The 129,265-nt window shown below is 38.8% G+C and overlaps 11 protein-coding genes across 11 annotated transcripts; 7 read left to right on the top strand and 4 right to left on the bottom strand.

Annotated features, from left to right (window-relative positions):
* Nucleotides 1-558: 558 nt before the first annotated feature.
* Nucleotides 559-8,462, top strand: usp18 (ubiquitin specific peptidase 18). Its single transcript, XM_062443698.1, has 10 exons — nt 559-730; nt 2,430-2,526; nt 2,719-2,861; nt 2,954-3,033; nt 3,114-3,248; nt 4,081-4,176; nt 4,265-4,426; nt 4,944-5,069; nt 5,372-5,415; nt 7,076-8,462. The coding sequence occupies exons 1-10, from the start codon at nt 679-681 to the stop codon at nt 7,146-7,148; spliced, it is 1,008 nt and encodes a 335-aa protein (XP_062299682.1). The 5' UTR covers nt 559-678; the 3' UTR covers nt 7,149-8,462.
* A 21,260-nt stretch (nt 8,463-29,722) lies between these two features.
* On the top strand, nt 29,723-41,389 carry LOC134004506 (G1/S-specific cyclin-D2-like). Its single transcript, XM_062443807.1, has 5 exons — nt 29,723-30,079; nt 30,943-31,158; nt 34,495-34,654; nt 37,627-37,775; nt 41,124-41,389. The coding sequence occupies exons 1-5, from the start codon at nt 29,885-29,887 to the stop codon at nt 41,286-41,288; spliced, it is 885 nt and encodes a 294-aa protein (XP_062299791.1). The 5' UTR covers nt 29,723-29,884; the 3' UTR covers nt 41,289-41,389.
* A 4,331-nt stretch (nt 41,390-45,720) lies between these two features.
* tigarb (TP53 induced glycolysis regulatory phosphatase b) lies at nt 45,721-51,447 on the top strand. Its single transcript, XM_062443854.1, has 6 exons — nt 45,721-45,783; nt 46,084-46,121; nt 46,535-46,656; nt 49,208-49,285; nt 49,389-49,499; nt 50,487-51,447. Exons 1-6 carry the CDS (start codon nt 45,752-45,754, stop codon nt 50,910-50,912), a joined length of 807 nt encoding a protein of 268 aa, XP_062299838.1. The 5' UTR covers nt 45,721-45,751; the 3' UTR covers nt 50,913-51,447.
* Nucleotides 51,448-54,439: 2,992 nt separating this feature from the next.
* Nucleotides 54,440-56,067, bottom strand: fgf23 (fibroblast growth factor 23). The gene is made up of 3 exons (XM_062444077.1): nt 55,833-56,067; nt 55,635-55,738; nt 54,440-54,892 (listed from the first exon to the last, which is right to left on the bottom strand). Exons 1-3 carry the CDS (start codon nt 56,065-56,067, stop codon nt 54,440-54,442), a joined length of 792 nt encoding a protein of 263 aa, XP_062300061.1.
* Nucleotides 56,068-60,866: 4,799 nt separating this feature from the next.
* On the bottom strand, nt 60,867-63,672 carry LOC134004617 (fibroblast growth factor 6-like). The gene is made up of 3 exons (XM_062443955.1): nt 63,330-63,672; nt 62,540-62,643; nt 60,867-61,043 (listed from the first exon to the last, which is right to left on the bottom strand). Exons 1-3 carry the CDS (start codon nt 63,670-63,672, stop codon nt 60,867-60,869), a joined length of 624 nt encoding a protein of 207 aa, XP_062299939.1.
* Nucleotides 63,673-82,799: 19,127 nt separating this feature from the next.
* On the top strand, nt 82,800-85,652 carry rad51ap1 (RAD51 associated protein 1). The gene is made up of 9 exons (XM_062443770.1): nt 82,800-82,923; nt 83,008-83,054; nt 83,870-84,011; nt 84,131-84,237; nt 84,321-84,407; nt 84,558-84,692; nt 84,789-84,974; nt 85,066-85,203; nt 85,297-85,652. Exons 1-9 carry the CDS (start codon nt 82,907-82,909, stop codon nt 85,419-85,421), a joined length of 984 nt encoding a protein of 327 aa, XP_062299754.1. The 5' UTR covers nt 82,800-82,906; the 3' UTR covers nt 85,422-85,652.
* Nucleotides 85,653-88,841: 3,189 nt separating this feature from the next.
* Nucleotides 88,842-96,330, top strand: LOC134004783 (probable polypeptide N-acetylgalactosaminyltransferase 8). The gene is made up of 11 exons (XM_062444178.1): nt 88,842-89,046; nt 89,557-89,800; nt 90,673-90,839; nt 92,144-92,327; nt 92,411-92,608; nt 93,567-93,681; nt 94,710-94,895; nt 94,996-95,133; nt 95,749-95,844; nt 95,919-96,086; nt 96,163-96,330. Exons 1-11 carry the CDS (start codon nt 88,842-88,844, stop codon nt 96,328-96,330), a joined length of 1,869 nt encoding a protein of 622 aa, XP_062300162.1.
* A 651-nt stretch (nt 96,331-96,981) lies between these two features.
* Nucleotides 96,982-101,573, bottom strand: ada2b (adenosine deaminase 2b). Its single transcript, XM_062443956.1, has 9 exons — nt 101,273-101,573; nt 100,437-100,656; nt 100,129-100,339; nt 99,889-100,016; nt 98,713-98,803; nt 98,485-98,593; nt 98,207-98,364; nt 97,904-98,106; nt 96,982-97,190 (listed from the first exon to the last, which is right to left on the bottom strand). Exons 1-9 carry the CDS (start codon nt 101,571-101,573, stop codon nt 97,103-97,105), a joined length of 1,509 nt encoding a protein of 502 aa, XP_062299940.1. The 3' UTR covers nt 96,982-97,102.
* Nucleotides 101,574-102,235: 662 nt separating this feature from the next.
* On the bottom strand, nt 102,236-108,334 carry atp6v1e1b (ATPase H+ transporting V1 subunit E1b). Its single transcript, XM_062443638.1, has 10 exons — nt 108,266-108,334; nt 108,078-108,141; nt 106,919-106,984; nt 105,846-105,955; nt 105,543-105,609; nt 105,351-105,440; nt 105,184-105,252; nt 105,004-105,098; nt 104,344-104,431; nt 102,236-103,061 (listed from the first exon to the last, which is right to left on the bottom strand). The coding sequence occupies exons 2-10, from the start codon at nt 108,108-108,110 to the stop codon at nt 102,999-103,001; spliced, it is 681 nt and encodes a 226-aa protein (XP_062299622.1). The 5' UTR covers nt 108,111-108,141; nt 108,266-108,334; the 3' UTR covers nt 102,236-102,998.
* Nucleotides 108,335-109,756: 1,422 nt separating this feature from the next.
* si:ch211-214j24.14 (uncharacterized protein LOC559160 homolog) lies at nt 109,757-115,441 on the top strand. Its single transcript, XM_062444076.1, has 2 exons — nt 109,757-110,008; nt 114,192-115,441. The coding sequence occupies exon 2, from the start codon at nt 114,363-114,365 to the stop codon at nt 115,134-115,136; it is 774 nt and encodes a 257-aa protein (XP_062300060.1). The 5' UTR covers nt 109,757-110,008; nt 114,192-114,362; the 3' UTR covers nt 115,137-115,441.
* A 7,651-nt stretch (nt 115,442-123,092) lies between these two features.
* LOC134004705 (transcription factor Spi-C-like) lies at nt 123,093-124,516 on the top strand. The gene is made up of 5 exons (XM_062444071.1): nt 123,093-123,150; nt 123,379-123,466; nt 123,627-123,748; nt 123,845-123,947; nt 124,032-124,516. Exons 1-5 carry the CDS (start codon nt 123,112-123,114, stop codon nt 124,514-124,516), a joined length of 837 nt encoding a protein of 278 aa, XP_062300055.1. The 5' UTR covers nt 123,093-123,111.
* Nucleotides 124,517-129,265: the final 4,749 nt, after the last annotated feature.

Here is a 129,265-nt window from a genome sequence, read left to right as displayed (position 1 = left end):
TTAATTAGTCTGTCAATTATTTTCTCGATTAATTTATTAGTTGTTTGGTCTATAAAATGTCAGAAAAAGTTGGGAAAAAAAGATTTATTATTTTTTCCCAAAGCCTAAGCTGACATCTTTAAATGCATATTTTGGTCCTGCCCAACAGTCGACAACCCAAAGATAATCAGACTCAAGACGCCAGAAGATATTCACTTGAGAAGCTGTAATCAGATCATTTGGGGCTTGATTGAAATGATTCAAAACAATTAATCACTTGTAAAAAAAATAGTTGGCAACTAATCGATTAATTGGCATTGCAGCCCTAAAATATAACTGTAAATGGGGGAAAGTTTTGCATAATAAAGCTGCCATGAATGAATGCAGCAATGTATTTTTTCATTGTAGTATTGTCACTTCTACTAGGCTTATAGTAAAATATCTCATTACTTATTCCACCACCTATTTTACTGTCTGTTTATTGGAGCTTCGTTTAAGTTTCGATTCCGGCGAACAGAGAGCGATAAAGCGAAACTGAATGTTAACCGGTGATGTTTACACACACAGGAGCTTGAACAACCCATTTCACGGTCAAGTATCATTTGATTCGTGTCCTGTCAATAAACCGGTTTATATCATGCAGGAAGGACGAGTGTATCTCCAGTTTGTCTGTCTCCTCCAGCCTTTTAGTCTGCAGTGATGGAAGCATGCATCCGTTTTTTATCACATCTCGGTTTTAAGGACAGCCACGGTAAGTAGACGCAATTTAGTCTATCTGATGACGATTTATATTGTTAAATATGACATAAATATCATTAAACACCTCTCTACATTGTAATTAAAAAAAAGGTATTTACCCAGTTTAGTTTTACTGGACTGCATTGTAGATAATTAGTGATTGAGCCTATTTGCTATGATATAGACAACATATTGGAAATACCTTTAAAAGCTCAAAACTTTTAAGTGAGATTGCAAAACAAACACTCAAGATTTAATCATTTATTACATAACATATGAAAAATGCTCCAGCATGATAAATAAAACATCAACATAACAAAAGTGTCTGGTGCATTAAAGGGACCACTAGGGGACACAATGAGTTAATGGGCTGAGCAGATGATGAGGAAATATACGGATGTGCTGGTGCGGAAATGCTCTTTATCCTACATAATCTTTTTTCCTGAGGGGAGGGGTGTAAAAAGTAGTCCTCTCAACATAAATGTAGGTATTAATCATTGCATTGCATCATATGGGTATTTCTAGGTTTCTGGTCAAACATCTGTACATAATAGAGGTCTATACTAGTGTGATTCCTGAAATAAATATTCACCTTTAGATGTTTTGGTACCACTTTCTATTAAGTCGCCATTTATAAAGAGCTTATAAGCATTAATTAATGGTTAATAAATCATTTTCTAATGTGTTTTAAAGCATTTATAAGTTTTTTATAACTTGAATAACTTTTGGGTTGCCAGTTTGTGGAAAATCCCCCTCCAACATATCAGTGTCATTAATAAATTACATCATGTTTCCCTTTTTTTTTAAGCCATCAAAACTGTAGATATACATATTGAATTCCTGTATATCCTATATATCATATATTCCTATTAATATTGGATTTCTATTAAGCCACCAACAAAACTTTTAACTTTTAACTGAAGTGCTAAAAAAGACTAAACAAGTTTGTTATTAGAGAAGGATTTTCTGCAACCTGGCAACCCTAAAGGTTTTCTTAATAATGTTGTGCAATGAATGATTCATTAACCATTAACAAAGTCATTGATTAATGCTTATAAATCTTATGAATTACAAAGGGTGGCTTATTTTAAATTGGTCACAAATACTTGGGGAATAAAAGATCAGCAAAATCCCTTATATTACTTCCTGAAGTTTCTTTGACAGTCCTTGACAATCCCCTCCATAGAGGCTCAAGGACCCAAAAAACTTGGCTTGTTCCAACTGGTGTAACTTTATGGGTAAAATAAGACCTCCATGGCCCTGACATTGATCTGCAACAAGTTTGTTCACAGCCCCATTCTGCAGGACATTTTTCACTGTCTATTTTTTTTTCTCCTCACAACCAATAAATCTTTCATGTGAGCAACACAGCGGCATAGAAAGCAAAATACTACGCCTCAGATCCGTGTAAAATAAACCCGCTGTGCATAGAGCCATGAACCAATAAACCAAACACGTCTTTTTCTGTTTCTCCTCTACAAAATGGCTGTTTATTTTAATAAAACATACACATGATGTGGGTGTTCTGCGCAGCAAGACTTCACTGTTACATTTTTATTTTCTCTTTGCACATGTAACGACCTGCTGACACTCTGCGCCTCTAGGTGGGCACCTGGTGGTAGACCCGGCCATAGATTTGAACAATTTTTTTGGTTCACACTACAGACAGAAGATAAATAGTGTTATTTAACCGTTCTGTTGTTCCATCACAGGAATGAGAGGCCTCAACAATTACAATTTGTCCTGCTGTGTGAACACTTTGCTGCAGACTTTCTCTGCCACCTTGGAACTAGCAAATCTACTAGACAAGTAAGCAGCACACCACTGATAGTCCAGGATTCACTATAATTGTGAGTTCTAACGCTTATCTTCATCACAAGGTGGAAGACATAACGCTTTTGATGTTTAAAAGCCCCAGATGTCCAGTGAAAGTGGTTGTTTTTGTAGTTTTATGAAAACCCTCTTTTCTCATGTTAATTGATGGTTTGTGAATTGCACAAGGTGGGACACTGCCAGCATGAGATCAGACAGTGGCAATGTCCCGCTGCAGCTTAAGAAAGTACTTGTGGCCATGCGGAGCGACCACCCTCTGCCTGCTCCCCATCGTGACTTCCTGCACTGTCTGGACAGAAACCGCATCCAACGTATGAGTTGCAAAAATTGCACCATAATACTACATATTTTTTTGATTTAGTATGATAATTTCACATCCTTTTTCTGTGGAAATGTTTTGTAGTTAGTATACAGCATGATGCCGATGAGGTGTTCCACTCCATCCTGGACTTAATGCAGAAGCAGATGGATAACAAAACACTGGTTTGTCTTTAATCATGAATACTTTGTTGTTGTTTTTTAATTGTAAAAACATCAACTATATAGTTTGTTTTTCCTGCCAGGCTCTTCAAATCAAGGATCTGTACAAGATTTCAGTGCAGACGCAACTCAAGTGTATAAATTGCGACTCCGTCCAGACTCTGGACAGCTACCTGATCAGCCTGCCGCTACATATCAAGGAAGATCAAAACACTCTGGTGCAGTCTCTCTTTTGATTACATGTAGATCGTTGTAAAGAAATATTTTTGACATGTTTGCAAGTGGACTCATTTGATTAGACTGATGCTTATATGCTTAATATGATTCTACTGCCAGCAATTGGTTAGTTTAGCTTGGCATAAAGCGTGGAAACAACTAGCCTATCTCTGTCCAAAGATAGTAAAACCTGTCTACCAGCGCCTCTAATTCTCACTCATTAATTTTTTTTTGTTTGTTTAATCTGTTTATTGTATTTACACTTTGTCATCTGGCAGTGTGGAAAAAACAATGGTTAGATGACAGTGACTCAAAAAGAACCATGGTACAAATTCTGACCAGATACAAGTACAATGACAATGCTGTTTTTTTTAATTAATAAAGTAAAAAATGACTGTAAGTAGACAAGGGCATAAGAAATTTCATAAACAGCAAGAAAGTAGTGCAACAGTCAACAAGGTGCTGCAACGTTAGAGGGGCTCAAGTGCTGAGGTGTTCACAAAAGAGCTTTTACAACCGAGGATAACCAAGCTCCAAGAAGTAGTCAGGTCCCACACCACAAATTGTCATTTCTGCACTTGTTTTTGTATAAATTAAACAAACAAGATTGTAAAGTGTTAATTAGTGAGCATTTGAGGTGCTGGTGCTAAACTAAGCTAAGCTAAGCAAAGCTAAGCTAAGACAACCGATTGTTGGCTGAAACCTTATAATGTATGCAGACATCAATCTTCTCATTTTATCCAAATATTAATCCTATGTTTCTCACCATGTCAAACTGTTGTGTTAAACTTTGCTCAAATTGAACATTCAAGTATTTCTAATGAACTATTTCAGGGCGACTGCATGAGATCCTTCTTTGAGCACCAGGAGCTAAGGGGCAGAGATTGCTGCACCTGTGAACAGTGTGGAACCAAGACTCCTTCTAAACAGGTAATGTTTCGTTTAAATGCTTCCCCTTAAAAATATTTATATATAAGCCAACATTGTCATCAACTTTGGCATCTCTTTTCTCTTTCAGGGAGTCAAACTGCTTGCCCTGCCTCCTATCTTGTGCGTGCACCTGAAACGATTTCGGAATATTCGTGGTTACACCCGAAAACTTAATTGCGAAGTAATTTTTCCACAAACCCTCAACCTCTCCGAAATGCTTCGTGAAGCATTCTCAGCAGACTTTGCCCAGGTATTTGCATGTCCTGTAGAGTATCTGGATGTTGTAGGGCTGGGCAATTAATCGAAAAATAATCGAAACCGACATTTAGAAACTCTAATGGACTTAATCTTGCTCATGTCAGATAATCGTGGTGTTAACTGTTGCCATGACAGTAAAGGTTGCATATCTTTAAGGAATTTGAAAACTTGTCTCCAGTGATCATTTTAACCCAAACTATGATCTTTTCATAATTCTAATCAAGTAAACTAGACATTAACCACAGCGTCACACCTTAAAACATCATTATTTTTACTCCCTAAAGATACTCACATGAGAAAATATCACAAAATATCGTGTGAGGGCAGCAGTGTAAAATACAAAACAAAAGAAACTGTGAAAATACATAATTGTTCATCAAGGGTGTAGATAATCGTTCATTAATCGTAATCAAGGTTAAAAGTTAAATTAATCAATTGATTTTTGCCATAATCGCCCAGCCATAGGATGTTGTATTTTTTGTAATCTAAAAGGTTATTTATTCTTCCAGAATAACTGCAAGTACACTTTGTATGCAGTGGTAGTGCACTCTGGCGATGCAATGTGTGGGCACTATACTGCCTATGTTCGTCACAGCAGGAGCTGGTACTATGCAGATGACAGCTGTGTGGAAAAGGTAGGTCCAATTTAACAAAATCTTATACTAATTTAAGACTCTTTGTTTTAAAATATTGGTGAAATGAACCTTTCTTAATCAGTGAAAGATAGTTAGATATTAATACTCTAAATGTAGATCCCTGTTTGAAAACCATTCAAATATTCAAATACCTCATATCTAATAGTGTATGCTGAAAAATGTGTGTATTAAATGTCTTATCTTATGTCCTAAAGTTTGCTCCCAAAAGATGAATTTTTTATTTTACAACCATTCTACAATACCTCGTGCAAATTTGCTGTGATTTGTAATCTAACACACAGACCTCCTGGCAAGACGTGGAGAGAACCTATGGAGGACATGGCAGGTAAATTATTAAACATCCAACCGTTTGAAATGTTATGTCTGTTCTGTCTTGAATGGGCTCTTTTGATAACGCTTAACAGTGCTGCGTTTGACCCTGATAACACTGTGTTTTATTGGTTAGTAATATATATCCACTGTATGTATATATGTAGACACCCAGTGTGTCCCAGTTTCCCCAGTTAAGGGAAATCTTAAAGGATAGGTTCACAATTTTTCAAGACTGTCTTAGAACAATAGTCAGCTCCCCAAAGAACATCCTCCTTTTCATACTGGACATTACTTTCTATGTAAGTGATGGGAAACAAAATCTTCGGTCTCAAGTTTATTTAAAGACAATGTGAGGCTTCAGCCGTCCAAATTAGTCAAACAAATTTAATATATTTTCATTGCCGAATTTCCTTTTTATGATTCTTCCACTGAAGCTGAACAAGAAAACACTGTTGAGATGTTTTTTTTCCCCTTAAAAGACAGTATACCTGTGGAAGATATCCACTTTATTTGACTAATTTGGATGAATGAAGCTTTATATTCTCTTTAGATAAACTTTTTTGCTCAAAACACAGACTGTTGCGGGCCTGTAACTTAAACTATAAGTGCATTTGAAGAGGATCTTTTAGTAGCCAGTATTAACAGGAGGAATGATTACAGCGGGCAAAACCTGTTTCAATTTGAAGCCTGTTATAGCGACACGTTTATGCCCATAGTTTTGACACTATATGTTCAATCATATATGGGTGTTAAGGTTGGATGTCCACATACTTTCGATGATATGACATTAGAGAAGAAAGCACTTGTCATCTTTGTTAAGGAGTCTGACGTGACAACAAATGATACATGCCAAACAATTTGTCTTGCTATCTTCTACATACCAGCGACGTGAAGTGTGAAGCTGTCACTCAGGCTGAATAAAAGCATAGGTTAAGGTGGTGGTTTACATCCACCTACAAATTTGATCCTGTTCTTAGCTTGACATTTTTTGGAAATACACTCATTTGCTTTCTTCCCAAGGCTTATATTAGAAGATTGATATCACTCACACTTTTATCTATTCAGTTGGAAGCTGGAGATGTTTATAGCTTAGTTTAAAAGATCGTAACTTGTGATTTTTACTCTGCGGTTTTAGTACGGATTAAACAATTATTTCCCAAAATGTCATATTCATTTTCGACAATCATAGTGTGTGAGAAATGATCTCTTCTCACATTAACAACTCCTCCACCTATAACATTTTGAAAGTAACAAAAAACAGGACAAAACCTCCCCATTTCAGTCTGCTTAAAATGACCTCCAGGTGCTTTTAGAGCTAAATTTAAGATTTTTATTAATAACAATTAAGGGCTTAAATGCTTGGCCCCTGCTGACATCACAGAGCTTTTATCTGCCTACTTGAGGAAACAGTCTTAGATCTCGAGAGACAAAGCCTTATTGTCTGTTCCTCGGTCAAGATTAAAGAGAAAAAGTGACCGTGTTATTGTCACGAGGGCTTTCTAACTTAAGACCCATTTTAGGGAGGAAATCTGCCTTGTCTGTCTTGCTGTCATGTCTGTTAGAAAACAAACTACTTTTGCCTTTTTATTCCTGTTTATTGAATTTTCTCAATGCTCTGGTAAGTATAACTTTTTTTTTTTGTTTAAGTACATCTATTGTGGTTGTCTTTACAGACGAACAGCGTACATGCTGATGTACAGAAGAGACTCCAAAGAGGAGGGACCACAACCTGAATGTTCGGGCTAAAAGGATGAATGCAGATGAATTAAAGTAGAGCCCAGGTGAAATATAGGATAAACATAGGAATTTTAAGCAATGTAAACACACACTTGATTTAAATTATTTATTGTAACCTTTTAATTAAAATATATATGGTGAATTGTTTTATATTTAATATTTCTGACCTCTTAAAGCTGCATTATAGGACACAAGCAGAGTAATATTTTCCAAACACCAGTAGGTGGTGTTGAAGACTCAAAACACTTGCTGCGGATTCACGATCAGACCACACACTGTGAACACGCTGAATGATACTGGGGGTTGGTTTGAAGACAATGCTTAGCTTAGTTTTTTACTGTTTGAGGGGAAATACCTGCATTAGGACTAGGGGCTTATTTTCCTGACACTGCTTTGTAATATATGAGTCACTCGTGCAGAACAATGAAGTCATTTTTTCTTTCATTTGGGCTGCCAAAAGCAATAACAATAACAAAAAAAATATCTTACTGACTGAATGATTTTATGTTTTGCACTTTCTCACTACCGGCATTAGCTTTATCTGGCATTACAGCTAATCTGTGGTCTTTTGGTTTTTTTGCTTTTGTTGATAAGTTTCTCCTCTTTATCTCTCTATCAATGCACAAACACCAGCACGTCTCATCATCACCTGAGCTCAAAATGTATTTAAGTGTCTGTACTGTGTGCATTTTATATTTTTGAATGCATTTAGGAAACTATTTACCAAGAAAAAAAAAATAAAAATTGCAGTTGCAGCCACAGTGCGTGGTATAGGCTGTCAGCAGAGCCTCTAAAGTTCCCACTCACTTCGCCAAGAGTCTGGGGACCGTGTGAAATGGTGCCTATGTGCTGCAGAGCTCTGACAGAATGGAACATGTCTGCACAGTGCCACAGGCTGCAGGCCTCATGCTTAGTCATCTCACTGCCATGTAGCACAGGCACAGCTTTATGTATAGGGGGTATCTCAGTGTGTCTGGATTTGAGTCACAGTCACAGATATGGTTAAGCGTTTCACATTGAATTTGTGACTTTAAGGTCACATCTTTGCCTCTGAGAAGTGCCAATAAGGAGCTGACATTGAAAACAGTCATAATACGACAGGCTATTAACATGCTGAGAGAGAAAATGTGCATTTTTACATGACAGGAAATGTTGATGATTAATAACAATAAATATTATGCATTGCTATCATTTATTACATTAATACCAGTGGTGGAAATCCTGCATTCAAAATCTTACTCAGCAAATGTACAAATGTAAAATAACAAGCAAAAAAGTACTCATAATGCAGAATAGCCCCTTTCATAATATTGGTGGAAGCAGTAGGGCGGTAACTAACGATTATTTTCACTATCAAGTAATCTGTCAATTATTTTCTCAATTAATCAATTAGTTGTTTGGTCAATAAACTGTCAGAAAATGGTCAAAATAAATGTTCAGGTTTCCCAAAGCCAAAGGTGACAGAACTAAATGTCTTATTTTGTCCCGACCAAAAATCCAAAATGTAATGATATTCAGTTCTTTCTACTGTCGTAGAAGACAAAAGAAAGCTGAAAATATTCACATTTTAGAAGCTGGAGTCAGAGAATTTGGAGATTTTTTCTTAAAAATGAATCTAAATGTTTTATAAATGATCTAAATAGTTGTTGATTAATTCAATCAAATCAAGCTCTAGTAAGAAGTGTCGTACTGTTTAGCTGGATAAGGTGGGGCTAATTTCACTCCTATAGATATTGTTGGGTAGTTTAATCTAGAAAATACATTATATCCGTTGATTAAATGTGCAGATAAATTTCAGATAAATATAGTGTAGTAAAAAGTAAAAGATTTCCCTTGAAAGTATATTAGATAAGAAGTATAAAGTAGCTGAAAATGAAGAACCTTATGTATTTGAGTAAATGTATTTAGTTACTTTTGACGGCTGCACAATAGAAGACACATTTGGCATATGCGTCTTCAATAACCAGACCAGATTGTCCTGATTGTGAACGACAAGACAAACTGTAATTTTAGATGATTTTTACAACAAGAGCCGAAAAACACTATTATTGTCGAATATAATAGCTCCTCAACTTCCTAAGAAGTGATTCTTCCCTTGGTAGGGTTTTAATTAATTATTCATATCCCACCACCACGTGTCAAGTAGATTTTAGGTGAGCACCTGTTCAGCACCACCCTGACATTGACCACATCACAGGCACTAACGATACGACATTTCAAAAGCAGTACAGCCTTAGGCCAATGCGTAAAGTCTGACTGAACGTCTGGAAGTCTCTCTTTTCAGGCACGAGTCACACATGCATGAGCCTTAACCCCTAGATAGGTGGTTACGCAGACACTTTATGATAGATCATAATCTCTGCAATTTAGTTATAGCACTTTATCTTGGTCAGGTGTTAGCCAGTCTGCCAAGGGGCATCTTATGTTGTATTATGTTGCATTTATCCAGCAGCGATAGTGATTGACAGCATGAACCAGTAAACACCACAATTGACGCAGCTATTACAGTGTCTTTGTCAGACCGCAGTCCTAGTACACACTGGAGCAGCAGGGGTGATATTCCTGAGGCTTTGCAGTGTGGCAACACTTAACTGTTTTCTTTGGAGAGTATGTAGAGCTTCATTAATGCTTTTTAGACAATGTTGATGTGTGTTTACCAGTTACTAGGTGAGCACACCACTGTGATGCATCGAGGAGAAAATGGAATTTGGCTATTTGAGAACCACTCTTAAATTTTCCACCTTTTTTCTTGTGGAGAGGATTTCACAGGCTTAGATCAATGCATTCGCCTGAGTTGAATTGTTTTAAAGGCCACAGACAGCATGCAAGTACTCCACTGATTTGACTATTTGATAATGATCACCAATAATGTCACTTTGCGTTTTGCCCTGAGAGCAGTAACAGACTGACGTTCGGTCAAAAGGTTTCAGGCTGGCTGGCAAACTCTGTAAGATTTAAAAAGGTTGTAATGCCCTCATTTTACAACTGTTTAGGCTTGATTATTTTACCCTCTAAAAATCATTGCCATTACCTAAAAATAAAGAAACATGCACCTTTTTTTTTGGATGCATTCATGTAAGGGTAAAATGCAGCATCTACCAACAAAATGTGTTTTTAACCATCTGGTTTAAGAAAATAAAGCAGTTTTGCTCGTTGTGTCTGTCCATTTACAAATAATATTTATATCGAAAACAATTCAATACAATTTAATACTTTCAAATATGTGATTCAAAGGCAGCTCAAGTACACCAAATAACCTGAATTTTTCCAGAGCCAAAAGCTAAGATGGCAACTAAGGTTATGCTGCATTTCATTTACCTCGGAAGTCGGAAGTCAAAGCTGGGTATGGCGTAGCACACGAGTTTGATTCGCTCCCAGTTTAGAAGTCAGAAAACCAGTTCTAGCCAGGTTAGTCACTGATAGCAATACCAGTTGATAAAAACACATTTTGCTGTATTTTGGGCGTACAAACAGTGTAGCGACATGTCCACACATAGAAGTCGGACAGTGTTTTGTGTACGACTGATTTAATGAGACACAAATAAGACACTAATAAACAGGATATTACTACAACTTTCCCACTGCTGATGCACAGGGCTGGTAGGGTTCGTCCTACTTTCCACGTTGAAAATCCAACTTCAGGGGGCATTACAGTTGAAATGTCCGACTCGGAACTCAGAAAATTCTGACTTCCGAGTACAACTGGAATACACCATTAGAGTCAAAAGCTAAAATAGCAGCTTTGATTAATGGATTTAGCTACTTCCTCATCTAGTTATGTGGAAGTAGTCATTTAATCATAATTGATATTTTTCAAATACAGATATCAGCTTCAACAGTACATTTTGGGTTTAGCCTTAGCAGCTATCTCCATCTCTAGCTTTCAGTCATGACTCAACGACACAGCCAGAGTGCATTTAGCGGTTTAACTCAGTTCTTAACTTATTTTTGTAACTCAGTTTCAACCAAATAGTTACTTTATAGGGTAATGTGGAGCTGTCTCTTTCATTCAGAGTTTATAGGTTCCGTATTCTGGTTTTATTTTCACAGTCCTAAAAAGGATGCATGTCATGCATATCTACACAGTTCCCCCTTTTTCTGCTCATAATGGTGGTTGTCTGTTAAACTGGCTTATTAGAGGAATGCTCCATTATGAGATAAGTGTGTAAAGGAGGATGTCCCCCCCTAAATGTCAAAACTGAGACCCTTTAACAAGCCCCGTCCTGACTGTCCCTCATAATCCTATATAACCTATCTAACAGCAAATCTCTGGATGCTTCAGGGGTGGCAAGCCAGCTCGCTCAGCTATCCTTTAGTTACATAATGAGGTTTCATAGGAAATGATTCTCCTTTGCTCTCTGCAGGCCTGGTGACCATGGAGAAGTCTGCTGTTGTAAATAGCAAACAAGAACTGAATGCAAATGTCTGCTGCATGACTTAGATTTTTCCTCTCATATCTAAAAAAAAAATTGGTAAATCAGATAAAGGAGCACAGAACTGACAAAAAATATCAGCATATTTCTTCATAAAAAGAAAATCCTGCATAATTTAAATGGCCTAGATCCCGAAGTAAACCATATAACTTTAGCCATCTAGGAAGACATTTGTTTTGATTGATTGGTAACCTACTTATCTTCAATTTAAAGCTCTTGGCTCATATTTATGGTGCTGAAACCGGGCGGGCGTCCCAGATGCAATAATCTGTGCATATTTATTATCTTAAGGTGTGGGACAGGATGGTTTTACTAATACATCCTTAAATTAATGCAATATGCATTTAAGCACATTAAATGCAATACCAATAGTTACTCAGGAGACTTGTAATGCTTATTTTTAAGCAGATTTCAAATTATGTTATTGCTAACATTAATAGATTGTTTGTGACAGCAAAATCACTGTAATTACTGAAATGACCAATTATGGGCATTTACACTGGCTTTGAGTATTATTAACCAGAAGAGTTTTTACTGTATGAGACCTTTCAGTCTCCCAGTGAGTGTCCCAGATTTAAGCCTGAGCTGTCCCACATTCGGAAAGGCACATAATCTGAGACATTTTGTCACAGGAAACACTTTTATATATGTTATTTCTACCCTAACCCTCTTTTCTAATATGATTAGAAAACACCTTGGGGATTTCAGAATGGTATTGGGTGCAGGTGTAATGCATTGGCCTCATGTTGAAATACACTGCTGAAGTGCCAGTTGCAAAACTTGTCCCACATTACTCTTACTCCCCCTATGCTGGCCTGTGAATATATACTGCAATGATTTCAGTGGAATTCGTAGCATTTAGCGGTCGTGTCGAGAAAAAAAGCTTTATCATTCCCCAGTGAGTTCATAAAATTTCCTTGCATGAGGAGAGAAAGGGAGTCTGGTCTGACACCAAGTTTGTCTCTCTTCACGTGTTCAGTTGTCCTCCCCGAGATTCTTGGCAGTCTGAGTGCAATAAATAGAACATCTGCAGAGTTTTCTAGGAAAAAGGATGTCGAACAGTCAAACTGAGCAGCAAAGAGTAAGTGCTTTAAATTTGGTCTGGTTTGGTTTGGACCTGAGCTGCAGTTGGGGCTGATTCGGTTTTATTTGGGTTAACTCAAAATGGCAAGTGACACCGCTACTTAGTGGCAAATGATATTCGGTCTGAGTTATTTTTCAGGTTATTTATATTTATTATGACTTGGCTGAACAGAAAGTTAGTTGACTCCCAAAGCAGAGGCAGCAGGTTCTCACAGGAGGTGAGCTGAGGCCCCTTGGTAATTGCAGTCATGACATGTAAGGATATATGACCTGATGCCCTACCCTTGTCTTCATAGTTCTGTCGTTACCCTTCAGTTAGCGCCTTATCTCAGCTCCTTATCATCAGAGTCAGGATCCAGGGTAGATCAGCCGTCGTCTCAGAAGTCGGGCTGCTCAGGTTACGGGTGAAATGGCTTTACTGACGGGCTCAGGTAAGTGTCTGTCATTCGCTGAGCTTCCTGCCTCAAAGCCAGCTCCTGCTCTAACATGTACACCACCATGTTTGTGCACCTCTACACTGGTGGCCCCTCCACTAGTACCACCAGTCCCCAGATGTGGAAGAAATACCACGATCCTTTAAAAAAAAGTAAATAATAATAATTGCAAGTTCAGGTACAGCATTAACCAGATACATTTATTCACCCACTGTATTGAAGTAATTGAGTGTTTCCATTTTATACTGTTTTATACCTCCACTACATTACATTTGAGAGTGAAATATTGTATTGTATTGTATTGTACATGTATTTGACAGCTTTAGTTACTTTTCAGATGGAGATTTGACATAATGGGTAATATAACAAGGTTTTAAAACACAACACTTGGTAAAAGATTAAGCCAGTGGTTTCAAACCTTTTGACATCTTACAAAAATCAGTGTGTAGCCGGAGTCACATTTCAGTTGTCTGTGACCCTGTTTACACTTGGTTTTAAAATGCATATCAGCGGATTAGCTCACAAGTGGACAGTGCTAAATACAATCGTAAACGACCATTGAAATGCTTTGTGATCTGATCACTCAAACCCCTCACCAAGGTGGTCTGGGATGCATTTGTCCTGCCAATCTCCACAGTTGAAATAGTCCGTACATGTATATTAGTTGTTGAAGTATATTTATTTTCTTAGCTAGTCCATGCAAAACATATCTGGCGCTTGTACGTAATAAAACCTAGGTTTGGAGCCACTGATCCATTAATCTAAACTAGCTAACTGTATTTAAAGTAGTTCAAACTAGCAGAAATAAGTGTAGTGGAGTAAAAAAAAAGCACCATATTTCCTTCTGAAATGTAGTGGAGTAGAAGCATCAAGTGGCATAAAATGAAAATACTCAATTCAAGTACCTTAAACATTGTCCTTAAGAACAGTACTTGAGTAAATGTACTTAGTTACTTTCCACCACCAGTATGGATGCCTTTTGTTTTGTAATATGTTTTTATTTTGGTGCAGTTTTCAGAAGCTTTGCATCAGTTTTAGAAAATGATTTCCACTCAAAACACAAAACGATAATCAACTCTTGTTGTGACTTGTTCAGGGGAAAAACTAATTTAAGTATTACCAGATAGTTATATAATAAATCCTCATCTTCACATGGCGTTCCTCTAATTGAAATCCCTCTATGCCGGTCTCTCAGTTTACAGGAATGAATGGAATTGCACCTTGAGGCTAACTGCTGCCTCATCGGTCCAGCTCTCAGCTAGTGATAAGCTCACAACAACCTGTTAACTGCCATAGACACACATTTCAGCTGTGCTTGTGAATGCATGCCAATCAGTTGCTACATCAGCGCACAAGTTAATGATTTGTACAGTAGGAGAACAACCTGTGACGGGAGGGGTGTCGTACTGTAGCGAAACTGGCCTAGATGCAAACAATGTAGGGGTTTTTTTTTCACTTCTCCACATCTTCTTGGTGCACCTTGCCATGTTAAAGAGACTCGACCCAGGTTCTGCTGTTCTCTCACTCTGCAGTGTGGGCTGGGCACCTTGAGAAGTGAGATATCCATTGTCAAACCTCTTTGACCTGCTCTCTCCTTCAGCCTCTCCTATTTCCGCACAAAGACTCTCTAATGCCAGGTAGCTGGCGCTGGCATTCCTGTTGCATTCCACCATGGGGAAGTTGCTGGGATCAGGATGAAAAATGCCTGAAACAAAGGCCTACTCTCATTCACAGGGTTTAGGGTTCTGTGGGAAAGTCCAGCCTGGACAGAGGTTGGATGGCAGAGGAATGCGAAGCGAGGCATAGCTCACACAGTCTCTATGACACAGACCCAAAGACACATTGACAAGGTAGAGGTCCTCTTACAGAGAGGTGGCAGCCCTCATGAAAAAAGATGATCAAACTCTGGATACATCTCCTATTTATCTTGTGTATAGTTAAGTCATACATTCAGAGCTTCGATTGGATGTCTGAATGGAAGATCTGGTCTTTATCGCCTCAAACCTGACCCTCTGGCTTCTGGCTTTTATTCGCCTTTATTCGATATTGGACAGTAAAGACAGATGAATTGCAGTAAAGCAGAGTTAACCAACTTTTTTGGTTTGTGGACCCTTAAAATGAAGCTACTTGTGACACTGAGCCAGAAATAGATAATTTTCTTCTTAGTTTGTTCATTTAAGGATTTCAAAGGATTTGGTAAAGAATGTGGTACATCACAAAAGCAAAAACCTAAAACTGAAAGAACAGAACTTCCCATCATTACAGGGACCTCTTTCTGGGATCCTGACCCCTGAAACAAAGGTCCATGGCTAGCCTTTATCTGGGGACTACAGTGTCATAATCAGGGCTGCAACTAATGATTAGTATCTTTGCGATTAATTGGTTAATCGTTTTGTCTATAAAATGTCTGAAATATAATAATTGAATGATAGTTGAATGAATTAAAATATTATTTCCTAGAGCCCAAATCTTCGAATGTCTTGTTCTATACAACAAAAAAACCTTTATCTGAAATATATCAGAAAATCAGTATCAGAAAAGCATCACATCCTCACATTTGAGAGGCTGGAACCAGCAAATGTTAACTTAACAATTTGATTATGAAAATACTTATTTACTTTGTGTGACTAATGGATTTATTTACTAATCGTTAATCACTATACTGTCTCAGTGGAAAACATCTTTCTTCACTGTTCATTAATCATAAATTATTATGCCAATAATGTTTTTTAATTTATTAAGGTATGAAGTCCATTCCTTTACCACCACATGCTGAGGTTAAGTGCCTGACCTCACATCACCCACCCTCCCCTGAGCCGTATCTGAACTGCGGCTTGGTGAAGATTTAGAAAGGAATTTACTGTCCAAGCCTTTTCACTCTCCCACAACAAATACCAACAGATATTATTGATAATGCATCTTCAGCTGTGGGGAAAAGAAAGACCGTGAGATCAGTGCAAGGTACTTTTTTTTTTTTAGGTGAGAGTTGAGACATTTGCAGGCTGGATCTTTCACAGAAGCAGCTATAATCAACATTTTTATATAACAATGCAACGAATGACTTTGTGTAATATGAGAGAAGTCGATAAACGTGCAGTTCTCCTCAGATCTACGGGGTTTCACAGAGTATTTCTAGTGATTGTTTTGGTTTTCTGGCCTATTGGTTCATTCTCACTGCTCTCATAGTGTTGCTTTTGGCCACTGCAGGCAGCTTTTCTTTTTTTTTTTCCACAAAAGAGCTCTAATGCCACTATCTGCTCAACACAGTTAGCGACAAGCTGGTGAATACAGTGGAACGTTTAGCAGCAAATCTTGCACGTAGGATATTGGTGGAGAGCAAACATTGCACATTTAGTGAATATTGGACTCAAATTCATCATCTGGCTTCTAACACGTCTCCAAATAACATGTACATTCCTCTGCATGTGCTGGATATGTTAATAGGCATATCCAGCACATGCAGAGGAACTTAAAAGATGATAGTTAATATGTCCGTTTTGTGTTGAAAGCTTGTTCACACTGCTCTGTAGTGGGCAAAGAAATTAGTTTAAAGACTACAGATAATTATTTTTGACCCCAAATTGATTTGCGAACAAACTCTTCATCCTCTATCAGCATCATATCAATCACAGAGTAAAGCTACAGTGTATTTCTGAATGTATACACACAGCATAAACAATACTAACCCAACACAGATCACATCTTGCAGATTAGATTGATCAAACCAACCGTACAAGAGGACTTCCTGAGTATTGTAAGTATGAGAAGTACCAGTCATTTTCCACATTTCAGACATAACTTGCAGCTTGATTTACCTGTAAACAATGTCTCTCGCTACAGATGAATGAATGCTGGCAGCTGACGATGCTCTTTTTCCTCAAAGGTTCTGTTTGACTCAATCTTTTTCGCATGAAGATAAAAATCACATCTCAGCACACCTAAACAGTTAAAGCTGCCGTTTGTTTATACTCTTGCACTGCAGCCTGCTATCAGTTCTGACTGTATATCATCTCCAGAGTCTATATGCAGTGTGTGGTTGTGGGGCGTTGGAGATGGAGTGCATGGGGAAATGAGAGGAGATCTGTTGCAGCCCACAGGCCCCTTCGGATTCTCTGATGTGGCTTCAAGACTGCCTAGGAAATGCAAGGCCTTCTGGGATAGCACTTAAGGGGTCTCCAGAGTTTTGTGAGCATGTGTTTTGAGTGTGAATGAGTGCATGTGCCTGTTACTCGGTGTATCTCGGTGTAGGTTCCACCACTCTCAGCGTCATTGTTAAACTCACTCCTTTGATATGGGAGGACTCAGTTGGCTTTTCAAGGAATGAAGGAGTGTCGCTGCAAATAAAAGGGCACAGGAAGCTATATCGTGCAGGTGAATTTTTTTGGTTGTGTCACATTGATAACATATGGAAAGTTCTGCCTCTAAATCCTCACTTCTGTCTCGCGCCTGTGAAACACACAGGCCTGAAAACACAGTGACATTCCCACTGTTTTCTCATGGGCTGTTATCACTCTTATTCAAACAAGGTGCTCTCACTCATGAGATAAACAGTGGGCTATTATCCTCGCTATCTCCAGTCTGTTGCACTCCTAACAGGCTGTAATGCATTAGGGACCACTTTAATGGATAATAAGTGAGTTTAGATGAAGAAAAATGTTAATGTTCCCAGCTATTCAATACCATTTTTGATTTTTTTGATTTTTTTATGCTTTCCTGCTTTTTGTTAAGTGAATAAGGCTGCTGAGAGGCCCAGCCCCTCTCATCTGCAGCCTGTTATGGTGGAGCGGGAGGATGACATCATATTGGTCTCGGAGCGGCGGCTGGTAATTGGCCCGTTCTCCTCCTCCAGCGGCACGGGCCAAACAGAACACACAAGTGGAGCCAGGCAATGCAAGTCAGATGCACTGGGTTTTTCCAGAGTGGCTGGTGGGGCCTCAGTGCAGACGGAGAGCCAAGAGGCCTCAAAGAGGGGTGCACCGATCCAACTGTAAATGTCAGAAATGAATGAAGGGCCTCAACTCAAATGAAATCTGATATAATGCGCCCCAGGCCAGCCTGTTTGATCTGCTGCACAACGCACTGCTGTAGACGGCTAGATAACTGCGCCTATTCTCTATGATATGACATTGCAAAAGCATTTTCATGTGGAAGGTTTGCGAGAGCCAACGTCAATGAGCTCTCAGCCCACACAAAGTTCCATTACAGTGAGACTGAATTGCTGCACCTCTGGGCTGCCGAGGAGCCACAGCCAGTGATTGTTTGCAATATTAAAAATCAGTGTGCAATTTCTCAGCTCGGAAGAAATTCTCATGCCTTTTAACGCAGATGCATTACTTAGCATAGATGATGTAAAGCTCCACTAGGCATTATTCTGAAGGTCCTAGCACATGTGAATAATGGCCAGAGGACGAAACATCTGGAAATAAGATTGAACCTCTGCAGGTTCGGATATGCGTCTTGTAGACAAAAATCCCATCAGCAGGACGATAACATACAAAAACAGCTAATCTCATTAGGTTTTTAAGCATCTATTTGATGTGGCAACATGAGTAAAACCTAATTGGTTGCAGTGGATCTGTGAATTAGACCTGGTTCTACCCCGTGGCCACTCTCACACTGAGCACATGGGCCGGGCAGAGATGCTGGATACCTCTGTTCTAATAAAGCACAGTCTTTATCTTTTATAGAGGCTGCTCAGTCATGCCACCATGTTTCTTGCTATGTGGTGTTTGTACCAAAGAAACCCCAAAAAAACAAGGTGTGCTGATCTTCTGATTACATAGGCGGAGGATTACATAAACCTCTCTGTTATCATCTAAAAGAACAGTTGTGAGAACACGTTTGGTGTTTAAAGCCTTGTGTGGGAAAACACGCGTACCTGCTATGTCAAAAGAGGGTGCAGTGCTCAGCGTGTTGGCACGTGCCCCTCTACCTGTCTGTTGCCCATTGTTGTTTTCCTCATATAACTGAGAGATAAATGGGCGTCAGTTGTGAACGGAAGGTCACAAGAGAGCCTGTAGGTGGTGAGAACCTCCGGGTTCCTGTCAGGGCCCGAGATGCAACTCAGCGTCTGTGGCCAAAAACGGCTGACTGAGCAAAACTGTCAGAGGAGCTGCGCTGCTCTCAGTGGAATGATTCTTTGAATGCTTTCACTCTCGGTGCTCTGTCAGGTACTGCACTGAGCTGTGAAGCCCTGCAGTGCAATAACTCAGCGTAGGTGTTGTTACCACGACAAAATAAATACAAATTTGCCGTATGTTGAACAGTGTTTTAATATCATCTGGAAATATGAGATACAGATTGGTGATGTGTGTGCTAGAAGTCACAAGTTGCTCTGGCTAAACTGTAACAGTTTGCCTCCTTTTCTATTTTTCTTCCGGTGGCAAGAAAATCTTGCAGGTTGTGTTTAAACTTGCAGTGAAACAGCAGCCTTTGCCTCTATAACTTGACGTACTAGTACTACAAGAGGGATTTAATAAAATCCTCCAGATTTGATTGGATTGCTCAGAAGTGGGTGTGTGATGCTGAGCTTTAAAGGACTATTTGCCTCAACCCACGTCTCTCTCACCCTCGCTCTTAGATCAGAGGGAGGATGATTGAGAAATAGATGAATTAGTAAATACCACTGATGAGATATGACCCAAAAGAGGAGATAAGACAGGAATTTCGATATTAAAACACTCAGAAATTATTTTTTCGCCACATATTTGACATTTAATAAGAGATAACTGAAAAGTAATGCAGGATTTATTGAATATGTATTTTTATTTCACTGTCTCTTAGTGGTCCCTAAGTGTATTGTTGATTAGTCTCTCAGCTATGGGGTGGTTTTTTATGGTGAAAAAACATTTCTATGTTAATAATGACTTCGCTTTTCAATTTCAGTTCCTATCAGAAGTCACCTGAGGACAGAAAGTTCCTTTTGAATGGGCAGGTGGGAGTGTAACCTCCACTCAGAGAGCTGGTCTTGACTTGGAAAGTTCCTATGTAGCCTATTTTTCTTCTATTTCTTCTTTTTTCTTTTTCTTTTTTTGCTGCTGTTGATGCACATTTCCCAGTACATCCTCTCTGTCTCTCAGCTGGTGAGCTAGCTGTCGAGGCAGAAACTGCGCCGGAGGGAGGAAATGATTATAGCATAAGGGAATGTGTTATCACTTTCTCCCTCTTGTGCATACTCTCTCAACTAGCTGAATGCCATGTATTTGTATTTCTTATCTGTAAGATGAGAAAGAAGCACATTTCACAACTTGGACGAGAATGACACGTCCTCCGCACAATTTAGATTTGAACGTTTCCGTGTGTCATATCAAGACGATTAGTCCAGACTGGACATGTGCACTGAAATATCAAATGTCATGTAGGCTGTTGTGTGGTTGCACAGTGGAAAAGTCTATATCATGTTCCCCATCCATCAAAAGCCCCTCTCTGGAGGAAGCAGGCCCAGCTGTTGTCGGCCATTGATACCTTTGTTGTTCCTCTCTGTTGAACCGCATAGTCTGCAGTCCTCAGCTGCTTGCTCTTCACCAGCCTGTTAGTTCACTTCATCTTCTGTTTATCTGCCTTCTTGTCTCATTCTTTCTCTCACAGCAAGGTTGCCCTTGAGCCTCGTTGATTGACCGTTGCTCATCAATTTGCATCCTTGCCCTGTAGATGTTTAATAGCAACCTGCTACCTGGTACAGATATAGGAGATGCTGCAGAAGGGTCAGATCTTGAATGCAGTGTGAGAGTTACATCCGGCATCACTGAATTTGTATTCACCACAGACTCATCTCAGGGCACCCTACAGACTGCAAACATATACAGTCCCCTTCGCATCTGAGAGCACATATCAAGTTGACAGCCATGACTGCATGAGGGTGGAGAGAGGAGCCGCACCTTTACAGCCCTGGTAACTTTTCATGTCTAGCAAACACATGTGTCAAACTTCTCCTCCCACGCTTCACATTTCACACATTCCTCAAGAATGTTTGCTTTTTTACCAGGTCAAGTCAAGAGAATGAACCCAAAGCTGCATTGTGTGTCTCACCAGCTTAGTGCAGCTTTTGGAGCTCTCTTCTGTAAGACTATTTCATCTTGTGCAATTCGCTCTTTGCCCAGTCATCAGTTTTTCTGCAGTCTGACTGAAAGTCTTGCTTCTACCAGTGAGTATTTATGTCTTCATGGGCTAACCATAAAGAGAGCCTCCCTGTGCTTTCATTTCCTCAGTGACAGTGGGAATCCTGACCAAGGGCTTGAGCTCTGGCGGTGGCTCCAACCATAACATATGCCTCACTACTTCCTGTTATCAATGATTACATAAGGTTCGGAAACAAAGACATCCTAGGTTGTCAGGGAAGCAGCAACGCCCCCCCCCCCCCTCACGAACTTAATTTCCATGAGAATAAGTTTTATGATGACATTAAAAAGCAAAGTTTTTGCAAAAATATCAGATCCTATTGAATGTTATTGTAGGATATATTGTAGCTATCCAAAACTATTTGCATCCTTGTTTGAAAGTGTACAGGTATCTAATAAAGATTTCTTGCATGCATGTGATTTACATGTCCATCTTCCATCTACATGCAGTTTGTAGGTCACTATGATGGGATGTATTCTCATTATGGACAGTGCTGAGGTTGCAAAGCGAGCCGGAACTACAGCAGAGCTCCCCAGGGACGAGGCCTCGGTCCTGGGAAGCAGTGGCCTATGATCAACCGGACCATTGCAGCTTCAGGCCGCACTGTGAACCTCCTTCTTTCCCAGCGTGGGCTGGCCCATCGCTGACATCTGAACAACTATCAGAATATGCCCTGCTCCTCCCAGACTTTCGGTGGGAATAATTGATGATTTTCTATTAGTTGACTCGAGGCAAAGAGGAAAAGCTTGTCTCCTGGGCGGTAACTATTATTAACAGGCCTGATATAGTGCTGCACAAGACAGTCCTTGTGGGAATGTTTAGTTGTATCAAATGTCGTGTTTCCAGGAGTGTGAAATGATTTTGTATGCATGTAGCATGTCGTGTCATGATCAGTCTCATCCACCTCTCATAGCTCGGGGGGCTCTTAGCTCAGTAACAAAGCCCTGATATCTGGTTCTACAAGCCTGTTATTTGATTAAGACTAATCTCCAGGTTTTGATTTCAACTGGTTTTGTCTGGCGTGAAAGTAATTTTTGCTCTCTTTTCTGTGTCTAAACTAAAGCTCAGCCTGTTCAACTGGATTTTGAGTTCTCTGGTATAAATAGGCTAAGGCTGCACCCAAAGTTATGAGGAAAGCAAAAAAGACAAAAGGAAGCAGTGGAGACACTATTTTAGGATGACAAAGTATGAGATGAAAATTACATTTATTAAAGAAACAGACACTTTTGGAAATATGCTTATTTGATTGATTGATTTCTAGCCAGCAGCTGGTTAGCTTAGATTAGCATAGAGACTGGAAACAGCTAGCCTGACTCTGTCCAAGGGTAACAAAATCCACCTACCAGCTCCTCTAAAGCTCACTAATTAACCAATTATCTGTATCATGTTGTTTAATTAACGGTTTTACAGAGCCAGATTAGCTGTTTCCTCCTGCCTCCAGTCTTTATGAAAAGCTAACTGTCTCCTGACTCCAGCTTCATATGAGTGGTATCAATCTGCTCATCTAGCTCATGGTAAGAAAGCGAATAAGCATATTTCACAAATGTCAAATGATTCCTTTAGCTGTGTAATTTGTAAGAGAAGGCTTAGAAGGAATGCAGATTCAATCTTTATATCAGGAGATATGGTAATTGCTGCGTTGTGTATCATATTCCTGTACATGAGTTAGAGATGAGATGATTTCAGCAATTTCGCTCAGTATGTGAAATCCCTTGGCATGGTCAGAGACAGAAACGCCCTGGTGGATGAGGACCCGAGCTTACGGTATGGGCGCCGCTGATCTGGTTGGCCTCTCTGCTCTGCTGAATCCCCCCAACCATGATGAGATCAAAGCCAGGCGGCATGTCAGGGGACCCAGATGAAAATGATGTTGTCATCCAGCCCTTTCCATCACCACGCTAATTCATTCTTTGCCATGGTATTTCCTGTAGATAGGCCCTGGAATGCCGCTGTTTGTCTTTGTTTTTTTTTTGTTGCTAAATTACACAATGTGCGAGAGGAAACATTGGATTTCACCATCACCCCAAAGTGTTTGTTTGTTTGTGTCGCTGGCTGTGGTGGTAAGCACAATGCAAGCCAGAGACAGACCATAAACAATTGCTTTGTGGTTGGAGTGAAGTGGTGGTTTCAGAACCGTGTCATGCTATATAGGCTTTGTTTCCTGCGTTTCACATGCTCTGCCTTTGTCTTCTATGCTTAATTGGATAAATGTAGTCGGTTTTGCAATGAAAATAGTCAGCCAAGAGTGCTAGAATGGTTTCAATTTTAAAACAATGTCATTACAGCAAGAGTTACCTCACAGAAACAATATTTCTCAGTCCCACTTGGATCTACTAAAATGACAACACTTAGCCTATCAGTGTGTATCAATATGTTTGGTCTGGCTACAGTTCATGATGTGTTTTTCTCTTTGCAATACACGCGGACAATTGTTGTGGCAGGCTGCAATACTGATAACAGGTTGATTTCCGTCCTTCTGTTTGAATTCATGAGACGTTTGAGGGGGCCTTCTGAGTCTCCCTGCTGAATTTAATCAAGCAATAAGACCAATGAGGTGAATTAAGGCTGGAGCTGACTCAGCCTTACAGAGGCCTCTTTATGCCACTGCCGAAGTCAAGGGGGCCCAGGGTTAGCATGCATCACACACAGGAAAACACCAGGCAGCTCCCAGACAGTCCAGGCCCCAGCCATCCGCCCCTGAATCCCTCCCTGCTCGCCATTTATAAGGAGCATATCGCCTCACTGGAGCTACTTTCAAAGAGCTTTCCTTCACATTGCGAGGCCCCCCATTTCCTCCTCTCTGTCAGGAGGGAAATGTAAGTGTGCAGGAGTGGAAATGTTGCCGAGTCGAAGGGAAGTGAATGGATGAAGAAAGCAATGTTATTTGTGGAACAGTGAGGCCCATTGCCTTAAAATAAACTCGCACAAAATGACTTACTGGAAACTGCTCAGCCCTGTGCTGCTGATTAATGCCTCATTTTTCTATAGGCAAAGAGAGTGTTTGAGAGAAGGACAGACAGAGAAAGACTAACTTTTGTTTGATCCAAGGTCATTGAGTGGCCAGCTGCAAGGCCCTCTGTCTACCCCTGGGATCTGTCTTCCTATTGGACATCCTGTCCCTGATGAATTGTCACTCTTCTCATTTAAGATCATACAGAGGAAGCTGGTCACTGCCAGGACACACCCACCGGTCCTTGGCGGCCAATCGGCTTGCTCCAGTTGTCCAGCATCCTTCGCACTCAGAAAACCACAGCTGCCACAGGAGCTCCTCCGCCGGAATTTTTGTTTGTATCCTTCCTTCCCTAATCTCTGACCACACACACTTGTTCACTTGTGACAGGCAGCCGCTGCCTCTTGGCCCCGGACCAGTCCCCCCACCCCCCGTCCTCTGCACCGCCCTGAGACATCTGTGTGCTGTGAAGCAAATGAGCAGAAAAGCTGGGGGAACTTCAGAGTCGACTGCTGGAACAGAACAAGGGGGCCCCCACAGCAGCGTTATATACCCCACAGCAGCGTTATATAACAGTCAGAAATCTAACCGTACGCTCACATGAAGAACATCACTCTATTTTGCAGATGCATGCCATGCTCATGCCGTGAACATTACTTTACATGCATGCAGGCTCTGTTTTGTCTGCTTGTCTGGGCATACGAGGAGGTAAATGACATGCACAAAGCTCATCACTTTTAGATATCTAAGTTTTTCCTTGCTAGACATGAAGTGTGTTGAACTGCTAAATGGAGAGGACATGATCTCATCCACTTAAAATCCAACCTATGTCGCTTGCTGCGTATGACTTAATCCAAGCTTCCCCTTTGTGCTAAGTGTCCCTGCCCACCACTTGAACATAAAAAAAAGAATGTTCTTCAAGGACTGTGGGTAGGGTATTGGATCTAGTAGAGTTAAAATTAAATGAAGGGGATCTAGTGTTTCCCAAGGGGTCTGTCTTTACAGCATCGTAGAGCATCCTGCAGTACAAGCATAAATGCCTTGTTCTGGCACCTCATAGAACCGCTTTTGTTTAAAGTGTACCCTCTTCCTCTCCCCTCCTCTGTCTGCTATTCCTCCTGTGTGCACGGTGGAGAATAGGGCAATGTTCTCGGAGGCTCTGGTAGGAGTGAGGGATGCAAGCTGCCGGACGTCAGACTTGTATACAGACTTAATGGAGGAGGGGGGAGATTCAGCAGTGACCGAGGCCCAAGCTGTGGAAAAGAAACCCTCTTGTGTTCCAAGACCCAGACTAAAGACCAGGCCCGGATGTTGCTATCTGTCCCATCATTGTCTCCTCAAATGTTGGCATTTTAGTTTGAATGATGGCTTTCAGTTTAGCCAAAACATTCCTAAGGCACAGTGTGGGAAACACCCTCTTTTTCCTGCGCTGATTTGACGACACTCCATTTGTTTTATGATCTTGCTGCGTAGTTGAGTGCAAATTAGCTGGTTGTGGCACAGGGCTTCCAATCACAATCGAAGGGCTGATGGTGGGACTTACTCAAGTATTAAGGAAGTGGGATTTACACATCCAAAAAAATATAATTATGAGGTGCAGGGTAGAGAAAACCACAGTAACTGTTGGGAGCAACGCAGCTACAAACAGTTATTTTTCCAATCCGGCATGTGAGTTTCTGAACTTTTCCTGGAAAGCACCTTCTTCCCCACTTTCCACCCTCAGCCCCTCTGCAATAAGTGGCAGTGATGGGACGGCTTTGATGTGTGACACTCGCGATAGAGGCGCGCTCGACGCCACTGATAGCATGACAGGAATAGCATGTGAAAGAGCAAGAACATGCGACTACCCATGAACATTTATGTCGCCTACTTTTCATGTTTGGGAATGGGTGTTTAGTCCACTTCCAGAAGGGGTGTAATCAGTTGATGTGAAAGCATATAGTATGCAACCATGTGACAGACAGAAGCCACTTCATCTGCTCCCTGGCTGAGCTACAGCTATCACTCAGCGCTGGGAGGAGTGTTCACCACCATTCACACCACAGCATTCCAGCCATAGCATCCTCTTCTCTACTGTCAGTAAAGCCAGACAGCCAGCTTGACTCAGAGCACATGGGCAACCTGTAATCAAGCTTGGCCCTGAAACTGGCATGTAAAAGTAAATCCTGTGTTTATATCCGAGAGAGAGGCCTCCCTCATGGAACGACTTACTTGATCTTGCACAGGAAATACATAAGATGATGTTAAGCTTCAAAACAATCTCCAGGATTAAAGATCTTGACTATCACCCTCCACCTCTTCTCTCTTTCTTTGTCTCTTTTCTCTTGATCTGTGGCAGTCTGCCCATCTCCGGGCCCCTGTGCTCTGGTGGGTTCAGTGGACTGGTATGCAGCAGGAATCTTTGGATCAAGGTGATTTCACGCTCCTCCACGTTTTCCCAGGGCTTTGGCCGCTCTCTGTTACCTCTGTGCAGCCCGGAGTGTGTGATAGCGGCTGACATGTGTTATCACAGGACACATGCACAAACAGCAGCAACAGGGTAAGGCTGCTTTATCTGTCTAACACCTCTGTTTCCCTCAAGTGTCAGGCTTTGAATGTCTGGTATGGTAGGCTTCTTTGGCCTCTTGGGAGAGACCCCCTTTGGACGAAAAATACAGTCCGAGGGATTTGTCAACCTGTCCACGCACAGACAAAAGGATAAACCTCCGACATGAAATCTCAATTCTAAAATGAATCCTCTCAAACATACACCCCCTCCTCCTTTGAAGTAGAACTAATCTTACTAACCTTGACATTCCCTCTGAGACAGTTCCTACTCTCACTTCACAGTCTGCTCTCATAATAGCTCCACAGTGCTCTTTTTTTCTCAATGAAACTCCATATCTCATTCAGCTCTTTGGTGGTGACTGTGAAGGGGGAAGTTTGTGAAGTCCTGCGTGTGAGAAGTGGTTCAGTTCAACTTCTGTCATTCAACTTGACTGAACATTTCTTCCTCTCACTGTGAATATACAACAGCTAATTTAGATTCAGAAGATTTGCTTGTATGAAGTCTTTTGATAAGGACTTTAGCACTATCAGTTGCAAAGAGAGACACAGAACAGAAATGACCATAAGAGATCGGAAGTGATAGGGAGTCAACAACCGCACGACTTCCTCTTCTCTTATAATTCCACTTTTTTGAGATCCTGTCTAAGAAGGACAAAATAACAAATACTTTTAGACATCCTGGAGACACCACAAGCACTCTCTGCAGATTTGCATGTCCATCCTTATACTTTCATCCTTTGGCATGCCACCATGCCAAAGGACTTCCTTTATGGAAAAGTTTTCTCTGGAAAGAGATCAACATGCTGTCCACACCCTTTGCTATAAGGATGTTTGTCTGCAGCATCACACTGTGTCTCATGGACTGCAGCTCATGTGGCAGGGCTATGACCTGATTCAAAACACCAATGGTTTTACAGAGATAGTGTCCTGACTCTGAATAATAATAATCACACAGTAACATATATTTATGTGGCCATTTTGAACCTGCATTTACACTTAAAAGAAGGAAATCATAGCCATGTTTCAGTTGTGGACCAGGATATGTGACATGAAATGTATCAAGAAACATTTACAATTTAACACTGAAATATGTTATACAAATAAATAAAAGCTGATACTCCCAAAATTGCACAATTACATCACACTTGCTGGTTAGTAGTCTACATTTTGACTGCCACAGCTAGTTAGGAGATAACCGGCTAACAGTCCAGCTAGTTGCGAGCTAACTCCTCAGCTAAATTCAGACATTGTTGCTGTTCCTGACATTTATTGATCTGCTGTAAGTCTAATTTATGTCAGTCTTGTAAGTAATTGTATCATCTTAAAGTGTAAAAATCACAAAAGTTTGAATGTACAACAGCACATTTTTTAGCTGTGAAGAAATGAACCGAGTGAAATGTTAGCTGAGTGAGAAATGTCTCCACATTTTCAACTTGCTAGCAACTTGAAAAGTTCAACATGGACTCTACAAAACTTTGTGATACATGCTTATAATTATATTTTCTGTCCAGCACACAGATTCACATTTCTGCACCGTTACTCACAGTTACTGTAGCTTGCTAGCCTTTTGACAATTGGAGTAATTTTTCTTAATTTTATTGCATTTTCTTAGCATGTGTCACATCATCTGGGCTAGAGATACACAGGCCTAGTAGGAGATAGTGTAACATGCTATTGATATTCAGTCTAACGCTGCTTGCAGTCAATATTAAATGTCTTTTCAGCAGTATCAGTTCTGCTATTTCTTATTGCAGACTGATGATCTAATTTACACCCAGTTAATAAAAGCCTTGTGAGGTTGTGATGTGTTTTTTACTTTATGTTCAGCTGCAGATAGCCCATGTGAGCCCATACGAAACAGCGACAAATCCAACTGCTTGCAAGATTCCACGGTGATGTGGAAAGATGGTTCATCCAATCACCTACCAAGTATTTTTTGAAAGTGCTTACCAAAAGGTTTCCAAGGATGACTTCCAAGATGGTTCTGTGCAGTGGCGGATTTAGATATGGGCGACATGGCTTATTTGCAAGTCACGTCTTTATAAAGTCAATTTACCTTGTTGCAGAGGGCGCCCTCGTTCTAGTTTGTGAACTAGCAGCTTCAGCCTGCTGACAGGATCTCACAGTCAGAAGTAGGAGATGGGGAGAGGAGCAGGGTTAGGTTGACCTCAGTTCTCTTCACCAAAAGATGCAAGAATTACAATTAGTCACACTACCAAATAAACCACAATTTATAAGTGTGTTGTTTATATTTGTGTATTTGTTTCATATATTCATATATTCAGGGGGGTGCAGGAAAGGGGTTTCAGAATAAACAATCACAGATTTCTACAGAGATAGATCCCTGAGATAGTTAATGAACCCTGAGAGAAAGATTATATATTAATGACAGAACTATCCAAAGTACATTAAACCTGTTAAAATTAAACAATTTGAACCTGTAGCATAAGTGTTTTTCCATCTCTAACAGACAGGCTTGCAACAATAATTAAAGTTGTATAATACAATAGTAATTTATTTATTTTTTAGGGGTGCTGAGATCAAATTTAGAGGTGCTAAAGCACCCCTAAAAAGGGTCTAAAATCGCCACTGCCACCAAACTAGTTGTGATGTCATATATTAAAGCTCACTGGCCCGCACCTTAAAAAACTGGATTTTCAATGAGCTCAGAGAAAACTTTTCTCTTCTAGTTTCATCATCATTCTGCACAGTGAATCTCAAACATATCCAGCTGCAGGAACAAGCCGGAAAAATAACCCCATATATTTTGAGTGGATGCTGACTTTAAAAAGAAGCATGTAAATACTGATTAATAAATCCCGGAAGTCAGACTATAAGAGCAGCACCAGTATAAGAGGGGTAGAGAGGTTTTCGTTTTTTTTCCACAGCTGCTTTTAATTTGAAAGGTTCCAATCCGGATATTCAGTTTTTTTCTCTAAGCCTGACAGCGAAAAAGAGAGCAGGAGACGCAGAAACAGCAGCAGCAGCAGCAGCCCGAGAGGTGCAGCAAACCTCCTGCAGTAAGCACCCTCATGCTTCGTCCTGGGCGCTTCTCCTCCTGCATTGTGACCATATTTATTTCGTATTTTTATATTTTATTATAGTCTGAGGAGAGCAGGAGGAGGAGGAGGTGGGAGGAAGACAGAAAAGAAAGAAGAAGTAGTAGGGGGCCCGAGAGACATGGAGCTGTACTGCTTGGAGTCGGACACAGCCGTGAAAGCCCAGCCTGACCCAAACATCCTCTATGATGACAGAGTGCTGCAAAGTTTATTAACAATCGAGGATAAGTTTTTACCCCAGTGCTCGTATTTCCAGCGTGTCCAGAAGGATATTCAACCTTACATGAGACGCATGGTTGCAGGTTGGATGCATGAGGTTTGTTGGTATTTTATGCTATGATGAGCTACTTCAAGCTAACTTAATTGTATGCTTTTTTTCCCTGCACGTTGACAGGCATCCTCGGGCTAATTTTGGCTCATAAATAAGGGTATTTTCGTTCATAGAGAGTTGTCAGCGTTAACCTATTTGACAATTGAATGAGAATGACTCATCAAAGCGTGGGAGAGTCGGAAATTCCACCTCAGCTTCAAAGGAGTAGCCCAAGCAAGATGTTTACTTTCATTAACACTGAAAGCCATGGTGTTTTTGACTTATTAGGCATCGCAGTCGACAGAGGAGGTGTGGATCTAAATTTACATGATCGAAAAGGCGACATTTTTCCCTTCTCAGTAATTATTATTAATTTTTTAAAAGGGCCTCAAGTCTCCATGGCAAGGCGAGCATGCAGACCCACTTTCATTTTCTAAAAAAGATATAAAACAATTAAAGGAAGCAAACTCTTCTGGGTTAAAACTGTCGGAAACTTTTTTTACACGACTTGTGAACATTTTGCATACTTTTTAAAGCTTGTAGATGATGTATTTTTTATTTTGTTTCAATATATATATATTTTTAAAGACGGCAAGCCCAACAAGGATGACGAGTCTAATGGCAAAAATACTTCCTATTTAACTCATTTGGTTGCCTTGTCTGACTTTGCAGGCTTTGACAGAGTAAAGAGAAACTAAAATGATTTATTTAACCTTCATCTCATAGACAGTGGAAAAATCTGCCTTATATAGTCTTTAGCCTGTAGGAAAACCACCCCTAGTGTAAATAATCCCATTTTATTTTTTATTATATCCTTTAGTTTGCAGAATATATAACACAATATACATTTTTCCATCATCTTTCCTCAGGTGTGTGAAGAAGAGAAGAGTAATGAAGACGTCTTCCCTTTAGCCATTAATTATTTGGACAGATTCTTGGCAGTGATGCCCACAAGAAAGAGTTATTTGCAGCTTCTGGGAGCTGTGTGCATGTTCCTGGCATCAAAGTTAAAGGACAGCAGGCTACTATCAGCAGAAAAACTTTGCATGTACACAGACAACACCATCACGCCGCGGGAACTGCTGGTAAGTTGACCAAACTTGACTAAATGGTGGGTTTTGAGAGAGAGAGGCCCCCCCTCCCATTCATTTGTAGGGAGCATGGAAACGTATTGTCACAATTTGGGATGATATTTTAATGATAATGGCTGAATTGGTTTCACAGGAAGTGTCCCCATTTTCCCTATAACTGGAGCTGTGCACAATGCAGCCACATCCTCTCTGTGGATCCATGTGGACAGCAGAGGCGTGTGATGCCATCTAGTGCCAGTTATGCAGTATGGAATTTGGATTTGGGAATCGGCTAGATATAGACAGAAGAGTGTATGCTATGAGAACAGCCAAAATGCTTTAACAGAGGAGTTTATCTCTTTAGAGCACTTTCTTACCATCATGAATCTTATTAAATGTTAAGATCAGAGTGTGAGTATTCAACCAGGAAACTTTGAGGTATTTTTTTGAGAGAAAAGTTGATTATTTTCATTATTGATTAATAAATGTCAGAAAAATGTCCTTCTATAGTTTCCTTAAACTGGAAGTGTCTTTAAGTTTTTTGACTGTCCAACAGTCCAAAACCCAAATATATTAAGCTGAAAAGACAAAAGTCCACACAGTAGCTTGTTCTGGAGCTTTTGTGCAAATATATAGATATGTTGAAACTTTCCGTGATTCAGTTTATCACAGGTGACAGAGGAAAGTAGAGATGGAGTGATTGGTTGACTGACGCAACTCATGATGATTAATCGACTAGGCGTTTGATCTAAAAAGTGTAAAATGGTGAAAAAAGTTGATCATAGTTTCAAAAAAGCCCTAGCTGCAACCTAAAATGTCTTGTTTAGTCCACAACTCAAGGATATTCAGTTTTCTGTCATCGAATACCCAAGAAACAAAAAGATATTCACATTTAAGAAGCTGAAATCAGAGAATTTTGTCATGTTGTTTTGAAGAAATGGCTCAAAATGGCAAATAGATCACTATTGACTAATTGTAGCTCTACACAAGATTAATTTGCAACTATTTTGATGATAATTAAATAATTTTCATTCATTTTTCAGGCAAAAAATGCCACTTACAGCTTCTCCAATGTGAGGATTTTCTTTTTTTTATGTTGCAGTAAACTTAATATCTTTGAGGTTTTGGATTGTTGATCGAGACATTTAGAAGATGTCAGATTATGAATTATAAAACTTACGATGAGCATTTAACATTATTTTGTTACATTTTATAAACAAAGCAGTTAATCAAGAAAATTATCATCAGTTGCAGCTATAAAGAAAAGCAGAAAAACTGATTCATGCTAAAAAAAAAAAAGAATAAATGCTTGATTAATCGATTATTAAAACAGATGCTGATTATTTTCTGTCATGCCGCTAATCAAACTCTGGACCATATTACAGTTGAAGAGTTCAACCTGCTTCTCATCTGAACCAAATGGCTCCACATGCTCTCTATACGTCCTTTTGTATTGCCTGCAGCTGTTTAGGGAAATGACATTCGTCCCATTCGATGCTCATTATTGTCGTAAGACTCCAGATTCCTGGATATCCTCACAGGATGCACAGAGAAGGCAGTGAAGAGCCAGTGAAATATGCTTCGGCTCTTCCTTGTAATGAACACACCACTGCTGGTTCTTCAGCTGGAAGAGAGAAGTTGGGGAGGGGAGGGGAGGGGGGGGGGGGGGGGGGGGTTATGTTGGGGCAGCTGTCCAGGAAGTGAGCACACCGACAGAAAAACCTCTTCCCCGGCTCATGTCACAGTCAAACAATCTCCACAGGGGCTAAAATAGGTTAAATGGTAGCATGTGTGTTGCGGGTCAGGTACAGGAAATTGACGTGAATGTGAACGACGACTGACATTTCAGATGGCAGATGAGCGCTTGTTGACGGGAGGTGGGGGGGGACTGTCCCTGACGGTGTTGGGGTTTTGGTTTGTACTACGTTTGCGTTGTCTGTGACACATCTCCGTAGAAAAAGTGAGAAATTGAATACATCAGCATTTTAAGCTGGGGAGGAAAAAAAGTTGCATGTAGTTGCTTTTGCATGCAGTCAGTAGCCTCGTAACCCCACTTTTTTTAATTGACGTTAACATAACTAAAAAAAAAAGACAGCCACATCTCTCTTATTACTTCCTGCCTACTGTATATATGAATATAGCTAACTTACAGGAAATACATACTTCACTCAGTACTGTAAGGGCACAGTCAGATCATCTGTGCTCATATTCATAATAAAATAATCATGGTTTTTATACCATGAAGTGACAACAGATGACTTGATAAGGGACACCACTTCCTCCTTTATATCTAATCCTTTATATGGAACCAAGATGAGAAATGTCAGGAAATGTGTTCAATTTCAAAGCTTTTAAAAGACCTAAACTGGTGTTTTCGATGCAGCCAAATGCTTGATGAGAAATGGTAGAATTAGAAATCCAAACTTCAATTTTTAAAATGTGCAAATGGCAATTTATGAATGCAAAGTTAGCTGTGATTCATGGTTCCCTAATTTCAGGTTACAACTCATAATGAAACTAAGTGTGTGACTGGGTGGACATTTACATGAAAACTTTCTACAGCCCATCATGACATGTGGTGGAAATGAAAACCCTGGGACTACCATTTGATTGGCTGTGAATTTAAAAAGCTTGATCAACGTGTCCCTGGTGACCTGACACCTGTTTTTTCTCCATTCTCCAGACCTATGTGATTATAACAAGTGTCATTGTACCTTTTTTTCCAAAAACACCACTGCACCTTTTAAATCTTAAAATACAAACTTAAGCACACGTTGGCATGTCAGAAGTTGCACATTTTAAATATTAAAGCAGTGATAAAACATTGAAAGCACTAAGTGAATTTGCAGGCTGTAAAAAAAAAAAAAGGAATTTACAGACAGGAAATGAAATCATGACTTGTGTACACCGTTTTTGCTGGTGCTGCAAAGCCCCGACTGTATGAAGAGTCAGCTCCATGTTGCTGCCTGTGCATTGCAAACTCATTGTTAGCTGTTTGAGGCTTGTGACAGGAAGGAAGGGGCTAGCTGTCTCACTGGCAGGGCCTCTAAGCGGGGCAAAGCTTGTCACATGGCGGCGATATGAACTCAAAGGATGCAAGGAATGAGAAAGGCACGCAGATAATAAGATACAGCGAGGAGAGATAAAGACAAGAAATGTTGCTCTTCTTACAGAGCCATTTCCTCTGGGAATAGGGATGGACTGTGATCTTCTTCACGGTCAATGGAATCATGGCACCACGCCATTCAACCCTCTGACTGAGTAGATACTGCCAAGAAACTGAATTTGAAATGACTGACACTTTTTCTTTTAATAATTTATGTATTTTTTATGCTCTTCCATGTCTTTCAGGACTGGGAACTGGTGGTGCTGGGGAAATTGAAGTGGAACATGGCCTCGGTCATCCCCAATGATTTTATAGAGCACATCATACGCAGGCTGCCCCTTCCCAAAGACAAGCTGGCCATGGTCCGCAAACACACGCTGACATTCATCGCCCTCTGTGCCACAGGTAACACAGCTGCTTATCATTTCATGTGCTCTTTTTTTTCTTCTTTAAAGTACCTTTTTTCTTTTACTTGTTTGCTCACTCGCACGCTCTCTCCGCTGCCTCACTGCTGTTATTTCCACATCCAGCAGAATATTCCCACACACACAACATTCTCCCGTCGTGAGTCATCTGTGACTATGCCTGTGACCTCTTTCTTCTCTCAGCAAAGTCCTCTGGCTGCATTTCCCTTATCCACTTTCTAGTCTCTCCACAGCCTGTAGTAGAGTTTTCTTTTTTTTTTTCTTCTTCTCTCTCTTTCTTCTAAACAGCGGACCAGCTGCTAAAAGCTGTGCTGGAGTGCCTAAAGTGGTCATTTCCAGGTTTCTTCTTCTAAGCGCTTGAGAAAAATCCTATCACGGCTCTGTTTAGATTAGCCACGTACACGGGTGGTGATGAAGGTGTATCACGCTGCGTCTTGTACACAAGAAGACACACGCGTGCTCAGGTGCAGCTGAACTGCCCGTGCTACTTTCCCTGTATTGTTTGTTGACAGGGAAGCTTCCAGGTTTAAAAAGTCAGGGCACCGATCCAGTGATCTTCCTTCCTCCTCCCATCTCGGCCTCGTGTCCAAAATAAACTCTGGAGGCTCTGGAGAAGCACAAACTCAGATGTCCCCTCAGGCCTCTCCCTAGGTGAATTTCCACAGCATTCCTTTGCCTATACTAGGAATCCCACTAATATTTTCATATCCTGGACAGAAGTACTACTGCAGGATCGCCTAATACACATAATATATAGCACTCCTCTGTCACAAGGCTGCCTTTCATCTGCTACCTCCTTCAGCTAATTCGATGAGGGAAATAAAACAAAGGAGGTCACTTCAGTGCAGTGAAATTCCTCACAAACGCTAGTGCGGTCAGATCTCACCCATAAGCACGTGTTTATAGAGCCTAGTTATTGAAACCATAGGCTCCCTCAATGAGATTCATACCCTGTTTACCAAAGTTTTAGTGTCACACTTTTTAATATATTTATATATATGTGTGTGTGTGTGTGTAGTGTGTACATATATATATATATATATATATATATATATATATATATATATATATATATATATATATATATATATATATATATTTGGGTGTGTTTCAGTGGTTGCCTCTGCTATTCATAAGCAGCTGGTTATCCAAGCACAAAGCAGCCGCAGTGGAAAAAAAAGGAGGCCTGCTGTGGTTGTGCAGTAATGTAAATGTTTGGAGTTTTATATGGAGTTGAGATGTTATTCTTATGATGGAGGAGCTCCTCCTATGGACAGCTGGTCCCTAGAGGAGAAGATGGGCGTAGTGAGGCAGGCTTTAATCAGAGCTATCAGGCCACCAGTGCTGGTTTGGTTTGGACTTGTGCAGCATTTAACAATTGTGTGCGTGCTGAGTTACTGCCCTTTTGTGATTAGCGTTGGTCATGTACGTTCGCTGAGACCGGAAGAAGGCTGTGTGTTGTAATTGTGGAAAAATACACCAGGGGCTATTTTGACAAAACTTCCCAAAGCTAAAAAAAAACAGTTCCTAAGAGGCAGAGTTAGCAGGAATTCCTGAAAATAAGGGGTGTGGCAGGCTATTTACGAAGCATTTTAGCAATAAAAGTAGCTCAAATCTGTCCTAAAACATGAGTCTGTTGCTAAAATCAACATTGACACATGCTTTTCTTGCTGTAATCATTCCTCCTGTTCATAATGACCATTAGAAGATCCCTTCATAATGCACTTACAATAAAAGTGATAGGGGACAATCTACAGCCCTCCTTCTGTGCAAAAATATATTTAAAAGTTGCTTGAAGCTAATATGAAGCTTCAGTTGATGAAACTCTTTCAAAGTTGCAGTCTTTTTAGTGATAAATTCCTTCTTTGAAACGCTGTTCGTCAAGACATAGTGGGACATTTTGACTAAAAGGATTATAAACGTGGCAGATATCAACTTTATTTGACTTGCTCAGGCGGCTGAAGCCTCATTCCAGTAAACACACCCAGCTTGCTCAATCAGCTGTTACAAGCAATACTCTTCATCGTGTCCACGTTTTGTATAAACACCAACTTAGTGAACTTATACAAGCTAATTTCTTCTGAATTTGAATTTCTCTTGAATTATTCATCAAACCAAAAATGTGCTCATAAGACTTTATTCCACACAAAAACACTCGCCAAATGCACCAAGTAAATAAATAAATGCAGTCACAACATCCAGCTATCTAGTTATTAACATATTCCTCGTATTCTTGTGTATAATGGGATATTTTATTTAACCAGTCATGTCCAGGTGAGTCACTGAAATCATAGAGAGTAAGTTAATTCATTGAAGCACAAACTTCATCCATAGATTTTGAGGAGTCTGCAGTTCCTCATTCAAAGATGCTCTGAGGAGACTCTCTGAACTTAAAGCACCATGTAGGAGGACTCCTAGAGGTAACATAAGATACTTTGTAAACATGGCTCCAGGTTGTCCCATAAAATCAAAATACCTGACCAGGCGGAAACTGGTCGTGGCCATATCACAAGCTGTATCTTCAGTTCAGAACTTGCGGAGGTGTTCCTTGTTGTCCTCCTCTCCGTTGCTGCCTCCTCTTCCGTTTCCTCAGTGCAGGCCTGTTGTTGCTTAAAGCCTTTTTAGACCAGGATGTGGACCAGAGGGAGTCGTTCTTGGAACTTGTTGCTCACTGAGTAGGAGGATTCCTACTCTGCTTTTCTAATCAGAGCTGTATTTTCTATGAGGGGAAACCACACAGGTTCCACCGTGCAGCGACGTCTGTTGAAATTCAGACTGTGGGAAAGTCGGCTTCGATTGCAGAGCGTGCACATTGGAGATAATTCAGATGTTTGTACCTCTCATGCGTCTCTCATACTTCCTCTGGGCTGATTTAAGTGTTTCAGCTTTTTGTGTCACAGTTAATAATGTGATTTCTGCACATCAATTTTTTCTTTCATCCTTCCTCGCCAGATGACCGCCTTGCAATGAACCCTCCTTCCATGATTGCCACTGGCAGCATGGGAGCTGCTGTCTGCGGCCTGCAGCTGGACCACGCTGACCAGAGGCTGAGTCGAGACAACCTGACAGACCTGCTGGCCAAGATCACCAACACAGAGGTGGTGAGTATCACAGCGAAGGAACTTTATATCTGCTACAAGTAGTTAGTCATCAGTTGTAGTGCTACACAACAATGCATTGTTAATAATACTCGTGGCAACGTCTCACAAGCAGGATTAAGGGCTCTTTAGTAAACAATAGAGATGACTTCAGTAGTGGCAGATTGAAGCTATTTACTTTTCATGGAGAGAGAGGGAGAGAGCGAGCTTTTGGCTCTTGGCTGGGGAGCCAGACTGCTGCTATAAAGAGCAGCGGCAGAGGGAATGTCTTCTTAAAACTCAGAGCCCACATTCTTGTGGTAAGACGCATGCAATTTCTTAGCATGGCTCCCACTTTAGCTGTGTGCCCCTCCTGGTGGAGGAATATGTCCGTAATCAAGTCTAAGAGCATCTTTCCAGAGAGGCCAGTAAAGTAAAACAAGTCTATTTAAGATGGACACATCTGGACACATCTGGACATATTTGGATGAGTGTTTAAATATATGAAGACTCACTTGTGTATATAGTTGTGTATTGGCTGAGTTACAGATGCAGTGAGGGGGAATGAAGCTTTATTAGGCTTGAATGCATAACCGCATATAACTCATAAACTCTAAATGCCATCATCATGAACTTTTGTAAATTTGATTATTGTTCAATACTGAACATTTTGATATTTTAAGGTACCAAATTATAAACACAATGGGAGTTAATAGGCCTCCATTGACTTTAATGTAATATATAATATCACAATAATTCAAACTATAAATGTGATAATAATAAGATGATGTTCAGTTGATCAGTGTGACGTTATGTACATTTTGAACACAGGGGTGAATGGGCGTCCATAGACTTTAATGTAATACATAACCTCTTAACAATTCATAGACTATAAGCACCATCATAATGATGTCATTGACTATTGATTGGTGTGCAATACTGAGCATTTTCTAATATAAATAGTTTGCACTGTGCAGAATGGCTGGGTTATTAATATGATGGATATCTATTAGGGATGCACCGAAATGAAAATTCTTGGCCGAAAACCGAAAATGAGAAAACCAAGGCCCAAAACCAATTTTCCACCATTTAAGTTAAGTGCATTTTAAAATGTTCTCTGTAGGACTAAAAGTGCAACTGCTGAAAGATATAACAATATTTTCTCTGTAGGCCTACAACATAAGAGTGTATCAAAAGATCTCATCTGGTGCAGAGAGACGAGTCCTTTTTTCTGCTCTCCTTCTCCTGCGCTGTGCGCTTCTCCGTCTGCAAGCGGGTTCTTCGCATCCATCATGGCAATGGATCATTTCTCTTGCGCGCTGCTTTAATCCCACATCCAAGTAATGATCTTTATAACGCAGATCAAGTACAGTCGCGATGAAGTGCAGAGGATCCGAATAGATCTGAGTGAAACGTGTGCTGACAGACTCTAAGAGTGTACTTTCCATTGTTTTCACTCCGTGGTCCGTCTCAACCTCTTTGCTTAGAAGACGCTTTAGTGCTGCAATTAAAGGAATAACGTCTGCTACAGATGCATCAGAGGAGCTGATCTCTTTAGTTAGCTGCTCAAAGGGGGCAAGAGATTATATTGAAATATGTCCACACTGCAGACATGTTGGCGCTTATCCAGACAAGCGTGTGCTGGCCGCGGTTGTTGTTTGTGTCATCACAACATTCAGTTTCAGCCGTGTTGTTTCGGTGATAAAAGTATTTTGGCCGAAAACCGAAAATGCGCTTTTGGGCCATTTTCGGTGGCCGAATTTTCGGTGCATCCCTAATATCTATTGGGATCATACTAAAATATTCATAACTCATTAAGTAAAACAGTTACATCTACAAATAATTACGCACGATTTGATACACGGATCGTCATAGCAAATGTGTCTTTTTTAGAAACAGCAGTCACACTACATACACCATGTATATTTATCCCGGTATGTGTTTTCATTGTCACTGTATCTTGTGACACCAGAGGACCAGTTTAGCAACCTAGCAGACCTTTTAAAAATCCAGAAGGGCCACAGCCAACTGGCCAGAGGAACAACATGATTGCCTCTTGGATTTGTGGTTACGTTGCCTTGGCGACGTGGGCCCCGCAACCCAGCCGTCACAACAGGCGCTCCGACTGCAGCCCATCGGGTTCCAATTATCCGTACATTTCAAAGGAATGCTGGCCTCTTTGCGAGCCTCGGTGCATTCTTTAAAGGGTCCTGCAGCCAGCTCGCTGAGGCAGACCTCCCACATCTCCACGCAGACCTGCTGGAGGAGGCGGAGAGGGACGGAGACAGCAGGAGGATCCCCTTTCACAGGAGAAGCTGTCCAAAAACATCCGGTCCCACTGTCCCATATTCTGTTTTACACCCAAACTCAGGGTTAGGGTGCAGTAGGTCAAAGCCATTTCCTCTAGACCTCCTCATGGGACTGACCGAACTGTAAACCCAAAGGGGAGGGGGGGGGAAGAAAGGGAGTCCAGAGTTTCAGATGTGTTCATCTGTTCGCTGCTAGACCGCAGAGCTCTTTTAGGACCCCTGACTCCCTCCCACCCCCCCCCAACCTTGTGCTCATACCTCAGACGTGCTCCGGTCTCGTGTCAGAGCGTTTCGGTGCCCGTTGTTGGTTTAGAGCGTGCTGGCACCCATTGTTCTGGTCATGATGAAAACAGGACCACCAACCTGCAGACACATAATTCCCTGCTGGTATGCCACGCATGTGACCAAAGCCGTTAAACAACTTGCACTTCAGATGTGCCAGACATGCATGTTTCTGACTGTCTGCATGCAGGTGTACAGATTAGAGCTGTTATTAGTCCATTAAATGAAAAGTCTGATCAACGGAAATCAACTATTTTAATTATCAAATAATCGTTTTTTTGTGGTGTTTTTTTTTTTTTTTGCAAAAATGCAAAATATTTGCTGGTTGCAACTTCTCAAATGTGAGGATTTGAGAGGTCATACATAATAGTAAACCAATTTTTCTGGATTTTGAACATTTCATCCAACAAAAGAAGATATTTAAAGACTTCCTTGGGCTTTAAGAAACTAGAACAGACATTTTTCACTGGTTATTCGAGAAAAATATCAGCAGATTAATTGACTTAGAAAATATTCGTTAGTTGGAGCCCAAGTAGGGCTTTGTAACATATCAACATATGAGACTAGATATCATCTTAGATTTTAGATATAATAATACAGTGATATGGCACAGGTGTTGTCTCTAAATATCTTGATATTTGATTTTGTCCAATTACCCAGCCTTCAGCCCTCGTACAGATAGCTGTGAAAATGCTCGGCTTGTCTTAAATGCATCTTAACTCAAGCAGATATGTAATTGAGGCGTGTGTGAGTAACAACTTCTCACCCTTCTTTGTTCCAGGACTGTTTGAGGGCATGCCAGGAGCAGATAGAGCGTGTGTTGGCCACCAGCCTGCAGCAGGGCCAACAGTACCGGCAGGAGACCGGGGTCAGAGCGGGCAACAAGGCGAGGGAGCAGCAAGACCAATCCAGCACCCCGACAGATGTACGCGATGTCAACTTATGAACTCCCGTCGCCGCCTGAAACACCAGTCACGTCTGTCCACCAATGAACTAAGGAGCGAGGGCGGGCGTGTGCTCTGCCGGTATCTTCGCCAAGCCCCCCCCCCCCCCACGAGCGATGGTGTGACAATCTATGAACCTTTTAGAATTTAAGAAATTTCTAGTTGTTTTTTGTTTTGTTTTGATTTTTTGCCCCATTCATACCAAAAGCTTTTTGTGTGGGCCACATTTAATCAACAAGATATTTAAAAAAAAAAAAATAATTCTTGAAAACTTGATAGTGCCTTTTTTAGGTTTTTCCAGAGAGGAAACCTGAATATATTTTCATACTTGAAAAAAAAAAATAGTATAACTATATGAAATATTCTTTTGATACCACCTATTAAAAATAAATATGATAAATAATGTATATTTAGCTAGTATTTAGTTACGTTACTCTTTTATCATCTTTAGCAAACAGTTATCAATTCATAGTTTTTATTGGGTTTTCTTTCCTCACGCGTGATTCGTATTCATTTGTGCAGGAAAACCCTGTTTAGTAGTGTTGTGATTGATATGCTGATTTATACAGTACATGGCATTTAAACCAAGCTGATATCCAGTCAGAGGAACGCTACTGTAGCTAGCCGCCCTCTCTATCTAGCATAATGTGCACCTGCGACTATTTATGCTGAATAGTGCTGGCCGGGAGTGGGCTGGGCCTGCTCACAGAGGAGGGATGCGAAGAGGGGGTTTGAGAGAGGTCTGGAGCAGTGGCTACTGTCTGAAAGGTTAATAGGCTACAGAGGATATGTAAGTTCTTTAGGTCTTGATTTTACTGCTAAATCAAGAGGGCCGGTATGTTAACGAGACAGTATGTACATGTATATGAATTCAGTGGGGCTACATCATTATTATTATTATTATTATAATTGTTATTTTGTTCTAGCTCCAACATGTTAAGAGAGCATTTAAAGAGTGTTTTAGTAGTTGCATGAGATTTTAGCTGAAGACAGATAGTAAGGACGTAATGTTATTAGAGAAAGGAGATTCAGCATGTTCGTTTAAAAAAAAAAAAAAAAAAAAAGGTTTGAGGGGAAACGGGTCCAAGTCGAAGGGTTTTTGTGAAGTTTTTTCGTGGAAAAGGAAAGCATGTGCAAAATGGAGGAAATTGCTAGAAGTCTGGATTGATGAATGATAGAGAAATGATGGTGGGGATGTTAACTTTAGCTATATAATGATTCTGCAGTTGTACGTTACTTGAGTGACACAGGAGGAGAAAGAAGAAGAGGAGGAGGAGGAAGAATCCTCTGGGTTCAGATTGTCTTTGCTGCAGTTTCTCCTGTTATCAATTTTACCATTTGACCTTTTTAAGTTTATTTTTTGCAGAGAGGGAGGATAGGAACAATATTGATGCACTTTTGAAACACACTCCTTAAAAATGGTAAGGGGATAGTGGTCGAGGAGAGTTTGTGGGTTATTAGGGTCTTTATTTGAAATTTTTTGGGGGGTTTTTTGTTAGTTTTTTTCGTTTCAGTTCTAGTTTTTTTTCTTTTAAGTTATTTGATTCTTTTGGGGCTGGATTCCCATGGCGTGACGCACATTGTCTTGAAAGCTACGCCCCGACAGGTGTGTAGAATATTCCATGTTTATAATATAATAGTATATAAACTAAAGTGTAGACTTAGTTTTTTTTTAGTTTGTTCGTTTAACCTTATTTCTTTGTTCATTCATAGCCAAAACCCTACAATAGTTCTTTCAAAGAGGTTTAATATTCTGAATTTTTTAGTTTTTTAAAATTAAACTGCTCTCAAAACTGAAGTTATAAAACTGCCATTTTCTGTTTTTTTTTAATTTTTTTTTTAAGGTTTTTTACCCCATTATAGACATGGGTAGGGGGTTTAAATGGTGTGAAAGCTAGACTGTATATAATAAATTTCAGCCCTGTCGTGAGCAGAAATGCGAGAAATCCTCGTCACAATTTAGAACAGAAATCGTTTTTCTAAATTGTTGATCCCTTCATGTTCTGTTGTGCAAAAGCCAAAATGTTTGTTTCCCAAAAAAGAAAAAAAGTGCTTTAAACAGGAAAAAACATGTTAATGCTTTTAAAAGGATTTGTGTATAATTTGAATGAGATAACTCCAAAGTGAAAACAATTGATTATACACATCATTCTCTTGCTGCTATGAAGCTTTTCTCTCTTGTCTTACACAAAGATCTTATTGTAATTCACTCGTGTGCTGCTATATGAATTTTTGTATATGTTCTTTTGCTTTTCTTGTCATATGTGTGTACTGGAGGGAACGTAACAGTTTGGTGCGGGACTGGAAGTACTCGTGTTTGCCGATCTTTTTGATTAGCATGTTTTTAGTCTTTTTCATTTGTATCTTTTTATATACTATCATATTCTTGCTGCTTCTTTGTTAATGTTTGTGTACCTCAGGTTAATTGGACGGATAGAGCGAGAGCCCATCTCGCATTACCTCATCACACTTCACATCACACATGTCGTTTTCACTCTGAATTTTGTTGGACGGGTTTCACTTTTTTTTTAATCCTGGATGAGATGGAGGACGGTGTTTCCCTTCCTCTTTTAAATTGGGAAAAGTTTTCCACCAGAATCCACTGAGCTGTTTAAAGTGACTGTACTTTAAAAATAGGTTATTTCATTAATGTGGTGCTAAGTCATTAAACAGCCTTTAATGTATGTTATACATGTATTGGAAAGACAAAAAAAAAAGTTTGGTTTTTCTTTCATTCTTTGGAGTTTTTTTGGCATGTCGAGATCAGTTCATCGGAATAAAGTGGATTTTTTGTTTTGTTTAGTTTTTTGTTTTTTTGAGGTACACATTTAGGTGAAGTGTAAACCACCAGAATGTTTAACAGAGTGTGGTTGTTATTTCCAAAAACCTCTCTCCCACTATCCCCATGTGCAACCACACAGTGTACCTCAACAATATCTCCTCAATAAATTGGCTAAAAATCCTCACATGACTCATTCATATGTTCTTCCTGTGTGTCTGACTGGTGTCTGTCTCGGTTTGTTTGTCCCTCTCAATTGCCACCAGGGGGCGATTAATCCACAAAAAACATGAACAGTGAGACTAGAAGAAGAAGTGCTTTTTATGTATTTATGAACTTTCATTATTTGCAACTAATATACAGTACAGGTACACAACTGTCACATAAAAGAGAAAAACATTTTTTTCTTGTTTCTACATGTTCAATTAAGGGGGTCATATTGCTTCCGCTCATTATCAAATCATTTAAAACAAGATATTTATGTGAAATTTACCAAAAATTATCAGAAGCTGAATTTACATATGTTCATATTGCTTTCCATCCCACAAAACACAAAATACAACACAAGATCAAATATATTAATTTATACATTGGTATCTATTTTTCTATTTATTTAGAAAGTTTGAAGTTTGAAGTTTGAATGGGGCCAGTGAAAAAATAAATGAAATGCCATCTTGCTATCTAAATTATAAAAAAAACAACATGCATAGTATAGCATGCATATTCAGTTTAAATCTTTCTAAAGACTTATTTAACCGGATAAATTCAATGTAGAATTTTGAACAATACTTTTTTACATTTTGTTAGTAATACAAGAACAAGTGCTTTTGTCTGTGGCAAAATACTACAAAAGGATGAGTTCATAATAAACAGTCAGTTGTCCAGATGAATATTGAAATAGGTTTTTCATTTCCATAATTATTCCTCCTTGTTCTTTCAGTCGGATGTTTGAGCTTCACTGTGCAGAATGATGTATGTGCACAGTTTGACACTGAAATAATGATATAATAACATTGATATACAATAATACAACAATAATAATGATAGTATACCTGAGTTTGATGTGCAATAACAATATGAATCTCGGATATGTTATCACTCAACACCAATATTGCATAATGTTACGTCTATTTTATTATATATTTTAACTACCATTGTTCTATTTATTGCTTTTGTACTTATTAGTTATTGTTCTTCATTATTTTCTATTGACACTTCTATTTTTACTGTCCACTTTGCTGCTCTAATGATGTCAATTTCCCTATGGTGGGACAAGTAAAGGAATATCTTATCATATCGTAAAAGGCTGTTTTTACATTTATCTGCTGAAAAGTGGAAAGTTTCTTTGTGCTCATTTAAAATTCAGTTTTAAGGACATCAAAAATAGTTTGTTAAACTTCTCAAATGAAATATATTTGCATATTCATAGATTCTGGCTTATTTAATGAGGGCGAATGAGGAGATGTGATTTTAAGGATTTTAACAAAAATAATTTAACCTTTTTTTTAAATGCAAAAATCACATCAGACTCAAGTTATTATACTAATTGGAGTATTTTACATACATCTAATATTTTGGTCTGACGCAGCTCTGCAGTGCGATGTGAGTGACGTCATGACGCAAAGGGCTACGTCACAGGGTTGCAGATGAACCAACCAGGAAGTACGACGAGAGCAGCAGCTGAAAATGTTTACATTTAGTTTAACGCTCATACGACAGTAAGTGATTATTTACAGGCTGACATTGGTTTTATACGTACAGAAGACTTTAACATGAGTGAATTGGTAATGTTAATATTGTTGTCCAGACGCAGTACGACCTTTCAGGTGGCGCCAATGAAGCATGGCGGCTCAATGTGCAGCTTTTAGACATGACTGGAGTAACTTAGCAAACGTGCCATAGTCGTGTTTTAGTTTTAACTAGTAGGTGACTGTGTGTGTGTGTGTGTGTTTAAAAAAAAAAGGACCTTAATGTTATTCACACGTTCAATTCAAACATATTTCTATGTGTTCACACAGTGGAGAAACACAGTACAACAGAGATAAACTGCTGCAAGGTGAGTTAATTCATATCTGTTTATCCGCACTGTCATTTAATGCAGTGGCTCTCAAACTTTTCACCCTTAAACTGAGACAAACACAGACCCCCGTTGATAAGATTCTATCACAGGGTCCCCCATCTGATAAGATTATTGCTTTTAGATGCTTTATTACTGAAAATTTATGAAATATGACCAAAATAATCATACATTATGACATTGTGTCATTCATTTTTTGCCTGCATCCCCCTCAGAACCATTAATTTAAAGCATGAGTGGATATGACTAATACTACATTAGGCTATGTGTTTTAAGATGAAAACATGAAATCTAATGTGCTCTTGCTTGCTCTGAAGAGTTTGTACTTTAATCTGCAGACATCCCATAAATGTAGACAGTGAAATCATCACCGACTGTACTTTGTGTTATAGGTCAAGGTGTGGACACTCTCCTGTCAGAGACAGGTATACAGCAGGGCGAGGCCGCAGGACGATACCTCGCAGACATCACATTCCACAATGTGTTCGTCAGCAACCTACAGCGGGCTGTGCAGGTAATTCAGACTCAGTTATATTTAGTTTGGGCTGAGAAAAATGAGCATGATTACTTTCTTGAACCTTATTTTATTTAGGTTATTTGTTCATTTCCCTCCCTGACCACAGTATTTGTAGCCTAATCTAGCTTGCAGTGCCTGTTACTAGATGGGCTTTTAAAATACATAAAACTCAACAGTAAAATACATATGAAACTGCACAAGACTCAACAATACATGTGCATAGATTACAACACCTAACTCAACAACAATGTATGTATAAAGCAGCACAAAACACAAACTCACAAACATAGCATAGAAGTTTCTTAAAACAACAAGCACCAGGTCCTATTTGATGTGCTCTCTCAGTCTTGTTGTACACTAGTGTGTGAATGGTTTAGTCCTGTTTTGACAAGAAGAGTAGACTGTGGATAAACAGAACAAAAATGATTGAAGTAACTCTAAACCTTGGATCTACCGCTTATATACATATTGTTATATCTTTCTCTGTGTAACGATATATTTGCGTACATTTTTCCGTCTGTGCACTTTCTTCCTTGTTCTTCTTTCTTGTTCCTTTTCTTTTTCTCCATTATATTGTAAATTGAATGACTCAATAAAAATAAAGTTAAAAAAAAACAAAAAAAAACAACAAGCACCAGATCTGATCCCACGTTTAAAAGCTGTTTCAGTTTAAGTTTAAAATGTTCCCAGTCAGGATCTATTTTGAGTTCTGTGGGTAAAGAGTTCCACATGTCGATCCTGCAAACAGAGAAAGCCGTCTGTCCAAATGATGATTTACAAAAGGGCGGATTACAATTCCCAGTAGATGCACCTTGTGTTATAGAACCTGAAATCCTAAGAGGAACCACCAGGTCACTGAGCACCTGAGCAATCTGACTACTTCAGCATTTATAGATTAGTTTAAGGTTAGCAAATCTAATAGAATAACGGAAACACAAGATATTGAGGATATCAGTAGCTCTCAGATTGTTCAGACATATTGCCAACATATGACATAAAAATACAAAAATCAAGCCAATATATATGCGATAGATCTCCACTGTGGTTGAAAAAACTATTATAAACACCTAAATAAGCTGCACTGTCGCACTATGTTATATGTGATTTTTATGAACATGACCACTGCAGTTTATTTTGAGTCAATCCCATGTAGACTGTCCTGCTGCTGTGTAGACTCACCAGAGCACTAAATATGTATCACTCCACAGCCTGTAGTCCCCCCTACAAATGCACTATTTACTCCTTATTGAGTAACCTTCGCCAAAAACTAGAGCAACAGCACTTTTATGAAAATAAATGAGCCTTGAAACCACATATTTGTGACCCGTTGATATACAGCTTCCTTTGGAAAAAGTGGTCTTCAAGCTGAGTCCCATAGGTAGGGCGGGGAAGTCGTAAAGTATTTAAATGGACTAATGCATTGTTTGATTTGGTCTTTTCATGATTTGTGTCCCTAGTTTTTAGATTTCTTATGTTGATTTTTGTGTGTTTGTGTGTGTGTGTTCTCACTTCAGTTGAAGGATTTCATGTATGGCTTCAGAAAACTGTAAAACCACCTAAAATTTGCGCAGATGGAAGGTTGCTGTTTCGTCTCAGCTGTCACAGCGTCAGATTTACATATGGGAGATATGGGAAATTTTACAGATGGGTTGTAGGTGGATTTCATGGGTCATCAGTAGAGTTACACTCATGCAGTTTGTTGGAATTTCCCAGGACCATGACTGTTGTGCAACACGCTTGAATCAATGAATATTTTATTTAAGACCTGGCAAATGTCATGGAGACAAATGTCACACAATTCTTCCTGTAGTTACAGTGAGTAGTGTTGTAAGACTCTGCCTATGATTAGCCTCAGATTCCTCTTTGTAAACATGTACAAGTTAAACAGTACATCAACAGTTCCTGACAGCTTAATTTGTTGTATCATTTATAAATGATTAATTACAACAACTTGTGTTAATATGTAATAATCAGCAGCACAAAGACGCAAAAAAAGCTCTGTGATTGGATGAGGACTGCAAGCAACGATTATTTTCATTATCGATTTATCGTTTTGTCTATAAAATGTCAGAAAATAGCAAAAAATGCTTATTATAATTTCTTTGAATATCATATTTTGTCTGATAAGCAATCAAAATTACAAAGATTCAGTTTACTAGCATGTATGACACAAAAAACCTTCAAATTCTCACATTTAAGAAGCTTCAGACATCAAATATTTGTACATTTTTCTTAATAATGACTAAAACTATCAAAATAGTTGCCAATTAACTTTCTATCGATCAACTAATTGATCAATTGAGTAATAGTTATAGCTCTAGATTGGACCTTTAACTAAAAAAACTCATTTTGAAGGTTCTCATCAGCCCACAGGGTCACATTCGGGGCTTCAGACCCTCTTCGTCTTTCTATAATCATGTGTTCGCACATCCTGTCTCAGAGCTCTTTGACTCACTGATGCAGACGATGAAATAATGGCTTATATGTTGTTTTGGCACTTATTAATGTATTGAGTCAGTAATTTCCAGATGATGTTTCCTTTTGTCAGACAGCTGAAATCATTCTGAGGAAGAATACTCATTCTTCTGGCATGGAGATGGTTTTGGAGCCATTACTCAGAGAGAGGGTAAGATCTGCTGCCTTTCATCTACTTTAAATATCAAAAGTTTTACATGTGGTACAAGAGTTTCCTTACCGAGCTCTGAATTGTTATTTTGCGGTCTCTTCAGGGTTTCGGCATTGCTGAAGGCCGTCCCAAAGAGGATCTGAAGAACATGGCGAACGCTGCTGGTCAGTCATGCCGTGACTACACCCCTCCAGGAGGCGAGACTTTAGACCAGGTGAGTCAGACACATTCAGGATTCATCATCTGGACACTGATTTAGTTTCAATACTGTTGAACTGAAGGTCAAGAGAGTGTTGCCTGTACAACAGCGCCATGCAGTGTTCATTGTGGGTCATTTCATTTTAAAAAAAACCTAAAAGTCAATGAAGTAGACTTTGAATGTGTATATTTCTTACAACCTGAAGCTAATTCATGCATATTAATAGATCTGGGTAAAGTTGCACGATTAGCAGTATTTAACTACTACTGCTTAAACACATGGACTAGTTTTCCCTTTTTTTATACACACATTCATCTCAGTGTCTTTTGGAATAATAAGAAACAGTCAATACAGACTATACTCTTTCTTGGGTAATTCAACAACGTTTTATAGAGTTAAGACAAAGGAAAGTTTAATATTTTCAAAAAAATTTAAAATTGTTATTTTCGGCCACAACAGGCAGCTCTTAAAACCTGCAGTACGCTACCTGCTCAGCACCAAATGGCAAATAGACACAGTCAGCTGTAGACTAGCTGGTGAACATAGTGGAGCATTTAGCAGCTATGGAGGGAGCAAAAACAGAACTAAAGAGAACTCTGAATGATTATGTTGCTCTCTATAACTGCTGGATGTATAAATAAGCAACTGTTTGCTAACAAATTGACCATAATGATTTAAAATTTAAATTTATTTAAATAAATTCTTGCATTAAAGAAGCTTCAACTAGCAATTTTAGAGCATGTTGCTTGAATGATGACTTAAAACAGTTAATTAATTACCCAAATAGTTGCATATACATTTTTTGATAAATCAACTGATGATTTTAGCTTTTATTTTTCATATGTTCAAGAGCAGAAAACATGAAGAAAAACCTTCTGCAGATGATACATTGTTCAGTTTTGACTCTCTGGCTCTCACTTCACTCACACCTGCTGGTGTTAAGGAGTCTTTCCAGTTTGATCGTTCACCTCTAAGTTCTGATTCATGTCACCTTGCTTCCAGGTTAAGCTGCGTTTTAAAAAATTCCTCAAAGTCCTTTTCGAGCGACTGTTGGATGAGCACAGCTGGTCAGCACCGGATGCCTCTGGGGGTGCGACCGCAGCGAACGTGACAGCGGCTGCTGCCTCGGATGTCGCTCCCGACGGTTCGGCTGACGATGGCCTCCAGGGTGTGACAGTCCACGCTCTGGTGGTGAGCCACGGCGCCTACATCCGTGTGGCCATCAGGCACCTTGTAGAAGATTTAAAGTGCTCTCTGCCTCCAGGAGTGAAGATGTCCCACCTGTTCTCACCGTGTCCAAACACGGGCATCAGCCGCTTCATTCTCACCCTGAGCAAGTCCGAGCCCGGCCCGGTGCTCTCTGCTGCTCGCTGTGTTTTTACCAACAGAAAGGACCACCTGGAGGACTTCACAGCTGCTGCTGAATAATGTAACAGAAGAGTAAAAAAGTTTCTGTATGCAAACTGCGTGCGTGCACATATACACAGTATGAGTGAAAACAGAACTATTATGAACACTAAAGGGAGTCAAAGTTACCACAGAGCTTCACTGTGAGTAACTGCATCAACAATGCACATCAAACAACGTACAGGGTAAAATAATCTTTTCTCAGTAATCTGTATCTGTGTGTTTTGCTGTGAATTAGTAATCATAATAATAACCTCTGAGTGTGCAGTACTGTATTATCAAAGCATTTCAAATCGTCCTCTCTACTGTAGGCCAGTTTTTAATCATGTTATTCTTATCACTTCTTTTATCATGTTATACCAAAGTCAAACTATTTAATGTGTTATTGAACACGGTCAGTGAAAGTGGCATTTAAGTTGATGTGTCTCCCTTGTGTTGTGATTGTGTTGCTACTCGTTTTACTAGTGCAATATAATATAACACTTTTTTTTTGTTGAGTTTGTGTTGAACAAAAAAGGTTGATGTAACAAAGTAAATTGAGATCTATTTATATGAGTACTACAGAGATTAAATCTTAAAACTGAAGACTCACTGAGCACTGAAGTACTTTTTCTTGTACTGATACATAATGTGTAGGGAAAGAGTGGAAGAATCACTTTTATTCTAGATATTTGAGATTTTATTTCTGATATTGTACTGGGTCCACATACTGATATTTACTTAATGTGGAGTATTTTATATAATCAATTAAAATTAATTAAATTAAAATTAGGCTAGTATTGGTATCACTTGTCAGAAAAGGTCAGGGTTGTAACAGAAAGAAAAGAAAAGTTGCTGCTATCAGATTTCTTTAAAGGAAAGGTTGACTACTTTTACAAGTCTGTCTTAAAACAATAGCCAGGTGCCCAAATGAACAAAGTTTTCTTACTGCAATCATTCCTCCTGTTCATACTGGCCTTTAGAAGATCCCTTCAGATGTCCAAATGAGTCGAATAAAGTAGATATCTTTCAATATCAAAGTGTTTTTAGTCCCTCTATACTTCCAACTTTTTTTCCTTTTTTTTACTCATGAACAGGAGGAATGATTACAGGAAGGAAAACCTCTTTTAGTGTTCATATGAGTACCTGTCTGTTGTTTTAAGACAGACTTGAAAAAATTGTGAACCTGTCCTTTAAGAACAGATTAGGGATCACTTTTTTCCCCCTCATCCTGAGAGTGACTGGAAAAAGTTTGAGCACCCTAGGGCCCTCCTACACTGTCACCACTGAACTGTGCAGTGCTTTTAATAGCTGCTAGAGACGTGCAGTCACCCTCAAAGAACTGCTGCTTGTAAAACTAAAGTAGGTCATTTGAAATAAATAAATCTATGTTATCAGGAGGAGGTTAACAACTAACCTTAAAACAGAAATCTGCCATTTTGGGAAATACACTTAGGCCTATTTTTATTTCTGGTGGAGGGTAGAAAGGAAGATTTGACGCCACCTTTTCTACATAAATATAATAATAGTCCAAACAGAGGGAAATGGTGAGCCTGGTTTTGTGTAAAGTTAATTAAATCCACCTGCAAGCACTTCTAAATCTCACTAAGTTTATTGACATGTTAGCTTTATATCTCGTTTGTTTAATACACCAAATAACACAGATTAGCAGAGATTTCTGTCAGTTTCTGAATCTCCACTGTTTGCCTGGCAAGGACAACAAAAAATACAAATAATTAGCTTATTATTTTGACCACATTTCATATTCACAAATCGTAATTTTAAAGCAGAAAGCTACAACTTTCTTCTATATCTGAATGTATAAGAAAAAGCTGTTAAAACTTATAACTCCTGTAAGCTTAACAAGATATTTATTCAAGATATTTGTTTAAAAATAGAGGATTCCTTTAAGGGGTCAAAGGTTAATGGCACCTCAGTGTATTTTTAGAGTGACATGACTCAGCTGCAGCTCATGTACCTGCGAGCTAATTAGGTAGAGGAAGTGAGAGAGTGCAGGAAGTTTCAGCTAATGAGAGGAACTTCTACACAGTGACTGGGTCAATGTTACACCAGCTTTCACACAGTACGTCTTTACTGAATGACGCAGCAAAAAAACCTTTAAAAAAAATCCACTCAACACTTTGAACATGTTTCCTTTATGAGTTTATTTTGTCCCAAATTCAAGCAACACTCCGTCTTACATCTCCCAATGCATACATTCAAAGACAAACCACATTTTTCTTACATGTACATTTAACTGGAAATCATCCTTTAAATAAAACACCATAAATAACAATTAAGGAATGGATTTAAATAAATAAATACTCTTAGGGACTGGGTTTTAGTGTTTGCTGGTGGTGCCCAGCACCTGTAAAAATCACATAGCAGGAGTTCAGATCGGATTTTACCCTGTAGTTATATTGCTTCAAGTCATGAATTAGATTGTACTCATGTTTGCAAAGAAACGTACATATATGGACACATTACCACATTGAAGATACTGTAATTGATTGTGGTGATCTGTAGTTTTTTGGAATTGCTGTTTCAGGTTAAAAATAAAGTTAAACAAACTCATCCAACTAAGTAAACTTAGGACTTTAAAATAAAGGCAAAACGTAACCTTAACTCTACTAAATACAACTCTTTATGTATATTCCTATATATATATATTTTATTTTATATCATGCCTGTCTAGTTTCACATCAGTAGACAGGGCCTCAAGTCTTCCAGAGGTAGGCTTCTGTCTTGATATTACATCATTATGACATTGGAAATGCAGGTTTCTCAGGCCAGCTGTAAAACCCTTAATGATGAAAGCCCACAAAAAAACAACATGAAGAAAATGTACAAAATGGAATGAATAATTTCTTGGACTCTGTCTGCTTTGCTGATATTTCTACGTTCCCCTGAAGTTGTTGAGCAATCAATTCCTCAGTGAAGAAAAATCAATCATAACTCTTCAGGGAAACAATGTTGAAGATCATTTCTCATATAAACAATCACTCAGTGTTTGAGAGGATGCCAGCTATTATAATGGATATGAATGACGGAAGTTCATTTCTGAGAGCTAAAACTTAAATGTTCTTTGTCAGTCATTTGTTGCTGATGGTAAAAGCAATTCATTTGTGTCATTTAAAATACATTTTAGGTGCTATAAGATCCCTGCGTCCACATATGCTCCATTTATTTTATTTATGAGATGAATGTGGGTAAAATACATATCCCTTATTGATCTAACTTTAAATTTACAAAGCAAATAATGTTAAAAGAAAAAAAAGAAGGAATTGAGCTTTAAGACAATATATATAACGCCTTTAAATTGTGCAAAAGGGGCTTCAAGTCAAGTCTAATACTTTGTACATTCAGTGCACTGCTTTTCTGAATGACTGATGACTGAAAATACATTATTGAGTCAGTGTGAAATTTAAGGAACAACCTGAATGCTCTCCTTTTAGTTTGTGCGATATAAAATTCAGATGTTTATGCATTTCTTTTCCCTTTCATATGATCATCAACTACAAGGTTAAACTTTGGACTCACTTCTTAGATAAGACAAAAAAGGATCAAAATCACCCCATGGTCCCGGTGCTGCGGGGGCTAGCCGGGTTGGAGGAGTGCACATTCCAGGGGTCGTGGGTGGACGGGTCCAGCAGAGTCTCCCTGGACACGTTGCGCCCTTCGTCCCCAGCCTCCACCTCTACCTCCACCTCCAGATCGGCGTCGTCCTCCGGCACGGCGCGGGAGTCCGAGCCCTCCTCAGTCTGACCCAAGAAGAAGCTGTGCGGGTCGGCAGGGTCCACCACCTGGTTCCTCTTCTCCCTGTGCAGCAGAAGGCGCTCCAGTGGCACCGTGTTCTTCTTGGGCAGGAAGAGGGAGGTCTGAGGCAGGTTCTGGCCCGCTGAGTACACCTGCCGGGAGCCCTCCAGGTTGAACAGGATGCCGGTCCTGCAGGAGTAGTACACGTCCCGGTTGTTCTCCAGAAGTTTGTGGTTGAACAGACACTCGTCTCTGTGGCAGACGGACTGGGAGAGACAGAGAGAGAGAGAGAGAGAGAGAGAGAGAGAGAGAGAGAGAGAGAGAGAGAGAGAGAGAGAGAGAGGAGGAAAAGATGAAGCTCCAGTTTGAAGCAATGCGTTTAATATCACTTTTGTCACCTTTTATTGGATTTAGCAGACTTCTAAAACCAAAATATGCACTTATTAGACTTGGGTACATGATAAAGCCACTGTAAAAATAAAACTCAAATTCTACGAGAATAAAGTAAAAGACAAGAATAGTGCACAGTAAAGTTTAAAAAAATGTCTGATTCAAATCGATTTCCATTGTCTACAGGTCAGTAATTTTCCTTCTTCTGTCTGTACATTTCTTCTGGTTTTAAGCAGCAAACTGATACTGAAACAGTTTTAGCATTTCTTCAACTTAATCACAAAATAACCTAAAACAAGCAGCCAGAAGTTGCAGTGAAGTTTGTGCGTAAAAGGATAGAAAGCGATGTTAAAAACTGCTTTAAAAAGCCCAAATTGGTGCCAAGAAAATATCAGGGGATAGATTTAGTTAATAGTAACGATCAATCATACAGAGGAATTATATAAAAAAAAGAAATAAATTGATTCATGTTGCAGTACGCTTGTGTATAAAACTCATGCTGAAAACTATGCGTAAAACCTCAAAAAGCGTGCCAAGAGAAAAGTAGCTCAAAATGAAAAGTTCAGTATAATGAATCGATTGAATCAATAAAAGAATAGAAACTAAGTGTTAGCTTACAGAGCTGAACGGATTGCCCTCCAGATCCATACACAGGTATCGGCTACTTTTGACGCCGAGGATGGCGATGCGCTCCCTCGTTTCAGCTTTCAGTAAAATCACACCTGCAGAGAAATAGGAACAATGAGCATCGGACTGTTAAAGACAGAACTTCAGACTTTAAAAAGAGATTTCTGGAAGTTAAATGGAGAAACTTACTATATGAACTCCTGACAGTAGTTTTACGCACAGTGCCATCTAATCTAATCTCCAAGTAGAAGTTGTTGAGATCTGTGGAAGTCTGCAGGTGAACGTATCTCCTCGGGTTCCCCCAGTTGGATCCGACCAGCGGTGATGGGTTCGGGACCGTTTCCCCGAGAGGAAATCCCTGGAGGATAGCGAGTAAAAGCGCCAGCACAGTGTCCCTCATTCCCAGTCTCCTGTTGACGTCCATCCTGGAGCAAACCGGTGGTTTCCACTGCGAGCTGCTGGAAGTTTTCAGATGCTCTGTTGTCCCAAAGTTTGGAGACAGTTCCTATTTAAAGCCCCTTGAGTGCCACTCCTGCTCACATCCTTTACGTAAAAAAAGAAACTCGCCCCCAAAGCAGATGTGCGGGTTTGCTGCAGCGGAAGAGCCACTTCCACCTCTGTCTGTTTATCCCGATGCTCTTGGTCAGACAACAGGACACTTATTTTTGGTGACACGTCTAGACTCATGCACCTTAAACATTATTCTAAGAGCGTGTCCTAATGAGCCGAAGTTAAGACTGGAAAGTGTGTTGAGCAATATAGAATATAGAAAAAAATAAAGATTACAAATGCAGATAGTTTTTTCATTAAATCTGGGATAAAAATATGTTTTAATATAAGTTTCAAATGAGTTACTTTATGATTACATTTATCATAGTTGTAGTTTTGTTTAACCATACAATGAACTGGACACCCAGTCATAGTCTGACGTTAGTTCAGTCTGCTGCTGCTTTTACGCACCTGCCCAACTCAACACTTGCACCATTTCCCCAGCAGAGGGAGCCACATCCTAATTGAATTTTCACTACAAGTTTCTGCTCATTTGACTGGCAAAAACTGTATTTCTGGATGCTTGAGTTTCAACATAGGACACATTAAAGATATTAAAATACTCTGCTTGGAATATTCAGAGTCACCTTCTTAGAAATGTGTAAAGTTACATCTACTCTGACACAAGATGTCTCATAATTCACTGTAAAGTCTATTCTCAGTGGAAGTTTCAGGTTTCCACTTGTGTAAGTTGCATATTGAACACTGATTGGCTTCCAAACTAGTTGTGAAGTCACAAGGACATGCTTGTACATGCAACTCTTAAACTCAGAGTTGTTGTGAGCACTTTGAACTTTGCACATACATTATTTCACACAGTGAAGCTCAAACATCCAACTGAAGTAACTATAAGAAAAAGTATTTTTTGAATGGACAGAAGCTTTAAAAAAATACTCTCAACTCAAAACTCAAAATCAACTTCCAAATGTAGGAAATCAGGATAATTCAGTTAAATCTTTCAAATTTGCAAAACACAGAAAGAGCATGATACTTAACCAGCAACCAGTTAAAAAAACAAACTTTTATTGGTATCTCAGGAATACAGTAGACTGCTGTGCACAGCACATACGTACAAAAATAAAAGGAAAAAACTTTAATATCTTACTTAGCATTGTCTGTTTTCAGAAACAAATAGCTGAAGTTTGTTTCTTCTAAATTTACAGTCATCAGCAAACCAAAACTAAGGCAGAAGGTGAGGTATATGAGAACAGAGATGAGAGGAATTGAGTGGAGGCTCACTCCCTTTATGAGCAGGAGTTAAAAAAAAGGTTCTGCTTATAACACATGAAGCACACACCCCTAATCAAGCGTGGGGCTCATGCATGCTAATAGTACATTGAACATCATTAAAAAAAACATATTCCTCACCTTTAATTAATTTTAAATTGATCTATGATAAGCCGTGGAAAGAAAAAAAGAGACAACAGATAAAATCTGGATAAAATTTTTTGGTCAAAGCTGAAAGGTGAGCTTTTTGTTTTAGACATAAACCTTCACTCTTTTAGGGATCCAGCTCTATTTCTTGACAGAGACTCACTTATTACACTAGTTTATAATCAAGATGTTGTTAATAAGGTGCTACAAGAAACGTTATACATCTTGATTGTGAGGTGGCCAAGAGAATTTCTCATTGCTGTGCATGCGCAAAAGTCACTTCCACACTTTCCTCGGCTAAAAATGTGGATTACTTTTTGTTTGCTACTTCAGCCAGATGATGATGATTGACGCCGAGTTGATTCAAACACCCCAAACAAGAAATGTACAGCAGTCGTACTGCATGCAGCCTCATCTACAACAGCAACAAGTCTTTTTGTTTTATGAAACTTTTGAGCCACGCTCCCAAAAAATAATTTGCTCTGCTTGGCAGCCTTAGCGGGACATTATCATTCACTCAAAATGTCCTCTGAGAAAAGAAAAAAAAAAGAGAGAGAGAAAAAACTTTATGTGTGAGCACAATACTGTTGTGAATCGATGTGTGCGTCACAGACAGCGGTCGAGCAGTAGGTGATACTGTGTTGTGCCAGTATGTGGTGAAAAGTGTGCAGAGGTTGAGGGAGAGCAGCAGTTGAGGGCACGGCCTGAGGATGGCCCGAGTGCCGTCCTGCAGGATTTCGAGTGCAGCAGCAGCAGGAGAGGGGAGGCTCTGCATGACTCTGCTCCTCACACACTGCATTTACTCTGCAGATGTCCCCTCCCCAGAAATATCCTAACACAAGCACTTGGAAGGGGGAGGGAGGGGGGGCGTGTAGCATGTTGTAGAGCTGTATATCAAAGAGGTGGGACTCCAAATTTAGAGAGGGAAATAGGATTGTTTCAAAAAATATTGCAGATTGTGAAGCTTTTGGCTGCAGGCTCTAGTTTTATACTGGAGACGCAGCTGATGACTCATACTGGGGATCAGTAAGTTTGAGACTCCAGTGTCATCAATTCAACAAATTATATTGTGTTATGTATAAAATAAACTTGGTTAATGCATCCAAAAGATACTTCAAATTCCTATTTCGTGGAAACACTACAACCTATATAGCAGACCACACTGCCCACCAGGGTTGGGGCCAAGGCTGGTCTGTGACTCTGCCCTTGAACTAAAAAAGGCAGAAAGGAGAGGAGGAAGCTCCTGGGTTACAGCTGGAATCCAAGGTCCCTGCTGTGGGTGGTGGGGTGTAGGGGCAAGGGACAGGCAGAGGTGGGTGGTGGGGATGATACAACTCAAAGGGGGAGTAAGGGATCGGGGGTGGGGGGGTAGGTGATTGGTCAGGTATGTGAGAGGCTGCCTGTCATCCTGGCAGATCCACATTCCTGCAGGGGGTTTGACGAACAACAAAGACAGCGGGCCAGCTCCCGCACATACGTCTTTCCTGGATTGAAATAGTCCCGCTTCCTCTCTGAACACAAGAACGGATGGACACTGATGGTGCAACAAGCTTCACTTTTTCAAGTAAACAGCTGTAGAAACCGCACAGGCCGAAGAAGCTCTATGAGATTCTCAGAAAGTGAGCGAAGCAAGAAAAACAGATTTGCAATATGTAACAAGATATTAACCACCTATTGGCCTACATGGAAACAGTATGTCTGCAAAGCATTTTGTAAACAAACTGCCACTATGCATACCAAGACCGTATTATATATTACAAAAGGTGCTCTTTTTGTGTTCATTTACCAACTTTCAGACCTTTTCTGACAACTCAACTGTATAAATTCAAGCTAAAAATCAACAGAAATGAAGACACTGAGCTCTGGAATCACATGGCGTGCATCCAGTCCACAAACTGCACTGTCCTTTAGTCCTTCAGGGCACATGATCGACTCATCCATAATTGCATTTAAAACTATCTGCCTACAGCTCCCAACACCTCGCTGCCACTGCAGTGCTGCTGCAGAGCACACAGACAAGCAGGGCACACACACACACGCACACAACATACTCCGAACACACCGACACAAAGATAAATTAAAGGATCAAACATATGGGAACAATTCTTACCGAAACATTTAGGCACCATCATCGATGGTCACTGTGCAACCTGAACTCTTTTTGCCTCGTTCAGGCAACTGCTACAAAGCAGCATAAAAAGCTCCTGAAGTCTTCTTCTACATTTGCGACTATATACATGGTTTTTCATTGGTTTCATGGACAGTAGACATCATTTTCAACAGCAGCTGTTGGCAACTCTAAAGCTTTGCGATCTGGACACAGCAACCCACTTTAGGAGTTTTGTCCGCGACAATGTGCAGATTAATTTCTACTGTGCACATTAGTTGCTTGATTCTGTGATTTTTTTTGTGCAGACGCAAGCCAGGTCCAAACTAAAAAAACAGTTTTCACTCAATGCTCGGACAGATAAGCGTTCCACCCTGTTTATTCGACGATGGCACACAGTCAAACTTATGGCCTCGCACCAGTCTCTCCCTCCTCACATCTATGGCTGACCGCTCTCTGGTCTCGACCACAGATTGAATATTACTTAATCGATCTAATTACAGAAAAGAAAATAAACCAGAGATAGTCAACCTCCCCACCCCCGTCCCCCCTCCTCCTTCTGAGGCCCTCTCTGGAGTGTCAGCCCTATTTCTGACTCCAGCGGGTTTCTCTTACATGCAAGTTTAAGGGGGCCACAAGTGGGAACACGAAGGCACCTTTAAATCGTGCAGCAAAGGTAGTGCATTTAAGTAGTCTCTTTTTTCCCCCCACTGCCGGACATTGATAATCGAGCAGGGAACCATCAAAGCGCTCAAAGGTTTGAAAAAAATGATAAACTTAGCAGATATTTGAACTCCATGCATCCCTTAATCTAGTAAAGTGGTTCTTTGAGGTAATAAAAAGTATTCATTTCACTCTTTAAAAGCACGGGATATAGCTCATCCTCCATCTCAAAAAAGGAAGTGACACATAGTTCAGTTACAGCAAGCACCAAGGTAAAGTGAGACAGGCAAAGGCTTCGACTCTCCCCGTCCATAACCATAAAAACAATAAGCAGCACAGTATGGCATACATATACAAAGATAGCTATCCAAATATACATATATATAAACAGAATAAATATTTGTGTGTGTGTGTGTGTTTTGTTTTGTTCTTTCGCCATCCATTGGTGTGTGTATATTATGAATATGCATTTCTATATTACCTGGAAGAACATTCACATGTGCAAATTACTGAGTTATTGCCAGTTTCTCTCATAGTCGCGGGAGGAAATGTGTGACGGTCATGGCGGTGGTGGCCTTGTTGCCTCTCTTTACGCGGCCATGCTTGCTGAGGGCGATGTAGAAGCCCTTGTAAACAAAAGACTCATAGGCGTTGTAGTTGTTGGGCAGCAGAGTCTCCTTGAACTTGCACTCGTCCACGAAGACTCTCTAAAAAATGCCACAAAAAGAAGACAGATAGAGAAAGAGAGGGAGAGAAAGAGAGAGAGAGAGAGAGAGAGAGAGAGAGAGAGAGAGAGAGAGAGAGAGAGAGAGAGAGAGAAAGAGAGAGAGAGAGAGAGAGAGAGAGAGAGAGAGAGAGAGAGAGAGAGAGAGAGAGAGAGAAGTGGGGGGAATAAGGGGAGGAGGGGGTCAATAAATCAGGACAGACACAGGATGAACATCGCAGCATATGCACCGTTTTCCACGTGACCTTTACTTTGGCCAACAGCCTGCCTAGAAAGCATGCTTTGAGGGAAACTGGAGGAGGTGGCATGTTGTTGCAAAAGAAATGCCCTTTTCAAATGCAGATAGCAGCCGTCTGCTTTTACTGCTGAACTCATAAAAAATCCCACGTACCCTAACTAGAAAACTATCTAGCTGCTTAAATTAAAGTGTTGCCATAAATCAAAGGGGGAAATGCTGCTGAATGAATAATGATCATATGCAATAGATAGGGGCACATTATCGTTGAGTAATAGTTAAATGTGCTCCGTAGAAGTCATATTCTCAACCACTTTTGGATATAAATCTAGTGTTACAATCTTCATTAAAATCATGAAAATAGGAATTTTAAAATCCTAAAACAATATTTTACTCAAAATAAGTTTGGATGAACAAACCTTTTTGAATTAAGCAAAAATAACCTTAACTTATTTAAAAAACATACCAGAATTTTGCATTAGATGAAATAGCCTAAAAGGGGCAAAATTATGATTTAAATCAGAAACTGTGCAATCAAGGAGTAAGTAAAGCATGCATCTGAGTAAACTTTTATTGTTACATGTTGGTACTTTCATGCTACAGATCCTTTACAGTTGGTACCAAAAGAGTAGGTTCATAACAAATCCCTGGGATAACCATTTATGTTAAGACACTGCAAAGATACTTTTCTGATTATTTAAAGTTTCATTGAAAAAACACTTAAAATATATACTGTAATCACTTTTTCCCCCAAATAGCCACTGCATTATATGATATCAATGACCCCTAAATCATATATATTAATTTCAAATCTGCCTTTTTGGGGATTGTGGGACATTATAAAGTTATTCACAACTGTCCTACTTTTACACACAGGCCAGAATTTGAATGATGGTTTCTGGACTGCAGACTAGCAGCTACATGCTACATTAATATGGTAAAGTTTATTATCTAATTGATTGAACTTGGTTAGGAGTAAATAACATAACATTCAGACACAGAGCTGAATATTTGAGCGTTCTCTAAATGGGAATCCTTGCACCCCACTTTGAACCCCCCCCCCCCTAACATCAGAGCATATTAATAACACAACAGTGCTCATAAACCCACGGATGCAGCAGCTACATGAACTCATCTTACACTCAGCAGGATGTGTGTGTATGTGTGTGTAGGCTATGTGTGTAAGAGAGAGAGAGAGAAAGAGAGAGAGGGAGGGAGAGAGGGAGAGTTGCGCACAAACGTACCGTTCCGTATAACCTTCCTCTGCTGTTCATTGCGACAAACATCTCACTCCTCACTCCGAACATGCTGATCACTCCTCGGTCCACGGTGGAGATCTCTATTAGACCTAAACGAAACATAATGTTAGAGCGGCCCAGGTTGTGGAGGGGGGGGTAGGGGGGATTGTGGAGGGGGGGGGGGGGGGGTGGGGGGGGGGGGTGGGGGGATTGTGGAGGGGGGGGGGGGGGGCAAAGGCAGTGTCACGCTGCGATGGGGACAAAGTCGAGTAACTGGCCTATGCAGCAGTGATGGGTGTAACCTTGCAGGTGCATTGCGCATGGATGATGCTCCGTGTGCTCAATCAGCTCCCTGGAATATCCACCTATTTGCATTTAAGACGTTATGACGCCTAATGATAATGCTTTACAGCGTGCTGAGTGTGATCTATGTGTGTGTGTGTGTGTGTGTGTGTGTGTGTGTGTGTGTGTGTGTGTGTGTGTGTGTGTGTGCGTGTGCGTGTGCGTGTGTGTATGTGTGTGTGTGCTGCTGCAGCGGGACGCAGGGGTAAAAATAAGTTAGCGTCTAAACTGGGTCCAGGCATTCATGTCATGTTTTTGGCTTGGGAGGATATTTCGCACTGCACGGATGCGAGGTCGTACACTGTTTTTGCTTTCGGAAACTTTCAACCACGCCGACACCTCTTAGGCTATTAAATATCATGCAAGATAAGTGACACGCTCTAACTTTTTACACAGCCTACGCATACGGTTACGCTCTTTTTATGGTACGGTGCTTTGCCGGGATGCAACTCACTGTATTGGTTCTCATTGTGTACACCGCTTATCCTGCCGTCCGGGAGCACCTGCAGGTGAAACCCAATGCCCACGTTGCAGTACAGTCGCCGCACTCTTTTGATACCCTGCAAATAGTCACTCTCCCAGTTCAGCTCCGATTTTCCCCCAACTATGCCCAGATAGGAGCGGGAGAAGAGGGTCTCCCATTTCTTTTCCAATAAAGTTGCATTAGTCCTGCTCGGAATCGGATAAGATGAAACGATCCCCAACAGAGAGGTCCACAGTACAATAACTGCTGGCAGCGTCCAGTGCGTCCTGGCCCCGCCGAACATACTGTAGAGGCACCTTTGCGCAATGGCCATCCAGTTTACCTTTGGGGCACGTGGTCAAAGTTACCTGCCCTAAAAATGCAACTCTTCTTATTTTTTTTTGTCCTTTGGCATGGTGGTGGTAAAGGCTTTTTTTGGGATCAAGGCAGATCAAGGCCCCATAGCCCGAGATCTGAGCAGGAGGAGAGGGACAGAGCGCGTCGGAGCTTGAATTGGTGCTGGTGGCGATGATCATCTTTCGCCGCTCCGCGCCTCTTTACAGGCAACGCTGGCCGTGGAGGGACACCACTCACCGCAAAACCAGCTCACCTTGCCCCCGACTCTCACATCCTAAAATGACATCACTGTGACTTCACCGCTGCACCCCCCTCCCTATCAAAAGTAGGAGATGGGAGGAGGAGAGAGAGAGAGAGAAAGGGAGAGAGAGAGAGAGAGAGAAAGAGAGAAATAGAGAGTTACAGGACCCCAGCAGCAGCAGCAGCAGCAGCAGAACTGATAGGAATGATGGGGGGTGCTGCACCTTCACATCAGTGCCAAGCACGCAAGACAGAATAAGAAGGGTTTCCTGTGCTACGTTTCAAAACAAAACCTCTAGTGTGAGTATATCCCCTGCATCACCTTGTCATCCAACTTCCACTTACTCAACCACAGACAAGTGCCCAATTATAACCTGAATAAATGAGTGAGGAAACATAATTAAGGTTTGTTCATAAATGGTGTGAATCATATCAATATGGCCTTCATAGGAACCAGATATAAACCCCAAATAAACACCTGGGACAATTTTGACCAGCATATTAAATAGTGCTCCACCATCATCATAAAAACTACAAATAAGGGGATATTTTCAAAGGAATATTGTTCAGTGTGCATTGGCAGCATTGAAGCCATTCTGGTGGCTTACCAGCACCTGACATATTTGTCACCTATCTGTACCGTTGAACAAAAGTGAAGTCATACCAATGCATTTACCTAACATAAAAAAGACCATAAAAATGTGTGGTCTGTGGTAAAACTGGAGTTCAGGTAAGCTGATTAGTCAATTTATCAGTTAGTCGATCAACAGAAGATTTATCAGCACTCGTTTTTAAGTAATTTATTGGCAAATATTGGCAGGCTCCAGCCTCTCAGATAATTGACTGCTTTTCTCTGTTTGCATTATTTATTGGGATTGAAATAATTTAAAGACATTCAACCGATCTCCACAATATTTGCAGGGGGTTGCAAATTTTGCAAAGTTTCTGCGATTTCTCCACATTAAACAGTCCCTCCGACAAATTACAATCACAATATTTAACACAAGAGCTTGCAATTTTGCTAAATTACCACAACTTTTCTGTGTTAAATATAGTTCAAGATCAAGTTTATTGTTGTACCAACACTACACAGCAAAGGTATACAGCAGGATTAAATTTCATTCATTTTTAATGGCCAATCAAGAGACTGCTTGTGATTTGGACCAACTGTCACATTTGGTGTAATGCTAACTGACATCATCGGAGTGCAAAGGAAGTCATTACATATGAGTCTTCATTGGTAGTAGTTTAAAAAATTATAAATTATATTTTCATATCACAAAGTATATATGAGAGGGATCATAATGTTTTTATTAAAATAATATCTAATATAGAACCAAAAATATGTTTGCCAAGTATGATCTGTTATGCTTTTACTTTGAATACGTTTTCACTCTTCCTCTGGCTAATTGCAGCTGACTTGTTGCAGCTCTTCCTCACATGGGAGACCTGCAGGAGGGGAGGGTGCGAGTGTGTGTGTGTGTGTGTGTGAGTGTTTGACTTTCATTGGCGTTGAGCAATCATGGGATGGATGGATGGATCCTGTGTCCAGAAACCAAATCGGGACGGTGGTCATATGTCCTGGCAGCCTGCTGCCTTATTTAGAAGGAAGGTGTAAAAACAGTCACAGCCAGTCACAGGAGAGCAAATGGCAATCCTGTCTGACACTTCCTTAGCTGTTTGTTCAGGAAGTTTACACAACCAAATATTTTGCCTGGTCAGATTGCGCGTTATTATTGTAAGACCACACCCTACAGCTAACAGAATAATATAACCTGCAAGAATCAAATTCTGCTGCAGTATTTAAATGGTGAATGAAATGTGGGGAAAGACAAAGGGCAAAAGTTGTCATTATACTTCAGAAAAATGATAAATTTTTGCTTCATTTCACCTTAAAAGGCATAATTTCCCTATTTGATCGTAACAAGTTGACACAACCTATTTTCCGCTGTATATGGTTAAAATGTGGATAAAAGTCTGTGCATATAAAATAAAAACAAGTCTTAAATCGAGTTCAGTGGGTTCGTCCTTCTATACATCCCTGTTTGCATCCCGTCCTGCAGGGTGCTGGTGGGAGACTGCAGACTCAGGGGAAATTCCCAACATGTCACACAGCACCTGGCACTTGGGCCCCGAGGTGCTCTCGGCTGCCAGGGAGCCTCCGGCCCACCTTAGCAACCGGAGAGGACTTGTTGCTGATAAACAGCAGTAACATGACACATGACACCTATGACACAACAAACAAACAAAACATTACATATATGATATAAAAATATATACTTGACACTTGAGAGTTATTTTAATTGTTAATTTAATCATTTATTAATTACGTATTTGATAAATTAATTCCAATAGTTCATTGCGCTGCATTACATAGGTTGCACATGCAAAACATAGCCTTAAACAATGGTGGAAAGTGACTAAGTGCATTTACTCAACTACTGTAAAACATTTGAGGTATTTCTACTCCATTTTTACTCCAATTCTCTACTTTTCCTGACATTTTCCTGACATTTTCCTGATAAATCTTTTACTTATGAAATGGTACATAGTTATAGATTACCCAACATTATTCAATTACTACGATATCTATTCATATAACACACATGGGCCAGTTTTACTTCCAATACTTTAAGTAGGTTGTATGTAGTAAAGCCTTTACTTAAAGTAGATTTTTTAATGCAGTAACCTTACCTTCACCAGTCAATTACTTCACCAGCCCATCGTCCCATGAAAAACAACAGTATAGGTCGAAATTTCAGTCGACGAAAACGACCTACATTTACGGTTAAGTAATGGGTGCCATCTAGCGGCCATAGTAGTTATGATCTGGAGAAATTATGCCGTTGAGGTTACACATATATAAGGTGACAAATTTCCATATTAGGAGGAAGCGAGATGGGTGGATGGCTAAATAGATAGACTGATGGCAAAAAGTGGATTTAACTACAGAAGACCGTTGTTAGCTTCACGTTTCCAATCACAAGTCAGAACAGCTTTTAAAAACCGTATCTACGATCATCGTGGTGTTTACTCTCGTCATGATAACTAACGGTTGCCTAACTTAAAGGAAGGAGTAACTTTAATTCACACTACGTTTCAAGTGATCATTTTAACCCAAACCATGACCTTCGCGTAACCCTACCCAAATGGTTTTTGTGCCTGAACCTAACCAGACCTTAACCACAGCACTGTCACACCATAAAGGATAATTATTTTTAACAGTGATTTGTAACGGTTTAGGAAAGTGGCATATTAGAAAACACTCCTATGAGGTGTTCTGGATCACATTGTAAATCAACCTATGTGGTTGTTTTATTATGAGGATGTCAGTCGGTATGTTGGTTGGTTGTTCCTCTTTAGTCCAGACTGAAATGTCTTGACAACTATTTAATGAATTACTATGAAATGTTGTACAGAGAACTGGCTTTGGTAATTCCCTGACTTTACCTCTAACACTACCATCAAGCTGACATTTTTGGCTTTCCAGTGAAATGTTTCAACAACTATTGGATCAAATACTATTACATTTTGATATAGACATCAATTTCCTCCTCAGGATGAAGAGTGATGACTTTGACTTTAAATTGTCATCAACTATAACCATCAGGTCAACCTTACCTTGATTCATGACCAAATGTGTGCAACTCTAACAACATTCCCATCTACCTCACCCTGCATTTTGTGTTTTGTGCTAATTAGGAAATGTCAGCATGCTAAGGAGCTGAAGTAAGCTAGTAAACAAGTTAAACGTCATACCTCTTTAGTATCAGCATTTTAGCTTTGTTGTTGTTGGCATTTTGTACAAAGCCCCGCTGTGCTGCTAACATGGCTGTAAACTCTGATTCTGGTTAATTGAAGATTGCTTGGACAACAGATATTAGTAAAACAATATGAATATTCATATTACCAGAGTTTATGCAAAAACGTATTGTCGTGTCCTTGCAGTCAAAATTTGCATAATCTGAAAATAGCTTCAGAGAGGAAACCTATCAAGTAAAAAGCCTGCAGCAACATCCAGGACACATTTAAATTTAATTAAACACCACATTTAGTTTGTTGCAGCACTGACATTTCAGGTTTTATGTCTTTCTTGACATTTATAGTCATTCATTGATTAAAAGTCTGGTTTAACTATACATTACTTTCCCTCATTCCTACAAAACACCAGCAATGAAATGAAGTGAAGGGGAGAACGAGGACTTTTTAGTCCCAGTGGAACAAACACACTGGACCACACAAAATGGCAAATTAATGAGACAGCCTTTTAATTTGCTGCGTAAGCATGTAACTATGCAAACCAAAGCGACCAATAGCCTGAATAGACAGAACTACTGGCTTATTGACAGAGTGAAAGTTAAATCAATTGACAGTGGGCACAGTGCTGAGATTAATTCAGCTAATACTGTTATACTGGCATGACGCTGAGGCTGCTCGTTAGTGATAACACCTTTCTAAAATGCTAAAATTGGAAGCAAATGCACTTTTGACCTAAACTGCATGACAGCAACGTACACTTATTCTTACATACTCATTTATATAAGGGGTACAGGTTAAGTATACTAATGGGATTTTGCCTGTTGTGATTCAGAGAGATGTCCAACTGAAATTTAACAAAGCCCTTTCCTTTCCTCTTCCTTTTTTTTTTGTGCCTATTTCACAAGATTAAATAGTGTAGGGCAAATGCTCTTATTTTAATTGTTGATTCATTTGCTGATTACATTCTTGATTAATTTTTTAGCCTTTAAAATATCAGAAAATATGAAAATGAGTCCAAGGTGACATTTTCAAATGCCTTGGTTTGTCCTACCTCCCGTCCAAAACCCAAATGATAATAAATGTATTATGATTTAAGAAAGCAGCACATTCTCACATTTGATGTGATGGCATTTCTTGCTTGAATACCTTTAAAGGTATTCTCAAGGGGGGTTACAAGATATCCTTGTTTGTAGTCCCTAGCATGAGTAAAGCTTCAAAAACATACTTTTACCATAATGCACCTCAATAGTGTAATGACCTCTGTCAAACCCCACAAGTTTGTGATGGAGGCTTTTTGTTAAAAAGTGTTCTCCAACTGTAGAAAGCTCCTCCACTCTCACAGAAAACATTATATAGCACTCCTCGTGATGAGTAAATTAAACTTCATCTGTAAAAATTGGTGGAGTGTCCCTTTAAATCTAGTAATTGATTATGAAAATAGCTCTGGATAAACTTTTGACACGACTAGTTAATTAATCACCTAATGGTTTCAGCTCCAGACTGGAGTAAGAGAGCGTGAGTGTCCAACTTTAAAAAATGAGTAACCTCTACAACTACAGCTGAGTCACAGTCAGGCAACAAAAGGACACAAAGAAATAGATGGAAACTTGCCCACATAACACAGCAAATTGATTTTTTTTTTCTATAGACGACTCGCCTCGACTGAATATATTAGAGTTGGAGTAGACGACAAAGAAACAGGAGACTCAAGCAAGAGAAAAGTGTCTGCAGTTTACTATTGTGTCAGATCAGCTGTCTTTGTTGCGATTATAGGATCTATTCAGTGCACACACACACACACAAACACACACACACACTCACTCACACACACATACGCACATCAATCAGAAAATGGTCCAGAGGGACTAGCCATCCAAACAGCTTTTGTGCATATTATGAAAGTGTAAGTAACTGGATACAGGAGGATGCAAAGCTCTTTCAATTACTGTTTTATTAACGTGGGGTTTAAGAGACAATATTGAAACAACAGCTGGGGAGACCTAATGACGGAGGGGGGATTGCTCTGGAATGACATCAGAGTCGCTGCCCTAGACGTACAATAATAATCAGTCCAACTGTGATATGTTGAGGCTGCACAGGCCTTCATATAAATTATTGCAATTCCAAACATATTTTTTAATTTGGTAACAACATTTATACCTAATAATGCTTTTATATGAAAAAAAAGTTTTGATAGCTGTTCAATGACTGTGTGTTCTGTCATTTATATACTGTTATGATATCAAATATCTAAGTTAAACATGGTCAGAATTCCCAAAATTTGAGGTTAATATATGTAGAAATCCTCCCTACAAGACAAAAGGGCAGGTTTCAATATACTCTGAACATTTTTTTCTATCCTGGAAGCGAGTTACACTTGCCTATAAACGGCTGTCCTTTTCATAGCCTTAGTTGCTAAGGTTGTTGCTATGGTTTTTTAATGAGTTATTGACATATTTTGGACTAGATTTGGGCCCGAACATGTACGGATGTTTTTGAGAAGTTGACACTTTGAGTTAAGAACGAGAAAGTAGTGAAATCAAACTACTATAGTTTGTCGTCATTGGAAGTTATCCATGGACGCTAACCAATCAGAACAGGGTGGGCTCATCAGAAGGGGGTTCTTAAATAGACAGGAGCTAAAACGGCCTCTTGTGAGCTGTAAATCAAGATATTCCAGTTGAGCCCCAGATCAAAAATCTAGACTTGGAAATGTGCATAAAATGTTTGCTTTAACGTGTCAGTATAATTCGTCAGAACTGCTTGTTGGAAAGTTGAATAGCTTTGTAAATCGTGCTGGGTGTTGTTTAAAAAATGATGATACCTGTACCAATCCAAGCACCCTTAAAGTGATACTGATACCAATTAAGTTCTTAATTCAATACCCATCATGTGAATAGAAGTATTACATTTAATAAAATGCCACCACTCCTCCACATGGCAGTGGGCCAATCACATGTCGCATTAAATCAAAGAACGTTTACGTTGATTACGTTGATAGACTTACAGTCATATTTTCTAGCTCTGGGTGCAAAAGGAATCGATTGCAAGTATCATTTGACATGAGATGTTTCGATACAACTTGGTATCAATTTATTTCGGTCGATACCTTAAAAGGTATTTACTACCGATACCTAGCCCTATTCGAAATAGCTTTTAGAAACCAACAATCCAACCTGCACACTTACTTTATGCAATGATTAGCCAGCTATGTGGAAGTGAAAAAGGGTTTATGCTTTAAACTTTTCAATTTCTGTCACTCTTTTATAAAAAAAACCCAAAGAAGTGCAACACTATAAATGCCTTCCAGAACAGGCCTGAAAAGCTTTGCTTAGCATGTTAGCATGCTAACATTTGCTAATTAGCACTAAATATAAAGAGGGCTGAGGCTGGTGGGAATGTTATATTAGTTCTGCAGATATTTGCAAAGAGACTGTGTGTGTTGATCCCATGCTATAGGTCATATGCAGGTCAAGAAAATAAATCAAGGGGGAAAAGCAGACTAAATTGTATCTCCAAAAGTAAAGTACAAGTCTTTTTCCCGTCAGTGATAAAAAAAGACTTTGATATCTAAAATCCAGTGTGCTTTTTTCTTTTCTGTAGGTATTATTTGATCATAAACCAAAGTATTGTTCAAAAGAAATTTGTGGGCTGATGGTGAGACTAGATGACAAATCAGAGAGTACTTCATCCTTAGAGGGACATGAATGTCTGTATTAAAGTTAATGCCAATCCATCCAATAGCTGTTGGGATATTTCAAATCTGGACCAAAGTGTTGGACTGACCAACCAACTGACATTGACATCCATTTAGCCATGCCACTAAAATGACAAAATATCCACTTCACTTTTGCAGGGCAGGAGATATTATGCTACTGCTATTCTGTGTAACACTTTTCACAGACTCCAACTATTGCATCATAGAGTAATATGATATACCATTCATCTCAAAACCCAAAACCATCAAACAGATATGAGATAATTTGCTCAAGTTTGCAAACTTTTCGTTATTGAGCAGATAGCAGTGATGTGGTGATCGATCAGAAATAATGGGATTTCAATCCGTGGGAGCAGAGGCATGTAAAATAGTAACATACCACCCTGAAAGGAGCTTGGGGGGTTAAGATTTTTGCTGAATCAGCTGATGTATAATTCAATAGCCAAAAACTGCACTGAGTTATGCTCCTTCCACTGCTGCTTTGTACATTCGTGACACAGGAAGAGGCAGCGAATCCTCTGGGAAACTGACACTAACTCAAATGCACTGTTGCTGGAACACATGCAATAGCTGAAGCACGAAACAGATCTGCTCTCCTTCCTTTCATTATTACTGTGTCAAGCTTTGGGCTGCAGTGACAAGACAAAAAGCAGCCAGTCTGATGGGACTGTTCCCAGTAAAAATATCTTTTCAAGGGTACAGCTTGTGCACCTTGCAGAGAAAGATGTGTCCGTTGCTAAATTGGGCATGGCGTGACTAAGGGGAAAACAAGCAAGGCAGAGGTGACTTTTACACTGGTTACAAATCCCACCAGTACAGAGCTCATGACACAGCATTTTTTATGTTTGAGGCCAGGGACCTATCGTTCATCAGATTATGATGACTATCAGAAAGGTATTGAGCAGAGAGAGTTTACTGAGGAAATAGGTTTGCCCTGCTTGCTACCTTGAAATACAGAGTTAAATAGCACAGTTGCTGCATGCTTCTAAACTCATAACCAATGCAATGACCTCATTTAGATTACAAAATCCATCTTATGTTGTTTTTTTTCACTTATAGTTCCCTGAAACAAAAACTTGTGGTTTAAAACTATAAGTATAAAGGATTCAATCTCAAACATCCAATTTTGGTGATTTTTGGATCTTCAATGGAAGAAATTCATGATCAATATTTATACTCACAAATGCTTTGATGATGAAACGAGTCTACAGCCATACTAGCGGCTTTGTGAAGGGATGAGTACCAGACTGGAAATGGCACCTATTCAGTCCAATGGTGCCATAAAAGTTTCTTGCTTCCAGGTTTACCGCCGGGAGTGTGAGACCCACTAAATACATACAGTAGTGTTTCTCCAGCTGGCCTGCAAGTGCCCACTCGGCCCATAGACTTTACATTGTGGCGACAACACTGATTTTTAAATTGCTTTTTCTCACCTTAAGGAAGTTTTTATGAAAATAAAACTTCCATGGATTGAAAATTCACAGTAGAAAGAGTCATAATTTACCTTGTTTGCAGTCTGAGGTGTCCTGTCAACAGTTTTACAGACAGTCTATTAGGAAAATGCTTTTTTTGGCTGCACAGGGACTTTTTACTGCAATACTGCAAGTGGCCACTGGGATCAATTGGCTGAGTGGCGACGGCGTATCCTGCTCTTGAAATACATCCATGGCACTTAGGAACAGTGGGTGCTAACACAGTGACGGTGCTAATATGTCAAGGGAGTATAATCTTTACCAAGTCGTCGTCTTTGTTTGGCGTGTTGGCATGCTAACATTTTCTCATTAGCACTGAACAGACAAGCAAATACTTTAATTTGTCTAAATAAAATGTTTTAGGCAGCTGCAATGCTATAATAAATAATATAACATAATAATAAAAGCTGTAATAATAAATGTACATCTTTGGGTCAATGAAGTTTGATCGTATCTTATCAAACCGGATCTCTAAGCCCTGTGTTTCAATTTTCAAATAACAAAATCATCCCTCCTGTATTTCATTACCAAATGAAAAGAGACAAATACTTCTGATTTGAAGTGGAATGAGGAAAACCATGATAATTTCCACTTTGAATGATGTGGATTGCCTCACATAATGGCTATTGATGCCCCTTAAAGCTCAGTAATCACATTCTTATCCCAAGAGAGCTGAAAGATGTGAAAACGTCTGTTGAACAAGACATGTTCAAACTGTTTTGTGAGCTTTACATGGCAGCCTGTGCACCCTCAGCAGGGCTGTCGATTCACACAATCCTCAGAGTGAGGTCCTAAAAACTGCTCGTCAGGTTTTTAAATCTTAATGGGGTCATTTATCTTTTTCTAGAATCCGAACAAAGAGGAATAAATTTCAGGCACAGTGCTCCAACACACACTATGACTAATTTTCTCAGGACAAGTAGAGTAATGACTGATGAGATATTTGATAAATGTGCTGACAGACTCTTACTGAAAACTCCAGAAGTTATTTTCATAGATTTCATCCAAATAGCACATAGCTAGCACATTTTCCTTGTTTTTTTTTCTCACCACTTACCAAATGTCAAATCTGGGCACATTGTGGCTAAAGTTTGTTCAATGCCACATCCTCGCCATAACCAACTGCTCCTTCAAGGCAAAAACTGGCTGACTTACTTGAAGCCACAAGGAAGACTCTGTTTACGTGGCTGCAATGCTGAAAAGTCAGATGATTTGGTTTATGGCTGTAGGAAGAGATAGAGATCAGAGGAGGTGTCAGCTGCTGAGTCGGCAGCCAATTCCCCTGGCTCCTCTTCCCTCTCTCCCAGGAACCCAACACCGAGCCAGGCCACCAGGACCGAGCAGGAGAATGTGAGGAATTCTCTCACACATTTGCTCGCTGCTTTGCACGTTCTCACCCAGTGGGATGAAAAACACGCCGACGGCCCCAGGGATGCGACCACCTTGCTCCACAGTGAGTGAGCTCGAGGGTGGGCGAGAGGCGGCAATGAGCTGAGGATCAAGGCAATTTGGCTGATGGGTAGAGGAGAGCGCCTGGAATGGCACACTGCTGAGAGAGTGAGTCATCCTGGACAGGGATCCTGTCATTCTGCCAGCACAACAAAGATCAGATCATTTATTTTTGTCGCGGCCCCTGCTGGTTGAAATCTATACCCACAAGGAGTTGATCAAAGGTTTTGGCATGCTTCCCGTCCTGGAGAGCAACTAATAACAAATGATATTCAAGAATGATCCAGAGGAATCATTTGCAAAGTTGCGGTTTACCCATACCAGATTTCGTCAGAAAGTCATAAATAACAAATAATAACTTACTTCGATAGTTTGAGCTTTTGTGTTGAAGGGATCCATAATTTGTAGAATTTTATTTAAATTGAGTAATTTATTTGATTAATAGATAAATTATTTACTCAATAAAATGTCAGATACAGTGAAAAATCGCAGTTTCCCAGAGCCCAATGGGAATGCCGTAAAAAGGCTAGTTTAGTCTAACCAATAGTCCAATATTTTGAATATTTTAAAAGATGTGTCCTATTGAATACATTTTTTTATACTTGCACAAAATTTCAAACAATATAACCTTCTTTTTTTGTTTTGTTTTGTTAACCTCTGTAACACTCACAGGTCTGATATCCAAAAGAAATTCAGGTGTAGTTTAAAAAAAAAAAAAGGCTCTTTACTATCTCAAAAGCAGCAAGGACACAGCAGTCAAAAAGCTTTTACATTTAACATAAGAAAAGGTGTAAATATTAAAATCGATTATGGCTGAATTCCATTTAGCTACCTCAGCAGCTAAATGGAATTCAGCCATAATCGAACATTTTTATGTTCTGCATGCTGACTCACTGGCACACTTTCATGAGTGACTGGGACACTCGATTACAACTGAGCCATCATTAATGTTTTAGTCAAAATGTCTGCTGTGTCATCAAGACGTGTTCACACTCCAAGATGAGGACAAAGGCTGAGGCAACAGTGAACCAAAGATGACCCAGCAGAAAGCGACCGATAGCTGTTGAAGGGAACGAGGAGCACCAGCTGTGTGAGTAAATGAAGGATTCAGGTGATGAGCTGACACTGGAGACTCGATAGTGACGGCTGGTGGGCAGGTGTGGGACGACAGCAGAGGTTCTTATATATATGTAGAGATGAAGGAGATGAAGTAGAAGCAGTTGTTGCCATAGTAACATTTGTGAAAACATAGCTGGTCATGTCAGCACCAATGTGGTATATGGCCATTTTATGTGGTTTGTTTATTGTATGAAGTTTGACAGTACTCGCCAACAACTTTCAAGTTTTAAAGGTGCAGTTTGTAGAGTTTAGTGGCAGCTAGTGAAATGTACTTGACAGACATACAAATGTAAAAGTCATAAGTATGTTTTAATTAGTGTAGACTCTTAGAAATTAGAATTGTTGTGCTTTTGTTAGCTTAGAACAAGCTCTTTATATCTACATAGGGAGCAGGGCGTCTTCCTTGGAAATGGCCATGTTGCTGCATGGCCATGTTTCTACAGTAGCCCAGAATGGACACACCAAACAGTGGCTCTAGAGAGGGTCATTCACATTTTTTTGCAATTTTAACGCACACTGTACCGTTTCCTACATGCTTAAATGTTTGTTGTAATCTGCAACCTCACCACTAGATGTGACTAAAATCCTACACACTGGTCCTTTAAAACTGTTGCTGAACATGACTGTTGTTTGGTGGACAATAAGTTACAAAAGATGGTTCAAAACTGTTAAAAATGCAAAGTCTCTGTATTTCTCCCGCCTGACTGTAGCTCTGCACGGAATATAAAATCCTCTATCAAAATTTCCCTCACGGAAAACAAGAAGAATGCTGATCCCATCACCCATTGCATTTGGCACATTTTTCCAAATTCATGGATTACATAAGTGGATTAAACTGAATTAGTTTAAAGCCTGTCTGATTATGAGTCCACTCATGCTTTTTTTTCCCTCTAATGAATGCATAGCTGTGTCTAGCAGCAAAATGGCACTGTTGTTATCTGTGGATTCATCTCAGCAATGTCATTGTAACATTAAATAATGGACAAAACTACCAAAAAATATGTGAATTTTGTTTGTTAATGTTTTTTTCTTTGTTTTTAAAAAACATTGTATGGACTCACAATACAGACAATTAAAATAACTAACAAGTGAGTCCTACCATCTCTAACCCTCCAAGATCAATTTACAAAACTAACCCAACGCATTCTCAAATAATATCATTACAATCCTTTAATTCTCACTGTGCTTACATCTTACAGCACAGATAACATGCAATGATGATACTGTAGAGCACCACTGAAAAAAAGAAGACTACAATTATAAACTTAAGTAAAAAAAAAAAGAAAAGAAAAGAAAAAAAGAAACAAATAAAATGTGAATATAAAAAATGCTCCAGCTCAACCTGAACTGAGTTGTCATCCATCTGGCTCTCACATGTGGATATCGCCCTCTGGTGTCAAGCCACTGTAAGACATCAAGTACCTGTCTGATAATAGAGTGGATGATGAACTCACTGCATTGCAGCATTGGAACTCTGGCATGTGGTTTGATGGTGATAAGCAACGACTTACATGACTTTACTTTAAATAAAAGAAAACTTGTGAGAAGTATATTTTTAAGGATAAGAAAAGTACTCTGTGTTACATAAAGGCAAAATAAAGCTTTACTCTATGAGAGTTTACAAAAGCACATTTGCTTTGCTAAGTGCATGATGTACTGTCCAGGTGCTCAGCTAAACAAACTAAAGGAAATGGTGTCAGCCACTGCATTGCAGGTAGTGTGTCTCATTTGATCACTAAACTAGAGGTATAGATTACAGTGAGTTTCTTTAATTATGCTTTAGCTGTCTGGCATCTCCCCTGATGGAGGCTGAGGAAAAACTGGCTTTTTTTGCAACTGTTCTTATCAACAAAGACTACACATTCATTCAGCAGAAACGAGGCATTGCTAAGTGCACTGAGAGCCCGGTGCTGTCAAAGCTATGTGGATACTTATTGGTTATTAAAGATGGCCGTCTGTTTTGTGTGGCACAGGGGAGCAGTGTACTTTGTGGAAAATGCACAACAGAGAATCTGATACTGTAGTCTATCAACAAATGAGGCAGCAGTGAGTGCAGTGCATCCAAGGCACGACGATACATAAGTCACTGTGGTCTCATGTGCTTGTGTCCTTTTGCCTGTGACCCCCCCTGTTAAAAGGTCACCCTAATGAGACTGCTCCCCGTATGCCCTTCAAGTGCCACTCAGGAGCGCAGGAAACAATGCTGCGTTACAGATGCTATTTTGAATGGTGTCATGGTGTAAAAGTGGCGGAGTTGAATTATTGCCGGGCCCTTTGATGCTGTTTATATCTCTGCTGTCTTGTCAACACATATAATCATACGGCCTGATATTGACATTACAATGACGTTGGCTCGATACACAGAACATCGTGTCATGATGATTCAGCACAAAGGAATTTGGAAGCTGCTTGGATGGTTTTATTCATACAGCTTGTGCTCTTTTCTTAAGAAAACTAAATATAGTACTATTATACTCGCCCAATTGGGATACTAAAGGCGTCCGAAGATAAATCTGAGGGGTCACAAGATGATTAAAGTGATTTCTTTGTAATTGTGACAATTGTTTCACCATTTCAAACCAAGTGAAACTGAAACTAAGTTCAAATTCAGAAAGAAAACTCACTAAGGTCATAACCTGTGATGAGGGTGCGCAAGCAGACCGTGCTTCATTTTAAGAGGTCACAAGCCAAAACCCCTGCTCAAACCTACTCTTAATACTTTTAAATGTAATAGACCAACATTCCTAATGACAGTCAGTCACCTGCAAGGCCTTAAAGAACCCCAATTAATTGCACACAAGTCAGATTCATTGTGTGAATCAGTTTTTTGGGATTACTGCGGGTTATTGACGTGTTTCCCATGATAGCACTTGTACAGTCACAATCCCACACTTCCTAAAATCTCTTTGTGATTGTTCCCCTCCGGTCGCTCATCTCCCTAGCAATTAGCTTTGCGGCTGCCGCGTGTGTACTACTAAAAAAAAGATACCACATGTCCGCGAAAGCATGCACTTAAGACGACGAGGTCTTAGAAAACAAACTCCGGAAGCCACTGATTGACAGATCTGTCTGCCCACTCTGGTACCCGGGCTGAAGCCGTGGCTGCTGTGGCTGTGCTGTGGTTGCCACTGCTCTATGCCTAAAGACATCTGATGCAAGGCCATTTCTAGGTTACAATAACAACACCACTGACACAACTGCAACGCCGGATATCCGAAACACTTAGGGATTCATCAGGCCATATTTAGTTTGGGGCTTGAAAATAACTGGTGCCCCCTTACAGAACACCAATGAATTTTCTCAGTGACAGAGCATTTTGTCTTCATGAAAGGCTAAAAATGTTTCCAGCTTGCAGCGTAATAACACACGATTTATGAGCAGACAAATGTGCTTTTCATGCAAAAACATGGCAATCATTTGCATCTCACCTAAAATATCTCCATAGTAAAGAAGCAATCTATTTATTCTTTTGCCCTACGTGGAATGTAAATAACAACATTGCAGTCTCCGCCTGCGGAACAACCATACAAGGACAACGGCGCTGGACCGAGAGCGCCCCACACAAACTACCACTCTCAGATGCCATGCAGTACATAATGATGGCATTCACATCAGTGGTTGAGGGGGAAACTGGGTCCTGACCACTTCCAACTAACAAGCTCAAATTAAGACCAATGATGACCTCACGACTGCCAGCTGGGCTAGTAAATGGAGCTGGATGTCCATGTCCAAAATAGTCTGGTAATACAGTCTGTCAGCTACAGGCAGGGCTCGTAATAATGGCTTAAGTATCTTGAAATATAGCAGGTGTATATATTTAATCATTTGATCAAACACAGCTAATTAAATATGTAGTCAGTTAGTTATAAAAACAACAGCTTGACTTTTTGTACCTGTGCAACATTATATTTTGATGAACATTTTGATGAAAAGAAGGTATGTATTTATAATTCATATATGTACTGTAACTATACATTCCACCAATAGCTAACTTAATTGTTTTTATTTAATTTCTTTGTCTTTTTTAATGGTTTAATCTCCTTTTAAGAATAAGGATGAATAAAGAACAATATAAAATGAACAATACAGAATAATAACAATAAAAACCCAAGCTACAAAGTGCCTCACATAAGGCAGCAACTTAAAATGAATAAATTATACATATAAAAAGGAATCAAATTGGGAATTTGGGGACTTTCAAGTAACAACAGGTTGATTAACAATGTTTTAACTGCTAATGTGAAACAGAATTAAACCAAAACTCTTAAAAAATCTCTGTGTGCACAGATATGTTCAAGTACATTTGCATTAGTTATACAACAGATAAGCCAGGTTTGCTGTTGTTTCTCATTATATGAGGATTTTAGGGCTACAACCATGACTAAAATGTCCTTCTTTTCTAATAAGATTGGATCATTTAAAACATAAACTTGAGTTGAGGTGATGAAGGAAAACTTTTTTGTAATTGCAATTGGGTTTTTTCTTTTCAATGTAATATTTTATGTAAGAAGTTCTCTTCCTCTTTGTCGTTTCACCACTTCAATGGTATTTTTGTATGTGAATGATACATAAATAAATGACATACCTAACTAAAAGGATAAGAATAAAAACAGATAAACCTGATTTTAGACATATATTGAGAATTAAAAAAAAACGTAATAAAGGGATAAGCTCTCTGATTAAAGTGTGTTTTAAGAGGAGATTGGGAGAGAAGGAAATGAGAGTATGATAATTGTGTTACTATGTTAACTTTTAGGGGCCCAGACTATATAATGTGATATATTTAGCTAACATATTACATATCTGTGAGACCTCTGTAGACCAACGTCACTCTGAGATTATGGATTATACGACGCTGAGCACAAATGAACAACCTGCACTTTTAGTCAGACATTTAGGAACATTTAACATCACATACCTAAATATTTTTAACTCAGGACAATTTTCAGTACTTAACTTTTACTGGAGGCATAATCTATTGAGGTTAACCCTAACCCGTAAGTATTTGTGTACTAGTTTGTGTACTCCTCCAGTTGTCACGTGACTTTGTTTGGGAACATATAGCACATGAGTGGAGGCGGTGCAATTTTCACTCCAGCAACATAAATCTAAATCATTTCCTGTGCTAAGTTAAAAAGAGATGTATATATGGAGAAGTGCCAGATAAATGGGATTATCATTTCATGGTAACAGTTAGTGCATTAAAGGTTGGTTTCTGATTTTTCAGATGGCTAAAAAGTCACCTATTGTTGCCACAGCTGTTGCGATATTGTCACAAATACAACATAAACATCTATATGTGTGAATGGAAGCGTGACGTTGTGACCGCAGTGTTTGCATGACTGGATCTGATATTTTGGTCACGGCTGTAGGCAGTGCTGGAGGAGTTTAGGAATGTGTGACCGCAGAGCTTTTTGGCCCAACGGCTGCATGTCTTCCTCCCTTGTCTGGGTCCGAAGACACGGACCATCACATCCCTGAACGTCTCCTCCAGGTCCACTGTGTGACAAACCGCAGCCAACAACCACCCACTCACAAACTGGAAAATGACAACCCTTGGTATGGTTATTTCTCTCTTGGACGAGCTGTAAAAAGCGGAGCGATTTCCCTTGCACTTCAGAAGGAGCAGTGATTGCTTCCGCCCTGAGTGTGGGCGACTGGGCGGCTGAGGACATGTCAGGTTCATGTCAATCAGCATGTCAGAGTCTGTACCTCTGTGATCTGAGGCTCTGAACCTTCAGGATCCTACTGCCATCTGCTGGACTGTTGGCTGCCTGGCTGGCTGTGCTCACGCAGTGACACAATGACACGACCTGCAAAAAGAGAAAGAAAAAATCCACATTTTAATGATATTTTTAATCTGAGCAGTGCGTCCATAAGATAAAACAATTATGATATGCAATTCAATTATCAAATCTGCATAGAGCCTACTGCAAGTATTTCACATTTTATATTCAATTCAAAAACTTGCAAGATTTCCATGAATGTATTTTGATACTTTGAATGATGGGCATGCATTTTTCCTGTTTTTAAAATGTCTCCATAAATATTTTTAAATAAACTGTGTGATGTTTATTTTTTCTGTGCGTGGGCCCCCCACACACCTACAAGTTCACCTGCAAAAACTTAGGTTTGGCAGCCTGGTAGGAGTGGGATGAATACTAGACTCTCATTAGCATGAAATGTCTCAAAAAATTTTTTTTACTGGAAAGAGAAAATATTTATCCTGAAGAGCAGACAGCTCAGGTGGCACACTGACCTCATCATGAGTATTTACAGAAATAAATCCTGTAGCCTCAAAGGGTAAGTTGATATGTTTAATAAAAGCTAATGTGAAGTACAGTGTGATGCTGGATTTGTCAGGTCGAAATCGATATCTGTATTGGATAGTTTAAAAAAAATCTCGTGACAATATATCAGCTAATATATCTGAGGTGTTGACCAGCCCTGCTACACCTGTTTACAGTCACAACCAGTGGTGGAAGAAGTACTCAGATCTATTACTTAAGTAAGAGTAACAACACAGAAATGTAAAAATACTCAATTACAAGTAAAAGTCCTGCATGAAAAATGCTACATAAGTAAAAGAACAAAAGTATTAGCAGCAAAATGTGATTAAAGCACTGCAGTAAAAGTACATGAGTATTTTGAGTTTGAAGTAGTTAAGGTTTTGCAGTAAAAGTACGTAAGTATTATGAGCTGGATGTAGTTAAAGTATTACAGTAAAAGTACATCACTCATAATACTTATGTACTTTTACTGTAATACATTAACTACATCACTCATAATACTTATGTACTTTTACTGTAATACTTTAACTAAATCACTCATAATACTTATGTACTTTTACTGTAATACTTTAACTACATCACTCATAATACCTATGCACTTTTACTGTAATACTTTAACTACATCAAGCTCATAATACTTATGTACTTTTACTGCAGTACTTTAACTACATCACTCATAATACTTATGCACTTTTACTGTAATACTTTAACTACATCACTCATAATACTTACACATGCAAAAAATCTATCTCCTTGGTTACAAGCTAGCAACGCCAAGCTAGGCTATTTAACAGATGCAGATTCGACTCTTATCCCGGCACCCGAAAAATAAAATGAATACCACTTGATTGCTTGCCATCTTTGAAGACACTGCCATCTAATGTTTAACTAACTGAATCTTATTTATTCATTAATTATTTTTTATTTTTCTTAAAGAAAGAAAAAAAAGAAAAAGCGAATCGGCTGTCTGTATGCGTCAGATTAGTCAACAAACACGTCACTTCTCCTCGGTTCAGGCGGGCTGGTTAAACAGCAGCAGCTGAGAGCTAGCACGTACTGCTGTTATATAACATAAATAACATTTATCAGACAGTTTATCGTGTTAGTTAGTCAGCTGTAGACAAAGTTAGGTTAGTTTAGCCACCAATTTACATTTTACAAGCTATGGATCGACCAGCGAGGTTTGTAAGCTGTTTTTTTCCCTCCATGGTGTCAGTATGTCTGATATTGTTCTTGAAGCTAACACGTTATTCTAATGTTCACAGGAAGTCAAAGGTTGTGAATTACAGTGAAGACAAGGACTTTGATGACGGTGAGATAATTTACTAGCTGTTAAAGCTGCTTATACATCTCTATTTCTGTGTTAAATGGAGGGTTATGTTGCAAGAAAGAGTTCACTACTGATTATCAGGAAGCATGCTGCCAATTGCTGCTGCTTCTTCTGTGCAAACATGTATTTAAAAGTTTATCTGGAGCTAATATGAAGCTTCAGTTGTCTAAATTAGTAAACACAAGTAGATATCTTTCAATATTACAGTCTTTTTAGTGCCAAACTCCCTCTTTCTGTTCCACCACAGCTCAACAGGGAAACACACTGTACAAGGAAAAGAGGGGATTTGATGCTGAAAAGAAAAGTAAATGTGGCAGATATCTACTTTAATATGAATAACTCCGACTATAAGATTCAGATTCACTTTTAAATGCATTTCTTGCACTGTGGATTTGTGGCCCCCATCACTTACATCAAAAGAGCATTTGAAGTGGATTTTCTAACAGCCAGTATGAACAGGAAGAATGATTATAGTGAGGAAAACCTTTTACAGTTCATGTGGGCACCTGACTGTTGTTTTGAGATAGACTTTAAAAAATTGTGAAACTGTCCTTTTAAAAGGAAATGCTACTCTAAGGACATTGATATTTTAGTTTTTAGACTCTCTGTCACCCAATACCACATGGACCAGGCACAATCAGAGCATTGCTGTGACAATACTCTTAATTACTCTTAATTTCCAGGAAACTAGAAAACTTCTTTAGATACTGAGGAAATACACACACACATACTCGTAAATAGACTCAATTTTTGCTCACCACCAACATAACTCTATTCTTTTCCTCTCACTGTGACAGATGATGATTTTTGTGTGAAGGCTCCTCCCAGCAAAAAGGTCAGAGAGGATGTGAAACAACAGGAGCACAAGAAACCATCAAGCAAGTCCTCAAGTCAAGAGTCTAGCTTTAGCTTACAGTCCTCACTGAGCCAGAAGAGCAGGTGGGTGACAAGCAAATGTGACACAATGGGACATGATTACTGATTGACTGATCACAACAGATTACACTCAGTCTGTTGCGATTTGTGAACAGTAAATCAAATAAATGTGTTTTCCACAGAAAACTGTTGGATGAGAAGTTGCTTGACAGAGATCTAGAAGCAGCCATTACACTTTCCTCGCTCAATAATGCAGATGGGATAAAAGACCAGTCTCCCATCAGTAAAGGTATGCTGTCACTTGTTGAATGTAGTTTTAATTGAGTATTTTTTAAAGAGTTTTTGACTTATATTCTGGCTAAATTTCTCCAGAGATCAATGTTCAACTTCTAGTCGATGAAAACACAGACCTATCTTCCCGGCACATGTCCAACTGCAGTGTGGATATCTCACTTTTGGGTAAAATATATGTTATTCTTTTCCACTGTAGACTTTCCTTCTTTTATCACAGGTTTAATTAAGTGTCTGTTTTGATAAAATACAATTTTAGATAAGGATAGAAATGGTGTATAAAGTTTCTGAGTTTGTCCAAATCTTTGTTTTCGGCAGGCCTCGATGAAATCACACCAGAGAAGGAGTCACTCGCCCAATCCAGACAGAGAGACGCTGCCTCTAAAGCCACTGAGGAGCTGAAGAAAAACCTTGAAGATGAAGATGACGACTATCAGCCCAAACTGACACCAGGTTGTCACCTTGTTATCCACCCCTGAATAATTCAAATTCATTACAAACCTTCTTCCTTTTTGTGTCATTGTAGTAACACTAATAATACTTGTCCAGATTCAGAAAGTGATGACGATTTCAGTGAACCAGCTGAGAGCGAAGACGAGGAATTCACAGTAAAGAAAGTCAGCAAAACAAAGAAGAAGGAGAAAGTTGCCAAACATGAGAAGACCAAACAGCCCCCTGCTTCTAAAAAAGAAAAGCTACCATCAAAGCCTTCAAAGCCTAAATCACAGGCAGCAGGTTTGTTCTTGAAATTCATCAAAGAAGATTAATACATTAATAAAATAATTGTATTTTTAACATTATAATGAGAACTACTTTGTCTCAGCAGCTTCCACACCGGTGAGAAGTCCTACGACAGCCAAAGTTGCAGCCAAAAGGCCTGCCTCATCCACCACAGTGCCGATGCCTAAAGCGACAGTCTCTCTGAGCCCAGCAGGGGGCAGAGTACCCAAGTGGAACCCACCAGGTATGAAGAGGAGGGCTTTAGTGTCCTCAATATAAACATTTTAGAGACAGTTAAGAATCTATTTCAGTTGTTTTATTACTGTTTTCCTCACAGGTCAAATTGGTAAAAGTTCCACTTCTACGAGTCCAGCAGTGAAGTCTCCAGGTCAGGGTCTGCGGCTGGGACTGTCCCGTCGCATTCGAGTCAAACCTCTTCACCCCAGCGTTGTAGGTCACTGACTGCCTGCCTGAGGATGCCTTTGTGTGTGTCCTTTTAGATTTCTCTTTTATTTTACAAAGCTGATTGTAAATATTTATCTTTTTCTTAATTTTTATTACCACGAATATGACACGACTTCCAGGATATATTTATGACATGATACTGTCAGTGTTGTTAGGATCTTCTTGTTACTTCGCCCTGCAGATGGGGAAACTCATATTGTTATCTTAGGTGTGTTTTGTTGACTCTAGATGATTAGTTATTGTGTGTGTAGATTTTTCGGATGGCTTGAGTCCACGGAAAAACAAACATGATGACATGTCTGATATAGAATGAATCATCCCTTTTTTGTATTGTTAGTCTTGATCTTAAATACATGATTGTATACCCATCTAAAACACACTTTCGTCCCTTTTTCCTGTTGTGTGCAAACATTGTAAATTGTGTACATATATACATAACAAAAATAAAATAAAAAAGTTTAAAGTTGTATGACAAACCAGGAGATATTTTATCTGTTTTAAAATATGCACCTGGGAATGCTGATGAGACTGATTAAAAGACATAAAGGTATCTCACATGCTTTATTTTCTTGCTCATTGATGAGTGATTCATTCAGGAATAGTTATGTAAGGCTGAGTAAAAGTTTAAAATCGTATGTTTAGTATTTAACTGTGACCCTTGAAACATCTGATTAAATATTACACAATTTTAGTTCAGAATAATGTCTAGTGTGACACTGCCTGTCAAAGAAATTAAAAAACCCTTCAGGAATTGTTGAATTTACTATTTCATCATGTTTGTATTTGGGATTATCACGGACTTCCAAAATATATGCATTAAATCATCTGACCTCCCATTTGATATCTCAAATCTGAGGGTATTTTAAGGTATGGCTTACAGAAGATCATAACAATTTTGGAGACACATGCACATTTTTTCATTATTATTCTCCTACTGAATAATGGTAATGCATCAAAATCATTTTAAATCAAAATAATGTGCCATGTTGTAATTCACTGTGGGTTTACTGTGTAGAGCTGTAATTCTTAATATTACTGTCTTCTTCCTGCATCACTAGACAAGGTTAAGCTACACTGCTGGTCAAAAGTTTTAGAAAATCCAAATTTTTCCTGTATTTATTGAAATTTAAGCCATTCAAGTCCAGTGAATAACCTTAAATGTCACAAAGGTATAAGCTGTAAATTGCCAGAGAATAAACTATAAACTAATTATGAATTTCAGAGTTATATAAAAAAAGAAAAAAGAAGTGAAACAAAAAGGTGCCAGGATTTTGTTCAATGCTTTGATTTCAGAGCTGAGTTTGACAAATCTAACTCTGTAAATTTCAATAAAAACTGTAAAGTGAGGTGCTTTAAAGGTTTACAGTGTTTCTGCCATAAAATAATAAAACGTCACCTGCACGTAAAAGCCCGCTTGGTAACATCTGTCCAGACTGTCCTAGCAAGTGGCACCATCACCAAATACATTACAACTGACCTGATGACCGTGACAAAAGAAAACTTCAAATGTACGGCATAATAAGCACCTTTTTACTTTTCAAACGCTATTTTGAAATGACTCAATATAAAATACAGTTTACTGAGTTTAAACAGGCTCACACTGTATAATTAACTGAAAGGTGCGGTAAGCTGGTTTGCCCTTCCCCTGGCTGTTCAAACATATCTTACAAAATGAAAAAAATGTTCCCAGGGTCACATAGGGTTATCATATTGTATTTATGATAACATATCTGCTGCAATATCATCTGAAGTCCTAATGCAGCTTAATCAAAAAAAAGAAAAAGAAAAGAAATTATCATAGTTAACCAGATCTCAGATTTCAGATACCAGCCCAGATCCTCTATTGTTCAAGTTTGATAGAGTCACATTATCATATCATATTATGGACTGTGATTCTTAGACCATGTAATATCCTCAGCTGCCTCAGTGACTGTCTCACATACATTTGTACTGGACACTGTATCTTGTGCCCAAAAAAAGACACAAAGCAGGTATAAACTTTACAGATCCACAATCTCCACAATCAGGACTCCACCCGTCCACTCCCTACATCTGTGTTTACCGAAATACTTAACAACACATCCCGCTTCATGAAGCAGGTTGATTAAATAGAAAGAGGAATTAATATTCGCTACAGTTATGATAGCTTGTAGAATGACATTTAAAGGCATTGTTCCATACTTGAATACACTATATATAATATTCTTTGTGTTTCACTAAGCCAATAAAGGAGATTTAGCCTTTGTAACCTAAAGTGAGTGATATGTTTGTTGTACCAATTGAATATTATCAAAAATACGAGTGAATGGATTTACAAGATGCCGCTGTGAGGTTGGCAGCCTGTTGCAGCAGCTCCTGCTCACTACTGATCTTTTCCCTCTTTTAGTTATCTTATTCATTTTCTATTCTCTTGTTTTTTTCATGTGTTTGTTTCTTACAACCAGTGTATTATATATTTTTACTATTATTGTTCTTATTGTTTTTCTTATTGCTGCTCTTCTATTTTACTGTGCACTTACTGCTGTAATAATGCAAATGTCTCCATTGTGGGACTAATAAAGGAATGTTTTATCTTATCTCATGTTTCTCAACACACGGATGCGATTGTCAGTATGTTCTGTCAAGTAAGGCAGACAGGCAGATGGTGGATGGTTTGCCAGGGATACAAGGATGAACAGATAACTGCAATACATATGCTGCTTAAATAGAACATGAAAAGGTAGTAAAATGAGCTGTCAGAAAAGTTTCAAAGCATCTTATAATTATTTCCTCAAGTCTCTAATCTATTGATTCATCCTAAAAAAAGTCTGGGATTTTATGTACTTTAATACTTTTGCTCATATGGTTTCATGTCGGGGTATTTTCTATGCTTGGTATTTGTTTACTCTAGCTTTTGACTATTTCAAATACTCAATTTGAACCTTTAGGAGGTAGGAAAGGACAGCAATATTAAAACCAAAGTCTTAAAGCCATGATCCAAATCTTCAAATTACGATTTCTCACATATCCTGCCTGACGGGTTGAGTGTTTGTGTTTTTTGTGGCATTTGTTTAATGTAAATATACATCACATTATGGTTTGTTGGAGTTGTTAAGATGCATAGTGTGTGTGTGTGTGTGTGTGTTGTTGTGTCGTTGAATATTTAAGAGCCTGAAAAGTTGTTGAGAAGGATGTGGGCCAATATATACTTTTGAAAATAAAATAAAAATCTCACTGAGACCTGAAAAAATTACGTGTCAGATAGCAAAGCCACTTTTTCTCACTCACTGTGGACGACTGTATTTGTATAAGTGTTTAGAAGTCAGCGTGTATGAACAGGGGGAGGGGAGAAAGTCTGACAGTACCTAAATAAAAGGTAGGGAAATACTTTCTCCTCCCTTTTCTTCCAATCAGGCAAACAAAACACATTACATGATCATGGGCACCAGGATGAGGTCTGGCTGGATCAAAGGATTACTTCTTGCCCTTTCTGTGGCTGCAGCTGTGTTATACCTCAGCTCCATTAAGCGTGAGGTCCATACCCATTCAGAGAGACTCCAGCTTGCCCACCACAATGACTCCATCAGGGGCCAGGGAATGCTCACAAGGATGGAAAAGATGGAAGCAGACATCAACAGGCTACGTGAGTCAAAGTCACAGTCCAACAGCTGATTCTGTCTCTTTGTCAAATTATTAAATGAGGTTTTAACACAGAACAACATGATTATAAGACACTTACAACCCATTAAGCATTGATTTGGAGTTGAAATTTGGTTGAAGAGTAGTAGTTAAATAAAAATGCTGTTGAAAGAACAATTATATGTAACCTATAATTTCCTTTTCAGTCAAATTAAGCACAATTTTAATGTTCACCAAACCAGTTTTTAACCAGAATTTGGTTTGATTAACAACACAAACGTTGAGCACAGATTAACAACGATCTTTTTTTAAATATAATAGGTTGCTTCAACAAATCTGTTCCAGCAGCATGTACCCTCAGTTGTTTGAGTACTTGACTGACTTTTAGTGTATATTTACATTTCAAGGAGGGGCAGCTACGGAGCCATCTGTAATTTCATTTGCATGAAAGCCTGTGAATGAAATCTCCCTGCTCAAGATAAAGCAAATATTCAGCTTCTCTCTTTGCCAACAGTAAATCTGATGAATAAACTTGAAAAGAAGGAACCGGTAGCACAGAAGAATGCAGAGGTGAAGAAGGAGAGCAAGGTGGTGCGGAAACTGTATCCCAATTCAGCACTGTTCAGGACTTGGGGCAAGGAACTGTCAGAAGAGGAGCAGAAGGAGGCCCAGAACGTATATGAGAAATATGGCTACAATGCCTTCCTCAGTGACAGACTCCCCCTCAACAGAGATATCCCTGACACCAGACCTTTAAGGTGACAATAACCTCCCACTCATTTTATCATCCCTACTAATAAACCATACTTCATGTATTGTAAACTCAGTTCTGGTCAGAACGAACTGTAAATGTTATTACTTCAACTGTCATTAATGGTTTTACACCTCCATATAAAATAGATCCATTTGCATGTGTAGTTTTCCCTTGATAAATATAATTTTGAGCAACTTTAAAGGTGTAGTGTGGTGTAGGATTCAGTGGCACCCAGTGGTGAGGTTGCAGATTGCACTTTTCATATAGGGTTATATAATACAAACTGCTTTGTATATTTAAAAAAACAACACACAAACAAAACAGAACAAAAAAAACACAAAAAAAGACTCAATACACTAATTAAAACATAAACGTTATTTTATTCCATTTCTGCCAAGTTTGCTCCGCTAGGTACCACTAAATTCTGCACACTGCACCTCTAATTCAGCTTTATTTAGAAACTTTGGCTGGATTGTTACGAAATTCTTGTATGGGCTGATCTGTGACAGCAAAATTACAGCAAAAACACTTTTTAACGATTTTTAATCTGAATGAATGAGAGGTTAGCACATAACATACATAAATTCCTTGGTATAACTTAAGCCTTTTAATATGTACACTTTTGTTGAATTTCTTGATTAATCATTTTTCAGTGACTAAGATATAGCTTTCATCAATCAAAACATCAAAGACGAGTATATTCAGAGGAAATTGTCAACTAAACCCTCTAAGATTCCCTCTAACATTTCATTTGCCTCATTAGATTCTTGTGATTAGAAAACAAGCATAAATCTACAACTTGAATAAGACAAATTTTAAGATAATTCAAGTATTTGCCAGGTACAAAAATGAACACTTTCCCCATCCCCTAAAAAGGTGTGCTGAGAGGAAGTACCCAAAGGATCTGCCTACCATCTCCGTTGTGTTAATCTACCTGAATGAGGCTCTTTCCATCATCAAAAGGGCCATCCGCAGCATCATCGACAAGACACCAGCTCATCTGCTGAAAGAAATCATACTGGTGGACGATAACAGTAGCAACGGTAGGTCGACCCCCATAGAGAGAGTGTGCTATTCCATCTCTGGTGATTTTCCTCTCAAATGTTTTATTATCAGGATATGATAGTGAGAGAGACAAAGTAGACATTTAAAAGGTTTGCTAAGGTGACAGAAAACATATTTTCTCCCTTCTCCTAGTTGTAGTCCTGTAGTTAGCTTCAGATTTATGTACCATAAATTATTTGGCATTTGAGAAATCCTCCTACACAATCTGTGGTGCTTATAGCTCTGAACATTTGCATTAAATATTGCTCCACTTACTTTGGATAAATGTAAGTAAGTAAATGGAGCAAATAGAGTGATCACAGATTGTATTTAAGTGATATTGGTGGAGTGAAGTTAGATGATAGTTAGCTTGTGAGACAGCTGGATTCACATGTGATCACACAAATCCATCTTGTCAAGTTGGATGGACCAGAGGGACGAACTCTCATGAGGGTTACACTTAAAGTTAGGGTTAGGGTTAAGGTTAAGATTAAGATTAGGTTAGGATTAGGTTAAGGTTAAATTTAAGGTAAGAATCTTGCCAGAGTTTCGCAAATTGTCCCTCTGGCCCAACCAATCTGGCACCAACCCTTTGAGTTATGATGTGCTTGTTGGTTCAGATTAATCAGCGTCCTTCCAGGATTCTTGTCTGATCTCGTGAATCCATAATCCAGCTACCTCGCAAGGTAAGACAGTGATAGACAGATGGTTCATCCTATCACCTGCAAAGAATTTTTAGAAAGCCTGTACTTTTCCAAACAGTTTCCAAGGATGACTTTTCAGATGGTTCTGTGTAATTCTTGGTTTATCGTACACATCTGTTCAGTTAAAGTTGAACGACTTGCTAGCATGTTGGAGGAGGCTTTAAATAGCACCAAAATAGGAAATACTTAAATAATTGGTACTTCGTATAGGGTCTAATCAGGCTAAACCTTCACATGGGGGTGCACCAAGGGTGTGCAGGGATTGCGAATTGAGATATTTGGTAGCATATAGTCAGATGAGAAGTTCAATACCACTCTTATCTCATGTGCATACAGCATACAGTCAATATTTAGCCTAGCATTAATAATGAGTACATGGGAAACAGCTAGCCTTGGTTTGTCAAGAGAAAAAAACAATCAACTCTGATGAAAGAGTCCAAGAGTTCTCACTGAATTCCTGGAAAAGAAGCCAATAAACGTTGTGATTCAAGAATTAGAGTTTAGTTGGATGGGGGTGTTGAAATGGTAGAAATAAATTCTGTTAGATGACTAAAAATGTCCATTACATCAAATCTTCACCACATACCACATCCCTACAGAGGATTTAATGGAAAAACTGGATGAATACATCAACTCAATCCGAGAGGAGCGTCCGGGCCTAGTGAAAAAAGTCCGACACTCCAAGCAGCTTGGCCTCACTCAGGCCAGACTGTCAGGTTGGAGGACTGCTGCTGGTGACGTGATAGCCATCCTGGATGCTCACATTGAAGTCCATCTGCAATGGTTGGTTTAAATGCTAAGTGAGTTTTCCTGAGACAGTTTGTGGTGTTAATACATCACTTTAAATTTTCATTGTTTGTATTCAGGGCAGAGCCATTGTTAGCTCGCATAAAAGAGGACCGTACTGTGATATTGACACCAGTGTTCGACAGAGTCAACTTTGATGACTTGGTGGTGACTCCCTACGTACCTGCAGCTGATGCCTTTGACTGGGCTCTGTGGTGCATGTACGAGTCCTTCAGACCTGAGTGGTACGCTCTAAAGGACGATTCACAGCCTGGCAAGTGAGTTCAAAAAGTTCAGTTCCCCGACATCACAAAAAACACTGGTGACAGTTGAGGAATGGTTTGACATTTTGGGAAATGTGCTTATTTATGTTCTTGCCTTGAAATAGATTGGAGGAATGATACCACTCTTACCTCTGAATATGAAGCTGGAGCTAGGAGACGGTTTAATTAGCTTAACATAAAGACTCAAAACAGGGATTTTTTTGCTAGTTTACATGGATTAATCCCCTCTACTCACATATTTTGGATCAGATGTGGGCTCATACATATACAGATGTATTTAAGAAGTTGACATTGTGATTAAAAAAACAAGAAAGAGACAGGAACTAAAACATCCTGTTTCAAACAGAGGTTGAACTGAGGGGCTGCGCAAAGGCCCAATATAAGATAAATAAGGACCTTTTTGAACTATAAATCATGCAAAGATATTCTAGTAGAGCCCCAGAATATAAATATAAACCTGGAAACATACATGATATGTCCACTTTAAATGTCCATGTGACCAGGGTGCATTTAAGGACTAAATGCAAACAGGTCTTACTTTTAGGTAACCCAAATGCACACAATAGTCATCCTGCATCTTTAAAAGGCTTGATAATGGCTGTCTGAGCAACACAATCATAATTCCAGTCACCTCCATGGTGTTAGGGCTGCAGCAGATATTACTAAAGCTAACACTGAGAACACTGAAGTCATTATTTTCTCTGTGATTTGGGGAAGTGTTTAATCTTTGTATTTAAATTCTACCATTTAAAAACGTACAAAGACAAAAAAATGAAAGAATCTATTAAAAGTTTCTCCAACAGAATTAGGTTACTGGCAGCAAATTCTGTATATCTATAAAGTATAAGAGTTAAGTTTAAAAAAAAAAAAAAAAAAGAATTTTCTGCAGGTGCAGGTGCAGGTGCACTTTTTATTTATTGCAAATACATAGTTTGTCAAATTGTGTCTTTAGGAGCCCCTCCATCATGGGGATACTTGTAGCTGATCGTAAGTTCTTTGGAGAGATCGGAAGCCTTGACGGTGGAATGAAAATATATGGTGGTGAAAATGTGGAGCTCGGCATACGGGTAAGATGTTATAGTGTTTTAAAAGTGTTGTATAATTTTGAGCAACTTTAAAGGTGTAGTGTGGTGTAGGATTCAGTGGCACCCAGTGGTGAGGTTGCAATTGTTGTCTCATAAACTGGTTTTGACTGTAGTTCCTGGTTGTGTCCGTTAAGCTGTTTTTTCCTTGCAACAACCTGAAGCATAAAGTGTCCTTTGCCGCTCAAGTGTGACTATTTGTTGAACTTTGCTCATGATGTGCATGATTTATTTACCAAAGCTGTAATTACAAGATAAACAAATGAAATGAAAACAAAGCGCCATAATGTCTGTGTGCTGCATGCACGGTAAAAGGACAGGAGGAGACGCGAAAATATAACAAAGCAAGTTGCTGGTGTTTTTGTGGAAAATGGGTTTCAGAACCACATCTGTTGATGGAGAAAAGCTGCCCTGCATATGAACATCTGTGGTTAAAGCATCTGTATTGATCTGTTAATGAATGTGGGTGATTCTTACAGTTGTTTATACTGAATGAAAAGTTTCTCCTTCAGTTCGTAAAATCCCGGCAGCATCTGACAGCAGCAGGAATGATATGTTGATAAATGTGCAGCACAACTGGTCTTTTATAACTCCACATTCTCCCTTTTTATGAAATTACTTCATGTTAGCAGCTCATCCACCAACTTTCTTTTCAGCAAAAGTAACTTGTTTTATTGCAACATATTGCAAATGCACCATTATAATAGCATTCCTGCAAAGTGTAAGCACACCAGGCTTTTAAAGGTAATGGGAGATGATGCTCTGATTGGTTTACCACATGTTACACCCAAAACACACCCATGATTAATTGAGGGCCTTAAGTACAACCCCTGGCGCATCCACCATGTTTCCACCATTAAAATAGCAAAACTGAATTTGGACATGCCCTAAATGCACTTACGAAATGTGCTTCACACCATGCATTATAGATTGTTAAAATAGGGTCCCGTGTGTGTTTTAAGAACTCTTTAAATCTATTTTTTAACACAATACTTGTCCACTACTTTTGGCAGGTATGGTTATGTGGAGGAAGCATAGAAGTTATACCTTGCTCTAAAATTGCTCACATTGAACGAGCTACTAAGCCTTACCTGCCTGACCTGAGTGAAATGATGAGGCGCAATGCACTGAGGGTGGCAGAAGTGTGGCTGGATGAATACAAATACAACGTCAACATTGCCTGGAACCTTCCCCTAGAGGTTACGCCCAAAACATCTCATTATTTACACATAAATAAGTTTTATCAACCAGTGTCACTGTTTCTTTGTGGCCTTATTTATCCTGTTTCTCCTTCCACAGAATCATGGTATAGACATTGGGGATGTGTCAGAGAGAAAGAAGATAAGAGAGAAGCTGAATTGCAAGCCCTTTAAGTGGTATCTGGATAACGTTTACCCCATGCTGGACCCTCTGAGTGACCTGCTTGGTTATGGAGCAGTGAGTAGAAACTGTATTTACTGTAAGACACTGTCCACAATCTTTTAAAATTCTCAGTCATCCAAGCCACTGGATATCTAGTTTCACTGTACTTTGGCTTATCACTTAAAGACATTTTAATCTACATTCATAGTTGTGTTTACTTAGCAAGCAGTAAAAAGCATATCTATTGGAGGAGCCTTTCTTACCGTAAAACTGCTGGCGATTTTCAAGATTTTTTTTCTATTGTCAACAAATCCCATGAGTTTAATTTATCCTACTCACAAGCATTTTGTGTGTGTATATACATATGAACACTAAAATAGGTTTTCCTTGCTGTAATCATTCCTTCTGTTCATACTGACTATTAAAAGATCCCCTTCAAACATGTTTTAAATCGTGTGATGGAGGCCAAAATCCAGAGTGTGGCCACACAGTCATTTTGTGCAGACATGCATTTTCCCTCTTTGTGTTTCTTTGTTGAGCTGCAGTGGAAGTATGGTGACAAAAAAGGGACTTTGGCATTCTGGGCCTCAGAAGAAATATCTCTAGATTATTATATTTTATTTGACCAACAACACTATTTTCTAATCAATGCTCCAAAGGATTGCTTGAAATTTCTTCTTCTGTTGGCAGCTGATAAATGATCTGAAAAAAGATCTCTGTATTGACCAAGGCCCGATGCCCGGGGACACACCCATTATATATGGATGCCACTACTATTCACCCCAGGTATGTTCACTGCATTGCTTTTGCATTGCATTGCTGTTGGATTTCTCGTGGATAATTGCTGTTCTGTGGTGTAGCACTGTTATTATCGCACCAATGGACAAATCTACATCGGTGGAATCAAATCTCACAAGTACAACAGCAACCGATGTCTGGTGGACCGTGGCACAGGAATCTACCCAGGCCTATACGAGTGCAAAGTAGCCGAGCAGAAGAAGTTCCACATGCTGTGGGATTTTAGACAGGTAAATATTTCAGCTTTACAATATATAAAAGGGTTTGGCATAACAAATTGACAATGAAATGTGTTCTTATTCCCAGGGAACATCTATCCAGAACAGAGAAACAAAGAGATGTCTGGAAATTGCGCTCGGCAGTGATGGCTATTACCAACTTGTTGTCCAGAACTGCAGTGGTCAGAGCTGGAAGATACAACATCTTATCAAAGGACAAAGTGAAGTGGACAAGAACCAGGAGAAAAAAATATAAATGTTATGTGACATTATTGCACAAAAAACGGCATCTCGTGTCAGGGAAAGATTTAGAAAAACTGCACATTTTGCACTGGATCCACGAGAGTTGTTAAGTAGATCAGAATAAGAAATATTTTTATGTAAGGCCTGGTTTTGCATTATTTGTTTTGATGAATGTAACTTTGTTATACCAAATATGAACTGCCACTGAGTAATGTATTTATTTTTTGGGGGGTGGATTTGACTGCAAACAAATCAATGTGAACTTGTGTGATTACAGTTTTTATGTTCGTGAACAACTTTGAATACTGTGATGCTAAACTTGACTTTCCCCAGAAAACACTGAAAGACTCGTGACTTGTTCTCATCAGCAGGTTAGTTTATTGTACAGCTCCTCTGGGTTTTTCAGGGAAAAAAGATCAGAAATTCCTGAGAGGTTTATCATGCCTTCATATGTTAAATAGCGACTTCATTGGCTACCTGTAATATTTAGAATTAATAGTTTTGTTGGTTGTGATACAATTTAATTCACTAATTGCTTTTTTACACTTTACTAAGAGAAAAAAACTAAGCAAAAAAAATTGCTGGTGCAGCCTTCAGTTAATATACCCCTCCAGTTATAGAAGACCTCAGGATATGATAACCTTGTTTCAGCAAAACTGACACTTGCACTGAATTTGAATAGTTTTCATAATAGTTGCCAGTGGCCTCCAGGTGTTGGCTTTAGTTTAGCTGTTTGCTACTATAAACATCATTCAAGTCAAACAGGATCCTTTGTGGTTTAGCTGTCATAAATTATCCAAAATGAAGGCGTCCCATTTGTTTTTCCACATGACATGGCCCGTGTCCTTCAGATGAGCTGGGAGCGAGCTGTACCTGCAGGCAGGAGGAATTTATAATTAGACTGAACTCTCTGAACAATTGTTAAATGTTATTTAACAAATCTGGTGAAACAGGCTTCAGGAGCAAGCTTTTAGATGTCAGAGGATCACAGACATCTATATATAGAGATGTATATAGAAGTTTTATATCTGGTTTTCATTTATAGAGTGGGTTATAAATCATTTATTAAATGTTTATTTACTTATACAGGTACTTAAGATGAAGTATTACCGAACAATTTGACTTGTGGATGGAAGGAGTTCATTATATATTAATAAATAATTAATTACAGGATGTAATTTTGTTATTGTCAACAAATTCCACATTAAGTCTGAAACCAATAATAAATGAGTCCATCTCTTAACACTTTCTGACTTCTCCAGCCTGTTTGTGGAATGACTGAAGACATAAACCTTAAAAAAAAGGTATGAATCATTTATACTTTAATTTTAAATTTTAAAACAGCTAGGCACAGGTTTTTAGCAAATGCCACTCAAACAAGAGTAAATACAGTATTTGTTTGATCTTGTCACGAAGAAAAACATCCCCATATTTACTCATTAAAACAAACACGACACTTGCTGCTAACGGGCTAAAAAAAAACAACAGTGTGGTCCTTTAAACCATAGACAAGCTCACATTGGCTTTAAAGAGTGAAGTAATATGAAAATACGAGAAATAAACTATATTGATCGATTGATGCTAACCTGATAGAGTTGACAGCCAGTTCTTTCAGAGTGCCCAGGTTTGCTTTCAGCCCTCCGATGCCCACAAAGGCTTGATAGAAGTCGTAGGAGAGGCCTGTGGTGCCGAACAGAGACGGGTCATCGGAGCTGATCACCATCGGGTGACCCTCAGACATCAACACAGCTGCAGGGTGGTTCCTAAGGTCCGATACCAGCTTCAGCACCTGCAGGTCAGAGGTCAAACACACCCAGGTGGTTTATACTGAATATGTACATGTATGAAGCCTAGTGCACATTTTCTTTTCTGACAATAGGTTATCAGACCTGGTTTGAGATGGGGCACAGCTCCACTGCCACGTTCCCTTTCCTGGACAGCTCTTTGGCAAGTGGGTGGTGTGCCAAAGCATATCCGTGTCCGATGCGGGTGGTGTTGAACAAAAGGGCATCGAGAATGTTTTGATCCACGTCTGTGCCTTCATCATCTACAAGCACACACAATCACAATGCAATCAGAGTGAGAGTTAGCAGATTGTTTTAAGTGGTAGAAACTTTTTTTTAGATTTGTAATTGATAATTTGTTTAACATTTTTTGATCCACCCACCCGTCTCTCCTGCGTGGAAGAAGTATGGCAGTGTGGCACCCAATTTAGCTGGCAGAGAAAGTGCCTCCCTGAAATACCAAAGAGTCCTCCCGCTGTCCTCCCTACCAACCTTCAAACCATAATTTAACCACATTAAAGTTGCAAAACAAACAGAAGACCTGATTTCCACTTCCCACAGCTTACTTTCATTGCCACATAAAAGGTTTATCAAGATAGATCACCTCTTACCATGTCAAATCCTGCAACAACATCTGGGAAATCCTTTTGTAGCTGAATGGCCTCTTTCACAGCTGCTTTGACCTCAGATACACTCAGAGCCCTGAAGAAAGCACACATTAAATGCAAAAATGTGTATCAAGATAAGATGAGATACCAGAGTTCATCAAAATTCTCAGAGTGAGTATACAGTGCCTACTCGGGTGCTTATTTTTTCATATTTATATAGCTGTTTTTGCATATAAGGTGATAAAATTGCTAATTGTCTCAGAAATGATGAGAGCTAGTGCAACAGACAAAAAAAACTGTGCAGGAAAATGAAAGTAGACCTTCAACAACACTGACAAAAATGTGCCTTAATAAAAATAAAAAAAAGCCTACTTACTAGGTATGTAATTACATAAAGGTGCACTACAGCAATTTAGTGTTGCACATCCATAACGTTGGAGAACTTATCAGAAACAGATTAAAAAAGAAATATCAAAATTGAAGCAACACATGCTGAGATATCCTAACTTTAAGCCTTTAGTGTGAGTCAAGCTCCAGAATCATTGAAGCCTACATTTCCCATAATGCAACATAATGCAAAAAGGTTTTGTAGTATAACATTTTTCACAGACGAAGACACACACACGACACAATAAATCCCTCACATTTTCTTTGTACCCTTCCTGTTCCTGACTGATATCTAACATCATCAGGGTTATTTTCACATCTCAGGCTTAACAACGCTTTCGAGTCGAGCATCACAATGGTTTTCACGTGCTAAGTTGTCCAAAAATTGCTGCAGTGCCCTTTTAATAACTCTAATAACTCAATTGTTGTTTCCATTTCCAGAAGATAGGAAACTAGAAGATAATATTGAATTATCGTAACAGAATTACTTTTTTCAAACTGGGACTGGGTTGGCTCATTGTGCAAAATTTGGCCATTGCAAAAAATGGAAAAAGCATTTTTCTGCTGCATCAGTTAAACCAATCAAATAATGAGTAACTGTGCCCTAAAATTAGTAGATTTATGTCTTTATGTACGTCTGTTCCCTGAGATTCTTGGTACTGGGTTTCTCTGAGAAATTTTCTATACTATCGGGGAGGAGGCAGAGATTGCCCTTGTCTTTTCTACACCAGGGTAGCATTTGAAAGAAGCCTGAATACCTTTTGTCTGTGATCTTACTGATATATAAAGTACCTGTGAACTGATATTATGATCCGAGCCCCGAAAAATTCCGGATGATCTGCTATAAACTTCTTTGTAACCTCTTGAAATGTTTTCAGAGTCCAGACCTTATCGTGAATGGTTCCATCGAGCTCGTATGTCTGAAACAAAGCAAAGGTGCGGTACAATATTAAAAATACAACATACTCAAGATATTTTGTCTTTACATTAATGTGACTAGGATCAGGTGTGAACAAACAAGCAAACACAAACCCTTGAGAGACCACTCCTGAGCTCCAGATAGAGGATGTTGTCAAGGTGAAGCTCCTGCAGGCCTCTGTAGAAGTAGTCCTTCAGCACAGGAGCATGGGTGACTAACCCGGCAGCTGCGATGAAGGCTTTCTCAAACTTCTCCCACACAACATCTTGGTTCGGGTACTCGCCATCTGGATTCTCAGTGAACAGTGTGAGGTGCTGCATTAAACTGAAAAACATCCCAAAACAAATATCTCAGGTTACATGCCTTCCTCATGTTTCATCTTGGCTCAAAATATGCAAGGGAAGGTGATTTTGTACTCAACCTGTTATCAAAGCCTGCAGGATCTCCAACTTTGGCTCTTAAAGTCGCGAGCAGCTGCCAGTAGAAGCAGTCCCACCGTGGGAAGGGCTGGCGGTCGGAGAACAGGAAGCGGACCGAGTTGTCCCAGGTGAAGCAGATGTAGCAGTGCGGTCTGTAGGTGACGTTTTTCACCAGCCATTCAACGCTGACTAGAGATGAGCTGTGGATGTGCAGAGCTCCACCTGTCACCAAAAGAGCAGGAAAAAAACTCAAGATTGATTAACTGAACCTAGACAGTGTAAGAAGAATTAAAATATTGTTTTTTATTGTTTGCCGTAACCATACAGTCATTTTGTCTCTTTGTAGTTGTTTTTCGATCTTGTTGAAATCATTTTGTGTCTCCACAGTCGATTTGTGCCTCTTTTTAGTTGTTTTGTATCTTACCGAAGTTGATTTGTGTCTCTGCAGCCGTTTGCAGGTGAACCAAGTTTTAAAACTGCACCTAAACATCAGCTTTTACTTCATGCTGGATATGAAAGAGACACTGACTTTGTCCAAATCTTAATGCTCAGCTCTGCACAGATATTAAACTAAAACTACAGCATAGTATTACCTTGTTTAAACAATTTTTTTTTTTTTAAATACAAAAAATATAACAGGAAAAAAGAAAGCCTGTAAAAATGCAAAGCTTAAAGCATAGCTATTCCACCCTTAAACTGATGTAAACTATTATTTTGAATGTATTTTAAAGCCTCAGATGCCCTGCAGCTGTAATACAAAGGAAATAAAAAATGTTTGATTGATTTTGTTTGGGGCCCCTGAGTGTGAACCTGGCAGGAAGGTAAATCCATCTATCACCTTTAGGCATCTTCTGCAGCAGTTTGAAGATTGAGCTCTTTTGGATGAAGGGCTTTGCTTTGAAGAAGTGCATAGCAGGCGGGAACTGGGCAGCAGACATCTCTTTCTCCTTTAATCGATGGAGGTAAGCATCGAGCTTCTGCTCTGCCGGCGTCAGCACCACTTGGCCTCCCGTCTGCCTGGATGCTTCCTGACGCATCAGCAGGTCCCTCTGAGTGGGGTCAGGCATCCCATCAGCCACCCTCACAAACCACAGAAGGGGCACATATGTGAGCACAGCTTGGCAGATTGAGATCACCATGTCCTTGTGTTCCACAGGAGGGTGCCGTTTTCCTCCTAGAACATGATCATACACCTTCCACTGTGAGCTGTAAAGAAAGAAATACTCTGTGTGAGATATGAATTAGCGGCATTAAAGTCTTCCTGCCTAAGATAGGTCGGCTATGGTTTTGCGGTGTAGTAGGTAAATACATTTAACAAACTTGCTTTAGGGTCACCAACATGATAACATGCTGTTTAGCTTGCATTACGGTGTTGACAGAGTCCATTCAGTAGTCTGACCATGACTGCTTTCCCTTTTAAGTCAAAATTAGGCAGGAGAAAAGTGAAGAAAAGTTAAAGAAACTTTCCTAAAGAAGGAAAAATCTTAAAGGCAAAGCTAGCAACTTTAAAATGTAAAATACTTACAAGTAAGACGGAGCTCCTGTTGTCTTGTGTCTCCGCTCAGCCGTCTCCCAAAAGGCACCGCCTGTTCTCCACAAGAAACTTCACTATCAGTGCAGCATGTCAGCAAAATACTCAGAGCAGCTGGACAATTGGGGCATTTTTGTCTGACAAATACCACGTGATAAACTAATGAATGGAGGATGAATGGCTGATGTTGCGAAATAAAAAGCAAAAACTTAAATCTTCCATCAATGGGGACACTGTACTGAAGTTTTTTTTTAAAAAAGGACGAAGAGGTGATACTAATGATTTATATTTTATTATGTTTTACATTTTCCACAATATAACATTTTCAGTTGGAGACACAATCAAAAAAAGAAAAGAAAAGAAAAAAAACACAAAACAAAACAACAACCACACATACATAATTTAATCTGGAAACCTCATATACATACAGTGCATCCTCTGGAATGATATCGCCCACTTTAATTCATGACAGAAGAGTAATGTACAGTCGATGCAACATCAATAAATTAACTCTGTTGAGGTCATGTACGGTCCTCAGTTTTGTCTCTAAGATACTATTGTTTTTCTCTGTGATTGGTTGGAGCAGACATCCATTAGCAAAACAAATCCCCATGCAACCTATAACGTGAGGTGGAGGTTAAGGAAACCGGGGGGAAACTGTGACACGGATGCTTTGTTTGTCATTAACGACTTATCCAATTAGAGAGCAACCTGTTAAACATCCAGCAAATCACCCAATTCTGTCGTCCCTGACTAATCGGTGTAAACTGAGACCCTCGGGGGGCGGGGTGGGGAGCAGCAGAGTAAACGAGTCATTACAACTTGTGCATTATCCACGATGAACATCTGTAATGTTGGGAGTTGCAGGGTCGATGGTGTCCCTTAATGCACAGAAAAATACAGCAATACATCACACAACAACAATGCGTCTCTTTTGCATTAAAGATTCATTTCACAGACAGAGGAATGACGTCTTTCATATGACAAAATAAAAAATAAAAAGGAGCTTTCTTCTCTAATACAGTGTGGCTTCTCAATCCAAAAACTTGCGGTTTGGGTTGGCACCGAAGAGAGACACTCGGACTTCAGGCATCATCTGTAAACACAGAGAAAATGTCAAGTACAAAAATTAAAAAAACATGACTAAAGTCAGCCATACAAAAAGGCCGGTAGGAGACTAAACTGTTTAACAAACATTATCTGACCTTTATTTAACTGAAAAATCCTTATTAAGACTAAAAATCTCCCTTTTTAAGAGTTTCTGGGCCAAGAAAGGAAGGAATAATTAAGTACAGATGTAAAAAAAAAAAAAAAAAAAAAAAAAAAAAAAATCATAAAATCATAAATCATGAATAAAATTTGCCAAAAACTACATTAACTTAAAAGTAATTCAAAACCACTATTAAAATGAATAAGAACAATCTAAAAAAAAAAAAACCTAACAAACAATAAATAAATGCAACATATACCACAAAATGAAGAGCTGCACTCATTATTTAAAAAAAGGGAGTAAAACTTTAGACTATGATGTAAACCCTTACATACTGTTCATATTCAGACCCTTCACAGTATTTTTATATGTTCTGGGTCACTTCAGGATAAGTCATAAAACTTCAGGCTAAAAAAGGATAATTTTACTGCTCTCAAAAATAAAAGCATGGGTAAATAGATGTTCTGTATTTATTTGACTTTTATTTAACCAGCAAAGCCTCACTGAGGTTAAAAATGATGTCCCAAAAAGCTGGTGAAAACACAAAATGTGTCACAAGATCAGAATTAAACTAAATCTGATTGTAAAATCCTGATTAAAAGAGATCACAAACTGAGGTGGCACCTAAAAGAAAAAAACTATGAGTAGTTACCATAGGTACCCTCAATACAAATACACAAAACCAATCGTACTAAATATCCGTGTCTTATGAATAGTGATTTAATTTGCGGCTCCTCGTGTGGAATAATAAAAGTTCAGGTGATTCGAGTGCTACAAAATCCAATTTTTGTCAAATGCAAGTTTATTGGTGACTGAATTCCTTATTTAAGAAGAGAAATTCTTCTTGGCAGTTCTCTTTAAATCGATGCTATAAAGCAAGTGAGAACATAAAATGCTGCTTTGCTGGCTTGTTTTCTCTTGTTATATATTGCATTACTTTGTTATAATGCCATTATTGTTGATTTATATCTGTATGTTTTTGTATTTAATCTGTACAAGCACTTTGTAACTATGTTGGTTTACAAATAAAGATGATTATAATAGACTAAATAAACACATATGAACATGAGAACCTTTTAAACATGAGGGGGGAAATTATTAAAAACAGATAAATAATAGAAAACACAAACACAATGAGAGGGTAATATAAACTTCCTGTGTTTAGTACCTGCTGAGCCATGAGGTCCAGTCTGCTCTCCAGGGTGTTGGCCACCTTGATCTTCCCATTACCGTTATAGATCTCAATACCTCCAGAACTACAGGGAGAAAAACACCAAAGCATGACACTTAACTCAATTTTCAGCAGTACTTTTGACTTCTTCCGCTCAAAAATGTGTTTTTTTTCGTCTTGTTGTTTGAGCTTCACTGTGCAGAATGATGTATGTGCAGAGTTTGACACTAGAAGGCTTTTTTTTATATTCTCATGCTGAGAGTGGAAAGTTTCTCTGTGCTGACCTTAAATGTAAGTTTTAGGTGTGTACCTGTGAGCATAATTTGTGACTAGTTTGAGCCAATCATGGTCCAATATGCAACTTACACAGGTGTGATGTGGAAACTTGAAGCCTCCAGTACACAAACACTGAGATAGGACTTTGAGTGATATTCAGAAGTTCAACTTTTGAAATTAAATACATCTGATAGATCATACATTTTTCATTCAATTAGGGAGAAGGACAATATGTTATTTTAAGGGTTTTAACAATGTTGTGTGGAAAACCCTGATCAGACACCAATTACTATTCAATCCAGAGTATTTTATATTTCTTAAAACATATCTGGAGGCGATCTTGAAGGTCCGTCCTCCTTTCGATTGTGTGATGATGCTTACATGTCTGGGGAGAGGAAGTTGTCCTGGTCGATGCGGACCTCCAGATTGTCCTTCACAGCTGCCTTATATATGGGAATATTCCTCTGGATGGATGCCTGAAAGACAAGAAATGGTTATTAAATTAAATTAAATTCTCATTTCATAACTTTGAACATGCTCACACGCTAAAACTTGACTCACCTGTACGAACTGTATGTCCTGTTTACGGCAGCGGATAGTCACTTTGGGCTCCAGGAGCTGATAGAATCCCTGATATGAAACATTGAGAAGAAGTTGTTAAACCTTTGTTTCTAATATCGACGCAGCTTCCTTATAAACATATATAAAAGCTGAGAGTGTGAACTAACCTGTAAAATCAAGCCGTCCAACAGAGCTGGATACTTTGCTGGGTCTTTTGCGACATTACCGAGCCGTTGGCGGGCCTCATTCAGCATTTCCTGAGGGTACCAATCAAGATGAGATCTCCATTAAATACACATAAGGTCACAAAGAAGACACAATTCATCCCTCCTACATACATAAAATGCGACCAAGCTTACCGAGATCATGTCATCGCGGGCCTTCAGTACCTTCAGTCGAGCCTGGTTCATCAGGTTGGACATTTGACTGTTAAGGAGACAAATAACACACACATTGGGCCTGTTTAGATTTCTAAGTGAAGATCTGTTTGTATGGAAACCCTGGAGACTGTTTGCATGGGTCACAAAAGACTCATTGTGCGACGAAACAACTAAATAAAATTACGGAACTTGTGTGTCACATATACAGCTATTCCTTTGTTCTTAAAATGACCGGATTAAGGCTTGACTCGGTGTGTCCTGTGATGTCTGGCCATGACTCACATTTTCTTCTGCTGCTCAATCTGCTTCTCTTTCTTCTCGTAGTACTCCATTATCTTCAGCCTCTGGGTTTGGACCAGGCGGCCCTTCTCGATGTTGAACTCTTCTTCGGCCTGCAGGAGGAGACAGAGTTCACTCGGCAGGAATCCTCAATCACAAGTTTTTCATTTTTAAATCATCACTTTTAGTTTAAGTTTAGTTTAAATGCTGATAAGCCTTAAGAAGGGGGTCACTATAATTAAAAGTCACTTTGAAGGTTTGATTTGTAATATTTACGATTTCTTTTTTTTAAAGAAAAGGGAGACAGGAATTTGGTAACTTCATTGTATCATTTAAAAGCTTGATTTTATGGATATGATTAAATGTCAGATTCTTAAAAGGCCTTTCGCTCTAAATCTATAAATCTGACATTAAACTTACTACACAAATTCAACTACATTAAATTGATAAAAGCCTGCAATTAACAATGATTTTTTTATTACTGCTTAATCTGTCAGTTTTTTTTATATTAATCAATTATCTGTTTAAAAAGGTAGAACATTTTAGAAAATAGTAGGAAAAAATTGAAGACCAACAATCCAAAACCCAAAGATGCTGAAAATCCTCATGTGTGACTCAAGACACTGACTCAAGAAACGTGTCTTTGATAGTGAAGATGCATTATGACCTTTTTTGTGATACCATTTAATACACACATACACTTTTAATGTTCACTACTGTGAAATATTAGTATTTATATATTCTTTTCATTTCAATCTGTGCAATAACAATATCAAACTACGGTATATTATCATTCAACACCAATATTACTCTTGTATATAATGTTTTTTTTATTTTTTTTTTATTACTAGTGTTTTTATTTCTTTTTTACTTTCTAATTATTTATTGTTCTTCATTCTTATTTTACTGACGATCTAATAAAGGATCTTATCTGTGTTGTCTGATGGGCAACTTACACATTTAATAATTTTTTCCTCATGTTTGATTTAATAATTTATATGAATATGCTTTCATCATAATTATGTTTTATTCACACCTTGTTACCCTGGTTTTGTAAAGTGTAAATGTGTTTATACCTTTGCATCGATCTCCTCTGCCTTCTCGTTGGCCTCCTGCTCGATGAAGGCCATCATGTGCTTGATCTGAAGTCATGAATGAGAAACAAGACTCATTAACAATAAGACTTTACAGTATTTACTGGGAGGAATATACTGCATGTAGACAATTCATTATGAAGCATTTCTTGAGTACATCTTTAGGAAAGTTTCATCTCTCTCATAATGAAACCCAGGAATGTTTTCTCAGCCTGCTGAGCTTTTCTCACGACAGTGAGGAATGTTTCTGTCCATTTTGCTTCATGTAGTATTTCTCACTAAAATCTATAAACTAGAGCCTGACTGATATATAAGTAAACTGATATTACCGGCTGATATTGGCCTATCATAGATATATTGGTATCAGTGTTTATACCATCTGATATGTGCCTTTTTTTAAAGATATATATGCTGCATTTTATGTGTATTTAATCATTTTTCCTAATTCAAGTTATATTAAACTCCAAGTGAAGTTTACTGTTTCAGAGCACTGATGTCATTTTTATAAAAATTAAGTAATTCATTCTTAAAGTGTAAAATATCACAGCCACCATTACATATCTTTGTCACAAGTGTTTGGTAACCACATTTGGGGGGGAACGGGCGTTTATGTACATATTCCCTAATATCAGTATCAACATTGTCCCCAAAAATCCAGTATCAGCCAATAAACCTTAATCCTGTGCAGAGTTGACTCCTGTAGCTTTACATTTCTGCTTTTGGGGCTTTTTTTTTTTTTAGGTGGTTTCTGAGATTTCCCAGTGACTTGAGTATCCAGACAAGTTCCTCATCAGGCCCTGCTGGCATGTGTTAGTCATGTGATCATTGGGGAAATATGACCCTTCAACATCTCAGCCATATCTTACACTCAACACTAGCTCTTTTTGATATAACTAACACTCTTAGACACACAACCACCAGCTTAAAAAAACACCCTTAATTATATATTTCAGCTTATGTTTGCACTTATTTTAAATGCTAACCTACTGCAGCTCTGTCAATGTCACACACACTTTCAGCTACAATCACAGCAAAATAGCAACATTTTTTAACATTATAGCGACACAAAAAGCATAATCTATAATCATCCAGGGAGAAGGGTCGCTCGGTGTCATTTTTGAAGGTTAAAACGCTTCATTACCTGCTTCTGAACATCGGCATCGCTGAGCGCCATGGTTGCAGCTGTCAAAAGATCCCGGGAGGGCCTGTCGAAGGAAAAAAAACACGAAATATTAAATAATAAAAAACGCTGCAACACAGAAAAAACTCTTATCATCAGTGTAGATATCTCAATCAAGCAATACAAGTGTCATAGCGACGTTTATTTACCTGGAAATCACAGAAGAGGAGGTATGAATTAATCCCTGCAGTCGTGACTCGTAAAGATGTCTACGGACGATCAGCTGATGCCAGACGTCACATGATGTTTACTTCCGGTCGAGCGGCCAATCAGCTGCAAGAACGAAGAGACCAGGATTAAATGAGAAAAGTGATCGAGTTTTAGTGGAAATTAGTGAATTATCTGACATTTTAATGCTTTGTGTGCACTGCATGTACACTAATTTACATTTTGACTCATAAAAATGTAATGTTAACTGTTTTATCCCTCTTTTTAAGTTCGTTTTTAAGTATAAAACTAGAAATTCTACATTTTTTCTCTATATATTATTGTTATAATTGTGGGTTATATTTTAATATTAAATGTGGGTTCAAGTTGGGTATAAAATAATAATGACAACAACAAAAATGATAATAGAAATATGAATAATAAGATAAGATCAGATGTATCTTTATTGATACCCCTTGGCAGAAATTCAAATTGATACAGTAGAACAGTGTAAAAAGTAGTATAGTAAAAATACTATACACAGTAAACAATCTCTGTGCAAATAAAACTGCAATATATAAATGTATTCTATAGAAAACAGAACCTGAACATCAGTGTTTTGTTTATACAGGAGATAAAGGAAGACCTTTCCTGTCATATTAGATCCACACTGATGCCTTTTCACAAGCACAAAATACTTCAGAATACTATACAAACTATTAGGGGAAAAATATGTTGTGCATGTTATATTACTTCTTAAAACAAAGCCTAATTTAGGATTTCTACAGCCCAGCTATATTTGTAATATTATGCAGGAAATTAACAAAAATATTATAAGTAGGTATGTTCAATCTTGATAATAAGAAGTACTAAGAGTTATAATAAGAGGTTAGAGGTATAATAATACATACATCTGATTGGGAAATTACCTTCTTTTTATTGAGCCATGTGACTGTCCAATAAAACTAAACTAGTCACTTCTGCAAACTCAGATTTTTATTGTATGAGCTCTCTGGTTGTTTCTGTTCAGGTACAGTGCATTATATACTGCTGCTGGTGCTGTGGGAGTGTAACTTACAATATGAAAGCCCCCTGGCCTGCATGGTGTAGTTTCCAGTGTTGTAATGCATCTTGCCAGTAGAGGGAACTAGAACTTGGAAAGTTCAGCTTTAGAAATAGCTCTTCTCCCTGTCTGACATGCATTTTCCATTCTGTGTCACAACCTCACGAGACACTGATAATCTCCTGTTTGGACATTGGGCATAGGACTGTTTACCTGGGTGAAACACTCACCCACTGCCCTCTGTCGACCAGGGACACACACAGGTTAAAGTCTGATTCAAGACTGAAAACATTTCAGTGTTTACCCACATTATTCACGGGATTTGTCACTCTGAATGGACAGCAAAGTCACTACTGACTGCTTTCCAGCCAACTGCTAGGTCATGGATTTGGAAAGTGGGGTGGGTGAGAGAGAGAGAGAGAGAGAGAGAGAGAGAGAGAGAGAGAGAGAGAGAGAGAGAGAGAGAGAGAGAGAGAGAGAGAGAGAGGGAGAGGGAGAGAGAGAGAGAGAGAGCACAGCTTTTGCACAGCTTGTCCATCTTGTTATTCCTGTGCCAGCTACAGCATGCATGTCTGCCTATCTGTTGTTGCGTGGCCTCGTCTCTGAATGCCCATCTCACTTTGATTTACGGCATCTGCCTCTCATCTACCAACTCGATTAGCCCGGCACCAGGAGGACCCAGGTATGCAGAATGCTGTCTGTCTGTCTTTTTTTAAATTCACACGACACAAAGTTTGAGCAAAAGCCTAAAAAAAAAAAACCTTCACAGGAATCAGACGAAAAAGACGGAGGAAGAATTGATTAGATTTTGTGGCCTTTGTGTGACCATGTTTTGTTAAAGGTGTGTTATCTGTATACATGTCAGTATAAAGGTCATTACGGGTCACTCTGATGTAGTGAAGGGCAAAATCTAACCTTGTATGAGTGACAGAAACAAGCATACGTCTAATCAGCCGATTCTCCAACACTTCCTGCATGTGACATTGAAAGCTGACCTTTTGTAAGCTGAGGTATCTAATATCACTCTGCGTACACTGTACCCATCACACATTAGCAAGGAAAGACTGCCCCAAGTCTTATTGATCATTTACTTCACCATGAGTCTCTTATCACGGGGATAGGATCAAATCTGAATCCAATTACTCAAGTAGGCCAGTAAGCAAAGGAGGATCACACAGTAGAAAGGGTTGATTGGTTAGCAGCAACAAGGATGAGACTCTCTGTGTGTGTGTGTGTGAGGGGTTTAAAAATGTTTGTGCAGCCAATTTAATGTTTAAGGCAGCTGTGTCACTGGGATTGAAGTCTGCAGAGGCAGAGAGCAAAGCAGCCACGACCCAGGACAGACAACATGGCACTTAGTTGGTCATTAAGTCAGTGACATCAGGGAGGTGTCTGTTTCGTCATCTGCTCACTCTGGAATAGGTGGAGCAAAACAACGTCAATGAACCAAAGCATTTGAGTAAACAAAACATCCAGATAACTAGAGCTGCAATGATTAGCCAGTTAATCCATTGGTTAATCAACTGAGGCAGTAATCGGCAACTATTTTGATAACTTAACAGTCGTTTAAGGATTTGTTTTTTTATTTTATTTTTTTGGGGGGGGGGGGGGGGGGGGGGGGGGGGGGGGCAAAATGTACAGCCTGCGGCATCCTAGATGTGAACTTTATCTGGTTTCATATTCCACTATGATAATAAACTGACTGTATTTGGATTTTGGACATTATGAAGATGAATCATAGAGTCTGGGAGCTTGGGATGAACATTTAAGAATCCACGGATAATCGATTCATTGAAAAACAATGGAAATGTATAGTTATATATGTATATAATAGTTGCAGCTCTACCGATAATAAACAAGAAAAACTAGCTCCATTAATGGATCTGTTGAGTTAGTTCTATCAGTCTCTCACAGCTGCATCCTGGAAATGATTATTGAAAACTGAATAAACCTTTTTTTTTTTTACTGATTTTGTCCAGCTGCTTGTCTTGGAGTGAGAAGGTTTTATTGCACATGAAGTAACAAGCTGTTGCTTAACAGGCAGGAAGGAGGTTTGCTTTCCCCTGTGAGGCAACACGAAAGAAATAGTGTTTACATTTTTCAATGCGAGTGCATGTGAGTGCATGTGTTCAAAGCATAGTAAAATAGTGAAGTAATAAAAATCTGTTTCTGGCTTTTTTTGCCACAAAATTTAGAATACATTTTAGATAAAGCACTACAGGACCAACTTTCACATTGTTTTTATGTTTTAATGTGGATGGTGGAGCGCTGTCGAAAATCTTTAAAGCACAAAACCAAAAAAAAACAAAAAGACCTGGATGAGTTAGTGTAGATGTTATAATTCAAACTCAAAACGTCTGATATGTACGATTGGAGTCCAGACACAATTTTAGCTGTTCAGTTAGGATCTTCTATCTTTAAAGGGATAGTATGACACTTAGTAAATACACTTATTCGCTCTCTTGCTGAGAGTTACATGAGACAACATACCTCTCGCATGTCTAATAGAAAGGTGTCATCAACAGCTAGTTAGGCTAGCTTAGCATAGAGAGTGGAAACAAGGGGAAACAGCGAGTGTGGTTCTGTCCACAGGTAACAGAATCCACCTATACCAACACCCCCTGCAGTTGACTAATACATGTTAGCTAGTGATATATTGTTAGCTTAAATGGTAGAAAAACATAAGTGTAAAAAATACAAATTGTGCTTTTATGAACTATAACGGATCACTGTCTGAGCTTCAGAGGTATTATCTTTGGACCCGCTTCCTGTTTCCAGTCTTTGTGCTAAGCTAAGCTAAAGGCCCCTTGGTTGTAGCTTCAACATCTGCAAGAAAGCAAATAAACATATTTCCCAGCAGCTATACCAATATTTACTTAACTCACATTAATTAGCGTAACCTGTTAGATTGTGGATTTACAACTTGTAAAGGATATTCAAGCCCCCAAGAAGTTGTTTAGGGATTTGTACTCGTTAAGGGACGTGTGCTGAAACCAGAGAAAACACAGACAGGCAGCATGTTGTAAATGTGATACAACATAGACAGTGAAGAGAATATCTATTCTGGGGCTGGCAGTGTGGTAAATACTTTCTACAGGCACAGCTGAGACGTGGCACAAGGGGTGAAGTGGGTCACCTTCAGACCTAGAGGCACGTTTGAGTTGAATTTATACAAGCAGCCATGTATACAGTCCTGAGAAATTGTTAATTCAGAAATGAGGATTATGGACTATTGACATTAAAGAGAGATGGACTACTGGAATTTTAGTTTTTCACATATAGGGAAAAATATGCCACTTCCATGATATTTTCAGACTCTCGCTCGATTCACACGTCATGTGAAATCACTGAAATAGCTTCCACTCTTGGGTGACAGATGGAGATGTATATAGTGACTAAACATAGTAAGATATGCAGGTCGTGGCTATATATAGTCACAGCCGCTGCAACAGAGAGCAGCAAGTGAGCAACTTTTTCCAATCACAGCCTCGCTGACGTCACTAACACCCGTAAAAAATAGTTGACAGCAGCCTATCAGAGGCCATGTTACACATCATTGTTTTATTAAAGTGTATTATATTGTTCTGATAATCTGACGTTTTTATGACAAATCTTATAATCCCTGTGAAAGTTGGAACATTTATGTGTTGCTTCAACCCATTTATCTCGAAGTTGCAAAGTTGTCTTTTTTTGGTGCCACTAACTAGGAGCGCCGAAGTTGGACATTTTCAAGTTCTACTCATAGTGGCTTTAAAAGTATTTGTGATTTAATTAAGAAATAGTTTGACATTTTGGGAAATGCAGTTATTTACTTAATGGTGGCAAGTTAATTGAGAAGATCAATACCACTTTTATGTCTGTCTGTTAAATATGGAAACTATAGCCAGTTAGTTAGTTTAGCTTAGCAAAAAGACTGGAAACAGAAAGGCCGCCTCTGTCCAACCGTGACAAGATCAACATTACAGCTCCTCTAATGATCACTAATTAACATGTTATACCTCTTTTTATAAAATCTGTATAAAAACTGAAGTGTAAAAATGGCACGTCAATGATTTGCAGGGGTTATTTCTTTCATGACTTGACGTCATCATCCATCTCCAGTGAACTTTAGAGGTGCTGCTATGTATTTTGTTACATTTGGTCAGAGCCAAGCTTTGTCCAAAGGTGGTATGAGAGTACGGGGGCTATAAAGTGACAAAGGACATAATTAGTTATTTATTTCCTGTGTCACATTTGAGCCTCCATATCAGAAGGATATTGATTCTTTACCCTGAATGATATTTCCCAAAATGTTAAATTATTCTTTTTACAATGATGATGTGATTTCACCAGGACTTAAGTGTTTTTCTGGGAATATGAGTTCTGTATAGGCATATCCCCTCCAAGGCCAAATATTAAGAAATTAAGTTTTAAATAATTGTGCATTGATGCTAACTCAACATTTTCCTAACAGTGGATATATTTTGAATCAGTCCAAAGCAGCTAAATACATCATTCGAGCACCGATACCTACCAGCAAACAAAAGTTATATTGGATTATCACATTCATATTATTATTTAGATTCAGATTGTGATTGGCAAAAAACAAAGGATGACAAAACATGTTACATTAGATGCATTGTTATGTTTCAAAATTAACTAAACTATTAATAGATAATGTGTCAGCTTTCTGCCAATGATGGATAACAGTAAACTTTCCTAACATTAGGACTAGTGGCAACTAGTCCTAATTCCATAATGACTTACTTTGGACTGGAAACACAAAGTTTAAGACTTATGACTTGACTCAGGACTTCATAGCCACGACTTGACACTTGCTTGTGACTTTGTCTCACCTCTGAAGTAAATCTTTTTTGTCTCGACAGCAGCCAACCTTCATTCTGGAGGGAAAGGCCCCAGTCGAGCCCAGCAGGGGGGATGGAGGAGGCGGGGAGGCTAGTTCGCTCAGTCCCAGCCCGGCTGCTCTGCCTCTGACCCAGGCAGAGAGCCTTGGACCCTGGCAGAGCGAGAGCCTGCTGGCAGAGTCCTGGTCCACGATGGGCGACGCGGACCCCGAGGACACCAAGAGCCTCGACAGCAATGACGGGGCAGTTCTGGCTGGAGAGGAGAACCACGACTCTAACTCTGACATGGTCCACTTGGAGCGAGAGGAGGCCGAGATGCTCGAGGAGGCAGAGAGGGAAGCAGCTGAGGCTGGAGAGGAGGAGAGGAGAAGGAGGACAGAGGAAGAAGAAGAAGAGGACGAGGAGCTGCAGACAAGTGTGTTGAGCGTGTTGGGTGGGGAGAAGGAGCTGGTTGAGCTCAGGGAGGAGGATCAGGACCTCCAGGCCGCAGAAACTGAGGAGATCCTTATGTCAGCAGAGGAGACTGATGAGGAGAAGGAGCCTGCAGAGTTCATGCATGTGGTTCCCCCGATGGCCTTGCCTCCTCTGCCTATCGTCAGGTTCGATCCCCCCTCCGCTACTTCCACCCCGGTTCCTTCAACAACAACCTCTGAAGCAGAGGAGCTTTATTCTACTCAGGGGCTCCACCCTCCTTCTATTCTCGCACCGATTGAAGTGGAGCCTCTAGTTGAGAGTGAAACTCTCGAGCAACTAAAATTCTCACAGATTCCCCTCTCGGACGTGGAGGAACATTCTGTCAAAGCCTCACAGGCAGAACCAGAGAAGCTGGAGCCACAGCCCGCTAATCCCAAGACTACCAAACCTAAGAGCTCCACTGGGCTGCCAGTGATGCTTTGCGGAGGCGCTGCTTTAGTCGCTGTTGTAGGAGTAGTGGCATATGGTGCTGTGGCCTACTGCAAAAAGTAGAAAACCTCTCTTTAAACCCTTCTAACACAGGTCTTTTCAGTTTGTAAATCTATTCCAAATGAAATATTCCACTTCTCTCTCGAATTTTGGATTTTTCTGTCTCACACTCTTTGTGTTGTAGTTACGAGACACATTGATTAGATTTTTTCTGATTTGATTTGTGCTACCTCAGCTCACAGCAGAGCTCATGGCCTTTGTTTTTCTGTTGTCAGTAGATCTGTTGAAAGAAATGTAGCCAAATAAAATGTAAACCAGCAGTATAAAATCGTGTATGGTACAATTTTAAAGAATCCTGAAACTTGAAATGTTTGTTTGATGTTTCTTTGTGTGATTGCGTCTCTCATTACTTCACCAGAAAACTATGGACAAAATTAGACACCAGTTCCTCTTCTAGCTTCCATGTTACTTACAACTACCAAAAAGCTTCTACCAGATTGTTCAGCCCATAGATATCCTTTAGTAGTTGTCTTTGTGGATGACATTTTTAGAATATTGACCAGCCAAATGCTGTTTTTTCCACTTAATACTGCGTTCTGAATATAAGAAATGGACAGCAGGAAAGTAGAGTGAGTGGCCTAAAAATGTGTTAGCTATCAGTGGTTCCCAACCTTTTTGGCTGAGCCTTTAAACCTGCAATAACTTGTTTTTGGCCACTTGGGGGCAGCAGAAACAAACTGTGGACACACACACAACACTAACGTATTACCTTTAAAGTTGACATGGTAAACTTGTTAGAACTTGTTTTTTTTTTTTTTTTTTTTTTTTTTAATGGGAACAGGCATATACAATGTATAAACCGACAATACACTGACCAATACACAAACAGACAGAAGACAAACACACAAAACACTACAACAACAACAACAACAACAACAAAAAAAGGATGTGAAAATACTAAAATTATATCAACAGTAACTACTTAGTATACCTTCATTCAAAAGTAAGTTTTTCCCATTTTTTGTTATGCATTTCTATCTTGTCTTGATTGGATGCGATAATTTTTTCCAAAAGAAAAAAAATAAATATTTTCCCCAAAAGGATGATGGTGTTCACAATCTGTGGGCAGTTTATCTCCAGTACTCCCAACAAAATATTTAATGGTGTAAATTCGAAGTGAATATTTTTGGGTCTTAGCCACTTTTGAATGTCTAACCAAAATCTGACTACATAAAAATAATATAATAATATTATTTACAAAAAAAATAAGTGTAACTGATCCTCCACTTCTTCATTGCAAAATTTACATAATGGAGAGTGGTTAATATTAAAAATATTTAATTGTTTATTTGTGGCGGTAATTCTATACAAAATCTTAATTTGAAAAATTCTAGAATATGAATCAATTGTTCTTGTATAAATGGACCTAAAATAATCTTTCCAGGGAATCAAAGTGTTAAACTCATCTTCCCAAAAGGAGCAGGCTGCGTGTGGAAAAAGAGACAGACATCTGCTAAATAAGAAAAAATTATACATCATTTTATTTATCTTAATTTTTGTTAACCATTTAAGAGATTTTTGAACTGGGGCACTAACCTGCTGATTGTTACTAGAATTTTTTAATTTCCTCCTCCAATTTAATGGCACTGTAGAAAGCAGTTGATTAAAATTATAACTGTCACATAATTGTCCATATTTTTTATTAAACTGTTCATATGAAAGAAAGTTACCTGCATTATCAAGAAGATCATTTATAAAAATAATTCCTTTACTCTGGAAATGCTTCCATAAGAAAGGTTTTCCATTAATTAACAATGAAGAATTCATCCATATTATTTGATACTGGATCTCGTTTAATGAATTTGGGGGATAGTACTGGAAACTTAACCAAGATTTGACTGCATCTTTAAAAAATGGCGAAAGGTTACCCAGTGGTTCTTTTAGTAGCCAGTCCACATGTTGCGGCATCAACTGAAAAAAAGGAAACAATTTACACTCAAAAAACGTGTATACTGTAGCTAACGTTCGGCTTATTCTCCAATGAGTATTGTGGTAGATTTTGTTAACCCAAGATGCTTTCAAGGCTAGATCCATGGCTACAATGTTCTTCAAATTTAATCCACCATTTTCATAGGAGTTATATACATACTGTCTTTTAATCTTGTCAGGCTTATTGTTCCAAAGGAATTTAAACATTTTTTGTTCAATAAATTTAAACAAGGATGCTTCCGGAGAGGGAAGTGTCATGATCAAATAAATAAACTGGGGAATTACCAACGTATTAATTAATATTACTCTTCCTTGTAGGGACAAAATATTTCCTCTCCACGGTTGCAATACTTTTTCTATTTTCTCTATTTTTCGTTCATAATTTATTTTGACTAGATCTTTCGGATTTTCAGGAAAACTTGTTTGCCCACTTTAACATGAGATGCAGTAGATACAGAGTAGCACTAGCATTAATTTGGAGTCAGGTTTGTGTCCACCTAGTGAGCAAAAACCCCAAATTACCTCTCCTTTTAGCTCTGTTTTTTTTTTTTTTTAACTTATGTGTGCAGCTTGGTGCTGGGTAGATAATGATATTCGGCTTTTGAGCATTTCTTTTTAACTGTGGTCCAGAATTAAAAATTAAAAAAAATATTTGTTTTGGTTACATAAAATTTACATCAAGCTATGTTGGTGTGGATTTGTCACTACACACTTACTCATGTGGTACGCTATTAAAATAAAAATGATGATTATAGCCATTTTGAGGCTACAGTATTCATAGATAGATAGATAGATAGATAGATAGATAGATAGATAGATAGATAGATAGATAGATAGATAGATAGATAGATAGATAGATAGATAGATAGATAGATAGATATACAGATAGATAGATAGATAGATAGATAGATAGATAGATAGATAGATAGATAGATAGATAGATAGATAGATAGATAGATAGATAGATAGATAGATAGATAGATACTTTATTAATCCAGAAGGAAATTAAGGCATCCAGTAGCCCATATTAAGTCACATCGTAAAGTCAGTCAGTCCAAAAATAAGAAAAAAGGTTGCATATGTCCATAAATTGCCAGCAGTTTTAACATTCAAAATGTTGTCTCAAAATGTTTCATGTGACACTATTTTAGAGGTCTGAATTAAGATTAATTTGTTTTACAGTAAAAAAAAAAAGCAAAGAATAAACACAAAGTTAGAAAAAAATGCTTTTTTTGCTTAGCAGAGCTTCTTCTTAATTCTTATCCTGCCATCATCATCTCACAACCCCTAAAATTTATCTTTTGACAACTCTAGATGTACGGAGCCACTGATTACTAAATACTGCTTATTTGGGCTTGAGCAACACATGAAATCCCTTCGAACTGCAGAGGTATGAGCCCTGACCTTTGACCTCTATGTGGGCAGCAGAGAAAAACAAAAACAAAAATGCTTTCAATCTTCACAGCAAAGTAAAATTGAAAAAAGGTTAAAACAAAGTAAATGCTCCTTGTGCAGGACTAACTAACAGCAAGTTTTGTGTCTTCAGTGGTTTATAGTAAAAGTGGGCTGACTGTTCTCTTTAGGGTTAGGGTTTGGAAGTTATGTGTGTGTATATATGTGTGATTTACTGCTCTGTCCTGCCTACTGCTGGTCAGTTGGGAACATTACAGTCATTTAACAAACTATGAAACAAACATCAACAGAGTATCAGTGGCATTGAAGATAGATATTTGAATCAGATCTCATTTAAAAAAATAAATGAATAAATAAAACCACTTGTGCTTGTTACATCCATCATGTAGCCTTCACCATTCATATTTTATTTACACTGTGCAGCTTCCTTGTCCATTTTATAAATAAGGAAGACAAAATTATTTTTTTTTAAAAAGAAAAAGTTATCTGTCCCTCCTCAAAAAGAATAAAGGGGTTTTGTTAAGCTATACTGTAAAGGCTCAGTAAATGATAGTTCAATTTTTCTTAACTATAAGTCAATTATATGTGTCAGTTCTTTTTCTGATGCTCTCACCTGTAACACAAATATGATACCACAGATAAAGATTATGACTTTGCGGTCACACCTGATAAATTCATTATAAAACTGTGGCTTTTACACTTCTTGCTTTTCGTCGAGTGCCAGTAAATCAGGAAGAACAATGGGGCTGACTGTGCTGCGGTTAGCCTGCCGTTCCTGCATTGGTTCCAACATGCACGCAGCTATTGAATTGAGAAGGGGAAGGAAAGTGCTTCTTTGTTTGGAGAGATAAAGCTGCAGCATGCCTGTAGCACCTTCACAGATAAACATGAAAATCTCTCTGTCTCTGTCTATTTTTCCTCCACAGTTCCCAGCTAATACTTAACCCTAATACCCCCCCCCCCACACACACACACACACCATTACACACCTAACCACATAGTAAACATAGATTTACTGACAACATTATCATTTACAGAAAATACTGTATCAGTAAATGTTCGATATAAAAGGAAATTATAGTTTAATGTAACTAATGCATCACTCAAGTTTATTTGAATTTAAACGTACATATTACTTTAAATGACAGAGAATGTGGACTGCCTAAAATATTTTGTTAACTTTGTTTTTATAATTCTTCACTAAATAATTACAGGGGTGAACTCAAAACTTAACAAACAAAACCCTAACCCTAACACTAATCTGATGCACTATGCTGACGTCTTTTTTCTTTTTCTTTGTGTTGACTGAGTTGTTTTTGTGTTTTGTGACAGTATTTTCATTTTCTTCTTCTTTTTTAAAAAATAAAGTTTTGAATACCATAACATCATTTTTATCATTTGCTGAAAGAGAAACAGAAACAAACAAACAAAATGTTCCTAACAACGCATCCAAACAATGTAAAAAAAACCTGTTAAAAAAACAACTAAATATCAGCAATGTACATTTTCAAGATAAATACTGTGAATGAATAACCAAAGTAATCTACTGGATATAATTTATTTAAACACATTTAACAACTACAAAGAGTGACTATGCATAAGAAGGAAAATGATTAGAGGAACATTTACAATCTGACATTTTTTCATGTTATGGGCTGAAACTTTGATGAATTTTAAAGCTGTGTGCATTAGCAGTAATAGGGAGGATGAATGATAGATTCAACAAGATTTACCTGTTTCCCTAGAGATAATACTGCGTTTATATAGTGACTTACCACTTGAAAATGATGCTGTTGCTGCTCTAAAGACAAACTTTTGTTCTATGTAGTAATTGCATCTAATCCTCCTGAACTGATAAGGTGCCTGATGTGCCTGATGTGTTGGTGCCTGATTATCTGGCACCAATACAGTCAGGACCACAGATTCATGTGGTAGTTTTTAGGGTATCATTTTCATATTTAAAGAGCAGAACAAAACAGTGTGAACTCAGATATCAGACCACAAAACTAGACTGAGAGTCTATAGCAATGCAAATTTACACTGCTCATAATCCTCTAGAGACCATGAATGCAATTACAATTGTATCAATCTCAAATGGTGCTTTGTATTGAAAACTTTACACATATTTTACTTCATACATTCTTAGAAAGAATAAATAAGAAATAATAAATATAGAAAATATCAATGATTAAAAGTACACAAGCAATTAATCATAACACAACAAAAATAAGAATACAACTAACAAGGTACAACAGCATAAGTAGCACAAATACAGTAAATGTGCAGTGTACAGATATAAGTGACATGTAAATAGTAAATAAAGTAGTACATAAATACATATAAACAAAGTAAGTAAATAAATATTGCATGTTGCAGCATATCGGTCTTAGTCTCAGACGACTGAGTTCAATGGTGCCACAGATTTTGGAAATAAACAGTTTTTTAGTCTTCATGGAAATCCATCTAATAGCTGTTCAGATATTTCAGGCTGGACCAAAGTGGTGACTTTTGAGCTCTGCAAATGAACAGCTAAAAATCAGAGATGGAAGTAATCGAATAAACTGTATATTGTATCTGACCAAAGTATTTTGAGCTCAACAGGTAGTACAACAACAGTGAAAAAAAGCATCTCACATTACTTCCCTGTTGCAAATGATTGATGTAAGTGATCCCTTTAGATCAACCAGCAATATAGAGTTTATTCATGATTATGATTAATAAACAACACTTTATATTTTACATTTTTGTCATTTGGCAGATGCTTTTTATCCAAAGTGACTCACAAGTGAGTCGAGACCATGTAAAATAATTAAAAACAACCTTTTTAAGACCCAAAAGACCAACCTCAATGGAGCATGAGAGACAAAAACTCTGCATCCCACATAGCACCAACACCAGCACACAGCTGTCAGGCTTCGCCTGCAACCTGACAGGTTGTGGTCTTTAATTTATGGACTTTATTTGACAGAAACTTCACCCTGAATGGAAAGAGGGGAAAAAGGGAGTGGGAGAAAGGACGAGGTTTGTGGTTCTTTTTATCAGCGGGTTGCACTGGCAGGAAACACACACAAACACACAGACTCCTGCGCCGCACACTCACAAACATTTGCATGCTTGCACACACAAACACTCATTCCTCCCCCTCCTACAGACCCACACACACTCACATGCACACAATGTGTTAATTTACTTTGACATGGGGTTTTTCTTAACTGATTTCTAAACAATACAATATTTTAATGAGAAAAAGACCCAAATCTCATCACATCAAGAAGCATTAAACTGACCGAACCAGTTACCTAATCATTTATCTTTGGCTCGAGTATAATCTGTGAATCTCCATTTCTTTGTTTCCATGATGTTTCCAGCTCAGCGTTCAGGCCTGACTGCTACCACACTTAACTGGGCTGAAAGGGGAACTTCAGGACCAAGTCAGTTGATATTTAAAACTGAACACCTGAGATAAATGAACTTCTCAAAAAGCTGGTGTTTATTTGAAGAGGGGGTTGGCTTTGTGGAGTAAAGGCGCAGGTTGAGTTGAAAAGTGATTACCACAATATTAACCATTAACCTTTACAATCATAACCATCTGAAGCTGTGTTTATGATATTCTGGTCAAGTAGACATTAAAGTAGCCACCACCCTTATTTCAATTTACCTGCAGCTCCACAATGAGGCCTCACACACCTGTGGCTTAAAGCATATTGAGCTTGCTTTACGAGATGTGATCATTTAATGAGGATTTAATGCGGCAGAAGCTCATTTGGCTTCTGCAGCAACTTTTAATGACTGCACAATAAACTTTTCATAAAAGTTAAGTGATATAAAGAAGCGTAAATGCCAACAAATGTCCTCGCTTCGTATCACTTTAATGATCATGACTGATAAAAAAGTGCTGTAAAAAAAAAAAAAAGAGAGCGAAGAAGAGGAACAAAGTATTTAGTTTTGCAAATCTGTGCAGTGTTTCTGTTTTGTTTTTTTGTCTTTTAACATTTAAAAGTTAGATTTCAAGAGGGAAATATGCAATGATAACTTTTTAATATTCCAAATAAAACAGAAAATAAGGATGATTTTGGAAACAATGGTATAATGAGATAATTTGGCTATTATCTCTAGATGAATATATAGCAAAATAAACATTTCTATCACCAATGACAAATAATCGAATCCTTTTGATTACTGTGGCCATTATTTTTTATCCAATTGTTCATCACTTTTCTACACGACCAGAAAACAAAAGACAACAGGGGGAAATTTCCCAAAACTCTACAGGACAAGTGTATTACTGAAGAGCATTGATTATAGATATTTATGTTAGGCACATATCACCTATCTCTCTGTATGCAAATTCTCAGGTCACTGAGAATTGGTGATTTCCTGGTTCCTGTGCAATAAAGGTTTTTTGTTGTTTGTAGATTGTGATCTCTACTATGAGAGATCTGATCTATGCTTTCAAAAAAGAGAAGTGTGCTGCTGCATTACATTGTGACGTTAACACATTTAAATTGACCAGCCTCTAGCATATTCATGTGGGTGAAGAGTGAACAGGTATTGGAGGTCTGCAAGACATATATATACCTGTCCACATAGTGTACAACCTGCACAAGTGCAGCATCGTTTCCCTATTAGGACAGAAATGGCCTCAACTGAGCGCAGCACTCAGTCATACAAGATGGTGAGTTGTGAGGATGCTGCCTTTGATTTTCAATTTAATTTAAAAATATGGATAGATTTTGAGTATCCTTATAATTTAATAGTGTCATGCTCCTGATTTTTCATATTTATTTAAGCCTGACTTTAATTGTATTATTATTATTATTATTATTGTGTTATTTACTTGCATTATGTTACAGATTATAAAGTGTGAAATGAAGGTTTTTGTCTCTGCATCTTCCTATTCTAGAGCTCCTTGGACAACGACATCAATCAACATTTCCAGGATGCAATTGACGTAATTCAACAGCATTCAAATAATTCATATTATGAAACAGGTACAGCAATTTTGTCATTAAAATTAAAAGTTTTCTTCCTTTTTTTTTTAAATTTATTTATTTTTTTACCAAAGTAAAGACATTTTGAGTGATTATGTGATTGTATTTTGACATATCATGTGTTATTGTCTTAATTTTTTTAAAACTTTTTTCATTTCAGAGTATGCATACTATGAGACTCTGGGTCCTCAGCAGCCATCTCTGCAGTGTCAGATCTCCTGCTGCCTGGTCACACACCCTTCTGATGGCCCACCTCCCATGTATGACTGGAATGACACAGCTGTAAGTAGTACAAAATAAACATCTGTATTTGTGTGTCTAACAAACTAATAAAGATATAGATACATGAAGAGCTGAAGATAAATATCTGTATTACAGCAGCAGTCCTGGCCTCAGGTAATCCCTGATACCGCCTTGGGTCATTCACAAACTGAATCCCCTCATTTCTACTCCATCTTGCCACCACCGAGGAATAGTAAAGGTAGGCATGTTCAGAATTTCACTTCATTTTACATGTGGATTCAGAACTTTCACCACTAACATGGGGATAAATTAATCATTTCAGGTCGCAAGAAGCTCAGACTTTATGAATACCTCCATGAAGCTCTGAATGACCCATGCATGGTCGACTCAATCCAGTGGACGGACAGTGGAAGCGGCATCTTCCACTTCATCTCCAAGAACAAAGAGAAGCTGGCAGAGTGCTGGGGCCAACGCAAAGGCAACCGCAAGACCATGACCTATCAGAAGATGGCAAGGGCCCTGCGAAACTACAGCCGCACTGGGGAGATCATGAAGGTGCGCCGCAAACTCACCTACCAGTTCAACCCAGACATCCTGCGTAGACTCGGCTCTGTACAGGAGCACGTGCACCTGCCCTGCCACCCTGCACTGGAGGAGGTTCGCACCCAGCAGCAGCAAAACCCGGCCGAACAGAGCTACTGCAGCTCTGCAGAGCCAGACTGGCACAGCTGGTACGGACACTACCAGCTGCAGGAAGATTATGACCTGGCTGCCAGCTTCACTTCACACAGCACAGCCAAGCTCTGAACTGAGAGAGTTTGAGGGATCACTAAAAAAAACCTTAAAGTCTGAAAAGGTTTCCAAAGACTTTTTTTTTTACTGTCAAACTTTCTGGGTTCATATTCATTCAATGCATTTTTTTTAACATGTCAAAGTCGGACTATTATTGGATTTTACACAGGAAGTCAAAAGTTATGTATTTTTGCTTTTTTATTACTTTAAATTAATTGTAAATACTTTGAAACTACAAAACTACATGTAAAAGACTAGAACAAAACAAACAAAAAAACCCTGTTCACTTTAATTAGCAACACACACAACTACATTACACACATTACAGATCCGGTTTAGTTCTTCTGTAGAAGAGCTCATGAGAAGGAAAATGTTTGCTTATAGTAATGCAGGTGTTTATTTTGAGCAGTAAAAATATCTCAGTAAAAATATTTTTTCAGTTCAGTTGTATCTTATATATTCTCTAATATAGATAATTTAATTCAATGAAATAACTGCATTGCTTATGGTTTGACTCAAAATGTTCAAATATAGGATGTTTAAAAATGTTTAATTTACAGTGTATATAGCTTTTCTTGGCTCTTTGGTTTGTATGAAGTTGTGTAAGAGATAGTAGTGATTACATTTTACAATAAAAGTAACATTTAGTATTTTCTTTAGCTCCTGTTTTAACAACAAGCAACCAGTAATAAGCATGTTCTGTGTAATAAAATGTGAATATTGATTGTGAATATTGATTATTTTCTTGATAAGTGTATATTTAATTTATTGTGTTTCGATAAATGTTGGTTTTCCACGACATAATTCATTTTTATTCATTTTTAATTGTTTTCATTCAATTTTATTCATTATTATTATTTTTATTCGTTTTTTCAATTTTGTTGGACTCTTTTGAATATAAGCAATAAATAAACCTTAATACTGAATACTATTACTTGTATTTTAATGATTTGATAAAAAAAGAAAGCCTCACTCTCATTATTTGTCCCAAAACGAAAACACATTGTTGGACAAGAATATGTAAAAGACTGCGTACAAATTAAACATCTGGCATTGTCTCCACATTGCAGTGAAATATTACAACAGGCACACTGTTAAATATGAAATTAAGACACATCCTGTGAGGAAAAATATGGCAGCAAGTGTGTTTTTCCTGAAAAGAAAGCATTGTGCAGAGGCTGCCTCCAGGCCAGGTTCTTATCTTGCTCAGCGGGGGAGGATGTGGTCAGTGCTAGGGTGCTTTGTTGATGGGTTGACTGGTACTGGTGTTGGGCTTTGTGGGATGGTGGTCATTGTTCCTGTGAACGTAGTGGTAGGAGACGTCTGGTGTATTGCAGAAACCCCGCTCCTGTGGTGGGTTGGTATAAGAAGAGTCTGGGTACTTCAACGTCTCTGTGCATTTTGTCTCCAACTCAGTTTAGTGAAATTCAAACTCCAAGGACTTTGCTGCATTTGAAACAACCTCCTTAGTGATGGTAAAGAGAATACTTACTGCAATGATGGCATCAGAATTACCTAAACAAATTGATCAATTAAAAACTGAATGCTAATTTGTAACGCTTTATCTTCCAAGGAGACGCAATCTGATTTGGAGGTGATCTTGGAATTCTTAGAGGAGTATTACAGACAAAATAGTGGAGAAAATGGTAAGTGGAAAGACTGAAACATTTTCCAATTCCAATTTTGCTTCATATGGCTTAATTTAAATGTAATCTTTGAGCAACTTTTTATTTTTCAGTTGACAAGGTGTACTTGAATGCAGGTGTGCCTGTGGATGGAGCATCATGTGAGCAGCGCTGGGTGTCCTATGAACCACCTGTAAGCATTCAAATGTTTGTTTTAGTCATTTTTTTCTCCACTTCAGTCACACATGTAGAAAAAAATACACATGTAACCAAAAATTTCAGGTGTTACGTTCGTTGTTCTCCAATCTGACGTTCTGCTGTTAATACACTTTCATTGACTTCAAAAAGAGCATCAAACCTGCACTTCAGCCTTTCCTGGCACATGAAGCCCCACCAGCTCTCAGCCAAAACACAGCCACACTGTCTGGGCGTCAGTCACTGCCAAACTTTGTATCAACAACAAAATCAACCAAACACCAGTCCACAGCAACAGGGAGTGGTGAGTTCTCCTTTTTCTGGTCACTAGATACTGTTATTGCCCTGCTTGTTAATAGCCTGAGGGAAACAAAACCAAGAGAGCAAATAAGAGATGTTCCCTTTACTGTTAAAAACAATGGAGCTGTGCATGGCTTAGCTCAGAAGCAGTTTTTACATATCTATCAGATAACCTCAGTGTTTACAGCTCTACCCTCCCTACTTATTGGCAACCCATCAGTGACGAGATTTTCTGGGAATATCTGTATTTGAGGAAATGATTAACTGTAACCATTACTGACTGTTTAAGTGTGGCACAGTTGCCAGTTAATATTCCCTTTAATCCTCTTTTAGATCCCTGTAAGGTTACCTGTCACAGCACAAGCCACTTACTGTTTCCTCTCTTGTTGCAGGTAGAAAGTTGCGCCTATTTCACTTTCTGTTTGAGATGTTGGAGGACCCGGCCATGGCCCACTGTGTGTCCTGGGTCCCAGCAACCACCGGCGTTTTCCGATTTTCTTCAAGGAACAAGGACCAGTTAGCAGCCCTCTGGGGACAGAGGAAGGGCAACAAGAGGCCGATGACTTACCAGAAGATGTCTCGGGCCCTCAGGAACTACTCTCGGTCTGGAGAAATTTTCAAAGTGAAGAAGAAGCTCACCTACCAGTTCAGCCCAAACACCCTGATGTCACTGCAGAAGTGTCATCGAAGAGGTTTCTAATGTAAATGTAGATTTTGTGTAGCTCATATTAGACTAAATTATGCTCTTCTTTCCTGTTTTTTAATGCGTGGAAAACTTATAACCTCTCATTTTTCCATGTTATTGGTGTAACAAACTGCAGTGACAATAAAACACAACATAAATCTTTATATTTGGATAAAATGAGTTTGTTGTATAAATAATAAAGACTGTTTTTTTCACTGTTACAGTTTGTGACATCATTTGAGTTTTAAAAAACCCCAAAACATAATCCATAGATAAATAGATCTGTTATGTTGTTTCGTAATCTCAAAGGATAGTAGTTAGTTATACCTTACATTAAACCACTTAAGCCACTTAAAACATGAAACAACCAAGAGCACATAATTAAAAAAACACAAGAAAGATAAGAAAAAATAAACACAGGTTGTTTACCAGTTTGCCATTTCTTTTTGGCTCTTCAGCACATCGATTTTCTAATTAAATAATGATTAACAGGTTGAAGTGAATAGGTGACTTCATTGTACAATAGAAATAATTGCCCTTTATATACCAGGCCTCCCAAATACCCCACTCAAAAAGTGCAGTACACTTTAGGACAATAATTGGTTTGTTGTACAATTCCCAAGTCACACTATGTTAGTACTTAAATCACTATAGTAGTCCTGTTTTCCTATGTTTTTTGTTTGTGTATTATCAGTGTGTGTGTTCCCCCTTTTGTATAGCTATTCACACTAAAAACAGTGACTTTGAGGTTTAAGGAATATAGTTTATGCATCTATCTTGCAGACATATACAGTATATATCTAATACATACAGGTAGGTGTTGATATGTGGTTTGTGGGTAAATGTCTATGCATGGATGCTAAAAACAATAAGCTAGTACATGACTAAAACTGAAAAAAAGGAGGGAGAAAAAACTAAATGTGGGGGGAAAAAGGTGTAAAAGTTTGGTGTTCTGAGGCCTAGACTACCCACAGTACAGATGAAGAAGCACATATTGAGTGAGTTTAACATGTGCCTGGATCGGGCTTTTTTTGAGTAGTCCAGTAATGATTTTCATATGTAAAGACCACCATATCTTGGTTTAGATAAAACTACTTTGGCAGACGAGTGTCTCCCAGAATAGGACCACAAACCAGAAGGGGTAATAATGCTCATGTAAACACACACAGAGGCTGGGACAGGATGCCTGTCTCCAAATGTTGCTGTTTCCTCTTTGCATTGTTTAATTTCAGGCCCAAATGTGAATGAAAGTGTGTCACTTCTCCAAACACTCAGACTGCGCTGTGTTTTATTTTTAGATGTGACATTTGATATAATTTATACAATTTTTTTTTACACTTAATTATCTCACTCACACATTTGATTACTTTTTCCCCCTACATCTTGATTCATTTAAATATCTCACAGTTCCCAATTTTTGCCAAAATATATTTACTATCATTCCAAACAGGTAGGTTATTTTTTCCACTAAGTAGATTTCCTGAGCAATGCCAAGCAACAACCTACAAATTGCTCCTTTAATAGCAAGAAAACTACCTTTCCCCTGAAAGAAAAGAATCATACAGCAGCCTCATTTGCCTCTTGACCTGTTTACAGGTGTTTATGTGCATGTGTCTCCCTCTTTGTAATAGTTTTTTTATGGCCCTTACGAACCAGAGGGTGTCAGTGTAGTCCTTCTCAATGCCACCCTTGTCTTTTTTTCTTTTTTTCCCCTGTCTGGTCTGACCTCATGGCTAAATCTCCTCTGTGATGTGAACTCTCGCCAGTCACAGGCAATACCAAATGGTTTTGTGCTCTTTGTAGCAGACCCACATGATACTTCCCTAAGCCTAGTATTTACTGCTGGAGCCCACTCCGGGTTATAAATGGGCTAACTGAGCTATGAGTGTCTGTTAACCGAGAAAGGCCACATACTTCAAACTGAAGTATTTAAAAAAACAAAAAAAACCCAAGTTGCCT

Source organism: Scomber scombrus, chromosome 22, assembly GCF_963691925.1.
Source record: "Scomber scombrus chromosome 22, fScoSco1.1, whole genome shotgun sequence".
Classification (NCBI taxonomy): Eukaryota; Metazoa; Chordata; class Actinopteri; order Scombriformes; family Scombridae; genus Scomber; species Scomber scombrus.
Note: the sequence above shows the minus strand (reverse complement) of the source record. Positions and strands in the feature narration are given on the sequence as shown.

What these genes read in the sequence shown, in the direction of transcription:
- usp18 (XM_062443698.1), top strand. Translation starts at nt 679, where the DNA reads ATGGAAGCATGCATCCGTTTTTTATCACATCTCGGTTTTAAGGACAGC. An exon ending in CGGTTTTAAGGACAGCCACG is followed by an intron (nt 731 to 2,429) that starts GTAAGTAGACGC and finishes GTTCCATCACAG; the next exon opens with GAATGAGAGGCCTCAACAAT. An exon ending in CTAGCAAATCTACTAGACAA is followed by an intron (nt 2,527 to 2,718) that starts GTAAGCAGCACA and finishes GAATTGCACAAG; the next exon opens with GTGGGACACTGCCAGCATGA.
- LOC134004506 (XM_062443807.1), top strand. Translation starts at nt 29,885, where the DNA reads ATGGAGCTGTACTGCTTGGAGTCGGACACAGCCGTGAAAGCCCAGCCT. An exon ending in TCACGCCGCGGGAACTGCTG is followed by an intron (nt 31,159 to 34,494) that starts GTAAGTTGACCA and finishes CATGTCTTTCAG; the next exon opens with GACTGGGAACTGGTGGTGCT. An exon ending in AGATCACCAACACAGAGGTG is followed by an intron (nt 37,776 to 41,123) that starts GTGAGTATCACA and finishes TCTTTGTTCCAG; the next exon opens with GACTGTTTGAGGGCATGCCA.
- tigarb (XM_062443854.1), top strand. Translation starts at nt 45,752, where the DNA reads ATGTTTACATTTAGTTTAACGCTCATACGACA. An exon ending in ACCTACAGCGGGCTGTGCAG is followed by an intron (nt 46,657 to 49,207) that starts GTAATTCAGACT and finishes TCCTTTTGTCAG; the next exon opens with ACAGCTGAAATCATTCTGAG. An exon ending in GAGGCGAGACTTTAGACCAG is followed by an intron (nt 49,500 to 50,486) that starts GTGAGTCAGACA and finishes CCTTGCTTCCAG; the next exon opens with GTTAAGCTGCGTTTTAAAAA.
- fgf23 (XM_062444077.1), bottom strand. Translation starts at nt 56,067, where the DNA reads ATGGACGTCAACAGGAGACTGGGAATGAGGGACACTGTGCTGGCGCTT. An exon ending in TACTGTCAGGAGTTCATATA is followed by an intron (nt 55,739 to 55,832) that starts GTAAGTTTCTCC and finishes ATTTCTCTGCAG; the next exon opens with GTGTGATTTTACTGAAAGCT. An exon ending in AGGGCAATCCGTTCAGCTCT is followed by an intron (nt 54,893 to 55,634) that starts GTAAGCTAACAC and finishes TGTCTCTCCCAG; the next exon opens with TCCGTCTGCCACAGAGACGA.
- LOC134004617 (XM_062443955.1), bottom strand. Translation starts at nt 63,672, where the DNA reads ATGGCCATTGCGCAAAGGTGCCTCTACAGTATGTTCGGCGGGGCCAGG. An exon ending in ACACAATGAGAACCAATACA is followed by an intron (nt 62,644 to 63,329) that starts GTGAGTTGCATC and finishes TGTTTCGTTTAG; the next exon opens with GTCTAATAGAGATCTCCACC. An exon ending in GAGGAAGGTTATACGGAACG is followed by an intron (nt 61,044 to 62,539) that starts GTACGTTTGTGC and finishes GGCATTTTTTAG; the next exon opens with AGAGTCTTCGTGGACGAGTG.
- rad51ap1 (XM_062443770.1), top strand. An exon ending in TGTGGATATCTCACTTTTGG is followed by an intron (nt 84,408 to 84,557) that starts GTAAAATATATG and finishes TGTTTTCGGCAG; the next exon opens with GCCTCGATGAAATCACACCA. An exon ending in ACCCAAGTGGAACCCACCAG is followed by an intron (nt 85,204 to 85,296) that starts GTATGAAGAGGA and finishes TTTTCCTCACAG; the next exon opens with GTCAAATTGGTAAAAGTTCC.
- LOC134004783 (XM_062444178.1), top strand. Translation starts at nt 88,842, where the DNA reads ATGGGCACCAGGATGAGGTCTGGCTGGATCAAAGGATTACTTCTTGCC. An exon ending in CCTGGAACCTTCCCCTAGAG is followed by an intron (nt 94,896 to 94,995) that starts GTTACGCCCAAA and finishes CTCCTTCCACAG; the next exon opens with AATCATGGTATAGACATTGG. An exon ending in TGCTGTGGGATTTTAGACAG is followed by an intron (nt 96,087 to 96,162) that starts GTAAATATTTCA and finishes TCTTATTCCCAG; the next exon opens with GGAACATCTATCCAGAACAG.
- ada2b (XM_062443956.1), bottom strand. Translation starts at nt 101,573, where the DNA reads ATGGTGATCTCAATCTGCCAAGCTGTGCTCACATATGTGCCCCTTCTG. An exon ending in CCTGCAGGCTTTGATAACAG is followed by an intron (nt 100,340 to 100,436) that starts GTTGAGTACAAA and finishes GATGTTTTTCAG; the next exon opens with TTTAATGCAGCACCTCACAC. An exon ending in CTTCCACGCAGGAGAGACGG is followed by an intron (nt 98,365 to 98,484) that starts GTGGGTGGATCA and finishes GTGTGCTTGTAG; the next exon opens with ATGATGAAGGCACAGACGTG.
- atp6v1e1b (XM_062443638.1), bottom strand. Translation starts at nt 108,110, where the DNA reads ATGGCGCTCAGCGATGCCGATGTTCAGAAGCAG. An exon ending in ATTGAGCAGCAGAAGAAAAT is followed by an intron (nt 105,610 to 105,845) that starts GTGAGTCATGGC and finishes TCTCCTTAACAG; the next exon opens with TCAAATGTCCAACCTGATGA. An exon ending in AGGACATACAGTTCGTACAG is followed by an intron (nt 105,099 to 105,183) that starts GTGAGTCAAGTT and finishes CTTGTCTTTCAG; the next exon opens with GCATCCATCCAGAGGAATAT.
- si:ch211-214j24.14 (XM_062444076.1), top strand. Translation starts at nt 114,363, where the DNA reads ATGGGCGACGCGGACCCCGAGGACACCAAGAGCCTCGACAGCAATGAC.
- LOC134004705 (XM_062444071.1), top strand. Translation starts at nt 123,112, where the DNA reads ATGGCCTCAACTGAGCGCAGCACTCAGTCATACAAGATG. An exon ending in TAATTCATATTATGAAACAG is followed by an intron (nt 123,467 to 123,626) that starts GTACAGCAATTT and finishes TTTTCATTTCAG; the next exon opens with AGTATGCATACTATGAGACT. An exon ending in ACCACCGAGGAATAGTAAAG is followed by an intron (nt 123,948 to 124,031) that starts GTAGGCATGTTC and finishes TAATCATTTCAG; the next exon opens with GTCGCAAGAAGCTCAGACTT.